This window comes from Lampris incognitus, chromosome 2 (genome assembly GCF_029633865.1).
Source record: "Lampris incognitus isolate fLamInc1 chromosome 2, fLamInc1.hap2, whole genome shotgun sequence".
NCBI lineage: Eukaryota > Metazoa > Chordata > Actinopteri > Lampriformes > Lampridae > Lampris > Lampris incognitus.
This window is the reverse complement of record NC_079212.1, coordinates 28,765,022-28,909,200: the sequence shown is the minus strand read 5'-3', so window position 1 is coordinate 28,909,200 and position 144,179 is coordinate 28,765,022. Positions and strand designations below refer to the sequence as shown.

At 44.8% G+C, this 144,179-nt stretch overlaps 1 protein-coding gene across 1 annotated transcript; it reads right to left on the bottom strand.

Annotated features, from left to right (window-relative positions):
- Positions 1-54,176: 54,176 nt before the first annotated feature.
- Positions 54,177-140,602, bottom strand: LOC130134313 (neural cell adhesion molecule L1-like protein). The gene is made up of 29 exons (XM_056302233.1): positions 140,469-140,602; positions 104,038-104,231; positions 102,544-102,652; positions 101,996-102,183; positions 101,783-101,905; positions 94,203-94,377; positions 93,471-93,605; positions 93,172-93,353; positions 92,864-92,998; positions 91,692-91,832; positions 90,672-90,783; positions 87,079-87,245; positions 85,895-86,060; positions 84,328-84,452; positions 83,965-84,066; positions 78,723-78,920; positions 78,203-78,273; positions 77,465-77,687; positions 76,648-76,763; positions 74,561-74,765; positions 73,614-73,736; positions 70,904-71,086; positions 69,264-69,314; positions 68,072-68,185; positions 66,984-67,156; positions 66,497-66,611; positions 64,893-64,965; positions 63,082-63,087; positions 54,177-55,238 (listed from the first exon to the last, which is right to left on the bottom strand). Exons 2-29 carry the CDS (start codon positions 104,117-104,119, stop codon positions 55,025-55,027), a joined length of 3,807 nt encoding a protein of 1,268 aa, XP_056158208.1. The 5' UTR covers positions 104,120-104,231; positions 140,469-140,602; the 3' UTR covers positions 54,177-55,024.
- Positions 140,603-144,179: the final 3,577 nt, after the last annotated feature.

Sequence of the window (144,179 nt, the reverse complement as noted above, 5' to 3'; positions counted from 1 at the left end):
CTTAACACTAGGTGTCTTGTGGTTCCAATTGTAACAAACAAAGCCCCTTTGTTTTCATACATGTTTAATTGATGAATTTGTTTGTTTTTTCTCCCCGATTTGCTTGCTGTTTTCGTTTGTTTTTTGTTTTTTTTAGGGGGGGATATCCAAGGGGGGTGGGGTTGTGTGTTTTAATTTTTGTGTGTATATTTTTAAGGGAAAAAAAGCTATAGTTTAAAAAAAGGGGTAGTGCACATAGTAGATATGTAGGTGAGACATCTTGACCTGAAGGGGCTGTTTAAACATTGTCATATTTACATAATAAATGTCCATTATTGCACAATGTTGTTAAGTGTTCATGAGAGAGATGGCCTGTGGAGAAAAAATTGTTCCCATGTCTGGTGGATTTGGTACACATTGCTCTGTAGCTCTTGCCAGAGGGTAGGATTCAAAAATATTGTGACCTGGGTGTGGGGGGGTCTGTGCTTATTCTGTCCACCCATTTCCGGGCTCTAGAGGTGTGCAAGTTGTGCAGGGTGGGCAGGGGAGCACCAATGATTTTTTTCCTGCTGTCCTTACCGTTCACTGCAGTCTGTTTATACCCTGTTTTGTTGCTGCTCCGAACCAAACCATGATGGATGTGCAGACAACAGATTCAATGACTGCGGTGAAGAACTGGCTCAACAGCTCGTGTGTCAGACCAAATTTCCTCAATTGCCACAGAAATAATATCCTCTGCTGGGCCTTTTTGAGAATGGAGTTGATGCTGGTCTCCCACTTAGTATTTGGAAATGGTAGTTCCCAGAAACTTAAAAGATCGCCATGGTTGACACAGGGCTGTTGGGTATTGTGAGGGGGAAACAGTGCTGAGGGGTGTCTCCTAACGTCCACTGTCATCTCCACAGTCTTGAGCATGTTTATCTCCAAGTTGTTCTGACTAGACGAGAGCACCAGCTACTCAACCTCCCACCACTATGTAGACTCGTTGCCATCCTGGATGAGTCTGATGACCATAGCGTCATCTGCAAACTTCAGTAGTATAAAAGCTGGGTCCTTGGAGGTACAGTCATTGGTGTAGAGGGAGAAGAGCAGTAGGGAGAGGACGCATCCCTGGGGGGCACCAGTGCTGACTTTCCGTATACCAGAAGTGACTTCCCCCAGCCTCACCTGCTGTTTCCAGCCTGTCAGGAAGCTGGTGATCCACTGAAAATGGTGGGGGATACAGTGAGCTGGGAGAGTTAGGAAGAGAGGATTTCTGGAATGATAGTGTTGAACGCTGAGCTTAAGTCCACGAACAGGATTCTTGCATATGTCGCTGGGCAGTCAAGGTGTTGCAGGATGTAGTGTAGTCCCATATTGACTGTATCATCCACTGACCTGTTAGCCTGGTAGGCAAATTGTAGGGGTCCAGAAGGTGCTCTGTGACACTTTTCAGGTGGGCCAACACCAGTTGTTCCAAGGTCTTCATGACCACAGACATCAGAGCGACAGGCCTGTAGTCAGTCATTCAGTCCTGTGACAGAGGGTTTCTTTAGGACCAGGATGATGGTGGGGCATTTGAAGTAGGAAGGGACTTCACACAGCTCCAGGGATCTGTTTGAAGATGTGTGTGAAGACTGGAGCCAATTGGTCAGCACAGGCTCTAAGACAGGATGGGGAGACAACCATCTGGACTCGGTGCTATCCTGGTCTTCTGTCTCTGGAAAAGCCAGCTTACATCCTCTATGTGTAGCTTGAGTGCAGCCTGAGTATGGGGGGGGGGTGACAGAGGTGTGAGTGGGGCTGTTGTCGTTGGGCTGGAGTGGGTGGGATATGTGAATTTGTCTCTCTCAAACCTGCAATAGAAGACATTCAGGTCATCAGCCAGGTCTTTCTTTGCCTGAGCATGCGGAATGAATGGTCTTCTATAGTTTGTGATGTCTTGCAGGCACCACCACACTGACACAGGGTTGTTGACTGAAAACCTGTTTTTCAGCTTTTTAGTGTAGCTTTTTTTAGCCACTCTGATCTCCTTTGTCAGTGAATTTCTGGCCTGCTTGTACAGGGCTCTATACCCACTGCTCTCAGCATCCAGCTTAGCCTGCCGAAGTGTTTTAGTTTGGCTGTGAACCATGACTTGTTATCGTTGTATGTGCAGAAGGTCTTGGTAGGCGCACACATTACTTCACAAAAGCTGATGTAAGATGTCACAGCATCAGTTAGTTCATCCAGGTTGCCAGTTGCAGCTTCAAATACACTCCAATCAGTGCAGTCAAAACAGTCCTGTGGTTCCTGCTTCGCTTTGCTGGTCCATTTCTTCACTGTTTTAACCACAGGTTTTGCAGATTTTAGTTTCTGCCTGTAGGTTGGAATAAGATGAATCATGAATCTTCCACTTCCGGTATGGAGAGATGGCGGCGCAAATTCACGTTTGCAGCGGCCTCGGCCAGTACCGGTGTGGGAAGATGGCGGTGCGAATTCCCGTTTGTGGCGGCCACACCCAGTACTGTCCATGCAGTGTCTTTGTCCACGTCTGCATTTAAGTTTGTCTTCGTTTAATGGCTGGGAGAGCTTGGTCTACTGCGTCCTGTGGGCCCAGAGACCACGGCCCTGCCTGGAGCTGTGCCCAAAGAGGTAACACCAAGGGCAGTCTGGCAGGACGCGGAAGCAGGGCAGGCTAAGCTAACTGCTAGCCCATGCAGACTGCTAGTTCCAATAACACCGAGGGCAGTCTGGCAGTGGCCTCACCTACCCTTGACTGTGTTTTTAGTGTCGTCGTGTGGAGTGCGGGGAGATGTGCCGAAGGTGTCTGACTGGGAACGCTAGCGTTAGATCGGCTGAGGGAGCTTGGTGTACTGTGGACGAAGAGGAAACACCAAGGGCCGTCTGATAGGACGGGGAAGTGGGGCAGGCTAAGCTAACTGCTAGCCCATGCAGACCGGCAGTTCCGATAGTCATCCTGGCTGGCGTTCATTCTCCTGGACAGTGATTTTTTTTTTGTGGTTGTTTAGTTTAGATATATATGTGTTAGTTTGGATATGTGTTCTTATAGTTCTGGGATATGTGTTTTTGTCTTCGTGTTGCACTGCTGTGGGCTGGGGGGTACGATGTTTCATGTCATTTCATGTGTGCAAATGCATGAAATGAAATGACAAATAAATAATGACAAATGAATTCTTCTGATTTCTGATTCCAAGCAGTAATCAGAGTGCCCCAAAGCTGCCCGGGGGTCAGTGCAGTGCAGCGCCGTGCATCTTTAATTGTGTAGCAGTTGTCCAGTGTTATTTTCCCTGGTGGGACAATTAATATTATGTCTGTATTTTGGTAGTTCATGGTTTAATTTTTCTCTGTTAAGGGCCCCAATGTTTATGACAAGTGAGTTTGTATGTTTTTGTTCCAAGCCGGTAATCTGGATAGCTAGGGTTTGCAGTGCGCCATTCACAATGGCCTGTGGTGGGATGTAAACACTGGCCAGGATGAAGGATGAAAACTCCCACGGAGAATAAAATGGCTTGCAGTTTATGAACAATGTCTCCAAGTACGGGCTGCAGTATTTACTTAGCACTATTGCATCTGTACACCAACCTTCGTGTATGTAGATGCAAATTCCTCCGCCCTTCGCTTTCCCCGATAGTGCCATAATGCAATCCACTCTGTGTCGGTAGAAACCCAGCAGATGTAATCCGATGTCAAGATGTGGATTCGCTGAGCCAGGTTTCAGTGAAACAAAGGGAAGCAGACCGTGCAAAGTCCATGTTTGTCTCGTTGAGGAGAAGCAGCTCATCCATTTTGTTGGGCATGGAGTGGAGATTTGCCAGGTGAATCGCTGGGAGAGCAGATCAAAATCTCCACTCCGCAAAAGCGCGCCAGCCTCCTTCCCCCGTCAACGTCGCCTCCATGTCCCACAGAGAGCTGCTCTCCAAAAAACATTCTGGGTTAGTGAAAACTATCTGGAGTTGACTGCCTAATGTTAAGTAGTTCTTCTCTAGTGAAAGTAATCAGGTTTTAAAAACTGAACACGCAGAGAATTAAAAAAAAAAGAAAAGTACTAGAAAGCGCAGTCATCCCTGGCACCACCTTGAATTAATGCAACTGCATGTTTTTGCTACATAACAAATTTGAATATTCCCAGGCTGCCTTTTTTTTTACATCCTGGGGCACAATCAGCTTGCCATCTGCTGATAAGTTTATAAGCCCAGATCTTTCAAACAAGCCCTTGACAGTCACTTTGAGTCAGATGACAAAATATATCTACTGCAAAATAAGACAACAGTTTTGCAAGAAGTTAATTAGGCTACATCAGAGGTGTAGATTTGCTGACACCTGTTTCTGTGACTTTGGGCCTGCCCCATTATCCACACTTGCAGTTTATATGTTTTTTTTTTATTCTCAAACTTGTTCGATACAAACCACACCCCACAGAAACAACAACTACAGTTACAATGATTACGCTTAGGGTTAAGGTTAGGTAGCGAGGCCGCCACAACAGCATCCATCACTTATCAACTTTGTTGTAGGCTATTGTCTGCACAGAATGGCCTTTACCACCACCACAGTTACAAACTGAACAAATTAAGTAGCTGTAGCAGTAATCTCATATTTATTTTGTTTCTGTGAAGCTCTATTTATGTCACTGGTTGGAATATGCATGCAGGTTTACGATATGGTGAACTGAAGACTTCACTGATCTGAACCAACCTCATATTTAACTATGGTAAAGATTCAAGACGATATAATATAGTTTTGTCAACTTGATTATGAGAAGTGTTATCAACCAAAATTAATTTAGTAGCATTTCGGGCCAAGACAGAGCAATGTCAGAGGCTGATGCCGAGGCACCGACAAAAAAAGCCGCGCCACCGTCTGGGCAAAATAAGGCCACTCACATACCCTAAATGGGAGATGTGCTAGTCTATGGGGCAAGCGCCTGATGTACTACAATGCTAGACATACCCCTGCTCGTCGTTTAACCAATTGCATGGTTTGACAGTAATCTCAATTCAACTCACCTCAGTCAGTGTAGATAATCAAAATATTAATTTTTTTCCCATTACATATGACATACAATAAAGACGCAAAATAGCAAAAATTGCAGTGTGTGGAGGCCATTAGTCTGCTAAGCATTCCATTATACATGCAGACTTGGGCATTCATTCCATACCCCCTTGAATAACGAGAAAAGGGTGGATTTGCGAAGGCCAAGAAGGAGGAATATGGAAACTAAAGCGCTGCCACTTCTGCTGGGTGTCAAGGTCATGGGCAAAGTTTCTTTGAGCTGTTTTTCTTCATCTATAATGTTGCTGAAGCAGCTTTCAATGAAACATGCAACAGAACCTTCAGTCCTGAGGCCCCCCCCCACCTTCACCCCCACCCACCTCCCTTAACCCCATTCTCCTGTAAAGTGCTCATAGCTTGTCCTTGACAGCATTAGTTCATGTCCCTATTCAAATGTAACCCTTTCTTAGGCACTACATCTAGTGTATTTAGTATTGTCTCCGTAGGAGCCTAGTGTGGCAGATGGTGTAGTGCACTATAGGGTTATTTTACATGAGTTTATACTGACTAAATGAAGCGGTGCCTCCAGAGCCGGATTAAATGGATAGCAGACTGTATTTTTCAGGGCCCCCTACACACACATTATGATATTTGGTAAACAAACAAAATTACTTTTAACTGCCACATGATTATTATGCTCATTCATTTAGTTAGGTACATATTTTAGCTTATCTATTTATATTTCGGTATTCATGGGTATTTTTGTTGTATAATGTATAGAACAGTATTTTGGCGAGCCGGTGTGGGAGAATGAGTCGAGAGGCAGAGAGCTCTTTTCAATCGCAACTCCCGTGCCCCATACACCGCATGACCCCGTGAGTGCTCATTTATTTACACACCGGCCAGAACTGACCACTCAGTGATTCCCCCCGAAGTCACAACCGGCGACATCAGTCTGAGTCACGGTCCTGCAGTCAGTCAGTCAGTCAGTCAGTCAGTAAACGGTCTTCTACTTAGTCTGAGTCGAACCCCTAAACAAATGACACAATAACCACAACATGAACACAACATCATTAAAACACCATTTTAACTGTAACACTAACAGTCCCATCTGCCATTGCTATCCCCCAGCACAGAACCGCCGACAGTCAGAGCGACCGCCTCCCCCGGTCGCTACAGTATTTATATTGATAGTGGAAAGTACAGCCCTATAATATACATTTCATTTATACACATTTTACATTTAATGGTAAGATGTGCCTTCAAACATCACCTGCCGAGTGTGGAGGGTCTTGCAGTCAGTAATCGAGGCTGGCTTGTGGGCTTTGAAACTGCAGGGCCCGAGAAACTTGAGTAAAGCCTCTTTTTTCCTCCCCAGTTATTTTTTATTTTATTTTTTTAACTCTTTACTGCACCCGAAAGCACACCGAAAAGCTGATAGCCTAAACAACCTGCCTCTGGGGCGTCCAGGTGGCGTGAAGGTCTACCAACCGTTGTCTACTAACATGGGGATCGGAGGTTCGAATCCACGCGTTACCTCCAGCTAGGTCGGGCGTCCCTACAGACACAATTTGCCGTGTCTGCTGGTGGGCAGCCGGATGTGGGTATGTGTCCTGGTCCCTGCACTTGTGGCTCTCTAACCGGTGGTGTCTCGCGTGCGTGGTGTTTGAAGAATTGGCCCAGACCAGGATAGCTTTGGAGGCAATCTCCGTTTATCCTGACAAAGTTAAAATAACAAGAATCAAAATCCTCCGGTCAATAGTAACAAGTGCTCTTCAGCCCCTCTCGCATGTATAACAAAAAAGCCCCTAATGTTGCAGTCAATATATTAAAATTTATAAAACCTACCTGACAAAGTTAAACTAACAAGAATCAAAATCATCCGGTCAATAGTAAGATGTGCTCTTCAGCCCCTACACAAATTAAATGACACAGGAATATGTTAGCATGCTACACAGTACATTTAAGCTACAAAGAACTTAAAGAAAAAAACTGTCGCTTACCTCTCGCATGTATAACGCAAAACGCCCTCGATTAAGGCGGGCGGCATGATTTATAGAGGGGGACCCACGGAAGTGACCGTGGGGGAACAGGAACTGAACAAACATTCCGCGCATTGACTCTGGAGGCATAGCATGTCAAGATATCAACACTCAGCAACACATACACATTAGTAATACGCAGATTTTGTGTAATTATAATACCTAAAAATAAATGACTGTTACACCTCCTCTGGTCGGTCGGGGCGCCTGTTCGGGGGTAGGGGGAACTGGGGGGGGGGGGTAGCGTGATCCTCCCACGCGCTACGTCCTACTGGCGAAACTTATCACTATCAGGTGAAAAGAAACGGCTAGCGACTCCACGTGTATCGGAGGAAGCATGTGGTAGTCTGCAGCCCTCCTCGGATCGACGAGGGGAGCAGAGATCGGGAGAGTTCGGAAGATGGGTTATTTGCTGGCTGCAATTGGGGAGAAAAAAGGGGCGGGGGTCTGCCTCTGTACTGGGAAATTAGTGTGTACGAAGTACTTATATAATAAATTAAAATGTCATGCAATAATGTATGGTTGTCACAAAATCCCATGGTACTCCTGGACTTGCCTCACGGCACACTAGTGTGCTGCGATACACCACTGGGGAACCACTGGCCTGTATGTCGCTGCTTTTGACATACACATTTTTACAGAACATTCGTACATAGCCTTTTTTTCTTTCTTTTTTTTTTTAGAAAACGTGCAGGCATTTTATAACGCCCACGCACGCTTTACTAAGTCGCAGGCGCACTTTAGTAAGTCACACGGTTGATTTACCATCAACGGAGGAGGCAAAGAAGAAACGACGGAATGTCGCCTGGGTTTAGCCTGCTGCACGACCACAGCGCTCTTCCGGTCAATGGTGGGACGACCGCACCCATCGAGATCACCGCAAGGATGTATTGTAGCGATACAGTATTATAGTAGAGGATGCCGGATCTAAAAATGGCGCCTGTTCATTCCTTTGACAAATGCTCGCCTGGCGCATATGCGAAATTAGATGACCTTTCGGCGTATGCGAAATTAGATGACCTTTACACCAGAAACGTGCAGTGAGGTCTATGGCTGGGTAGGCAGTGAACTATATTGATTTGTGCCAGAGAGAGGCACAAGCAGACTCTGCCTCAGCAGCCTGCATTCACGAATGCTAGCTTTGGGAGCAAGCCATCCTGAATAGGGCATGCCTTTTATTGATAAAACAACAAGTTTTACATGATTTAAAAACAATTATTTTTACAATAATCTTAACCAATTAAAGTTAAAAATAAATAAATATGTTTTAACTGTCATGATATTTCTTTTTTTTCTTATTATTAGCCTGGGTGAGGCACTGCCTACCCTGCATCCCCTGACTGCACATCACTGCTTTACACAGAGAAGGCAAAAGGTGCATTCATTTGTTCAAGAGCAAGATGGATTGAGGATGATGAAAAGAATTCATCGTATTTTTTTAATTTGGAAAAAATAGACAGGCTGTGGTGGACACGTATTGGGGATAGAATTCACCCCAGGAACTAAGGGTTAAGTCAGGGTTTCCCTGGCAGGTTAACGCAGGGTTAAGTTATGGTTGTTCAGCCAGTTTTCTGATTATTCTTGCCGCCTCCGCTCAGTCGAGCTGTGGTTTTGTTGTCTCTCTGATTTACCGTTGATTAAAGAAAGTTGCCTACACGGCTAAAGTGTGAACCTACGGTCTTCTCCGTTCCTTCGGCTCTACACTGGTGACCCCGACGTCGGTTTTCGGATAAGTTTTCTGAAACCACACACATTATGGCTACGAACGCCGTTGCAATTAAACTGCCGGAGTTTTGGGAGTCTTCCGCGGCTACATGGTTCGCGCAGGCTGAGGCACAGTTCGCGCTCAGACATAACAGCAGACGAGACCAGGTACTACTACGTAGTGGCAGCGCTGGGGGGCGCTACGGCTTCCAGGATAAGCGGTTTCATAACCAACCCACCGGCCGATGGTAAATACGCCGCACTTAAACATCTCCTCCTTGAAACTTTTGAACTGTCAACAACGGAGAGAGCACGTCGCCTCTTCGCAATTCAGGGCTTGGGAGATGGCAAACCATCGGAGCTAATGAGCAGGATGTTAAATCTACTGGGTCAAGAAAAGCCATGTTTCCTGTTTATGGAGCTGTTTCTGCGCAACATGCCGCCCCACGTCCAGACTGCGCTCGCTAACTCCACCATCACTGATCCCCGTGAGCTGGCAAAGGAGGCTGACCGATTCTTCGTCGCTACACAACGTTCTGTTGCAAGTGTAGGTGCATATAAATAACAGACAGAGTCGGGCCGTGTCGCTTAGTAACATGTATTCACCGGCTGTGCCCATAACGCAACTGAGGCATGTTACACAGGGCAAGTATATGTAACCCGCACTTTGCGTTCGGCCGTCGTCTCCCTCCACGCCCTGGGACTCTGCGTTGTGTTTGTTGTAGTATGATGTTTGCGTGGAAAAGGAAGGAGGCGGAGGCTTGGGATCGTGGCTGAGACCTGGACACTTTATTGGCACTCGCTTACACTTCACATCTCATCAATCAGCTGGCCGCTGGCCTCCTCATACTCACAGCTTCCGGCAGAAGAAACAAAAAAACATTTCTCTTTCTCAATAAAATTGAAATAAAAAGTGCAAATGTGCAAATAAACACATCTCATATCAAAATGCTACCTTACGGCAAAACCAAAGCAAATGCCATCCATTATAAATTAAATAAGGCGCTTATTACCCATAAAATTAAACATAAAAACCATGGATAATCTGCTCAAATAATACTGCATCCTGCGTTATATGCCATGCTAATGCTCAACAGGCTAGCCAACACTTTTTGTCACATTTCTCTTGCCAAATACAATGTTCGACATCAAACTTCAACTAGGTTATAAGCAAACTTGTCTATTAACACCACAGAATAAACAGTTAGACAATATGTGCGATATAAATCAATATTTTTATGATAATGCAGACCGCCAGTAACACTGCTCACCTTCCGGCAGAAGAAACAAAAAACCATTTGATTGTAGAGCCGAAGGAACGGAGAAGACCGTAGGTTCACACTTTAGCCGTGTAGGCAACTTTCTTTAATCCACGGTAAATCAGCGAGACAAACAAAACCCACAGCTCGACTGAGCGGAGGTGGCAAGAATAATCAGAAAACTGGCTGGACAACCATAACTTAACCCTGCGTTAACCTGCCAGGGCAACCATGACTTAACCCTTAGTTCCTGGGTTGAATTCTGTCCCCAATACGTGTCCACCACATGAGCCCCCCCAGAATTCGCCCTAGTAATCGAAGTCAGGCAGGCGCGGGGGGACGACAGGCCGTCCGCGGCGGCTCCGGATAACAGGGGCCGGAGTGTCTCTGGGAGGCATTGACGCGGGCCTGTGGAGGTCGGCCTGAGGAGCAGAAGAGGCAGCTCGGGCCTCCACGGGGGGAGGAGGCGGAGCCGGGGGACGACCGCGACGAGGAGGTTGGGCTAACTCCAACGGCTGCGTCAAGTCCAGGTGTGCGGGTTTAACTCGGTCCACTGAAACATGCTCGGCCGTGCCCCCAAAATCCACCACCAGGTGCTTAGTTCCCCGTTCCAGGACGCGGAAGGGGCCGTCATAAGGGGGTTGCAGAGGGGGGCGGTGTGCGTCGTGACGGATGAACACGTAGTCCGCTGACTGCAGACCTGGGGGCACCTGGGACACCGGCGCGCCGTGTTGGGCGGTAGGGACGGGTGTGAAAGCTCTGACCCCGTCCAGCAAGGAGGCTCGTTGGTCCACAGCTGACCAGGGACGCGTTGCGTTGGGCATGAAATCGCCTGGGACTCGCAGCGGCGTGCCGTACACCAGCTCCGCAAAGGAGGCTTGTAGGTCTTCCTTCGGGGCGGTCCGCAGGCCCAGCATGACCCATGGGAGCTTGTCGACCCAGTTGCAGTCCTTGAGAGTAGCCCGAAGCGCAGCCTTCATGGACCGGTGGAAGCGCTCACATAGGCCGTTCGCCTGAGGGTGGTAGGCGGTAGTGCGGTGAAGCTTGACGCCCAGAGCCTCACCCACAGCATTCCATAGCTCTGAGGTAAACTGTGGCCCGCGGTCAGATGAAAGGTCGGAAGGCGTACCGAAACGTGAGACCCACGACCCAATAAAAGCCCGGGCCACATCAGCAGACGTCGTGGATGCCAGGGGAACAGCTTCAGGCCAGCGCGTAGTCCTGTCCACCACAGTGAAGAGGTAGGTGAACCCATGGGAGGGGGGTAGGGGACCAACCAGGTCGACGTGGACATGATCAAATCGTCTCTCCGGCACTGCGAAGCGTTCCAGGGGCGCCTTAATGTGGCGGTGTATCTTAGCCCGCTGACAGGCAACACACGAGTCGGCCCACGCTTTCACGTCTCTCTTAAGTCCCTCCCACACAAACTTAGCAGAGGTCAGGCGCACGGATGGCTTACCGCCTGGATGAGAGAGGCCGTGCACAGCTTCAAATACGGGGCGTCTCCAGCTGTGCGGGACGATGGGCCTGGGCTGTCCTGTGGAGACGTCACACAGGAGGGTGGCACCTGTGTCGCTGAAAGGAACGTCCTGCAGGCGGAGCCCCGTGTCGGAGGCCCGGAGACGGAGGAGATGTTTAAGTGCGGCGTATTTACCATCGGCCGGTGGGTTGGTTATGAAACCGCTTATCCTGGAAGCCGTAGCGCACCCCAGCGCTGCCACTACGTAGTAGTACCTGGTCTCGTCTGCTGTTATGTCTCTGAGCGCGAACTGTGCCTCAGCCTGCGCGAACCATGTAGCGGCGGAAGACTCCCAAAACTCCGACAGTTTAATTGCAACGGCGTTCGTAGCCATAATGTGTGTGGTTTCAGAAAACTTATCCGAAAACCGACGTCGGGGTCACCAGTGTAGAGCCGAAGGAACGGAGAAGACCGTAGGTTCACACTTTAGCCGTGTAGGCAACTTTCTTTAATCCACGGTAAATCAGCGAGACAAACAAAACCCACAGCTCGACTGAGCGGAGGTGGCAAGAATAATCAGAAAACTGGCTGGACAACCATAACTTAACCCTGCGTTAACCTGCCAGGGCAACCATGACTTAACCCTTAGTTCCTGGGTTGAATTCTGTCCCCAATACGTGTCCACCACATGATCAACGTAGCCTTTTGCCCGGGACAAGTATTGAATGTTATTCCCAGGGTGAAAGCCACTCAAAAATCTTTAAATCATTGGCTCACACGAGATTGATCTATATTGGGTCGAATCCTTCTGTCCAAGACAGAAGGATTATCAAGGTTTATCTACCCATGCCACTCTTTGTACACTTCTTCAAAAGTAATTAAATCATCTAACTCCATAATATTTAAGTTCAAGAACAAAACCCATTATTTGCGCAAATCACAATTAGTGAGGAATTATGTTAATGGTGGTTTAAGAGCCATTGATCTGGAATCCGTTATTGCGGCTTTTAGAGTCACATAGTTAAAAGAATGCATTTCTCAACCTCATTCTATGTGGTACCATATTCCTAACAAATTATTTAACAAGGTTGGAGGGATTGACTTCTTGCTGAAATGTGATTTTGAGGTGTCTAAAATTTCTGTAAAGCTGTCCAACTTCCACAAACAAGCACTACTTTTTGGGAAAATATAATTTACCCACAATATTTCACCACACAATTCTCTTTTGTGCACAACAGGGTTATTACCATTAATAGAAAATCCATGTTTAAAGCTGATTGGTATGACAATGATGTAATATTCTCTAGACTATAATAGTCCGTTTGGCTATAAGGGTGTGATACAAGCACTCCTATTGGCTGTTAAGTTAGCTGCAAGCTCATTGGTCCATCTGACGCATGAGGACGCAGGGGAGCCACATAATCATCAGTCTATGTTAGCACTCAGATGAGTCACTACTGTGGAGTTAGCTACTGTATGATTGTAACCGTCACCATTGAAATAAAGACACTGAATTATAAAGTCGTCGTCGGATCCCTCCATAGAGACAGAAAGTCAGACATGGTGTCAAAGTAAAAGCGTGAAAAGGAGAAAAAAGAATAAACAGAAAAGTCAGAATGGACGTCGCTGGAGTTCCTGCACCCCGCATGGACTGGGAAGCTATCAGTCTGCCCGAAGCATGGCGCAAGTTTCAACTGCACGTCGAGTTGATGTTTTCTGGACCTTTAAAGAGGAAATCGGAGGAAGAAAAATGCAGCTACCTACTGATTTGGGTAGGAGAAAATGGACGGGACATTTACAATACATGGACGCTCTCAGAAGCGGAAGGAAAGTTGTTGGAAACATACTACGGTCGTTTTGAACGGTATGTAAAACCCAAAGCAAATGTGATCTTCGCGCGCTATAAGTTCCATGGAAGGGCACATGCAGCTAGCGAGCCTTTCGAACAGTTTGTGACTGATTTGAGACTGCTTGTGAAGGACTGTAATTATACAGAGAGTGAAGAGGAGATCAGAGACCGTATCGTTTTCGGAGTTCATTCACCGAGAGTGAGAGAGAAACTACTGAACATCGGTTCCGAGCTAACATTGGAAAAAGCAATAGACGTTGCTAGGTCTCACGAACTATCACAAGCACAGCTCAAAACCATTGCTAGCACCAGCACGGGCACGCGCGAACAGGCTGTGCATGCAATCGGTCGGAATGCAACAAAGAAGAAGCATTGGAAAAGGCGCGAGGACGACACAAAATGGCGCGCAGCATCAGACAATGCCTCATGGAGAACGAGAGACAACAACCGCAGTAAAGGATGCAAATACTGTGGGAACAAGACTCACAGTGGAAACGAAACCTGCCCAGCAAAAGGCAAGCAATGCAACAGCTACAGCAAATGGAACCATTTCGCTAAAGTGTGTCTCTCCAGACCAGGAAAAGGCGTACACACTGTGGAGGAAAATGAGTCTGACAGATGCTCAGACAATGAAGAACTGTTCATCGACGCATTGACACAAGGTAAAGACAGTAAAAATACGGATCAAGTTTTCGCTGATATGCAAGTAGGTCCAAACAAAAGCACAGTCAGTTTTAAAGTAGATACTGGGTCCTCAGCTAATGTCATTCCCACACAAGCTTTCAGAAGACTGGGAATACGGAGTGCATTGCAGCCCTCCACTCGCCCACTATATGGCTATGGTGGTGAGTGGCTCGTCATTCAAGGTAAATGTCACCTGAAATGCCAGTACAAAGGCACCCAGTCAATGTTGAAGTTCTACGTTGTTGACACACAGGCACCACCTGTGCTAGGATTAAAAGCATGCCTAGACTTTGGACTGATCAAGCTCAAACTGTCTGTATCCAACACACCCGAGGTATCACTCATTGAGGAGTACTCAGATGTTTTCAAAGGAATAGGACTGTTTCCTGGTGAATGCATAATCCACGTTGACCCAAATGTAACACCTGTGGTCCACCCACCGAGGCGCGTTCCAGTAGCCTTACGCGGCCGTCTCAAAGAGGAGCTACAGAACATGGAGAAGCAACAGATTATTGTGAAAGTCACCGAACCGACTGAATGGGTCAACTCAATGGTGGCAGCAGAAAAGCCACGCACAGGAAAGCTCAGAGTGTGCCTCGACCTGAAGGACCTGAACAAGTCTGTGAAACGACCTCATTATCCTCTACCTACCCTCGGCGACATCACCTCCAAACTGGCAGGGGCCTGCTATTTCAGTGTCATGGATGCTCGCTCAGGGTACTGGGCAATAAAACTCGCAGAAGAGTCGTACAAGTTGACAACATTCAACAGCAACCTCCGAGCCATGTTGCAGCGCTCCAGGGAGCGAGGAGTGAAACTCAACCCCGAAAAGAGCACGATCCACGCCACCGAGGTCAGCTATGTTGGGCATCGCATCACAAAGGATGGAGTCAAGCCTGACCCAGCCAAGATTGCAGCTGTGAGAGACATGGAGCCACCCAAGGACAAGGGTGAGTTGGAGACAATCCTCGGTATGGTTAACTATCTGTCCAAGTTTGCCCCGATGCTCTCAGACATCAACGCACCCATGCGTCACCTGCTGAAGGAGTCAAGTGAATTCAGATGGGATGCGCAGCATGACGAAGCTTTTAGGAAGATGAAAGAAGTGATCACACGCGAACCAGGACCAGTCTTAGCCTACTATGACCCTGGCAAAGAGCTCAGACTACAAGTCGAGGCATCGAAGTACGGACTAGGTGCAGTCCTGCTACAGGAAGAAAAGCCCATCGGATATGCATCCAAATCGCTAAATGACAGTGAAGTCAATTACGCACAACTAGAGAAAGAGCTATATGCTATTCTGTTCGGATGCAAGCGTTTTCAACAATACATCTATGGTCGTCATGTCATTGTGGAGAGTGACCACAAACCGCTTGAGTCCATTATGAGAAAACCACTAGCAGCAGCACCTCCGAGACTACAGCGGATGATCCTCCAGTTACAGCGGTATGACTTCACCATCGTGCACAGACCAGGCAAGGAGATCCCCGTGGCAGACACGCTGTCCCGCAAGTCGCTCACAGACCAAGATGACAGCTTCAGAGAAGGCATGGACATGCAGGTACATACAGTGTACAGCGGCCTGCCGGTCAGTGACACGAAACTGACAGAGATCAGAGCTGCGACTGCCGCAGACACACAACTCACAATGCTGAGAGAGACAATCAGAGAAGGATGGCCTGAGGAGAGGAGAAGATGCCCTCAGAGAGTTGCAGAATACTGGAACCACCGAGATGAACTGTCAGAGATGAATAACATTTTGTTTAAAGGCGAGAAAATCATCATACCTACCTCGCTCCGCGCAGAGATGTTATCCCGGATACACACAGGACACAGGGGCATGGAGAAATGCAAGCAGAGAGCCCGTGACATAGTGTTCTGGCCTGGTATGAACAAGCAGATCGAGGAGATGGTTGGACAGTGCCCCACCTGTCTCACCTACAGACCGTCAAATACTAAAGAGCCCATGATCAGCCACAAGATCCCGGACAGGCCATGGCAAGTAGTCGCTACTGACTTGTTCACCTGGAATCATGACAATTATATCGTCACAGTGGACTATTACAGCAGATACTTCGAACTCGACAAGCTACACAGCACAACATCCTCAGCTGTGATACGCAAGCTGAAGGCAACCTTCGCCAGACACGGCGTACCTGAGACTGTTATTTCGGATAATGGACCTCAGTACTCAAGTATGGAGTTTGAGACCTTCGCAAAGACTTGGGAGTTCACCCACACGACTACCAGTCCGCATTATCCCCAAAGCAACGGCCTCGCCGAAAAAACAGTACAGATTGCCAAGTTGCTGATGGAAAAGGCCAAGGCTGACCAGAGAGACCCCTACCTGAGTCTGCTTGAGTATCGGAACACACCTGTCGACAGCTTCAGATCACCAGCCCAGCTGCTCATGAGTCGTCGTCTACGCTCAATTCTACCCAACACACACCAGCAGCTTCAGCCCAAGGTCGTCAGTCACAGAGACACACACGCCAGGAGAGTCCAACGTCAGCTGCAGCAGAAAAGGTACTACGACAGGTCAGCGAAGCCGATGTCACAGCTGCACGAAGGACAACACATCAGACTCCAGGAGCACAGCTGTTGGAAACCAGCAGTTGTCATCCAGCCAGCGGATACCAAAAGATCCTACCACGTCCGCACAGCTGAAGGACAGGAGTACAGACGAAACAGACGTCACCTCCTGGACACAAAAGAAACACACACTGACACTCACACCAACACAGGCACTGACGAGAAATATGGTCAACTCACAATTCACAACACACCACACGTCAGTGTGGGGTGTCAGTCTATGTTAGCACTCAGACGAGTCACTACTGTGGAGCTAGCTACTGTATGATTGTAACCGTCACCATTGAAATAAAGACACTGAATTATAAAGTCGTCGTCGGATCCCTCCATAGAGACAGAAAGTCAGACAAATGGTTTATTATTTGTTTATGATTTATTGAATCTCAATTGTCACTTGTTATCTTTTGAAGAATTTACCAGAAAGTCTAAAATTACTATTACAAGTCAAGGTTATGAGAAAATCTGCAAAGCAATTCCCATTCCCTTACTTCGATTGCTACAAAGCAGTATGCGGTTTTATTTGATTTCACCTTCTTTTCCTTCTCTAAGAGTTGGTGATGTAAATTTGATGGATAAAAAAAATTAATAACAAAACAGTTAGTTTGGTTTTTAAAACAGAAACTTTTTGGGGACTTCAACTCATGCTCTGTACGTGATAATGTAGAGGCACCCCTTAGGAGGAAGTCCTTTTCTTTTTATCTGTCATGGCCTGTTGCTCCTAAAGTCAAAGAAACCCATTTTAAAATAGTATCAGCAATATACCCTGTTAATGATTTTCTACGTAAGAGATTTAAATTTGAAGTGGATCCATGCATCTTCGGTTCTTCTGAGGCTGAAACCATTGACCATTTATTTTTTTAATTGTTATTATACTAATTTGTTCTAGTCTGAGATCCATAATTGGTTGTCTTTAAAATCAGTAAACTTGCCTTCATTTACATACATTGATATAATCTACTTAATAGATAATCTAGATGCAAACATCTCAGATACTATTAATCTTGTGATTTTTTTGGGTAAATATAATTTACATAATTGTAAGTGGAAAGGCAGCCCTCCCTCTTTTACCATGTTTTTATTTACATTTGCAAATTATGTCAAATCATTGAAATATTTGAAAAAACGAATAGAAAAGCAAAAAAAAGTGTGCTTCTATATCTAGGCCCTTGCATTTTTAATTTCTCGTAACCTGCTCCTTTGTGTCCACCATCTGTTAACCTAATTGTTGTTGTTTTTGTTTTTTTAAAATTTGATGTGACATTGTTGCCACCATTCCACCATTGTCTGAACTTTGTTTCTTTTTGTACATTTATTTTCTATCTTGTTTTGTATATTTCCTCGTATTCAGTAAAAAACAAAAAAAAGTTTCTGGCTTCCGGGTTACTTCCGAGTACATGCGGCCCACTGAATATGCGCAGTATAGTCCATGGGCCAGACGATATTTCGGTACACTCAAGGTGGCAAAACTTACTTATAATTTTTGAAAGGATCCATGTCTGTAGATGATATTTTGGTATGATAACCATTCCTGAGTGGCAGCTGTATCACAGTTATCAGCTCATGAAGTTAACTACCCGCTAAACTAAATTGCATTTTAGACGCTGGTGCATATCCTGGTTTAGCCTCATGGTCAGGACATTTTTCAATGTTCTATAATATTGTCTTTGGTATCATTTTAAAGGGGACCTTCTTAGCTTTCATTCAAGCCCTGTTGTGGATATTTCTCACAAATATAGAGGTCACTTGAGCTCTTCAACCCGTCAATAACACACATCTTTCTGCAATTTTCGCCTAAACTATATACTTTCTTTTAGCCCTGTGGCATCTAGGAATATCAGGGACACAAAACACAAAAACTGGAATACTCACAGGACTGTAAAGATTCAGAAAATGTATAATATACCCATACTATTTCATTGTGTGAGGTGATTGTGAGCCTTAAATGAGAACTAGACCAAAGCCAGTTAGGTCACAAACTGGTCTCTATACATTTGTTTAAATACACAATCAAAATACATGATAAAAAGGAATACCATAGTGAGGTAATGAACTATTTTAATATTTTAAACAACATTGACATTTACATATACTTAGTCAATGATACATGTAATCCCATATCATTAGTGGGTATATGTAATGGTAATGGGTAGGGTAATGGGTATATGTGAATATGGTTACATTATTGTTATCAAGCTCTGGGTAACCAAGTCCAGAATCAACATCCTGTGCATCAATAGACTACTACCACAGTAATACCATCAGAATCATCAAACTGCTCGTTTCTCTCATCATCTGACTCCCCAAGTTCAAAGTCCAGTTCTGGACCATCCTGCTGTTTTTGGTTACTGCAGGTCTGTAACCTGCACATGTCTGTGCATGGAAGTCCATTTGACAGGCACATGCAGCTTGGCATTTTGCATGAATACACACACTTGCATGTTAGCATTTCCAAGACCACATCTGGTGCAGGTGGGGAGCGCATCCAGTAAATGGCCAGCTTGCCTTCATCGTCTGTCCATCCATACTCAGTAGGGCTTGGCACCACAGGGTTAGCCTGCAGACAGCACTTCCATATTGCTGCCTGATAGTTGGCTCGTTGAACATGCATAAAGAGACAGTCTCTACATGGTGGCAGCTGGCTGGACTCAACCTCTCCCCTTTTGGTGCAGAAGAGCTGGTAACGCAGTTTGTTCACCTCAGCAGTGCTGCTATTAGCAACATACATCCGACAGGTGAACTGCTCAATTTTCTGGAACAGCTCATCACTCACATTCCATGTCTGTCCCAGTTGACTAAAAGTCTCTTGGCAGGAAGTGTGCTTTCTCACTATCTTCAGGGCATTCAGCTTCCCTCGACCAGCGAATGCACTGACAGTGTCGCAGCCTGTGAAGGCATGTAAGCCAATTAGGCTGTCACAGATGCTGTCTCCAAGTGAACTTGCCAGTTTGGTGATGTCGACAAACCGTGTGCGGTTCTGAGTCCCACACTTCTGGTAGATGGGACAGGTGATGTCCTTCTGGAAGCCAAGACAAAGCACCATGACATCAGTGTCCTCAGCTGTGATGATAACTGACTTTGAGCCCGCATTTGCTGCATGCAATGCATGCAGGAGCAGACGGGTGTCAGCTTCTTCATGTGTGGAGTGCAGTTCTGCTGCTTCCTCACACCCATCTTCTGTCAACTTGTAGCAGGTTTCCTCACAGGTCATGTACAACACCTTGCCATGCAGCATAGCTCTGTATCGTGGGAGTTTCCACTCTTCCACCAGAAACTTGATGAGACTGGTCTTGTTGGAGGAACTGCACAGAAATTTTCTCCACTGCTGGACGTGGTGTCCCCCTGCAAGATTCTTGTACTGGAGAGTGATGTCTCCACCCCGGTTCAGTCGTTCAGCATCTTTGATCGAAGTCTGGTGATAGACATCAAAAACAACATCAATCCTCCCACTCTGTACTCCCTCATGGAGGACCTGGGTCAAGGCTGACTCTGCCACCTGTGCAAAGGTTTTGTTGTTGCCATTCATTTTTTGGACCAGGCTCATCCCATCAATGACGGAAGTAGATGGGATTGGGATGTCTTCTGCAGGAGATACATTCTTTTCAAGCTCTCTGGCAAGTGCAGCCTTGTTTGTTTTTCGTAAGGACCCATCAGCATTTGCCAGTGCCCATGGTAGTGGGCCCAGTGGGTAGGCAAGGACATCCTTCAGATTCACCTTCCTGCTTTCAGCCACCAGGATCATGTGACTGAAAAGGTTTCTATCTGCCTTCAGAACCACATCCTGTGCTTTCTTTCCATGAGCTTGTTTTGTGCTGACATTGGAGAATGTTTTCAGACTTTGCTTGGTCATCTTGTCGTGGAATTTCACAGGTGGTGGGTCTGCATCTAACCTTGTTTGCTGGAATGCTTGGTAGGCCTCTTCTCCTTTCTCAAGAGCTCTCAAGAGATCTATGGTCACATCAGGTGGAGCCATGTTGCCAGTGGAGAGGCTAACCAAATCAATCTCATCAGGGGACATAGGATTGAGCCAGTTATTCTCCATAAGGTCCATGAGAGACTGGACATCTGCTTCATCTCTCTTGATCCTTGGACTCTGTAGATCTGGATGAGACCATTTGCACCTGCCTTGACCTGTCAGGTCTCTCAGCTGTCTGAGGTACATGCTTCTATACTCAGCTGTGAGATAATATTTGGTCACAGCTCCTGGCTTCAAGCTGAATCCCCTTGTCCCTCCAGCTGTTTGGGTGTCTTTGTTCACCATTTCTTCTATAGCTTGGTCAACAGGGATTCGGCCAAAGGGATTGGTGGAGCCCAGTTGGACTGAGAAGCCTCCTTCCATGAATTCTGTGTACACATGTGGGTGTGTGATGGGCAGCTCAGACATCTGGGCGTAGTAGTAGGGGAGGTAGCGTGCATAATTCATCCTGTCATAAGCAAAGCACCATGGGATCATTGCTCGAATGCTAGCCAAGTGTAGCATCCAGTCTCCCTCTCTGGATGCTCGGATGAGCCCCAACAAGATTTCAACCATGTCCAAATAGGACATCCAGAAGTTCAAGAGGCTGCCGTTTCCACCTCTAAGGAACTCACGGTAGACTTCAAATAGATCCATGATGCGTGTACAAGAGCTGTTCTCGAGGACCTCCTTCAAAGCATGTTGTGAGACTTCTTTCCCAAGGCTGTCAATGGTCTTCAGTGTCTCATTCAGGTGAACCATGTCATTCCTGTGAGTTTCTTCCAACCAGGACAGGAAACCATTCAAGGTCAGTCGCATGAGAGCCTCATACAGGAGCTTGTGTGGTCGCACTGCCCTGTTGTACTTGCGGCCATCCATAACACCAGCAATTGAGCCTTCTGCAATCATGCCAGACTCAATGCAGAGGTCTTTGAGTCCAGCATCTTGGAAACGCTTTCCTATTATTGCCAGCAGTGTGCAGATGGTGTGGAATACCCCAAGCCTAACGATGATATCATGGAACTTGTCATGGTGTTTCCATGTGATCTCGACAGCCTTCGCATACAGGGCTTGGTCAACGACACAGACAATCTTCCTCAGGCCTAAGCACTGCATGATGCTCAGTGACTGGTTAAGCACCTCGTTGACAGTAGACATTTGTGTCGCTGGAGCATTGATGGTAGGCAGATAGCCTATATTGTCGGGGATGACCGTCATCTCTCCTCGAGTCAGGATGTTGAAGCCTGTCCAGCTGCTGACTGACTGTTCTTGTTGTGACATGCGTGCTAGGACCCAAAGAAGGTTTTTCTCTCTGGCAAGCTTAGTATTGGCTGCAGTATCAGCATCTGACTTTTTGCTTTGTGGTGGCCCTACTCGTTGTCCAGCATTGTAAGTTGGTAACATTGGTGGGGGTCCATCAATGCTTCTCTTCTTTGTTTTGGGAACAGTGGGCATGGGTTGAACAGGAAGTGGGCACTGGCTTTGCTTGCACAGCAATCCCATTGACTCTGTGAGATGTTCCCTCACCACTGACAGTTTCTTCAAGACGGTCGATATTGTCCCAGGCTAAAGTTGTGAATATGCCAGGATGGATGTTAGCTGGAAGGGCAATGCCACTCCCTGATGATGAGAGTTTCTGGAGACACAGGGCAGTGTTGATCTCTTCCATCTGTGAATAGGACACACTGTGACCAAGTCGGTTGAGGATGTTTATCAACTCTACATTTCCTGTCAACGATTTGACACTGAATGGCAGAACAATGTGCTTGGAAGGCTTGGTATTTCCACATGTCACTGCATATACTATATCATGGCCAAATGACTGCAGAAGGCACTGCACTCTCTGGGATGCATGATTAGGATCATTTGAGCCTGTGAGTAGAGAGTACAGGAAGATAATGAGCGACTCTGGAATGGTAGGACATTCTGCTTCTGGTTTGACTTCAGGCGGCCAGGTTTGAGGAACATCTTGACTTTTAATGTCTGCTCTCAATTTGATGGCTGCTTTGGCTATAACATCTTGTGCACTGACACTTTTCAGGGTCTGCAGCTCCCTTTTGAGAGACTGATTTTCTTTGGCAAGTTCCCTCATGGACAAGTTATCGGGATAGAGGAGGAATTTTCCTTTCTCATCAGGGAATATCTGCAAGGCTCCAGCAAACTCACTCTCCAGGTTTCGCCTTATGTGCTTCTTGGTTGATTCCTTGACTTGGGCAATGCCTTGGGAGTTCATTGAAGCTACCAGTCTAGAAGAGAGATCAGTCATTGTCATCACTTGAGGATTGCCAAAAAGCTCCATCCTGATGAAGAGGAACAGCTCATTGTATGCCTTATTCACAGCAGCTTCATACTGGGCTGCAGCATCATCATCTTCATTGCTGGCAACCTCTCCTTTGGAAACCTCTTCTTTGGTGTAAAGTCTATAGCATGACCTGTGGTAGTGCCCTTCAGCTGCTACAAGGTCTCTACTCACAATGGCAAGGATTCTGCTGTCCCTTTTCTTTGTGGCTGCACTCCTGATCTTTGCATCAGCTCGCAGTTCTCGACACTGCACCAGTACTTCTCTCGTATTCTGTCTCTTGGAATATTTGCTGTTTTTCTGACAAAATATGCACTCTGCATCATAAGTCCTAGATGTACTTGGAGCATGTCGAGCTACTCTCTTAGATTGTTTCTCTTCAGCAGAGACACAACTTTTCTTTTCTTTTGCAAGGAGGCCATCAAGAATTTGCTTCATAGTGAAGATACTGCGACACTATCTGTGGTAGTAGATTGCTGGAATCTGTCCCTCAGGAATGTCTTTTGCCAGTTTCAAAACTGGTGCATGATTTCGTATCTGAGCTGCCCTGAGCAGAGTTCTCCATGAGTCGACACTTTGTAGTGAAACCAGCTTATCTGTATCATCAGAACAGTGGATAATGCACTCCACCCGTGGGCGCTTTGGTATTGGGTAAAAACTTGCTTGTTCACCAGTGGCCATATTCAGTCAGTTTTCACCTGCCACATACAAACAAATACATGTAACTTAGGTGTATGAACACTACTAAAACAAAGTTTACTTTGCTTCACCAGCGTCATATTACCATTATTTATCTTACATAGCCACAAATAGATACATTACCTAGTTGCTATGCAACAGCTGTATTTTGTCCACATGAGGCCGCTAAAATCAACACAAGATGAAAGTTCCTCGTAGCCCCTTTAACTAATCATATTAACATATACATTAAAAGAACATGCTAACATTATGGGAAATTAGCTTACAATCTTCTCCAGAGTGAGACAAGAAGATAGATACCAGTTTCCTCTATATGTGTTTAGTAGAAAGCTATCTGGCTGCACGTTAGCCTAGCTTAGCACAATGAATGGAAGTACACAGTACTGGTTATCCTTGGTTGTTGGCCAACTAAGAACTGTCCCAGAGTTTAAGCTAGGCTAATCAGTACCAGGGGTGTTGAAATGCTATATTTGTAAAAATCTGGGCAAATACACAATCGTGAGAGGCACAGAAACAGGTTTCCTGAAAGAAAAATGAAATAGCTGCTCATTTGGAAAGGTTATCATGTATTATTTTACTTCTGTTAGTGTACCAAATAAAATGGCACCAGTGAAGTTGTGTCACCTTGGGTGATATCGATATCTGGTCTGACCCATGGACTAACTGGCTTTGGTCTAGTTAGTTTCTTAGTAATAATGCCCTTCTAATTTAAGGTTCACAATCACCTCACACAATGAAATGGTATGGGTATATTATACATTTCCTGAATCTTTACAGTCCTGTGAGTATTCCAGTTTTTGTGTTTTGTGTCCCTGATATTCCTAGATGCCACAGGGCTAAAAGAAAGTATATAGTTTAGGCGAACATTGCAGAAAGATGTGTGTTATTGACGGGTTGAAGAGCTCAAGTGACCTCTATATTTGTGAGAAATATCCACAACAGGGCTTGAATGAAAGCTAAGAAGGTCCCCTTTAAAATGATACCAAAGACAATATTATAGAACATTGAAAAATGTCCTGACCATGAGGCTAAACCAGGATATGCACCAGCGTCTAAAATGCAATTTACTTAAGGGGGTGGTTAACTTCATGAGTTGATAACTGTGATACAGCTGCCACTCAGGAATGGTTATCATACCAAAATATCATCTACAGACATGGATCCTTTCAAAAATTATAAGTAAGTTTTACCACCTTGAGTGTACCGAAATAGGAAATTTTGGGCTCTGGCCCATGGACTAGTAGTGTTACTCCCATCATGCCTCTAAGCTGTGAGAACGAGCGAACCGCGTCCAGGATCCGGTGCTGCGCGTTCATGAATGCTATGCTAGCGGACTTCATGGCTGCATAATAAGACTATTACGGGACTTACTTGGGACTTTAAACCATGGATGTATTTATACAAACAGCAACACCAACCAACAATGAAGATAATGTTCCAAAAAGATCCTCGTTCCCGAGACACAACATGACCATGCATATAGTGCGCATACAGAGCCGTGACGTCATGCAGGAAAAAAAATTATGGGCTTTGGATTTTTAAAAAAAGAGGTTAAAACCCCATGGCTTAAAAATGTAATATACAAAGACTAATAATTGACCATTAATATAGCTGCAAGTCAGGCACGTAGCCAGGTAGGTGGTTTTCGTGTCTGAACCCCCCCCCCCCCCGAAACCCCACGGCCCTTCTGAAATTGCACCAATTATTATTTAGTTATCGTTTTGATTATTTGTCACCACCCCTCCAACCTACTCATACACTGCATCTATCCAAACATGATGTATGTTATTGGTCTGTTTCGTAAAACAAATAAAATCACACGCTTTTGATTGGCTCAGGGGTCTGACGAGTCAGCTAAGCAACCTGCCACTGGTTATGCTAGCTAAATGGTCGATCTATAGTTTGCTTTTCAAAAGCAATGGAGCCGCCGAAAGCTACCTGTAAATCAGGCAAGAGCACTAAAGTTAATATTCGTAAAATCCGTGATTTTTTTTCTTTCAACGTGTCCCGACTCAAAAAAGAAAAACAAGAACATTACAGATGATCTGGTCACTAACGTTACCGATTTTCCGGAGCAAGTGTTAGCAGACCCACTGCCCTCCTCCTCGGAAACGGAGCCAGAGTTAGCAGACCCGGCCCGCCGTCCTCTACCTCGGAAACGTTTTCACACGACTTTGTGGATTATATTGGTGGGAAAATATCAGACGAACAGAGAAGAGAAATATACTCACTGGACTGGACGGCCAATATCGGACAAACATTCCCTACAAAACTAGGAGGTAAACTACGTTTCCAACGTCATTGGATTGACCAGTTTAGCTGGCTAGTATACTCAACAAGGTCCGACGGTTGTTTTTGTAAGCACTGTGTTGCGTTTGCAGTCGAGCATGTGGGCAAGGGAGGGCACAGAAAAGCTGGCAAGCTAATTGATGTCCACTTCTCAGACTGGAAACATGCTTTAGAGATGTTCAAAGACCATGCACAAAAGGCATATCACAAGGATGCAAGTTTGAAAGCGGACAATTTCCAAATGGTTCTCAACAATAAAATGGATGCAATTTCACTGAGGCTAGATTCAGAGAGAGAAAAGCGAGTCCAAGAAAACAGAGAAAAACTCAAAAGCATCATTGCAACGTTGATTTTTTGCGGTCGCCAAGAACTCGCCCTGAGAGGTGATATTGATTCAGGACCAGTGACATTGAATGAGCCAACTGTAACGGGGGCAGTCCTATGCTGTTCTCTGCTGGTCAGCCTGCTGCACGCCCGTCACTCTCATCATTAGCTCTGCGTTGTGTTCTATTTTCGGTGGGGTCCCAGGTGTTGTGGGGGGCCCTCAGTCTCTCATCATCATCATCATCATCATGATCAAGGAAGGAGGGGGGACACACAGGACTCTATTTGGCTCACCTTGCCATTTATTTTGGTTTCAAACCCTTCGACAAACGTCCAGTCCTCCAGCGGGAGCGGTGTTTCTTACGGATGTGGGGGTTGTAATGTGCGTAGACGCCTTGTCTTACTGACATAAGAATAATTCAAGAACGAGCCGACTTCGTAGGTTCTTAACTGTGTAGCTTTGACTAGCGTTCATCCGACATACAACCTTCATAACATGCGCTTTCAACTTCCTGTATACGTCACACGCACTGCACGTACACCCGTGAGTAGGTCAAGTTAAACACGTGACCTTTCATTCATTACATCTCCCCCTCTAAGATGATTTTCTAACCTGTATATCACCCCCCTTTTCACAAAAAATAAAAAATCCCCCACAATACACAAGTCCATACGCCTCACAAATCCAGCCGGATTGCAGGCTTGCTCACCCTGCCAGAGCGAGTAACATATGGTGTGGAAGTTGGCATTTCTGCTGCTCGGGACTCATCCGTGTTTCCACTCTCCCCTGGAGTGACATGGTCAGGATCCCTGCTGACGAAGGTGAGTGTTTTAGGTGTGGCCAACAGGTGGCGCCTGTTCCTTCTGTAATGTTCACCTTGAGCTGTCTCCACTATGTAGGATCTGGGAGTGGAGCTCTGACTGTGAACAACTGCTGGCATTGTCCATGTTTTCTGTCCATCAGGTTTGGTGAGTACTGCGTCACCCGAGTTCAGTGGGCGCAGTGTCCGCACGCCGTTCCTGCGGTTGTAGTAGAAAGCCTGCCTCGATTTGGCTGCGGCGTCAGCGGTTTTGATCAGTTCCTCTTTAGGCCAGGCCGGTTTCAGGTTATGCTGCAATGTGGGTAAGGTGGTTCTGAGTCTCCTACCCATGAGCAATTCCGCTGGACTGGCTCCAGTGGAAGAAGAGGGTGTAGCTCTGTATGTCAACAGGGCGAGGAGAGGGTCTTCCTGCCTTAATATGCTTTTGGCTATCTGAACAGCCCTCTCTTCCTGTCCATTACTCTGGGGGTAGTGTGGGCTTGAAGTCACATGGATGAAATCATAATCCTCACTGAACCTCCTCATCTCTTCTGAAACTAGCTGTGGCCCATTATCGCTAACTACAATTTCAGGGATACCAAAACGTGCAAATATAGCCTTCAGCCTAGCTACAACCTGACTGCTAGTAGTTGTTGGTAGATTTAGGATCTCCAAAAACCTGGAATAATAGTCAGACACTATCAAGTAGTTTTGCTTTTTGTACTCACACAGGTCTATGCCAACTTTCTGCCATGGTCTGGATGGGAGCTCACTTGACATTAAAGGCTCTTTTCTCTGTGTGTTCTTGTGTTCTCTGCAGAATTGACATTGCTGTATCTTTGTTGTAATGTGCTCTGTCATTTTGGGCCACCACACTGACTGGCTAGCTCTCTCTCTGCACTTAACTATCCCCTGGTGCCCGTCGTGTATTCTGTCTAAGATCACCTCCCTCATCTCTGTGGGAATGACGATACGACTGCCTCTGATGACTAAACCATCTACCGCAGATAACTCCCCTCTCACCTGATAAAAGTCTCTGACTGTCTCCGGCACTTTATCGACATACTCAGGCCAGCCGTGTCTGATGAAGCCCAACACTGTCTGGAGCTGCAGATCCCCATCCGTGCTCTGTTTTATCTCCTGCATCCTTTGAGGTGTGGCAGGCACCTGGCACACGATGGCATCAATGTGCGCTGCAACATCATCATGAGAAGCACCATCTCCGTAGCGCTGCTCTGGGCCTCTGGAGACTGCATCAGCCACAGCTAAAGTTTTGCCTGGTGCGTATTCAGCCACTGCATTGAAACGCATCAGCCTCATTAACAGTCTCTGGCACCTAATGGGCACATTATCCAAGTCTTTGCTGTTCATGAGAGGCACTAGTGGTTTATGATCGGTGACAAGTCTGAAATTGTCAAGCCCAAACAAGTACTTCTTGAACCTTTCACATGCCCAGACGCTGGCTAAGCACTCTTTCTCGATCTGTGCGTACCTTGTCTCTGCGTCACTCAGCCGTCGGGAGCAGTAGGCCACGGGCTTCCAGTGTTCCCCGTGCTGCTGGAGCAGAACGCCTCCCAGCCCATAGCTGCTGGCATCTGCTGACACCACCGTAGCCTTAGTGACGTCATAAAAGGTGAGTACCGGGGCGGTGGCGAGTGCTGCTTTAAGGTCTTGGAATGCTGTGTTCTGTGCAGGTCCCCACAGCCACTCTGTCGTTGCTTTAAGCAGTCCATAAAGCGGCTGACCTACAGTGGACAGCTCTGGGACGTATTTTGCCAAATAGTTCACCATCCCGAGGAACCTCTTGAGTTCCATCACGTTCTGGGGCTGAGGAAAGTTCTCTATTCCGGCCACTTTGTCGGGGTCAGGTCTGATGCCTGCCTCGTTGATGATATGACCAAGGAAGCGGACTTGTTTCTGTTTGAACTTGCATTTCGCTTGGTTCAGTTGGAGACCTGCTGTTTCAATGACCCCCAGCGCCTCTGCTAGGCGCCGGTCATGGATTTCCTCAGTCTCTCCATGTATAAGGATGTCATCCATGTACACCTCTGTGCCCTCTAGCCCGGTCAGAGTTTCCGCCATCTTTCTCTGGAAAATCTCTGGAGCACTCGTTATACCAAATGGAAGGCGGCAGAAAGCATACCTCCCAAATGGGGTGATGAAAGTGGTGAGCCCCCTGCTGTCTTCATGCAAGGGGATCTGGTAAAACCCACTTGCTGCATCCAACGTTGTGAAGAACTTTGACCCTGCGAGCCTTGGCATTATTTCCTCCATAGTGGGCAGCACGTATTTCTCACGTTTCACCGCTCGATTCAGCCTCCTGAGGTCAGCGCAGCAGCGAACCTCTTTCTTGTTCGGTTTCAGCACCGGCACCATAGCGGCGCACCATTCTGTGGGCTGAGTCACTTTTTCAATAATGCCCTCATTTTCCATGCGCTGCAGTTCTTCCTTAACCAGTGGTACAAGTGGCAGCGGTATCCGTCTGGCTGTATGCACCGCGTATGGCTGGGCACCCTCCACCAGAGCTATTTTCACTGGGTCTGTTTTCAGCAGTCCACTTGAACCGAAAACTCCACTGACCTCATTCGTCCGCTTCACTAGACCCATCTCCACTGCCTCTGGACGACTCAGCAGACAGCTGCCTCTCCCCTTGATCACATACACTGGAAAGGAGTATTGTTTCTCCTTGTAGTTGGTTGTGGCTTGAAACTGTCCTATGCAGCTGATGTTTCCACCTGGGCTTATGAAGCATGTGTCAGGAGGTCCCAGTTTTATGTTTGGCTTCAGCTTTTTAAATGTCCCTTGGTTGATAACAGTAGCGTCAGCCCCCGTGTCAATTTTAAAGGTTATTGGTACATCACTTATTGTTAAACTAACAGTCCAATCTTCCTGACTGCTCTCTTTGCCAACTTCTCCCAGAAAGTACAGCTGTTTAACCTCTTCAGTGACTTCTCTCACCGCTTTAGAGTGACATACACGCTCCCAATGTCCCTTTTTATGACACTTGTTGCACTTACTGTTCGTTGCAGGACACTTCCGCTCATCGGTGTGCTGCGTCTTGCCGCGCCTCCCGCATTCATCTACTTTGTTGGTTGCAGGTCTGCTGCCACCATGACGCTGTCCGCCCTTTTTGTTTTGGCGTCCGTCCCGCCGTCGGACAACATTGACGTTAGCCAGCTGGGCCTCTGGTTGGTTAGCTTGGAGGCTGAGCTGCTTTGTTATTGCCTCCGCCTGGCGCACTTGTTCAATGACTTTCACCAGAGTAAGGTCCGCTGTGAGCTGGAACTGACGGGAGAGCACCTTATCTTTTATGCCCACTACCAGACGATCTCTGATATGTTCATCCCTCTTGTCCCCAAACTCACAGTGTTCAGACAGCTCATACAATGTCCGCATGTACATCTCCGCTGTCTCTCCTGGCTGCTGGCTACGTTGATAGAAGCACGCCCTCTCATGTATGATGTTACGGCGGGGAATAAAGTAGTCGTCGAACCTTTTCAGTACGATATCATAGTCCACTTTATCACCCTCCGCCGCGAAGTCAAACGAGCTGAATATCTTTTCAGCCTCGCTGCCCATTGCATAAATCAGCGAACTCACTTGAATCTCCCCGTCGTCTTTATCCAGCTTTGTCGCGAGCCTGAAGCGCGAAAACCGTTGTTTCCACTCCGGCCATTCAACGGGGCAGTCAAACTTGAATTCACTCGGCGGATTAAACTTCGGCATGACCGCTCGTGTTCCGATACACAGACTATTCTGACACCATGTAATGTGCGTAGACGCCTTGTCTTACTGACATAAGAATAATTCAAGAACGAGCCGACTTCGTAGGTTCTTAACTGTGTAGCTTTGACTAGCGTTCATCCGACATACAACCTTCATAACATGCGCTTTCAACTTCCTGTATACGTCACACGCACTGCACGTACACCCGTGAGTAGGTCAAGTTAAACACGTGACCTTTCATTCATTACAGGGGTCGAAGTTCAACCACTGCCCGGACTTCACTCGTGTGCGTTAGAAGGAGAAACCGTCCACGGGACTCCGATGTAAGAAAGGATAAACAAGTATTTTATCCCACAGCTTGCAGTATCTTCTTACAGGGATACTCAAGGTTACGTTCTCCTCAACCAGCAAAACTGTCCTACGGTAAGAAACACGCGTGGCTCGGCTCGATCGCTGCTTGAGACTCCTCCCACAAAACAAAAATGGCCTCTCCCGCGTTCCCTCTTCCGTGTACCCACAAGACCTCTCTCTTAAAGCGACAGTACACGTATATGACGGTCGTTGTAAAACATACATAAAAGTAAATAATGACATAAAATAAAATGTAGTAAACACAAATAACAGCACACAGACAGGATTTGGTGATATTTCATACTCAAACAAAATAAAATAAAAACATTAATTTTAACCTGGTTACATTCACCCCTCCTGAAATTCACCAACATCCTGACAGCAGGATAAAAAGAGAAAGAGGAAAGGAAAAGCCCATCACTGACTACTGGCACAAGTGAAAAGAAGGACCTAGTCCTCCAGTCAACTTAGGAGCTACCTCGGTTACGAGGTCCAGAAAATAATGAGGTTGATCAAGTCTCAGAATTCCCTTAGATCAATGTGACGCCTGATACGCCACACCATGCACTTGGCCCAAAACAACCCTGTCTGATAGACACCTAATAACACATTAAACTAGTTTGAATGACTCCAACCTCCATCAAAGTTCAAACCCTCACACTCCGTAGAAATGGCATCTGAGCCATAGATTCTATTAACCTGTTCACTGACCTCACCACCCTCGCTGTGCGTGTCCTAACCCGACCATCGCTCTCTACTTGTGTGCGTGAGACAGTGCGAGCTGCAACATCTGTATCGAGTGAGGGTGGTGCCCCTGTGTGCGAATCAGTGTGAGATATAACACCTACATCGAGTGAGTGTGATGCCTCTATGTGTGGTGCATGTGTGTTGTGTGGTGCGTGTGTGTTGGGTGGAGACTGAGCAGTGGCCCCCACAGGACTGACTACCAGACTAGACGGAATGAACTCTTCCGCTTCTGCCCACTCAGATCTAGGTGAGTCTCCAAGTGATGAGACTGCTAGCCCCACTGCATCCCCTGAGACCGTCAGGCCATCTGCACTGTACTCCTCATCAGACTCTGCGCAGTCAAACAACTGACTGGTTGTACTGGACTCCTCACCCTGATCTAACTCAGGGAGGGGCAAGAAGTTGACCTCCAACAAACGATTCCTGTGCACCACCCTGGTGTGCCCCTCTGCATCCTGAATCTTGTAGACGTGGATATTGGGGTTGACACCGGCAACCGTGTACACTCCGTTCTCCCATTTGTCAGCCAACTTTCTCTTCCCTCGCTCACTCTGGTTCGCAACTAAAACACGATCCCCGACAGACAGGACAGTGCCCTTGGCATGTCTGTTGTACTGTCGCGCCTGATGCTGCTGCTCAGCCGTGGAGTGCTTCTGAGCGATCTCCATTGCACTCCTTAGACAGGAAAGCAGAGACTGAGCATAAGAGTCATAATCAACAACGTGAGGGTCATGCAAAACCTGCCTGAACATAACATCCACCGGCAGTCTTGGGACACGCCCATACATCAGGAAGAAAGGCGCGTAACCCGTGGTCTCGTGAACAGTGGCATTGTACGCGAGCGTGAGAGAATGGATCTGCTGAGGCCACTGTTGCTTCTGCTGAAGCGGAAGGGAACGGAGCATATTCCCCATCGTGCGATTAAACCGCTCTGTCCCGCCATTACCCATAGGATGGTAGGCCGTCGTGTGGGACTTCGCTACACCCGCCAACCTGAGAAGCTCTGCAATCAGGTTGCTCTCAAAGTTTGTGCCCTGGTCAGAATGTATTCTCTCCGGAAACCCGTAAACACAGAATACATGATCCCAGAGTTTCTTGGCGACCTGCTTCGCTGTCTGATTGGCGCAGGGGAACGCGTGAGCAAGCTTAGTGAAGTGGTCAGTAACCACTAGGACATCGACCGACCGCTGCTTACTGTCCTCAGCGGACCAGAAATCCATACACACAAGCTGCATCGGTGCGGAGGTTTTAATGCTCTCCAGGGGCGCGCAAGCAGCTGGCTCTGGGGTCTTCCCAAACACACATCTCCGACAGCATCTGACATATGCTCTGATATCCCTCTCCATGTCAGGCCAATAAAAACGCTGCCTTGCAAGAGAGAGAGTACGGTCCTGGCCCTGATGACCAGCGTGATCGTGGATGCCAGACAGTGCCTTGTCTTTCAGACTCAGAGGTAAAACATACTGAGACCTCCTCTGCTTGGACACTGGGTCCTTTGTCACCCTGTACAAGACACCATCATTGACTTCCAACTTCTCCCACTGTTTCAGCAGCCTGAGGACCTTCTGGTCAGCACCATGCCTCTCACGTCTCGATGGCCGCTTCCGAACAGCGACAAAGGGCAACACCTTGGAGATGCAGGGGTCCTGCTCCTGACTCAACCTGAGCTCCTCGGTGGATAACATTGGCAGTGTATCCTGACCACCCGACAGATGCTGAACGTGCTGGACCAAACTGAGTGCTGTGAATACTGATGCATCAGGCCAGTCACATTTGGCTTGACAAAAAGCCCTGACCTCAGCTGCATCACAAGCAAACCCAGATCGCGCACTACTCACTGTTTGGGACTGGCAACTGAGTCTGAAAACATCCTGCACAGAGACCCCCTCAACCCCGTCGGCTTCCTGAACAAGGGCCGGGTAGGGCTCCCTAAGTAGCCTCTGACTGACGGGCTTGGAAAAAGGGTCGCGACTCAAGGCATCCGCCACCACGTTTTTCTTCCCTGGCAGGTGTTTGAGATCGAAAGTGTAAGACGCCAACTTAGACACCCAGCGGATCTCACACGCGTCAAGCTTCGGCTTCGTTAGGAGATAAGTCAGCGGATTATTATCTGTCCAAACGGTGAAGCTTTGACCCTTCAGCCAGTGGCTGAACTTTTCACAAACACTCCACTTCAGCGCCATGAACTCCAGTCTATGAGCTGGATACTTCCGCTGTGAGGCACTGAGGGACTTGCTTGCAAAACCAACAGGTCTGGCCTTGGACTCTCCTCGGGGCACTTGAGACAGCACCGTGCCGAGTCCGTCCAAAGACGCATCGACCGACAAAATGAAAGGCACCTCAAAGTCTGGATGGGCAAGCACCACACACTCCAGTAACATCGTCTTCAGCAGATCAAATGCTTCCCCACATTCCACCGTCCAGTCTGTGGAGGTAAGCTTACGGAAGCTGCCATGGGGCTTCTTATCCTTAGCTGACCTCCCCCTCCTCTTTTGTCCAGCTGTAAGGGCGAACAGGGGCTTAGCCACGGAGGAGCAGTTCGGGAGGAAATGCTGGTAGTAAAATACCATACCAAGGAAAGATTTGACCCTACGAACAGAAGGCGTGCACCCATCACCTTCCATGAGATCCTGCACTGTCATGTTGGAGATGACCTCTACTTTGGAGGGATCGACAGACACACCTCCGCCATCAACCACGTGGCCCAAAAACCGCACCCGCTTCTGCAGCAGATGACACTTTTTCGGAGCCAGTTTCAAGTTGTTCTCCCTCAACCTCTGAAACACAGTGCGGAGCCTCGACAGAGCCTCAACCTCTGACGGCGCGAAGACAAGAAGATCATCAAGATAGCACAAAAGCTTCGTGAAGTTCAGATCCCCAAAGATCCCAATCATCATTCTCATGAAGGCTGCAGGGCTATTGCAAAGGCCCTGTGGCATGCGATTGTATTCATGCAACCCAAGGGGAGTCGTGAAAGCAGTGTACTTCTTGTCATCTTCATGCATTGGGATGTTGAAGAAGCCAGAGGTGAGGTCCATCGTACTAAAGAGGCAGTTACCACCCAGCGCGGCAAGACAGTCCGACTGGTGTGGCAAGGGATGAGCGTCTTTCAAGGTCCGAGCATTCAGCCATCTGAAACCAGTGCAGATCCGAAGCCCGCCATCCTTCTTCCACACCATAACCAGCGGTGAAGCGTATGCGCTCGAGGACTTCCGGATAATCCCTTTCTCCTCCATATCAGTGAGAACCTGTCTCAACTTCTGATAGGGGGCTGGGGGAACCCTCCTGTAGGGCAAGCGAAAGGGGCGCTCATCCACCAGATGGATGCGATGTGTGTATCCTGTGACCTCGCCACAGTCCAGAGAGTCCCTGGAGAAGATGTCATGGTACTCGGTGAGCAGCTGAGTGAGCTGGGACTTGCATGCCTCACTAACCTGACAGGAGCTGAGGTAAATATCACTGAGTCTGAGCTCTGACAAACTCCTAGCCGGCTGGACAGGCGGACAGGCACTATCTGTGGCGTTGGACTCATGCCTCCCTGCAACTGATTGCAGTCCCTGGAAAACATTAAAGTCCTCAATCGCCAAGCATGGAAACACATCAGCCAACTTGCAGTTCCTTTTCAGCGTGATGGCTTTGTCAGATGGATTGACAGCAGTCATGGGTACCCACCTATCACCCCAGAGCGGTGTGACAAGTCGACCTACGAGTACACTGCGTGGCATGGCCTTGGAGTCTGTCAGCTCCACAACAACAGTGCTTCCAGCTGACATAGGCACCTTAGCAGGAAGTCTGCCCCAGACTAAGTGCTCGTGCCTCGGTAAGAGTGTCACGGCCTGGGTGAGCTTAACAGTACCTATCTTCTCAGGAACTGCACCACCCCTCCAGCGCTCTACATTCGTGAACATGGACAAGAACTGTTCAACGTCAGGACAAGACGGATGTTCCTGTCTGGACGCGATGTCCCAGTACTCAGTACCACTCTTGAGTACATGGGCCACATGTTTAATGACGTTTGTGCCGACTATCAGATCATCATGCTGACCGGGCACGACCAGAGTGGGTATGACAAAGGAAACACCATAAAGCTGCATGTTGAGGTCATAAAAACCATCAGGCCTAGTCTCCAGACCACCGCAGCCAATCAAGACAATGTTCTCTTCAGGCTGCTGCTTCTCAGGTAAAACACCCCCAGAGCGGAGCTTCTCTACTGCATTTTCACTGATACTGCATGACATAGAGCCAGTATCCAACATGCCATTAAGCTGCACACTCTGGTTGACAAGAACAGGAGCATAGAACAAGTCACTGAAAGCCTGAATCCTCTGTGTCACCTGAATGACCATACGCGAACCCTGAGGTGCTTTGGCACACTTGTCTTCATACAAGTGAGCCAGGTCGGAGACATCAGTGAGGGATACATCTACTTTACCCACACCATCCCTCTCTAGGTGTGGGTTTAGTAGTTTAACGGACGAGACTGACGACCAGCTCTTCCACCAGGCTGCGAACGGAGCTGGTTGGGCGGCTGAGGGTGAGGACAGTCCCTCTTCCAATGACCAGGAGACAAACAGTTTATACATCGGTTCTCCCGGCTGCAGTGGGAAAATGTGGAGTGATCCGGAGACTTACAAATCCTGCACAACCTCTGTGGTGCGTCTGGCACCCGCCCTACGGTGTTAGCTGGCGGTTGAGTCAGTGTCGGTGTCCGGACTGCAGCGGTAACTGGAACCTGAGTCTGCATTGTGACCAAACGGTCTAGCAAGCTCACCAAACTCCTCATATAGTCATCACCGCCAGAGACAGGTGCGGGAGACGGTGCGGGAGACGGTGTAGGAGACCTTGCAAAAAATGGTATAGGAGATGACGCATGAACCGGGACGGGAGATGGCACCACCGGCACGGTCGTGTTCAAGTCGGGAGCCATGTCGACTACAGGGACATGAACCTGTGAATGGAACCTATGCTCTACCGCGCCTGCTTCACGTTGTCCACCTGCAGCAACACGGAACTTCCTCTCCAGCATGTGCTCATCAAGCCTCTCCTGGATCTCGCTAGCAGACCATTTCCCTGCGGACTTGAACTTAAAAACATTGGCAAGAGACTGATCTGGACAGTGTTTGATAAACATCATGCTTACCTCGTGGCTTGGCTCTTCAATACTACGGCCCTGCCACTTCAAGCATTCGTCAGCCACCTCCACTGTCTTATTAAGCCTAATCCAATACTCCATAGCGTCCTCACCTGGCTTGGGCAGTGTACTGTAAAAGTCCGCCAGGGGCATGCTCGAGTATGTGAAGTCACTAAAGTGTTGCTTCAGTACATCAAAAATAATGTGAGGGTTCGCTATGTGGTCGACAGATGTGTTGCGCAGCTTTATCCTCACCACGTCCCTTGCTTTCCCCATAAGCTTAGCTAGAATCTCATGTGACTGCTCACTAACTGCTCACTAAATACAAAGTCATAAGGCTCTCCCACTCGTGAACTGTAAACTTATCAGAGCTATCGCCCCTGAAAATAGGAGGCTCCCTAGCATCTGTCTGCATTACTACTCTAACACTAGGCACTGTCTCCGAACACTGTTCAGCAGACCTAGCACTGTCTGTGTGTGTGTTTCTAAGCATTTGTGTTTCCTGCAGTTTAGCAGTGATTGACTCTCCTATCTTCTCTGCTAACTGAGTAATGAGCATTGCTAACTCACCCACTGGCTGCTCGCTGTTACCTAGCACAGCCCCTTCGCTGATACCTGGCCTGGCCCGTTCTACGTAGCGTGTGGAGGTGAACTGAGGAGTGCCAAATGTGGTCGGGTCTCTAGGTCCTGGTGCTCTGGTGTCTGGTTCCCCGCCCTCTAAGAGCTGCCCGAAACTCCTACCTACACCTAGCTGTAAAGCCCCACCCACATCTAACTGGTACCCCCTCTCCATAGCACAGCTCAACTCCAGTCCACTGTAACATGAGCGTACAGTCTATAGAAATACCTGAGGACGTCTGGGGCTTGATGACGACAGCAGCCTCCCGCGGCGAGCAACTGATGTCACTCTCAGGATCCAGGAGGGTCACGGCACCAATGTAACGGGGGCAGTCCTATGCTGTTCTCTGCTGGTCAGCCTGCTGCACGCCCGTCACTCTCATCATTAGCTCTGCGTTGTGTTCTATTTTCGGTGGGGTCCCAGGTGTTGTGGGGGGCCCTCAGTCTCTCATCATCATCATCATGATCAAGGAAGGAGGGGGGACACACAGGACTCTATTTGGCTCACCTTGCCATTTATTTTGGTTTCAAACCCTTCGACAAACGTCCAGTCCTCCAGCGGGAGCGGTGTTTCTTACGGACGTGGGGGTCGAAGTTCAACCACTGCCCGGACTTCACTCGTGTGCGTTAGAAGGAGAAACCGTCCACGGGACTCCGATGTAAGAAAGGATAAACAAGTATTTTATCCCACAGCTTGCAGTATCTTCTTACAGGGATACTCAAGGTTACGTTCTCCTCAACCAGCAAAACTGTCCTACGGTAAGAAACACGCGTGGCTCGGCTCGATCGCTGCTTGAGACTCCTCCCACAAAACAAAAATGGCCTCTCCCGCGTTCCCTCTTCCGTGTACCCACAAGACCTCTCTCTTAAAGCGACAGTACACGTATATGACGGTCGTTGTAAAACATACATAAAAGTAAACAATGACATAAAATAAAATGTAGTAAACACAAATAACAGCACACAGACAGGATTTGGTGATATTTCATACTCAAACAAAATAAAATAAAAACATTAATTTTAACCTGGTTACACAACTCACAATGACGGAAATTTCAGGGCTTTACTCAGGTTTAGGGCTACATCTGGCGACACAGTACTGTTACAACACTTGAGTAAATGTGCAGCAAACACTAGCTACTGCAGTCCTGATGTACAAAATGAAATAATCAGCATAATTGGAGATGTGATAACAAACAAACTGGTGCAGAAAGTAAACTCCGCGCAGTGTTTCGCTGTGTTGGCAGATGAAATGAAAGATGTTTCAGGGCGGGAGCAGCTTTCTGTCTGTGTCAGATACGTGAACCAGCATGACAGCCAATATAGCATCAGAGAGGATTTTTTTTGTCCTTTGTTGATATCGAGAAGTTAAACGGGGAGGCAATCGCCAATTCAAGCGAAAGTCAGTTGACGAATGCAGGCGTTGATTTACAGTTTTTACGTGGCCAGGGATACGACGGCGCATCTGCCATGAGTGTCCGTTTAAATGGTGCCCAAGCTAAAATCAAAGAGAAGCACAAGCAAGCAGTTTATGTGCACTGTGTCAGCCACAGTTTGAATTTGGTCCTAAACAAGTGCTGCACTGTACAAATGGTGCGAAATTGCTTTGGAATTGTCTCGGAAATCTGCACTTTTTTCCATGATTCGGCTTTGCGGTCTGCATGCAGTCTGCAACACGAGACGGAGCGTCTTTTACCCGACTGCAAGAAAACGCGACTGACGAAGTTGTGTGAAACGAGATGGGTCGAATGCCACGACGCAATATTTACATTCAACGAGCTTTTAGACCCTGTGCGATCCAGCCTGCAGAAAATCAGTGAAACCTTCACAGGAGACACATCTGTCAAAGCCACTCAGCTCTTTAATTCAATTGACAATGCAGAATTCATGCTGTCCATGAATGTGAGTGAGAAGATGCTTGCAAAAGCCTACCACCTGTCCACCTTCCTTCAGAAGGAAAATTGTGACTTGGTGAGTTGCGTTTCAGCTGCTGATGCTGTTATTAAGCAGGTAGATGAGATGAGGGCTAACTCTGAGATGGAGTTCAGGCAGATTTTCCAAAAGACCTCTTCCCAAGCAGCCAAGTATGGGGTTGAATTTCGACCACGAAGGGGCGCGGACTGCAATGAGGATCCATTGAAGGCCTGTGAAAATCACTACCGGCAAAAGCTTTTCATAGTCATGCTTGACTTTTATTCATCACAGATGAAGGAACGCTTCAGCAAACACAGAAATGTGATCTCCAACCTCTGCTCCTTACTGCCATCTAAGGTCAGCATACTGAACGACAGCTCAGCTCAAGCGCTCTCCAACCTGTATCCTGATAAAGTGTCACCGCATCCGAAAGTTGCAAAGTCAGAAATTGACACCTGGCGGGATAAATGGAAAGATGCAACTTATGTTCCACAAAATGCCATTGAGGCATTAAATGCCTGTAACAGTGAGTTGTTTCCAAGCTTCTTCAAGCTTCTCCGCGTTTTGACCACGCTTCCTGTCACCAGTGCCCATGTCGAGAGAAGTTTTTCCCGTCTGGGGAGGATCAAGGACAAAATGCGCAGTACAATGACGGAAAGACGGCTTCATGGACTGACATTGCTCTCGGAGCACAGAGACATTGTGGTGACGCCGGAAGAGGTACTGGACATCTTTTGCAGACAAAAAAGACGATTGGACCTGCTTTTATAAGGTAAGACCCACTTTTATTTATTAATGCATTGATGATTATCTATGGGCCATTAATACGTTGACATTTACCATACGGTTGGGTATTAGGCTATAGTATACAGTGTGGGAATTTTATTTACCGGTAGTGTAATGTCCGTAGACGCCTTGTCTTACTGACATAAGAATAATTCAAGAACGAGCCGACTTCGTAGGTTCTTAACTGTGTAGCTTTTACTAGCGTTCATCCGACATACAACCTTCATAACATGCGCGTCTCACTTCCTGTATACGTCACACGCACTGCACGTACACCCGTGAGTAGGTCAAGTTAAACACGTGACCTTTCATTCATTACATCTCCCCCTCTAAGATGATTTTCTAACCTGTATATCACCCCCCTTTTCACAAAAAATAAAAAATCCCCCACAATACACAAGTCCATACGCCTCACAAATCCAGCCGGATTGCAGGCTTGCTCACCCTGCCAGAGCGAGTAACATATGGTGTGGAAGTTGGCATTTCTGCTGCTCGGGACTCCCCCGTGTTTCCACTCTCCCCTGGAGTGACATGGTCAGGATCCCTGCTGACAAAGGTGAGTGTTTTGGGTGTGGCCAACAGGTGGCGCCTGTTCCTTCTGTAATGTTCACCTTGAGCTGTCTCCACTATGTAGGATCTGGGAGTGGAGCTCTGACTGTGAACTACTGCTGGCATTGTCCATGTTTTCTGTCCATCAGGTTTGGTGAGTACTGCGTCACCTGAGTTCAGTGGGCGCAGTGTCCGCACGCCGTTCCTGCGGTTGTAGTAGAAAGCCTGCCTCGATTTGGCTGCGGCGTCAGCGGTTTTGATCAGTTCCTCTTTAGGCCAGGCCGGTTTCAGGTTATGCTGCAATGTGGGTAAGGTGGTTCTGAGTCTCCTACCCATGAGCAATTCCGCTGGACAGGCTCCAGTGGAAGAAGAGGGTGTAGCTCTGTATGTCAACAGGGCGAGGAGAGGGTCTTCCTGCCTTAATATGCTTTTGGCTATCTGAACAGCCCTCTCTGCCTGTCCATTACTCTGGGGGTAGTGTGGGCTTGAAGTCACATGGATGAAATCATAATCCTCACTGAACCTCCTCATCTCTTCTGAAACTAGCTGTGGCCCATTATCACTAACTACAATTTCAGGGATACCAAAACGTGCAAATGTAGCCTTCAGCCTAGCTACAACCTGACTGCTAGTAGTTGTTGGTAGATTTAGAATCTCCAAAAACCTGGAATAATAGTCAGACACTATCAAGTAGTTTTGCTTTTTGTACTCACACAGGTCTATGCCAACTTTCTGCCATGGTCTGGGTGGGAGCTCACTTGACATTAAAGGCTCTTTTCTCTGTGTGTTCTTGTGTTCTCTGCAGAATTCACATTGCTGTATCTTTGTTGTAATGTGCTCTGTCATTTTGGGCCACCACACTGACTGGCTAGCTCTCTCTCTGCACTTAACTATCCCCTGGTGCCCGTCGTGTATTCTGTCTAAGATCACCTCCCTCATCTCTGTGGGAGTGACGATACGACTGCCTCTGATGACTAAACCATCTACCTCAGATAACTCCCCTCTCACCTGATAAAAGTCTCTGACTGTCTCCGGCACTTTATCGACATACTCAGGCCAGCCGTGTCTGATGAAGCTCAACACTGTCTGGAGCTGCAGATCCCCATCCGTGCTCTGTTTTATCTCCTGCATCCTTTGAGGTGTGGCAGGCACCTGGCACACGATGGCATCAATGTGCGCTGCAACATCATCATGAGAAGCACCATCTCCGTAGCGCTGCTCTGGGCCTCTGGAGAGTGCATCAGCCACAGCTAAAATTTTGCCTGGTGCGTATTCAGCCACTGCATTGAAACGCATCAGCCTCATTAACAGTCTCTGGCACCTAATGGGCACATTATCCAAGTCTTTGCTGTTCATGAGAGGCACTAGTGGTTTATGATCGGTGACAAGTCTGAAATTGTCAAGCCCAAACAAGTACTTCTCGAACCTTTCACATGCCCAGACGCTGGCTAAGCACTCTTTCTCGATCTGTGCGTACCTTGTCTCTGCGTCACTCAGCCGTCGGGAGCAGTAGGCCACGGGCTTCCAGTGTTCCCCGTGCTGCTGGAGCAGAACGCCTCCCAGCCCGTAGCTGCTGGCATCTGCTGACACCACCGTAGCCTTAGTGACGTCGTAAAAGGTGAGTACCGGGGCGGTGGCGAGTGCTGCTTTAAGGTCTTGGAATGCTGTGTTCTGTGCAGGTCCCCACAGCCACTCTGTCGTTGCTTTAAGCAGTCCATAAAGCGGCTGACCTACAGTGGACAGCTCTGGGACATATTTTGCCAAATAGTTCACCATCCCGAGGAACCTCTTGAGTTCCGTCACGTTCTGGGGCTGAGGAAAGTTCTCTATTCCGGCCACTTTGTCCGGGTCAGGTCTGATGCCTGCCTCGTTGATGATATGACCAAGGAAGCGGACTTGTTTCTGTTTGAACTTGCATTTCGCTTGGTTCAGTTTGAGACCTGCTGTTTCAATGACCCCCAGCGCCTCTGCTAGGCGCCGGTCATGGATTTCCTCAGTCTCTCCATGTATAAGGATGTCATCCATGTACACCTCTGTGCCCTCTAGCCCGGTCAGAGTTTCCGCCATCTTTCTCTGGAAAATCTCTGGAGCACTCGTTATACCAAATGGAAGGCGGCAGAAAGCATACCTCCCAAATGGGGTGATGAAAGTGGTGAGCCCCCTGCTGTCTTCATGCAAGGGGGTCTGGTAAAACCCACTTGCTGCATCCAACGTTGTGAAGAACTTTGACCCTGCGAGCCTTGGCATTATTTCCTCCATAGTGGGCAGCACGTATTTCTCACGTTTCACCGCTCGATTCAGCCTCCTGAGGTCAGCGCAGCAGCGAACCTCTTTCTTGTTCGGTTTCAGCACCGGCACCATAGCGGCGCACCATTCTGTGGGCTGAGTCACTTTTTCAATAATGCCCTCATTTTCCATGCGCTGCAGTTCTTTCTTAACCAGTGGTACAAGTGGCAGTGGTATCCGTCTGGCTGTATGCACCGCGTATGGCTGGGCACCCTCCACCAGAGCTATTTTCACTGGGTCTGTTTTCAGCAGTCCACTTGAACCGAAAACTCCACTGACCTCATTCATCCGCTTCACTAGACCCATCTCCACTGCCTCTGGACGACTCAGCAGACAGCTGCCTCTCCCCTTGATCACATACACTGGAAAGGAGTATTGTTTCTCCTTGTATTTGGTTGTGGCTTGAAACTGTCCTATGCAGCTGATGTTTCCACCTGGGCTTATGAAGCATGTGTCAGGAGGTCCCAGTTTTATGTTTGGCTTCAGCTTTTTAAATGTCCCTTGGTTGATAACAGTAGCGTCAGCCCCCGTGTCAATTTTAAAGGTTATTGGTACATCACTTATTGTTAAACTAACAGTCCAATCTTCCTGACTGCTCTCTTTGCCAACTTCTCCCAGAAAGTACAGCTGTTTAACCTCTTCAGTGACTTCTCTCACCGCTTTAGAGTGACATACACGCTCCCAATGTCCCTTTTTATGACACTTGTTGCACTTACTGTTCGTTGCAGGACACTTCCGCTCATCGGTGTGCTGCGTCTTGCCGCACCTCCCGCATTCATCTACTTTGTTGGTTGCCGGACTGCCGCCACCATGACGCTGTCCGCCCTTTTTGTTTTGGCGTTCGTCCCGCCATCGGACAACATTGACGTTAGCCAGCAGGGCCTCTGGTTGGTTAGCTTGGAGGCTGAGCTGCTTTGTTATTGCCTCCGCCTGGCGCACTTGTTCAATGACTTTCACCAGAGTAAGGTCCGCTGTGAGCTGGAACTGACGGGAGAGCACCTTATCTTTTATGCCCACTACCAGACGATCTCTGATATGTTCATCCCTCTTGTCCCCAAACTCACAGTGTTCAGACAGCTCATACAATGTCCGGATGTACATCTCCGCTGTCTCTCCTGGCTGCTGGCTACGTTGATAGAAGCACGCCCTCTCATGTATGATGTTACGGCGGGGAATAAAGTAGTCATCGAACTTTTTCAGTACGATATCATAGTCCACTTTATCACCCTCCGCCGCGAAGTCAAACGAGCTGAATATCTTTTCAGCCTCGCCGCCCATTGCATAAATCAGCGAACTCACTTGAATCTCCCCGTCGTCTTTATCCAGCTTTGTCGCGAGCCTGAAGCGCGAAAACCGTTGTCTCCACTCCGGCCATTCAACGGGGCAGTCAAACTTGAATTCACTCGGCGGATTAAACTTCGGCATGACCGCTCGTGTTCAGATACACAGACTATTCTGACACCATGTAATGTCCGTAGACGCCTTGTCTTACTGACATAAGAATAATTCAAGAACGAGCCGACTTCGTAGGTTCTTAACTGTGTAGCTTTTACTAGCGTTCATCCGACATACAACCTTCATAACATGCGCGTCTCACTTCCTGTATACGTCACACGCACTGCACGTACACCCGTGAGTAGGTCAAGTTAAACACGTGACCTTTCATTCATTACAGGTAGCTTTCGGCAGTGTTGCCCGACCCCCCCCCCCCCCAAAAAAAATATGTTTCTGGCTACGGGCCTGCTGCAAGTGTCCTATCAACTGTTTTACAGGCATCTCTTTTACAATGGTGGTCTATGGGGAAAATGCTTTTTGGGCCGCAAGGGATTTTTCGCTGCAATACCGCGAGTGACCACTGGAAAAAAATTGGCTGCTAGTGCTGAGAGGCGCCGTCGTATTCAGTTCCACTATAATACATCCATGGATCACCGCCCGCAGCAGAAACATCCCGCGGAAGCCGCCGCGGCTTCGCCTCATGCCACTGCTCCTCCTCTGCTTCCACAGCCTCTTCTTCCGGCTTTCTCTGTTGCACAGCGGGAGTCTCGGAGGAGCTCAAAATCCAGCCGCGTGGACTGCTCCTGTTTGAACCCTCCCCAAAAGCCTCCGCGGAAAAAGAGGGGGGGATGTGTGTTGTAGCGTTAATGCGTTTGATGCTAAACTAAATGTTTCGACCAGAACAAAATCTTCTTCCTTGGAAGAGCATAATTCCTGCGAACAACAGTCTGCCCCTGAATTTTCTGAATCAGCAGTAGCTGTTAAACACACTTCCACCATACTGTGTGAGCTGGCGGCTCTTAACCTTTTGGTTAATATGCAGCTCGGACTCACGACATCAGAGCAGCACATCTGCCCACACATGGTTTTTCTATCAAAATGTGTGATGAGCCCACAAGTGCCAGCATCTCACCTCATGTGGACAGCACACACACGCCCTTATCTGCACTCAGTGCCTCCTCCCATCCCTCACTTGACGCGAGTGTGAATGTTCTGAAATGCCACGTTTATGGGTCCTCCTCTCCTAAACGGTGGCTTCATGACGCTGCAGCCTCCTCTCAGTATGCATCTCTTCCCCAGCCGCGGCCGGCAGCTCATGCGTGGCGCAGTCTTCGGAGACTCCCACTCAGCACCTTTGGCCCGAGTCTCCCACGGGTTGCACGGGATAGCGCTCCGGCTCACCATGGTGGCGAGGGCTCTGGCTTGTCTTGCCACCGTAGCAACCGAAGTGCATCAAATACATGTACACCCTTTCTCAGCTTTTCCGTGTGGCACCGCATATGTGTAATGAACTGCTGGATGAGCAGGCTGATCAGTAGAGGCTACTCACTGCAGCCCCCCCCCTCCCGGAGGCAACGGGATACTGGAGACAATCCTGTCATCCAAGGAGCACTGCCCAACTCTCCAATCAGGAACTCCTGATGAAAACCGCCATTTCCAGGGTTCCTCAGGGGGAGGAAAATCTGGGTTTTTACTCCCGCTATTTCCTGGTTCCAAAAAAGACGAGAGGAAAGAGACCCATTCTCGATCTGTCTCTGTTCAGCAATCGATAATGAAAAGACCTTTTCACATGCAGACAATCAAGTAGGTGCTGAAATGTGTTCACCAGGGCAACTGGTTTATTTGTTTATTTATTTATTTATTTACACATGTGAATTTAAAAAAAAAGAAGATACAATATATATAATTGGAAACAGAATGTGAAGGAGAATTGCTTAAAAACTATCAAGAGGCTTGGAAAGTGGCATTCTCCAGGCAGCATACCACAGGAAACAATTACAGCAGTGCGGGATGCACAATTTGTATGTACCTATCAATAATTCCAGATATAGCAAACGACGGAGACACAGTTCAGCGCAGCATCCGACAACAACGCATCCCATAAAATTACAGCAGTACAATGAATCAGTCACTTCCATAGACCTGAAAGACGCATATTTCCACATCTCCATCATCCCGAAACAGGAATTTCCTGCAGTTCTCATTCCAGGGAGGACAGTATCGGTACAACCGTTTTCCGTTCAGTTACTCTGGCTCCGCACACTTTTTCCAAATGTGTGGAGACGACTCTAGAGCTGTTACGCAGGAAGGGGATGAGAGTGTAGTTTCATCTGGACGACCTGCTCTTGCTGGCTTGCTCCAGGGTGGAAGCGCCTTGCAGACGATAGAACCGGTGTCACATCTGTCAAGGCTGGGCTTTGCAATAAACTGGAGAAAGAGCTCCCCTCTCTCCTCCCAGCTTGTCATCTATGTGGGAGTGGAATTAAATTCAGCCAGCATGAGAGCGCAGCTCTTACAACAGAGAGTAGAGGCACTGATGGCCCTTCTCCGCCATGTCATGCTTCGCAATGTTGTGACAGCTCTCTGTCATGCAAATGCTGGGCATGATGGCGGCGGGTCACACGTAGTGATCACCCTAGGCCTCCTGCACTTGAGGTGTCTGCAGCAGTGGTTCATTTGCTTGCGTATTGACCCCATGCATCAGCGGAGATGCATGGTTTCCATTCCTTCCTCTGTAGGCTTCGACCTAGCCTGCTGGAAAATTCCTCACGTCCTGCCTCTGGGCAGAGCTGCATCACAAATCTCAGTATTCACAGACATCTCTCTCTCAGGGTGGGGAGGAACGTGTGGGTCACAGGTGGTTGGGGGACAGTGGCCAGGTCACGTCTCGCCACATAAATGCGCTGGAGCTACTCACTGTGTAAAAAGCAGTCCAGCATTCACCTCGCTGCTGCAAAATCAAAATGTGTTGATATGCACAGACAACAGAGTGATGGCAACTTACATAAATCGCCAGGGAGGAGTGCGTTCAGGGCAGCTTCTCAACATAGCCACACGGCTGTTGTGCTGGGCACACACACACACACACACACACACACACACACACACACACACACACACACGCTTACTCTCCATCAGAGCAGTGCATATATTCTGGGTGAAATGAACAGAGGGGAGGACATCGTGTCGAGATGGGGCCCTAGTCAGAGGGATTGGTGCCTCCATCCCGAACTGGTCTCCCATATTTGTAGCAGGTTCACCAGAGCAGTGGTGGATCTGTTTGCCACATGGGGGAACACGCATTGTGCTCTCTGATTCTCTCTGAGCACGCAGGACAATATTCTCCTGGGAGTGGACACATTCATGCATCTGCCATGGCCCAAGATGCTCATACATGCCTTCACACCAGCCCTGCTGATCCCTCGGTTCTTAGACCGAGTGCAGGAAGAGTGTCTTTCAGTGAGCCTGATAACCCTGGGGCGCACGGGCATGGCATGGTTTCCTTACCTACAGCAGCTGATATCAGGCCGCCCGTGGAAACTTCTGTGGTGCAGGGACACTCTCTTCCAGGTAGAGGGAGCGATCAGGAATTACCCTATGGTGGGCCAGCATTTGTTTGCTTGGATGCTGAACGGGAATGCTGAGACAGATTGGGCCTCTCACAGGACGTTGCATGTACTATTCATAGCGCGAGGGCCACGTCTACCAAAGCGATTTACACAGCCAAGTGTAGAGAGGAGCCTGGAGCCCACTGCATGTTCCCTGCCTCACATGTTTTCGTTCTTGCAACTGCTGGTGGACAGGAATTTGGCTTTCAGCGCGGTTAAAACGTATGCTGCTGCTATTTCAGCCTGTCACGAAGGTTTCAAGGTGACTTCGATGTTTAGCCACCTGCTGGTGAAACGCTTCTTGAGAGGTGTACGGAGACACCAGCCAGAGTCACACTCACTGGACCCTCAGTGGGTTGTACGCACGAAGCTCCTTTTGAGCCCTTGGATCAGGCGCTGCCATCTGCAAATTAGTGATTTGTCTGCTCTTCCGGTGGCTCTGTCATGTCTCAGGATCTAGGAAGATGGCAGCGTGGCCATTTCCAGCCTTCACGCCAAAAGGTATCGATAGCTCTTTCCGATCGAGAGTGATAACCTTTGAGGGCTTTTTTAATCAGAGAAGGAAGCCATGGCTCATCTCCTATGCCTGGTGCGTGTGCAGTCTTGCTACAATAAGTGCACAGCTTTCCTAAGCCGTTCTCAGCATTTGTGCACTACAGAGACCAGTCTCAGGGGCTCCCTCTGTCTGCATAGCGCCTGTGTCACTGGCTATGCGAGGTGGTGTCACAGGCATATTTTTCCTGCGGGATGGATCCCCCGGGGGACATCAGAGCACAATCCACCACAGGAATTGCATCTTCCACATTTGCACTGCAGCTTCTTGGTCTTCCCCATGTTCTTTCATTAATTTTTATCTGCGGGATGTCTCCCCTTTTCTCTATGACTCATTCTGTACTGAGCGTGCTGACAGAGTGAGGTATCTGGGATTCGACTGTACTTTCCCTCTTGTTTTTCGGCGTGTGGAGAGTGGTCTTTTCCCCACTACACTGTTACTTGCTGCACTGTTACAGTGCGTAACCGTCGTCTCTCCTTTATCACAGCAGTAGTATTGTTTCCAGCTTTCAGCCCCACACGGAGAACGTTAGAGATTCTGCTATGTTGGGCCGTTCAGGTGCATATGGGGCTCTGTGAGGCGCCATTACGTATGGCTCAATGGCTGGGCATGGAGAGCTTTGTTTCGTTGCGAAGTAGGTGTGTGTTGTGCTTGTGGTACCAGACGGACCCAGTGTGGCATGGACCATATCCTGCTTCGCCCTGAACCCACTAATGATAGCGTTAGATTGCGAAGACTATAAAAAACAGAACAATCGTTACATACTGTAACTCCAGATTCTATGAGGTGCAGGTGCAGCCTTCTAAATTTCGGGCCCCACTGGCTCCATAAATAGCTGAAGAGAAAGCTGTTATTGGGAGCCGATTGTATGGCCTCAATTCAATTTATACACGAGCGCAAGGGATAAACCCACTAGCGATAGCCCTGTGCCGATCTATGCTCGTAGAATCTGGAGTTACAGTATGTAACTATCGTTTGTTTTGCTACACAATGAAAAAGTACTTATCCAAAAAGTCATGCATGACTGAAAAAAATAATTAGGAAGATGATACAAAAAAAAAGGATTCCCAAACACCACACTGTAGCTTTCTCCTTGCTTGCTAGTTTAATTCCAGCAGCATGAATAGTGTCCAACGTCCTGAGGTGAAATCCACTCGCAACCTTAGCAAACTAGAGGTTTTACTCAAAAACACACATGGCTAGCAGTTACATCAGATAAAATGACTTCCAAAACTTAACTCCAGTAGTAAGGTCGAAACAACCACTTTATCCACAGCAAGATTTATGGATAATCCCACTACATGGATTTTTCTCTCTCTACTCTCTGGCTGTCTCGCTGCAGGCCCCGTCCCCAAAAGAACAGTGGGAAATGTAGTCTTGTGGTGGACACGTATTGGGGATAGAATTGACCCCAGGAACTAAGGGTTAAGTCATGGTTGCCCTGGCAGGTTAACGCAGGGTTAAGTTATGGTTGTTCAACCAGTTTTCTGATTATTCTTGCCGCCTCCGCTCAGTCGAGCTGTGGTTTTGTTGTCTCTCTGATTTACCGTGGATTAAAGAAAGTTGCCTACACGGCTAAAGTGTGAACCTACGGTCTTCTCCGTTCCTTCGGCTCTACACTGGTGACCCCGACGTCGGTTTTCGGATAAGTTTTCTGAAACCACACACATTATGGCTACGAACGCCGTTGCAATTAAACTGCCGGAGTTTTGGGAGTCTTCCGCGGCTACATGGTTCGCGCAGGCTGAGGCACAGTTCGCGCTCAGAGACATAACAGCAGACGAGACCAGGTACTACTACGTAGTGGCAGCGCTGGGGGGCGCTACGGCTTCCAGGATAAGCGGTTTCATAACCAACCCACCGGCCGATGGTAAATACCCCGCACTTAAAAATCTCCTCCTTGAAACTTTTGAACTGTCAGCAACGGAGAGAGCACGTCGCCTCTTCGCAATTCAGGGCTTGGGAGATGGCAAACCATCGGAGCTAATGAGCAGGATGTTAAACCTACTGGGTCAAGAAAAGCCATGTTTCCTGTTCATGGAGCTGTTTCTGCGCAACATGCCGCCCCCCTCTGCAACCCCCTTATGACGGCCCCTTCCGCGTCCTGGAACGGGAACTAAGCACCTGGTGGTGGATTTTGGGGGCACGGCCGAGCATGTTTCAGTGGACCGAGTTAAACCCGCACACCTGGACTTGACGCAGCCGTTGGAGTTAGCCCAACCTCCTCGTCGCGGTCGTCCCCCGGCTCCGCCTCCTCCCCCCGTGGAGGCCCGCGCTGCCTCTTCTGTTCCTCAGGCCGACCTCCACAGGCCCGCGTCAATGCCTCCCAGAGACACTCCGGCCCCTGTTAGCCGGAGCCGCCGCGGACTGCCTGTCGTCCCCCGCGCCTGCCTGACTTCGATTACTAGCGCGAATTCTGAGGGGGTTCATGTGGTGGACACGTATTGGGGATAGAATTGACCCCAGGAACTAAGGGTTAAGTCAGGGTTGCCCTGGCAGGTTAACGCAGGGTTAAGTCATGGTTGTTCAGCCAGTTTTCTGGTTATTCTTGCCGCCTCCGCTCAGTCGAGCTGTGGTTTTGTTGTCTCTCTGATATACCGTTGATTAAAGAAAGTTGCCTACACGGCTAAAGTGTGAACCTACGGTCTTCTCCGTTCCTTCGGCTCTACAGTCTTATCATTATTCATATAGTACTATATATGCCAGATAGCGCTTTCTGCGTGTGTGTGTGTTTGTGTGTGTGCGCGCGCGCGGTGTCTTTGTGTGTGTACACTTCATCCCACATGAAGTATTATTTTATTATTAATAGGGCTGTACTACACAAACAGCATAAACTATGCCTGTGTATCCCTTTTAAAAAGTGAATGTTGTTGGTTTCACACCTGATGTTGAATCTTCTGCCAATATCGCAGATGGCTTGCATCAAGAGCTGTTGAGGAGAAGAAGGCCTTCCTTAAGTACATTGAAAGAAACACCTGTCATATTGCCCTCTGTGTGAACCCTAGAAAGAGTGTTCATTATTGATAAGAACTTAACAGTCAGTATGCCATCTTCTCTTATAGTGGCAAGCTTACAGCGGCGAGCTTACAGTGGCGACCTAAATGAGCACTGAGCATTGTGGGGAGAGAAAAAAAACCCATCTTCAAACCTGCTAATAAGATACAGATTTACGGATTCCTCTGTTCTTGCTGTACCATAGACTAGTTTACAGATGATGCAATGTTGAGTGGTTATAGACTGTGGGTAGTAGGCCTGTTGGCCAAGCTTCACAGCATGTGTGAGTGTGATATTGATTTCCACCCACCAGGCAATTTCCAGAGTACTTAGCCAAAATATCAGCTCTTATCAAATCGACCAAGAGTGACTGAACCCCTTTAATCTTAGACCTGAGTGTATGTATGAGTGTGTGTGCATATGTGTGTGTAAAGCTCACCAGACCATCTGTTAACAATAATAAGTGCAAAACTTTGAGTAAACAATATCAACCTTCTGTCTTGATATTGTATCCAGATCATACCTGGATGTGCATTTGGGTGCCCATGTTCCACTTCCGGCCTGCACCTGTCATATAAAGCTGGGCTATTATGGCTTTTGAAAAGGTCACCTGCACATGTCTCCAAAATAGATTTAGTGGAGCAAAGAGAAAGCTGCTTGTGTGACACTCTTGCCCTGGCTTGTCGTAAGGGCTTTGAGTAGAATAATCTTTTGTTGTTGTTTAGTGGGTTTTAGCGTTCCAGCGAGAAAGCAATTTTAAAACGGATGACGGCATAATCCCCAACAATGTGGGGATTATCTCTTTAAATGACCTTTATCTTGCCATGAGGCATAGAGAGTGCTTTTCAACTGCACTATCCCAAGTCTGGTTTGCTTACGGCCACAATGCCTACTTAAAATCACCAGGCCATGGGCTTGCCTAACAACTGGAAGGATGCTGTGCATTCAAAATGGAAGATAAGGGGTTGTGTGGCATTGGAGAGAACAAGGCAAAGGTTCAAGAGCTTGTTTTGAAAGCTTCTGATCTGAAATTTCAGTAAAAAGAAAACTGCTGTTTTTTAGCAGTCCAGTCTTTTTTGAAATGTTTGTTTACACCATTTTATTTTGGGAATTTTTTCCCACTTCGAGTTAAATCTGAATTTGACGTACAAGACTTTGCAGAAGAGATTGTTAGGTGTATATTTAATCAAGTGCTTGTCTTCTCTTTACAGAATATAAAAAGAAATGTAGCTGCTGGGTTTAATGAAGACAGAATCTGCCAAACATATGACTGAAAATGAAGTTTTCACCTCAGCCCCCCCCCCCCAATTTTAAGTGGGAGTGTTGAAGTTAAGGCAATATGTCGTAGTCCTATTTATAAAATGTCTGACTTTTTTTTACCAAACTTGCCATTTGCCAAGCTCTCCGCTGAGTATCTCGGAGTGAATCACTCCACATCTCCATCAGCGTGTCAGGGATACTGAGTCATTTGTTGTCTTGAAATTGTTAACGTTGGTCACTTCCTCCTCAGTTTTCTCAGCTTGGTCTCTTTCTCAATCCTTTCTGCAAATCAGAAAGTGCTGTCACAGCTACCATACAGTAAGCTTACTATAAGTCGAACCAAATTGAAATTTCCCTCCCTTGTCTCTATGCAGGTTCAAATACCTCATAAGCAAAAATACTTAACCTGGTTTTTGACTATTTCTAAGTTCCAAAGCAATTTCGTTGAGAATTAAGCAAATATCCGTATTCAAATATTACACACATATGGCTGAATGAAGCCCAATATTCAAAGGTCAAACATTGCAAATCCTTCAACTATTTTGTCATTATCTCTGCAATACATGTAGCGAATCCCTACATGCATAATGCATAGCGTTAAATTATTCATCAAGGATGAGCGTGAAATAGTTGAGATTTGACCTATTCAACAATTCTACTTAAACACAGGTAATAAAACAGGATATAGCAGTGGTGCTAGTGAAAAACTACTGAATTTTTCATCGGCAGCGGGTATATTTTCAAAATGATTTCAAAATTGATAGTGAAGATGCCAACTCAATTTTGAGACCAAAAACCTTGAAAACTAAGGAGCTACCATTTATGGAGCGAGTTTAGGAAATAAGCGAGTGTGTGGTATATTTACACTTGCAGACTGGGGAAGAAAATTGACCAAACTGCATGTTTGAGTGGCTTTGACGATACTAAAGACAACATTTTGCCACAGAGTAAACAAGATGAAAAGTTATCGCTGACTTAAAAAAAAAAAAGATGACTTTCCATTTCAAAACCAAAATGAACAAAAGTGGCCATATGGCAGAAAGTTTAGCAATGGAATATTGTCAACAATGTTGTCTGACTCTTCCCCATTACTGAATCAAGTCCCATGGCTCCAATTATTCAAACCATAGCGGTGCTCTCTTCCCCCTTCCTTTCATGAATGTGGAAAAAAATAGCACCTTTGATGAGGCAGAAATGCCATGCAGCTAATGAAGATCGGAGATGACTGACTCAGACTTTGTTTAGTGAGGAACTTCACATCCTAATAAAACATCCCCTTCTACCCCAATCACTCAGTCAATTATTTGCAGCTTTTGTAAGACGGCTCAGACGTTCGGGGGGTGGGGGGTGAGTCTTCCCTCATGTTCATCAAGTTATTCCAGTACCAAAAATCTGTAACAGGAATGAAACCGTGGTGAGTTAAGGTATAAGTGGAAACAAATAACTGCAATATAGCCATTCAAATATACACATTTTTTGTTTAATGTGTTGGATATCAGGATATAAAATCAAAAGACATTATCAGCATTATCATTATAAAAACAAGTGATGAAATCCACACAAGTGCATTTGAAGAAACTGCAAAAATGGCTCTTTTCTACAGTATTTACAAAAAGTATACACAAGGAGTGGGCACAAAAGCAAAATGTGTTTATGCCTCAGTATTGTCGGTTCCTTTTTATGAAATTGATATAACTTTAATATAGATCAGTTAATGAGTCATATGCAGATTTATAAACTTACAGATTATTAAGAGTGCAAACATAGTTTAATGCACGCGCATCTCTACCTATTGTCTCATCCAGTATCTACAAAACATCTGTGTACTGAAATGATGGCAGGTCACAGGGGCTGCTGTGTGACAAGTAGATTTTTGTGATTCCATCAGTGTCATGAAAAAAAAAATCAATATGCATTGTAGAGTCATGTGAGTGATAGGTACAAAACACTACTTATTACAGCCATGGATCACCTAAATTATACCATTCATTCTCTTACACACACACACACACACACACACACACACACACACACACACACACACACACACACACACACACACACACACACACACACACACACAGCTTTACATTGCTTTTTCAGTGAGGTCAGTGGTGGATGTATTAGTTCCTGGGGTGAAATTCTATTTTCTAATCAAACTGTTTAATTATCTGCTTTGCATGCCTGCTTGACATGGTGGCTCTGTGGACTTCTGCACAGTTGAAACAATTTAGTTCTGTCCAAATGTAAAGCGAGGAAGGCTGGATCAATTACGCATTTTTCAAAGGATTTGGGAAAACTGTTTTAACCAGAGTCTGGCTTTATGCAGTGACTGGGCCGGGTCCATTGGGCTCAGCTATAGAGCCTCTGTGCCTGCGTGTGGAATATTCGCCGATAAATGAACCATCCTCATTGAACTCTCCTCCCCCGTCGGCGTAGTTCACCAGGCTGTCTCTGCTGACGCTGTCCCCTTCCATGTCAGCCCCATTCAAGGAGGACAAGCTTCCCCCCTTCAGCGGCTTCTCATCACTGTCACTGGCATAAATGACAACAAAGAAGGATGGGGAGGTCATTCGTGCAGTGCAAACACAAACATACTGCATAGCCCAGCAGGTAGATATCAATACCCACACGGCAACGCACATACAAATGTGCATGCAACGCGCACACAAACACACACACACAAACAGAGCAGGGTAGGACCAGGGAACACAGACACATACTCACACACATGCACACACTTACCTTTATCACATCTATGTACACCGATAAGTATTCGCACACTATTAAACGGTTGGCTGGACCCACAGATCACATTCGCTCACACTCACAAAGTAAACTGGTGCGGCGTCACTACGGGTGGTAGGCAGGAACGGATGCAGTGGCTGCACAGCAGGGAGGGGAGCACAAGGGAGGCAGCAGGGGCTTGCTACAATCACTTCACTAATTGCTAATTGCCAAGGCTTCAGGACTGAAGGCAATTTCAAATCTCTTTAGAGCCAGCAATGGAAATTGCCCGAGTGCAGCTCATTCCGAATAGTGAGGGAGGGAGGGGGTTGGGGGTTTCAGAGAGAGATTGAGAAAGGGAGAAGGGAGAGAGGGGGGAATGGGGAGGGGGCTGTATGCAATCCTGGACAAACAGCCTGTCATTCCTGGTATTCCCAAGGCACCCTCACACAGGCCAAGGAGATTAGATGCCAATTTAAGACTGGGCACCTGGCCAATTCGCAGGTGTCTTGTTGCAAGACGTAGGGTCACCTCAAAACACGAAGGATTTTCACCCCCCCTCTCTGTTCTAATACCCAACCCCTCCTTCTTTGGTAACACGATCCTCTCCTTAAGTTTAGTATTCATAACACATAGTATCTGCGTTAAGAAAGGTTGGTCAGGTGGCTGTTATGTGATAGGGCTGTTTGCAGCCTCGTTGACGCCTGTGTCAAATATAAGCGCAGCGTTTTGAGGTAGCATTTTAGCTATGAGATATGTTTCAGACTCAGATTACATATTGTGTCCGCTACGCCTGGATTTTTAATAACCAATCTTATCTATCCTATTTTGTGAACCCCTTTTTACCATGCAAGCCACATCAGGTCCCCATTTCGAGAGTTATCAAGCCCTTTCTCCCGCAACCCTTGAGCACTGAAGATAAGTGGCCCTTATCTAAGTGCAATGGGATGCCACAGTCACTGCAGCCCCCCCACTGTGACTTTGAATGCCGGTGACAAAATAGGGGCTGAATGCTTTGATTCCCAGCTAATTCAAGGCCCTGATCAGGATCCAGTGCACCTCAGCTGCAGCTGCTCTTCCCAACTGATGCTTAGTCGGAATGGGCCAAGCGTTACCTCGGACGCACGGATGACGCATCACTGAGCAGAGGGTAATTACATTTGTCTTGCCTTTGACCCATGCTGACACCATCTTGGGACAGCACAAGAAAAAAAATAGCCCATTGAAAAAGACTAATGTTTCATTTTTCCCATCCTTTGCACCTGAATTTATATGTTTCAAAGTTTTCCAAAAGAAAACTTGCCTTGCTCCTACCACTCCCTCGCCATCTCTCTAAGTTCGTGTGAAAGAAAGGAATGGGGAGTAAAAGTAAGGAGGGCAGCCACAAAAGGAAAAACTAATTGACAACAAAGTTGCATTGCAAAATTGGCCACTAGCCCAGCTACGCCACTTGCTGTTCTCCTCAGAGTGGACAGAGGAGTAAGGCAGCAGAAGGCAATCAGCAGACAGAAACAGTCACCAGGATAATTAGCACTCGTCAGCTCCCTGGACACGTGGAGTGCCAAGAAGTGGCTCATTGCCAACAGAGATTCGAGGGTCACTGTGGGGCCTTAAATTCTGCTCTAAAGTCGAGAAAAACAACATCAGAGTAAAGCGTAGGGAGCTCTGGAGGGTGGTGGGGGGCAAAAAGTCTGTACAACCTCATGTAACAAACCATGAGGTGTATTTCAAGCAGATAGCGGCAGCCAAACTTCAGTACAGGCCGGCAAATTCATGACAATGCAGTCGCTGCTGCGTGACGACATTCTGGTGCCTGTAACGTGTCTACTGCGTCGTTCATTAGGCACATAAAATGCCTGCCCGCACGCACGCACGCACACACACGCACACGCACACACACACACACACACTTTTCCTGTTACTTGTGAGGACCCTGGCTAACCTGGACCTTTATGTTGGCTTAAAAAAAAACGCCATTCCGGTCACTATTGCGGATGTCAACTGCAGCGACAGGCAGTGACGGTATACGGAAAAACATTGCACTGGTGATTTGGCATGATATGCCATTTACAATATCTTAATTTCAAAATGTTAAAAGAAAAAAAAAGAAAACTCTTGTACTTAGACCTTGTCCACACCAATACGTTTATTTTTATACACGGAGTTTTTACTATTAAATATGCCCGTCCACACGAGTATAGTTTCTATAGCCACACACGAATACGCAGATAAGCGTATACTCTGTCGTGGATTGTGTCATAACCCCGCTCACCAATCAGACGGCAGGAAAATAGCTACCGTGTTCTTCCGGGTTACCACCGTTCACCCGGAAGCATAATACTCCCCGTCGGGCAGTTCCGTTTCGAAGGCGCGTCTTTCAGTTCGTTTGTAGCTAGCTAGCAGTTAGCCAACGCTGGCAAACGTTAGTCAAAATGCCGCCTCGGGGAAAAGGAGAGTCAACAAATTAGCGGCGCTGACAGGAAATAGCAAACAGCTGCGGCGCGCGACGTGACAAATACGTAAATATCCGTATATCTTGTCCACACATCAAAATAAATACGGTGTTTTTAAAAATCTCTGTGGCCGGAGTTTTTCAATTTCTCCGTTTGAAGCAGTATTCAATACTGTAGCAACTTCGTTGCTTCTACGTTCGCCACAATACGTTTGCGTGTGGACGGACCCCCCAAACAGGATAAAAAAGCTACGTTTATCAAAAAAACGTTGTCGTGTGGACAACGCCTTAAATAAAATAAGTTTCCCCAGCGATGTTCACAATTAATCAGACTGACTGATGGATTTAGTTTATATACTATCAATGTTACTTAATCTAATATCATTCATATAAAGGAAAAATCACTTGCCTGGAACTTTAATTTTAGTGCTTATCAGTAGTGGCCACGCCTTGTTCCGTTAAATCAAAAAAATGCGTCGATGTTTTTCATAAAGAACCTGGTGCAGTTTGCTTCATTATCAATTTTTGTGACAAACAACAACATCCGGTTTGTTCGCCCGCCATGGCATGACGGCAAACGTTGAGTCGGGAGTTGCGGCGTACGGCTTTCAATGTCTATGAAATAAACCGACCATCTGGTTCTCTGTTTACCCGTCGACACGTGAACGCAGCATTAGAGGGAAAGGAGAGTTGCGCTCAACAAGCTGGAGATGAGACGTTGCTTTAAAAATAATCCATTCTACAATGTGTAGAGCAGCACTCGCTTCGTATAAACATAAGGATTTCTATTTTGGCTGTTAAAATGACGTTTCAGCTCTCATGGCCTTCATTGTATTAAAAATAAGGCAAGACGAGGGGGCGTCTGGGTAGTGTAACGATCTATTCCGTTGCCTACCAATATGGGGATCCCGGTTCGAATCCCCGTGTTACCTCCGGTTTGGTTGGGCGTCCCCACAGGCCGTGTCTGCGGGTGGGAAGCCGAATGTGGGTATGTCTCCTGGTCACTGCACTGGCGCCTCCTCTGGTCAGTTGGGGCCCTGTTCAGGGGGGAGCGGGAACTGGGGGGAATAGCGTGAGCCTCCCACGCGCTATGTCCCCCTGGTGAAACTCCTCACTGTCAGGTGAAAATTAGCGGCTGGCGACTCCACATGTATCAGAGGAGGCATGTGGTAGCCTGCAACCCTCCCCAGATCGGCGGGGTGTGTGTGGAGTGTGGAGCAGACACCGGGACAGCTCAGAAGAGTGGGGTAATTGGCCGGATACAATTGGGGAGAAAACGGGGGGGGGGGGGATCCAAACTAAATAAATAAATAAGGCAAGACAAAAATACTAAAATAGACATTTGTAGCACAGGTGATTGGCATCCAAAGTGTTTGCAAATGGTAATACCAATAAAAGTAAAGCTGGGTGCACAGTAGACGACATCTCAAATCCTAACTGATATTAAAAACAGGGGAAACTGCACACATAGGAACAGATTTCACAGTCTTTTAGTCACCAGAATGCAAACACAAGTCGATTCAGCAAAGACAGCCCATCACAAACCTATTACAGTAATGATCAATCACTCAGAACAGTTTTATTTTACACTAGCAGGTGGCAGTAATGGAACACTTGGGATGCCATTGCCATTAAAAATCAAAGAAGAAAACAATGACTCAGAAACTCTTGTGATCCAACATTACTTTAGAGCAAAATAAACAGACAACCTGGTGAGCATCTGTGTGTATTGTTTTGCAGGGGAAAAACAACCAATTAAAAAGATTGAACTGTTAAAAATGTTTGATATTAATTGGGATGGCCCCGATCGGCTTACAAGAACATCAGTAGGCTAAACATTTAATCTTAAAGTATCAATCTAGAAGATTCCAGTTGCGTTCTTTTTTTTTGTGGCATATACTTCCCAGGAGTCATTTCAAAACTGCTAACTAGTTTGTCCACCACCCGAACACAGAGCATCTCAACTATCCTCTCTGGTGTATTAAGCACTGCTGGCTGAGTATTACTAGCCTAGCAGCACCAGGGATTTTTGGCGGGAAATGTCACCACAGACACATGTTCGTATTTCTCTGCTTCACTGCAAATGCATGCCTTTCGTCATTTGCTGAATCGTCATTGTCACCTTGTTCAATGAAAGATAGTAATTTAATGGACATTTATCTGTTACTTTACTTTAAATACGTCACACAACAGGATTATCTGGAAATATAATTTCCTCTGTGCAGCCTCAAACAGACCTCCCTGATTCTCAAGAGGGGCTAATTGGGCCTAAAATCATGCCAATTTTCTGTATTCTGCGCTTTGCTAAAGCTACATTAAAGCAACATTATGTAACATTTACCTTAAAATAACAGCTTCAAAATCATTTTGATGATACACTGACTCGTAATGGGAGAATGGTGCCTCTTTCATTCCCACTCCGTGCACCGAACGCCTGTTCTTGCACTATGTAATTTTGGTTGAGTGGGAACGATCCACTGCGAGCGATATTTTTTGTCCTAGGATGGCAACGTCAGGACCCGCCCTACTCTGCCTGTGATTGGCTAGTACTTGTTGCCGTCATTGGTTGGGTAAGAATATCAGGGTAAGCCAATCAGAGGCAGAGTACAGCAGGTCATGACTTTGCCATCCGAGGACAAAAAATATAGCTCGCGGGAGATCGTACCCGCTGAACGTACATAATGTTGCTTCAAGCAATGTTTGTGATATTAACAATGAATCATGTGACTCCCTGTAATGTGGAAGGATTGCTTGTACTGCTGAGCACAGTGAGAATCAACACCATGCAATCAACAGTGTTCCTTAACCAGAAACAGAAATTGCCTTCGCTTTCAGCTCATTGTTGACAATATTTGGCCCAGAGGCGGCACCACTCTCCCCACTACAAAACTGTGGATGAATCGCTCACACATCTCACAAGCTGAGATTGCTTCCTCTTCTTTCTGCGAACTTCACCTTAGACTGTGTTCTCAACTTGTGAAGAGAAAAACAAGAAGAGAAAGAAAGGGTGGCGGGTGGCTCACAGGTTACTCTAAACCCATCAGAAGTATGAAATGAAAGCCACTTTATTTTGTCATTGTAAGGTTACAACGAAATTTGTTCTCTGCATTTAACCCATCCTATTGTATAGGAACAGTGGGCAGCTGCAGTGCCTGGGGACCAACTCCAGTTCTTCTTTCCATTGCCTTGCTCAGAGGCACAGACAGGAGTATTAACCCTAACATGCATGTCTTTTTGATGGTGGAAGGAAACCGGAGCACCTGGAAGAAACCCACACAGACATGGGGAGAATATGCAAACTCCACACAGAAAGGACCTGGGATGGCCTGGGGTTCGAACCCAGGACCTTCTTGCTGTGAGGCAACAGTGCTAACCAGTGGTTCACCGTGTATACAACCATGCCTTGTATCAATCAAAACTATGTATCAACAATTGTTGATACAAGCCAATGCATGTATTGTTGATATGTATGGTTCTATACTGATGGGTTTATTTGGGTTATCCTCAACCCTATATTTGATGGGTTCAGGATAACCTGTGAGCTGCTCCCACCCTTCCCTTTCCCTTCCTACAACTTCATTTTTCTTTTTACCCTCATGTTCAGTGGTGAGCTTCAACTTGATGTGTTACCAATGATTGGTGTTATAATGATTCATGCATTATTACTCTGTTCAATGTTGATTTTTTTTCAATTATTTCCACTTGTATAGTTATAGTTCTAATGTTTTGAGGCGGCACGGTGACAGTGGTTAGCGCAGTCGCCTCATAGCAAGAAGGTCCTGGGTTCGAGCCCCAGGGTAGTCCCACCTTGGGGGTTGTCCTGGGTCATCCTCTGTGGTCATTCTCTGTGTGGAGTTTGCATGTTCTCCCTGTGTCTGCGTGGGTTTCCTCCAGGTGCTCCGGTTTCCTCCCACAGCCCACAGTCCAAAGACATGTAGGTCAGGTGAACTGTGTCCGGGTAGCGTAACGGTCTATTCCGTTGCCTACCAACACGGAGATCGGTAGTTCAAATCCCCGTGTTACCTCTGGCTTGGTCGGGCGTCCCTACAGACACAATTGGCCATGTCTGTGGGTGGGAAGCCGGATGTAGGTATGTGTCCTGGTTGCTGCACTAGCGCCTCCTCTGTTCGGTCAGGGCACCTGTTCGGGGGGGACGGCGTGATCTTCCCGAGCACTACGTCCCCCTGGTGAAACTCCTCACTGTCAGGTGAAAAGAAGCGGCTGGCGACTCCACATGTATTGGAGGAGGCATGTGGTAGTCTGCAGCCCTCCCTGGATCAGCAGAGGGGGTGGAGCTGAGACCAGGATGGCTCAGAAGAGTGGGGTAATTGGTCAAGTACAATTGAGGAGAAAAAGGGGGGAAAATCCACAAAAAAAAGAAAAAAGGGTGAATCGGCCATACTAAATTGTCCGTAGGTGTGAATGTGTGTGTGTGTTGGCCCTGTGATGGCCTGGGGCCTGTCCAGGGTGTCTCCCGCCTGCTGCCCAATGACTGCTGAGATAGGCTCCAGCATCCCCCGCGACCCTGCGTAGGATAAGCAGTTTGGATAATGGATGGATGGATGTTTTGAGGTAAGATTGTTAGTCCTTCCCCCTATTTTCTTCTTTTTTTACCCCCTTGTGCTCACTGGTGAGCCTTACTCTGATTGGTGTTACCATATGTACACGTCTTGTATGCCAATCACCCATGCAACTAATGTCTATTTAAAGCGACATTGTGTAATTTTTCTAGTTAATTTAGCAATCAAGATAGGATCATTTCTTCGCACACAGGAAATGAAGCTCGCTATGAGGCATGCTAAGAATGAACACGGGATTTTAGATGTTTTTTTCTTCAGCAATGGACCACACATATTTGCTGCAAACTCTACCCCCGAACAAGCCATTGCTGAAGAAAAAAAAAATCTAAAATCCCGCATTCATTTTTATCATGCCTCATAGTGAGCGTCATTTCCTGTGTGCGAAGAAAGGATCATGTCTCATTCACTGGTATTATGACAACTCTGATGAGGGCCATGTGAGCCAAACCTTTATTTCAACAGCCAGAATAAAAAATGTGTATATTTTTTCTACAAAGCGAGCGTTGCACCTCTTTGGTCATTCTCACCTTGACTTTTACCCTGTGCCAGTGCATGTTTTCACTGATTTTTTCAGTACAAACCTTTTCTGCCACAACCTAGTCCGAATTCTAACCTTGACCCTGAACTAAAGTCCGAACCCTAAAATAACCTATAGAAGAAGTGGGGACAGGCCAAAATGCCCTCACTTTGCAAAAGTGTCCTCTCTAGTAATGAAAAACTCAAATTGACCTTCACGAACTGAACAAGGACACACACACATGCCGAGCACACTCACACACGCACATAATGCCAAGTAAACACACTCACAAACACAATAATGAACACATGGTAAGCTGGCTGTAAAGCAGCTAAGTCCAGTGAAGTCTCTCTGCCTAAAACAGCTCTTTAATACTATAAGTACAATCCATTTTTCCTGTTCAACAGAATTGTCACTGTGACAGTCTTAGAAATATGATTTATATTATGCTCTGAACGTGATGGACAGGAGCAAAGAAGACTGCACGGGCTATTTTAAGTAATCTCAGCGTGTCTGAACAAACAAATGGTCTATTGTCACCCAGGTGTTGCGGAGCTGTCAAGAAAAATAGGATTCTGTCAATTTCACTAAATCGTCACTGCAGCCGCAATGAAAACAATGCAAACAATGGAACTTTACTGATATTAAAATGCACAACAGCTGTCTGATTTAAGCTTAATGGCCCAATCCGAGTCGGGCCTCCCATGTGGTGGCCTATTTTTGCTGCACCATTGCCTGCTAAGTGTACCTTTTTTCATTGTACAGCAGACAATTTATGTATACATGCAGAGCACATATGTTCATACATGTGATGGAGTTTTCTCTGTTATAATTCATAAAGCTGTCCACAATTTAAGATATTCTCAAAGTAGGGCATGATGGCATATTCTATGTCTATCAAATACATGGAAACTGCATGGTAGATATCAACATTACTGCTATTTCTATTTGCCAGTATCCCCCAGTATCACCAAAAGCGTCCATCCACGTTGGAAGTTAAGCTGAAAACAAACTAAACAGTGATGAGACATCCTGTTTTCATTTTTAAATAGTTGCAATAGGCAGGAGAATTTCCCTATTAATCCAACAACCTTTGAATACTTGATAGCAGAAGGCCGATATGAAGGGAATTATTGTTTTTTGGTATTGCTAACAAGGATATGTTGGTAAAATACCAAAAAGAACATTTTAAACATATACAATTTTGTTTGTCATCTTATTCATTTTGTTTCTGTCACCTGATTCATGTCCCCATGTTAACCAATAATGGAGAAATGTGGACTGAACCGTGGATTAGGTCCACGAAGGTGTCTTTGGCCTACATATGTCTGTTGCAATCACATTGCACATGAGATGAAGCACAAAACAAAAGCCAATGCTTTTCACATACATGTACAAAAGCCAGATATTGTATGCATAGTATACATGCAATATAACATACACAAGTAGCATGTGCACGTGTGTATGTACACTGATGCACATGTGCGCGCGCACACACACACACACACACACGAACATGAGTGCTCGTGTGTGGAATTTATACACAAAGTAGACAGGAAGGGCCTCAGACACAATCACAATAGGGAAAAAGCTTTGTTGAGAGTTGCTAACTAACTACACAACTATGATTACCTAGCCCATTAACTGTTGAGAACATGTGCTTCTGGGCTGATCCTGGCAAAGCTCATGCATGCAAGGTTTGCTTTCAGAATGGAGAGATAACAGGGGGGGGGGGACATTATCATGACAAATGGCTTTGTCACACGTGTTATATTTAACATATGGTTGATGTTACATAAATATCGCTAAACGCTCACTGCATTGTCAAGCAAACAAGCAACAATGTCATTTCCCCAATTTTCAGCATGCATTGGCGCAGCAGCTTGCCCCTGCAGAGCAAGCGTATGGCTCACCTGTACTCACAGAAGGTGTCATCATTCATACCCTGAGACTCCACATCAGGGTGGAGGTCCTCCTTCTCTTTCACTGCAGGGAGAGAAAGGAGCAGCTATTTCAGTGCCACCACTCAGCAGCAGTGCTTTAATGCACTCTATTTTGTTTGCCCATAGGGACATGTTGCATTACACAGGGCAGGACAGGAGAAAATGCTCCGTCTAAGGAGTTTTTCCCTCCCACAGTGTTACAGCATAATATAACCAAATCTAAATGTAGTTTCAACAATTTTAAGCGCAATTAAACTACTTAATGACACCCTCAGCATTGTTATTATTTGTACCATACATCAATTTATCAGCGTTCATACAGATTAATATGCCTTTAAGCAGAATCAGAATTGCTGCTACAGTGAGAAATATTACAGCATCTTCCACTGCGAGCTTAAATCCAAATGTTTTGATCAAACTCCTCATTGATGTCGTGACAAGTATTTCTGAAGGAAATGAGAGCAAAAGTAATACTTAGACTGAGTGGGTGTGCAACAGCAGACATTTGATCATACATTTCACAACACCTGTGTGTACAGCAGCTAAAATTCAAACCAAAACCAAAAAGCTATTAAGAACTACTTAAATGACTGGGCAAGCATTTTATTTAGACTACACTGTAGGCCTCCCTTCTGTGTATCTGTACACAAAAGTGTTACCCAAGAGTTTCTCATGTAAATATGCTTTTAGAAATAATAACAGTTGCCTTCGAGAATGACAAAAGAGGGGTTTCATGAAAGGCACAGGATGGGAGGGGAGGTGGAGGTGAAGGGGGGGGTGTTAATCCAAAGGGGCTGATGAAATATGCAGTGCTTCATGTCAAAAACTACCACAGGCAGAGGGAGTGGAGCGGCAGGGAGAAGAAGGGAAAGAAGATGGGTGAGGGGAAGGAAGCCATGTGAGGAGAAGCTAGGGAGGTAGGCACCTTTGTGCATCTGAGGCAGGCTCTGATACAAGGCAGCTTAAAAGGGGAAGAGCCAGAGGCCTGTGCAGGTGAGCAGCAGAGAGTTATGGAACAAAGCCAGCTGATTCCCACTCGCCTTGAAAAAGAACATGTAATCAGAGCTGCCGAGAGAAGCACACAAGGGCCATAGGAAGAACTGAGATTCACTGGTGAGAGAAAAACTGGGGCAAAACACACAAGTCCCCCTTCTTTTTCAAGCATCTCACTGACAATTCATTGGTGCTGGGTGCAATTGATGGGCATGCATAGGCGCTCTACATGCAAGCACAATCCACTTCCAAACAGGGGCATGTTGGGAGGGTCAGGGTTGAGATCCATTCTGCTTGTTTCACTAACTCAGGAAGTAAACCAAAATTACATCCATATTCATGAATCGCTCCTATTAATGATTATCAAAGATGTCTGTATCATCCAGAAATGGATAAACATTTATGAATTTTCTCAGTTCATTCAGTATTGTGTTGGTATGATCTAAATCTAAAACACAAGAACTGAGCTGTGGTTTACTTGCTGAAGTGAAAGGGCATTGGGTCTCTGCCCTGGTCAAAGACTGACTGACCTTGTTCAATGGTGGACATGTCTTGTCGCTGGGGTGGCGGCAGTGGCGTACCTGCATACTTGCCACCTTTGTTCCTTTGCACGAAGCAGGCAATGAGCACGGCGAGGGTGAGGAACAACACGGCACACATGGTCCCAATAAGCCAGCCCTGGGTGGAAATGCTGCTCTGCAAACTGGCCAGATCTAGAAATGCATGCAGCCAAAGAGACAGACAGAGCTACAGCCACATCCTCAAAACCTGAAACCCACTCACAAATAGACAGTTTGAGTATGACAATGCCCTCAAGCACCCCTCATATACAACTTCAGATTGACTGGAAACGGATAAACAGGATGAACTTGTCTCAGTGCCCTTCGAGTTTCTGAAAGAATGTCAAAAGTTAGATAGAAAAAAATAGCCTACAGAAGACATGAGCAAAACAGATGAAAGTGCACTTTTCACTGCACTCATTTTTCAATTCATAAAAGATACACTGTTGCTGTTGTGGAACCTGGAGGCTTTATGGATCACCTAGCAGTACCGCCCGCAATAGCTTACTCTCCTCTCACCTTTGACTCGGGTCTGGATAACATCTTCGAAAATGCTAGCATTATCGAGCAACCTCTTGGCCATGAGGCGCACTGTGTACATCGTCCCAGGTTTGAGCCCGTCAATCACGTGGAAACTTTGAGAAGTGTTTATGGCTTCTGAAATCCGCCAGTTACCCTCACCTACACAGCACAGCACAAAAGGTGCACAACCAGGAAGTGTTAGTATTAATACTATCTAAAATGCACAAAGCATGGCCTTTTGCCAAGTTAGCAAGTCTCAATGTTTGCTAAATTGGGGTTTTGTTTTATGGTATATTATTTCAAATTCTGATGATTTAAAGGTAGAACAAGTAGGATTTGTCAGTTGCGGTTTGTAAACACAACATTCAAAGTTGGCCCCACCCCCCCAGCTCAACGTGACCAGAAGGACACGCCCCCTGACCACAGTAGCCAGAACATGTCCCAGTGTACGAGCTAACGCCGCGCCGCTCTTCATCCCCATCCTCTCCTTCAGTGCTCGCCAGCGGGTGAAAGACAACCCCAGATTAACTCTTGTTTTGGAACGAGCTTTGTTCACTTGGTGTTTCGCCTCACTATATTTGCGTCTTTTCGGCACTGTGTCTGCCATTGTCGTAGCTTCCTCTTGGATGCGTGCTTACGATCCCGATCTGGCACCTGGTTGCTACGTTATAGAGTCCTGCTGCCCAAAGGTTAATGCCCAGAAATGTCCCATACACAGCAAAATAAGAAAATACAGGCAGAGGACAGGGTCTCTGCAGATACAGACACCGACACACACGTCTAGTGGGTCATAAGTGACGATTGAGAGGAATTATTTTTGTATAAGTCTTTACATTGATTTTTAGGATAATCCTACACATTCTACCTTTAAATTTAGATATATACTTGAGGGATGGGCATGGTAATGAGTGAAACAGCCATGCACAAGTTAGCTTATGCCCTAAATATGATGGCTTATCGTGCATTTTTACATTATCATAAAACCTTCCCACTTATACTTGAGCAAGATGCTACTTTTTTTTTTTTTAATTCTGATAAATGCTAAGCAAAACGGGTGTGGGGGAGGTAGCTTACGGTTATTCATATAAGCCACATAAAGCTGAGAGTCCTGTTGCTCTTCTCTGGCAGTCCAGCTGATTTTGGCAAAGGTGTCACTCACGTATGAGCTTATGTTCAACAGAACTGGAACTGATAAAGAGAGAAGAAAGGGGAGGAGGAAAGAAGGAAGGACAGGCATGGGAGAGAGACATGAGAAAAGGAGAGATGGCAGGAAAAGAGGATTAGCTGAGGCAAACAGGATCCCCCCGCAGCCCGAGAACAGTGCTGCTGGCAGAAACCCTTCAGTTGAGAAGGCAACACCGAGCCCCAGACTTAATTGAGTGAAGTTAGATTTGGTTTATAGGGAGGAGGTTAGATATGGAGATACAGCATGGTGGGCGGGAGTCACATCTAGTCTTCACTTGCTCTAAAGTAAAGCTGGCATTTTCTTTACGCCCCCACTAGACGAGAAAATCAGAATAGATTGAACGACTGCACGTCTGGAATGCCATTGTTCTCAGAGGCGTCAGATATGTGAAATGAGATGACAAGGATATTGGCTTCTTGCATGTGTGAGCGTGTGCTATACCTAAAGGAAGCTGAGAAGCATTGCCAGGGATAGAGCTGGGAAAGTAGAGAGAGCAGTTGTAGCCTGTAATGGAAAAAGAATCCTTAGATGTTACATTTCTGCAACTATATATAGTTTTTTTTTTACTAGTCTGCTATTCCTAGTCTCCTAGTGCACTCATGTCTTTTCATTCATGATTGTTTAAGCTAAAGGCAGTACTGTTCAAACTATCATAAGAGGAACATATTAGACTGTATTATAGAAGACTGTATTAATGTGTAAGTATGCATAAATATCCAGTAGTCACCAAAAGCCTTCCTGTTAAAGGGTTAGGGTCTCTATAATTGAAATTTAGGATTCAAATTACAACTCATTTACTGTTAATGACCATTTCTTTCTGCTTCTTCTTCTTCTTTTTTTTTTTGTAAAAAAAAAAACATTGTCTAAGCAGAACACTCACAATCCGAGTCTTCGCAAAAAGGCAGCATCAGCATCCTGAACATACAGAAATTAAAATGCATCCACCCAAGCCCTGCCCTTGGTATCTACTACAAATAACCCACAGCGCTATAATGAACGGCTACATGCTACAGCCTCTCACTACAGCCTCAGCTATCTCTGCCACTACCACTATGCAAGCAAGCTGCATAGGCAACACACGGCAATACATACTGCTCTCAGCGGAGGCCACAGCTGGAGTCGGGGGCGAATCTTCAGAGGGAAAAAAGGATTTGAAATACAGTAGAAAGAAGCAGCCTCAAGGCTTATAGACCACACACACACACACACACACACACACACTGAGTGGTGCATCCCAACAAATATTACTGAATTACATTATTTCTGAATCCTCAACTGATTCCAGGGTTGGGGGTAGAGCCCTTGTATATTATGTTGTTAACTAAACTTTGTCATTTCTCACACACAACATTCAGGCCATAACCCCCTGCCCCCCCCCCAAAAAAACTTAGGGGTAACGACTTTGGTGTTCAAAATGTTGTACAAGAGTGTCAATAATTTAATCTCTGGAGGCACTGGTTATTTTTCTGTGCGCCTTTTTGGTGGAATAGGTTCCTTTCTGCTTTTTGTCTAGTTTGCAACCTGCTTTATCTCTGCTGCTTTGTTATCTCATGAGACCTGCTGGAGAAAATAGATGGTTTTTCTGTGCCTTGCACATTGTTCTGCAATGGCTGTTCGTCTTTTCTCTCCGTCTCTTCACTCTCTCACACCTGCCCATCAGGACACACATGCAAGCACGCACGCACGCACACAGACACAGACACAGACACAGACACACACACACACACACACACACACACACACACACAAGTTGTTCTGTCTGCTGACAAGTCTATGACAGGTACTTGTCCCCTCCTTTCAATCTGTTTAATTTGTCTAGACCCACACTGTAAGCTCGAAAATTGTTTAGCCTAGCTAAACGACGATAAGCATTAAAAACTCATCTAGTCACAAAGGTGAAGGCTAAAAAAAACAGAAAGAGGCCCAAGTTATAAATGCCATAAATTATAATGTTCAATTAAAGCATCAGAGAGGCACCACTTTTACATCTCTGTGTTGATCTTGCTGCTGGCCTGAACTCACCATGTTGCATGCATTCATTTTTATTTTTTCAATGTCACTCCATCACTCCCCATTAATGTCTCCAATTTCTTAGCAACCCTCCTCCGTGCTATTGGCGTCCATAAATCCACTGGGCTGCATCGTGACTCACAGGCCCTGAGGGCAGAGCTTCATAATAGGGCCATTTTATCTCCAAACCAAGCCTTCTACTCAACCATGTTCACTAACAATACATCTAATGGCTCTCAGGCCGGACAAGAACCGCCTACAAGATGTAGCGCTCCCTAAAGGCAGTTTAAAAGACTGAGGGGAACGGACAGATTTTATTAAGACATTCAGAGATGGTGTTTATATGTCTGATCAACTTGGGGATTCCCGTTAAGTGGCTATTAGATATTTTTTAGTGACTGTGTAAATATTTCAGGAGGGCTTTCTTTTATGTATTTGTTCAGTGGGGGGGGGGGGTCCTGAGAGATATGATAATAGCGGCACTCTACCTTTTCAACAAACATATAGCATCGCTCACTTCAACTGTTTGATGCCGTAAATTATTAACATAAAGGTTTCTACTTTATCTAGAGACCAGATCTACGGCAGGTCTTCATGAAACCCAGCAGAATCTTTAAAACCCAAACCAACACTGCCCGTACTGTAGCGCCCCCTCCCTCTCTACATTTCCCCTTAGCAGAACAGCAGGTACTCTGACTTTTTTCACTTACGTGCTCGGGCCAACGTGCTGCCCTCGTGGACCTGTGGAGGTCCACAGCCCGCCCGGCTGCAGGCGCTGAGGTGGAAGCGATAGAGGCTGCCTTTCCCCAGACCCTGGAGCAGCCATTGAGTGGTATCGGCCCCGCTGATGTTCACCTCCAGGGGATCATCCACCTCCAATGTGGTCTCATTAACTATGGAGGAGAACGGAGAGGGATGTCATGTCGGTTCGTGAGGCGTGAGTGAGCTTCCGGTGCATGAGACTCAGGTCAGCGGTGGAGACACGAATGAGGCAGAGGAGGTGGGGAACATTGTCATGGCTCGGTTTTGCTCGTGTGGGGATGTTAACGCCAGGCAAATGGAGTCAAGGTAAATGGGGGAAGAAGGGAGGGGGGAGATGAAGAGATCTCATGCCGGCTGAAGCAGAAAGAGAAGACACATTTCATGACAGGTGAGTGGAGGAGCAGTGCATTGTGAGGAGGAGGGGGCTCGGGAAATTGTAAAGAACAGATGAAAGAGAAAGCAAAAATACAAAAGGTGTAGATCTTACACAGTAACAAATGACAAATTGTGAAGACGGAACAAGGACAGAGTGTCAAAGATGCGAAGCACATTTTTTCGTGCAACTTTGTTGTGAACAGAACAATATAGGGTCACTGTTTTAGGTTGTAATTGGAAGTGTAGTATTGACTGCACATTTTCAACTGAGCGGCTAAGGTTACATATCTTTAAAATAGTATCTTGACTCGACATTGACATTGTATGATAGATTCTTTTACACCGGTTTAACAGAACTAAAGTTTGCTCATCTAAATCACATTTTTAGGTAACCGATAACCAAGAAAAGCAAGCAGACACATCGGAAACACTTAAAAAAGGTGTTTTCAAATGACTGATTTGTTTTAGCATGTCAATCTCTGTCAAGGAAATTATGTGTGAAATCGTACCTTGAATGAATGTGCAACACCAAGTGACGCAAAAAGGCGCAAGACGCAAAAAGGACAATAAGGGGAACAGCGAGGAAGAGAAAAAGCAGCAATGACTGTAATAGGGAGAAGGAGGAGGAGGTAGAATGATGAAGGGGAGATGAAGGGCAGCAGGGTAGACTTATCATATAAAATCCTAGGATGTGTGCAGTAGCAATCAACTTCTAGTGAGGCCACACCTTGCAGTGTACCTGCTGTGCCACTGGTTAGGAGATGCTGACAGTGGAATAGGTCTCTTGCCTGTTACACCGCTTTGCCAGACTGTTGTGTGCAGACTGTTGTGTTCAGACTGTTGTGTTCAGACTGTTGTTTGCACTGTTGTGTGCAGTTTGTTGTGTGCAGACTGTTATGTGCAGACTGTTGTGTGCAGTTTTGTGTGCACTGTTGTGTGCAGACTGTTATGTGCATACTGTTGAATGAAGACTGTTGTCAGCAGACTGTTGTGTGCTGGCAACGTGGCACATCACGTCTCTTACAGGTGAGCATTTAAGGTGCCACCACTTTCAATGGACTGCAAAACTTGAATTAGCATGCTACGCATAAATTACACATAAGGTCCGACATGGAGCGTTTCATATTTCAAGTCAGTTCAAAGATAACTTTATATTTATAGTAAAACCAGTAAAGGTCCCGTGAGTCCATTGTAAGCATCTTAATCAGATTGAAGTGTTTGCATTGGATGGTGAAGCGATACCATTGTAGAATCGCCAACTCCCACGGACTGCATTGTGTGTGGCAGTATCGGAGAACAGCCAGACATCTGATGTGTGGTAGAAATAAAAAAAAAAAAAAAAAAAAACGGAGAGAAAGAGTACTGAGGAGCTGGGTGGACTCTGTGGGTGCTGGCGGAGACAGCAGGGAGTGTCTCTCCCCCCACATTTCACACAAAAGACCTCAGAAATGTCAGCCATAAAGAACAGGTGCTATGAAAATTGAGTGACTGTAATGAAAGCCCCCTCCCTCTCTCACCCTAACCGCTCGCTGCATGAGTGGTTTCGTCGTAAGAATGGAAATGCTCGTGAGTGGTAAACACCAAAGCAAGTGTGAAAGGAGGACAAACAGAGTGCCTTGTGTGATGCTTTTGTTTAGAAGAGAAACCTGCAATCCAAGAGGATATGAGATAAGAGTTGCTGAAGAAGGCACCAGTTGAAGGATCCATCCCACACTCAGCAGCACACAAATTGGGCTGTGGTGCACCATGGCGGACTTTTTAGTATTGAACAGTGCCACCTAGTGTGTGTCTGAATAACATCTGCTGGGACGTCAAATTCCCTCTTCACCATGTGTATTTCTACATCACCGTAGGTATGGCATCTGATGTAGGTATTATGGATGTGGATGGAGAACCCTAGCTCGGAGGACCACAGGGTGAGTGGGGGTAGGTAGTGAGAGCGAATGCAGTATGTCGCTGGGTTTATGAAGTGGAAACCTCTGATGGCACATGTTGGGCTGAATTAGACCCTCAACATCTCTGGTGAGCTCAACAGTAAATTACTGGCATTACAGTATCACCCTCCTCCAAACTCAGTGCTTAAGTGATCTAGAATCACCTACACCACATTTGCAATATACTTGCGCCAAGACTTCTGCTTGAACTTAATTTTCCAACATCTCAACTCTAATGCTTTGTGTACCATGATATGGCAATGAGACAAAAATGCATGAATGTATAGTTTAAAGTTTAAGCTGAGCAAGTTGGCGAGTAACTGCTTTTCCTCAGGTTGTTTATACATACCGATTTGGTATTGCAGCAAATAGCCAGTGAGGATCCCATGCGACTCAAGGGGAGGGCCCCATACCAATGAGATGGTGTCTTCCTGGGCATTCGATGTAGTCAAGATGGGCACTCGTTCAGGAACTGTTGAAGCAACAGCAACTCACATGCATTTATATGACCGTTATTGTCTTTCAGCATGTATTTCACCAACTGGGGAAATTTGAGGCTTAATGCAACATTAAGACTACTGTGTCTTTTCTATGATAAAAAAAACCCAAAACTATTTCGACTTGATTGAATAAATTAAAAAAATAAAAAGTCAGTCCTTCACTCTGTCAGATACTAATCACCAACATCAGCTCTGTCTGCTCCAAACAGTCTAAGTAGTACAGTATGGTGGTAGTAGTAGTAGTAATAGTAGTAGTTGTGGTATTAATAGTCATGAGTGAGAGTACTGGCCATGTCCATGTAAGAAGACTCATTGACTCGATAGCAATTGATCATTTTAAACCCCCCCCCTTCATATATTTCCTCTTTTGTTGTGAGCAGTCAGCAAAACATTCTAAAGCTTTATCTACTGGCCTGTCCTTTGGCTGTTTCTATCTATCTATCTATCTATCTATCTATCTATCTATCTATGGTAAATGGACTGCATTCATATAATGCTTTTCTAGTTTATTGACCACTTAAAGCGCTTTACAATGCCTCACATTCACCCATTCACACACACATTCATACACTGATAGTGGAGGCTGCCATGAAAGGTGCCAACCTGCTCATCGGGAGCAGTTAGGGCTTCAGTGTCTTGCTCAAGGACACGTCGACACGCTCTCTGGAGGAGCCGGGGATCGAACCAGCGACCTTCCAATTACTAGATGACCCGCTTACCGCCTGAGCCATGCTGTTCTATTATCTATCTATCTTGCATGCTATATGTCTGTGTAACCTGCTCCCCCACATCTCACCTCCCTCCGGTGTATAGAAGGTGACAGGGTCACTTTTGGGCCCATTGCCCTTCTTATTGAAGACGTTGACGATGAGTGTGTACTCAGAGAAGGGCTTGAGGCCCGGCACCATGGCATGACTCCGGTTCCCAGGGAAGGAAAGGGAACGGCGCTCATCTGGTATCTTGTTGGGATTCAGTAGACTCCGCTTCCTTGACCAGTTCACCTGTCATCAGGAGATGGTTGAGAAGAGTGAGACAGTGACAGTTGATTGTGTGTGAATCTTAGTGTGTGTATGTGTGTTTTCATGTGTGCAAAAGTGATTAGGGTTAATCAGTGCCTGAGCTCAGGGATTTCCACACTGGTACCAAATAGGGCTGCCGTGAATTCATGACAGGATTTTTCTTTTTTCACTTGACATCTCACTTAATTCTGTGACATGACAGCTGCTTCACACAGCAGGTTTGCAACAGCAACATCTCTCACAGTCTATCTCAGTTGCATAGAATTATATTAACACCACAGACATCAGACCTACTATACTTTACTCTGGAACTCACTAACATGGTGTGCAATGTATGAATCATATTAATCATATATACAATACATCATGTTAGTGTACATACTGCATATAGTACACAGTATGTGCAAGGTTATTAGGTGCTTTACAAATAAGTGCCCACATCACAGTGGTGGCAAATGGTAATAAACAATGTCTATGCTCAAATCAAATTTCCTTGTGTAACTTTCTCTATCTTGTGGTGACAAGCTGTGAAAGTAACTGTCTTTTTAGGTTATCAGATTTTTTTTCCACATTCTACTGATGTATCGTGTGATTTGTGAATGCCGCCACTCCCCTGCAGCCACTTTGTGCACATGCAGGCATGGCTTTGTTTACAAACACAGCGAGACATCTTCAGTATACTTTGGAAAGAAGGTAGAAACACCTCCCAGACAGATACTATCCATCGCGGGGCTAATACACACACACACACACACACACACACACACACACACACACACACACACACACATACACTCTCTCGCTCTCTTTCTCTCTTGCTCTCTCTCTCTCTCCTGTGCACACCTATGGGCATTTTAGAGTCTCCAATTCACAAACCAATTTCAGGTGCCTCTTGCTGAGAAGTAAAAACGCTAACTGTTTAGCTACCATCCCAAACCCATATAACGCTCATACATCTGACTGTGACAAAGGTTAATATGGCTGTAGCGCTTAAGTATATGAAGCCAAATACATGATATATGTGCATCTTACGCTACAGTTCAATTAGAAATGACTAATTAACTAATCAAATAAAGAAATTAACTGATCAAATAAATCAGCCTTGACAAATGAGTGAAACTTCAGATGAAGGCCAACCCCCCCCCCAAAAAACCAAACCCCACATTAAATCCAAAGCTCAATTTTAAAGGTTAATTTAAGAAGTAATTTCAGTAGCGGCTTTCCAGGATCTCTCATTTCTTCTTCGAAGATAACCTTTAGTAGCCTGTGCTTTGTATGATGAAACAGTGAGGACCAAGTCAGTGATCAGATTCAACATTTCATGCCCAAAAGCCCATAATAAAACATTCAGCAACATTTTTTTATTTGGATATTGGATATAATTTGGACTAACATTGTGTTTTTTATGTCTTTATCCATAACTGTACTGAGTTGTCTTGAGCACTGTGAGGAAACGGTCTAGTCCTCATTAATATTCATGAGCGGAACTTTGAGTGACAAGTAAAGGAAGGGTTGGCAGGTAAGGGTGGGCGGGGTTTGATATATTGATGTTTGATCTGATAGGCTGTATGTAAATGAGTATCCGATGACACCGTGAGGCTCAGTAAAAAGATCAGCGAAAGGAAACAGAAAATACGGGGAGCTTTTCTTAAAGAGACAAAAAATAGAAAAACTGAATTCGGCCTTTCACGCTTATATTTTTTCAGTAGAAAGAGACGGTACAAAATGCATGACGAGTAAATCAATAAGTGATGTTAGAAAACATTTTTGTTTCAATTTCGGTCCAACTTTAAAATAGACAATTCCCTTGTTGAAACGCCACCCACACACAACCAACCCTGCCAAAAGGTTCGAGCGGACTTACATTGTAGCCCCCGAGGTGACCTCGCACTGTGTCGGGTGGGACGGGGGTCCAACTCACCCTCAGGAGGGTGGTGTTGATCACCTCCACCGCTACATCCTGTGGTGCTGCGGTGGGGACTGGAGAACATGGGAAGCGGGGGGGTTGTTGTCAGTAATAGAGGCACACAATATTCAACATGCAGTACCAACTCACACCCAACATGATCCACAAGCACACTTCAGTTTGCAGGTAAAAAAAAAAACAGACTTCACGGCAGCAAACATGAAATAGTGTGTCTATATGTTCTGTTCTACAGATGACTAGGTATTGGTAGTGGGAAAGAGGGAAGTGGGGGAGTACAATCACAGCACTCACTATAGAGAGTATGAGCCTACAGCACAGAGTATGCTATGATCTGTCAAATCCTCCACAGCCTCTGAGATAGACATTGAAATTTGACATCCCTCTGCTCTACAAAGGTTATCTGCGTCCTGACGGTTTAAGCTGGGGTGTTTATTTCAGAGGGGATTAGGACGTCACACTACTGCACACCTACACAGGGTTCGGGCCATGGGGCGAAAGGTAAAAGGAAGGAACTTAACCTGACACATTTTCCCGCAGACAATGCCAAAAGACAACTGAAGATGAGCCGCGATGTAGCAACATGAAAAATTCACAGTAAGTCACAAGGAAAACAAAAAGCTGTGTGTCGGTTCACCTTAAGGGCACGTCTAAAAGAAATGCCAGAACAAAACTGAGGTGAATACAAAAATATCACATCAACTGGTATTGTGTATGAATACGTGACCAGATTTAGAGACTAGTTTGCTGCCCTCACCGTCTTCCCCGGAGTAGCCTGTGACAGTTTTTGGCTCTGGCCCCCAGCCGTGGCTGTTTTTGCTTTGAATCTTGATCTCGTAGGGGACAAAAGTGGGCGTATTCTTCACCAAGAACAAATGTCGTTTCATCAGGTGTTCCTTCCAGACATCCTCCACGCCCAGTCTCCTGTAGCTCACCTTGTACTCCAAGCCTGGGCCATTTTGTTCAATAGGCAATAGAGGCTACAACAGGAGAGAGTAGCAATGACTTATGGATAACTAAGTTGCATGAACTAAGTTGCGTGATGAAGTCTGATTGCTTATGACCCTTTTCCACTGCATGGTATCGGCTCGACTCAACTCAACTCTACTCACTTTTTTGGTTTTCCATTGGGCAAAAGTTAGAGATAGTACCTGATACCCGTTACTTTTTTTGGTACCACCTCTGTCGAGGTTCCAAGTGAGCTGAGCCAATAGTAAAAGGTGACATGAAAATACCACTATAAATAAATAGATAAAATGTATATTTATTTAAATATAAATAAAATCTTTAAAAAAAAAACTAGTAAACACACCCACAAATAACCAGCGGGGCTTCGCCATGAGGGGATACTATCTGCAGTGGAAAACGAAATTCCAAAAAGTAAAGCGAGTAAATTCGAATACAGTAGATTCGAGTTGAGCCAGTACCATGCAGTGGAAAAGGGGCATTAGATGGGGCTGCTGAAAATAGATAAGAAAAAAAGTAATTCTCTTACCTCCCAGCTAATGTCCATTTGATGAGGAAGATGACCCTTGATTTTAATGTTCTCTGGGTTCCTATCAGGAGCTTTGGGGAGATTTGTTTAATGATATCAACATCTTAGTGTAATTAAAAACATAATCTAGTAATAAGAATTCTTATATCTGATAGCGTCTAGCACAGAGGTACTATTTCTTCCATCGTTCTTCCATCATGGCTAAAATGCAAGAATATTGCTCTTTTTTTTCATTTGGTAATTACAATACAAGTACCCATATTTCATCACACAAGTATTCAGCTATGAGCCATTCAAGGCACAAAAGGAGCCAGAAAAAGGAAGATCGGGGCTTGCAACATTCCCTTGGCACCACGGGAAATCAAATCAACCCCCTTCCAAATACAAGTACAAAGTCCTAAGGCAAGCAGTGATTTCTCCATATGACATGTGTCTGCACATTTGGAGAGGACAGTGAAAACTCAACATGCTTTCATGACAGACAGATCACCTCTGCAGAAAGTATTAATAAGAGCCCAACCTGCAGGGGGGGTTGTGTATCTTTCCGTGGGTTCACTGGGGGGTCCGGGTCCAACAGCGTTGACAGCATACACTCTGAATTGGTAGTTAAGGTGTCCGTGGAGCATTAGCTCCACTGTTGCCTGGTTACCAGGGACTTTCTGCAGCTCCCTCCACCTGCCCGGCTCCCAGCGGCTCTCCTCATACTCCAAAATGAATTCTGTGCTCGTGGAGAATGGCCAACATAATTTATTCTGCCACATAGCTGCATCCCTACCAAACCTCCTTGTACAATGAGCCGGATGATCACATGATTTGTCACTTTCCACTGGATCAAAACTGGAGGTTTTCAAAGAGGCAATAAAGTTAAGGGGACTATCATGTAAATAAGCATGGCTTAATCCCAAAGAGATCAAAAAAGGGAAATCTGCACTCGTGAATAATAAAGTTTGATTCATTTGCTTTCCCTTCATTATGACCTGACAAAGCCTACAAGTGAAATGTTGTCATTGCTTGTTAGTTTGTCAAACTGTATATTCTCTGTGACATTTTAAACGACTAAATCAAGATAATAGGAGCAGCCGAAAGTAGCAGTAGTCGTAGATTCATTTAAGAGTGAGAGTTCCTTTTTTGCTTTTTAAATTGCCTTACTTGAAACCAAACCAAAAGAGAAGCCTATTTTTATGCACAACTCTTCACCGAGCACATGGCCCTCCTTCATTTTTGCTGATCCTATGGAGAATCTTAATGGCATTTAATGTACACTGCTCAAAAAAATAAAGGGAACACATAAGCAATGCAATGTAGCTCCAAGTCAATCACACTTTTGAGATATCAACCTGTCCAGTTAGGAAGCAACACTGATTTGTGAATCAATTTCACCTGTTGGTAAATTGTCTAATTTCCACCAGGTGGAAATTAGACAATTTGCAAGACAACCCCTATAAAAGGAATGGATTTGCAGGTGGTGGCCACAGACCATTTGCCTGTCCTCATCTTTTCTGGCCCGATCTTTGGTTAGTTTTTCCATTTTGCTAGTGCTCTCACCACTAGAGGTGGCATGAGGCGGTATCTGCAACCTACAGAAGTTGCTCAGGTAGTGCAGCTCATCCAGGATGGCACATCAATGCGTGCTGTGGCAAGAAGATTTGATGTGTCTCCCAGCACAGTGTCCAGAGCATGGAGGAGGTACCAGGAGACAGGCCAGTACACCAGGAGACGTGGAGGGGGCCACAGGAGGACAACAACCCCGCAGCAGGACCGCTATCTGGTCCTTTGTGCAAGGAGGAACAGGAGGAGCACTGCCGGAGCCCTACAAAACGACCTTCAACAGGCCACTAATGTGCAGGTTTCTGCTCAAACAGTGAGAAACAGAATGCATGAGGATGGTATGAGGACCTGACGTCCACAATTGGGGCCTGTGCTCACAGCCCAACACCGTGCAGCCCGATTGACCTTTACCAGAGAACATCTTGGTTGGCAGATTCGCCATTGGCACCCTGTGCTCTTCACAGATGAGAGCAGGTTCACACTGAACACATGTGACAGACGTGAGAGAGTCTGGAGACGCTGTGGAGAACGTTCTGCTGCCTGCAACATCCTCCAGCATGACCGGTTTGGCGGTGGGTCAGTGATGGTCTGGGGAGGCATATCCTTGGAGGGCCGCACAGACCTCTACGTGCTAGCCAGAGGTACCATGACAACCATTAGGTACCAGGATGAGATCCTCAGACCCATTGTCAGACCATATGCTGGTGCAGTGGGCCCTGGGTTACTGCTCATGCATGACAATGCTCGTCCTCATGTGGCCAGAGTGTGTCAGCAGTTCCTGTATGTCGAGGGCATTGATGCTATGGACTGGCCTGCACGTTCCCCAGACCTGAATCCAATCGAGCACCTCTGGGACATCATGTCTCGTACCATCCGCCAACGCGATGTCGCACCACAGACTGTCCAGGAGTTGACCGATGCCCTGATCCAGGTCTGGGAGGAGATCCCTCAGGAGACCATCCGTCGTCTCATCAGGCGCATGCCCAGACGTTGTAGGGAGTGCATACAGGCACGTGGAGGCCACACACACTACTGAGCCTCATTTTGAATCGTCTTGAAGAATTTCCACAGAAGTTGGATCAGCCTATGTTCTCATTTTCCACTTTGATTTTGAGTATGATTCTGAATCCAGACCTTAATGGGCTAATGATTTTGATTTCCATTGATCATTCTTAGGTTATTTTGCTCTAAACACATTCCTCTGTCTAATAAATAAAGACTTTCAGCTGAAATATTTCATTCATCGAGGTCTATATTGTGTTTTTAGGTGTTCCCTTTATTTTTTTGAGCAGTGTAGTATCTATGCCACATTTTATCAGGCCAATAAGCAAGCTCTAAATTACACAAACTAAAGAGCTAAAAGACCACATCAGCTTTGATATTTCAAGTCTAAATTACATTAATAGCTTTCAATCAAAGATAGCACATTACCCCTAATGGGCATCATAACATGGACCAAACATAACATATCAACTTTCCAGTACTTGTAACACAAAAATCCAAACTTAAATTAAATTTTATACTCTATTCTTTCAAAAAGGAGGGGTGTGCCTTGGTAACTCACTGAGTCCTGTGACCAAAAAGGGCTGAAAAGCATCAAATTTTAGAGATGAGCTCAGTAAGCTCTGCAAACGCTCTGTACAATATTTGCCCTTCCAATGAATTCCAAGCATGCGAAGGAAAACAAACACTCAAGACGGTTTTCCTTTGGTAAGAGGAATCTTCAGTGACTCATTAGCAAGTTTGGAACTGTCCCTTGTTAAAGACGCAACTTGCAACAACCATCCATCCATTATCCAAAACCGCTTGTCCTGCTCTCTAGGTCGCGCGGATGCCGGAGCCTATCCCAGCAGTCAATGGGCGGCAGATGGGGAGACACCCTGGACAGGCCTCCAGGCCATCACAGCACATACACATACACACACACACACACACACACACACACACACACAAACACACACGTCTTTGGACTTGCAACAACTTGCACCTCCTCTTCACTCTGTATACAAGCTTTAAAACATCTAACCCTGGACGGAAGATTTTAGCCAATCACGGGTCATTTCAGAGAGAGGGCGTTCCTATTGGCTGTTCTACAAACACAATGCTACGTGTGCATGATCAATTCGCGTCCGCCCTGCCCCGCCAGTTGCTTGTGGTTGTAGTAGAACCGGATACGACGCCGCCGCTCAGCCTTGCAGCCAATTTTTTTCCAGTGGTCACTCGCGGTATTGCAGCGAAAAATCCCCTGCGGCCCAAAAAGCATTTCCCCATAGACCACCATTGTAAAAGAGACGCTGGTCACAGGACACCTGCAGCTATAATCATGGCCAATTATTACTCTTTGTGTTGTATATTTTGAAGCTATGGGGTTTTGATCTTTTAAAAAAAATTCAGAAAAATCTTCTTTTTTCCCTGCATGACGTCACGGCTGTGTACGAGCACTCTACGCGCGGTCATGTTGTCTCCTTGTGTTACTATGCCTGAAACTGCTCTGCATCTGTTTTGGTATTGTACATGTAGCCGGGTGGTAAATCTGTTAAATATGTTAAATGATTTTCCACTTAAATTTAGTATAGTTTAACTGTTAATATATGTAACTGTTACACTGTCAAGCCATGTAAAATGTCATTTGATGTAGTTAAATTGTGAAGCAGATTGTGAGTGTATTTTTATAGTTTTGGTTGTCATTGCATGTTTTGACCAGTAAGTGGCAGTGTTGCGGACTTTTATTGTAACTCCGTGCAAGTTATCCAAGTGCATCTTGGGTATTCTTTCTTTTTTTCTTGTGTGGAGCACCTGAAGATTGCGGTGTGACGGTGCTCTGACTCCGCAGTAAGTAAGGGTAAATATCTTGTGAAATATACCTGTAACATTATTCCAAACAATATTGTATGTCGGTAATTTGACAAGATGGTTTGATTTAGACGCTACTGGAGTTGATGTTCGGTGATTTTGGGCGCGAGCCGTCGACCACTGTTCGCCATTGCAGGCATGACAAGGTAATGTTGGCGTGAATAAAGCCACACCATGCCATTGTATTTGGGATGTAAAGATTTTATATGCATTTTAATTCTGTTTAAAGGTAACTGACAGAGTGAGAAGTTGCGCGATCTTCAGGAAGTTCCACATGTCTTTGTTAAACCCTGTTTAACATATATAGTCCGCTGCCGTATTTTGCACCGTATGTTGTATTTTGTATTTATTATTTTCCTTTTAAAATCTTTTCTGTTAAACTTGCCACATCTGTGAACATTTATGAGCTGTTTGCTCGAAAGACACAGGAATTTATGCACTCAGTAAAACGATCTGCATTCAAAGGTTCAAACAATAAAATTAAAGCTACAAGAACCCCGGAAGTAATTGTGTCCTGTGTGGTATCTAATTCCACGGGCTACATACAGTTACTAAAAAGTTTTGGTCTGACGTCCTTTATTTTATTCAAATACACATTATTGCCGATCTTTCCTTTACCTTTGAAAATGTACTTCTTGGCTTCTTTGATTTTAAAAAGGAGAAAGCTGACAGTTTTTTTATTGCAAAGCTTGTATTTTTACTTGCCAAATTTCATATTCATAAATGAAACATTTAGAAATTCTAAACCTACTTTCACCGCATTCAAAAACGAACTTGAACATTATTTGGATACTATTAGGTCATCTACCAGTGTGAAAGGAGTGAAACTACATCTGTACTCATCTGTGGTCTCATACTAATGAGTTGGTACTTGTGGCATCTTTATAATATGCATTCCCTCCCCCTGGCAAGTGTTTTAATTGTATCTGTTTATGTATGTATCTTTGGGTATAAATGTATCTTGTAATGTTTTGTAATTGCAAAAAAAAAACGTTAGAAATATATATATATATTCAACTTGCTCGAATACGCGAATGGCGTTAAATTCTTGTATTCGCGCCGGTTGACGCGAGTTGCACGGCGCGACCCCCCCCCCCCCCCCCCCCGCGCATCTTTGCATTAACTTTATATGTAATCTCGTCGCGCGAAAAAGTTGCTTTGCGTTTGGTGGGAACACAACATAAGGGTTTGAAGAGCGATGCGGGAGTCATTTGGTGGGAGGGACCTAGCGGAGTGATACGAGGTAGCAGAGAGAGAGGGAGAGGGCGCGGCAGAAGGATTTGCATTGGACTGTTCATGTCACCTACTGCAGCTTTGAGTAATTACATTTGGAGACCTGTAACTGAAAGTCTTCTTCGTACCTGTGATAGAGCTGTTGTGATCTGTACCAGGTACCCAGGAGAGACGAACGCTCCTATTCTTTTGTTCAGACATTTCTAAATTATTTGGCGCATCAGGAACATCTGAGACACATAACACACACAGCATCATTAAAAATCTCGTAAGTGGCTGTTGATCAATTACTGTAACAATTGGAGGGGGGGGGGTTAATACGGTAATGAACACAAAAACAATATAAGTTGCATGATTCATGTCACATTTAAACTACAAGGCAGCAGAGGCCATGAAATGATCTAAATCATCCCCTACATAGTACTCTATTATAGATGTGTGTTATCCACGTACCATGAATGTACTTTATATTAGGGACGTATGTCTCTTACCCAGCACTGTCAGTAGTGCAGTGGCAGTGTCCTCATCTAGGTTAGTCCTGGCAATACATGTGTATTTTCCCTGATCACTCTGGTTCACACTCATAATCTGCAACGTGTTTTCATCCACAAGGTATCTGAAAATGGAGGCACATGGAAGCATAGTAAGATAGATCTTAAGAAGGAAATCATTTCTAAGACTCTAATTTGGCTAATAGTATTATTTACATGATCAGTTTAGCCTCCTCCCCCCTTTTTTTTCTCCCCTATTTTACTTGGCCAATTACCCCACTCTTTTGAGCCGCTGCTCCACCCCCTCTGCCGATCCAGGGAGGGCTGCAGACTACCACATGCCTCCTCCGATACATGTGGCGTTTCCAGTCGCTTCTTTTCACCTGGCAGTGAGGAGTTTCGCCAGGGAGACGTAGCGCGTGGGAGGATCACGCTATTCCCCCCCGACCAGAAGAGGCGCTAGTGCAGCAACCAGGACATTCAGCTTCCCACCTGCAGATACAGCCAATTGAGTCTGTAGGGACGGACGGCCGATCAAGTCGGAGGAAACACGGGGATTCGACCGGAGATCCCCATGCTGGTAGGCAGCGGAATAGACTGCCACGCCATCCGGACGCCTCAGTTTAGCCTCTTTGTAATAGATATCTTTATGGCTAAATTGAGGGGGGAAAGTGCTCGGACGATGGCTATCCAACAACGTGTGCATTTATCTGTCTAATGTTTCCTTCAAATCCTGCTTTTGAATCCTCAAATATAGTGTCTCTCTTCAAAGCCCAGGGTATTTTTTTTCCTTACTGACTCCTCAGAAGCCCCCCTAGCAAAGATTTGGCTTTTGGGGCTTTCTATGGCTTCACTTGTTAGTTTTTATTTTATTCTAACCTTTATTTATATAAGGTAGGTTGACTCAGTATACAAGATGGTTGTGAGACCGGTTTTGTTATATGATTTGGAGACAGTGGCACCGACGAAAAGACAGGAGACGGGGCTGGAGTTGGCAGAGTTGAAGATGCTAAGATTTTCATTGGGAGTGACGAAGAAGGGCCATATATATATTAGAGGGACAGCTCAGGTTGGACGGTTTGGAGACAAAGCAAGAGAGGCAAGATTGAGATGGCTTGGACATGAGTGGGGGAGAGACGGTGGATATATTGAGAGAAGGGTGCTGAATATGGAGCTGCCAGGGAAGAGGAAAAGAGGAAGGCGAAAGAAGAGGTTTATGGATGTGATAAGAGAGGACGTGCAGGTGGCTGATGTAACAGAGGAGGATGCAGAGGACAGGAAGAGATGGAAACGGATGATCCACTGTGGTGACCCCTAACGAGAGCAGCCGAAAGTAGTAGTAGTAGTTGTAGGTTGACTCAGCATGCATGCACTTTAACAGAAATGACCTGTTTCACATTCATAGTTACACCACACACGCCATAGCAGACAAGCTTATATGAAATGGACAGTGCAATGTCAACTGAAAACTAAAACAGTATTAGCTTGCCAGGGATCATGACAAGCTGAACTTTTGTCTAAACAAACATGAACGGCTACTTACGCAATTCGAACCAGAGCAGCCTACCTAGAGTGTCCTGTGAAGACCGGGGGGAACTCCTCCCCGTCCCTCCTCCATACTAACTCAAAACTGGTCCCTAAGGTCTTGTCGTACTCTGCCTGGCACATCAGCTGGGCTGTGGTCCCACTGATTACTCGCAGGTTCTGGGGTGGATCTACTATTCTGGTGGCATCTGAGAAGCAACAAAGGGACAAGATTGTTGAGTGTAAGCTGATTAGAACTGATGAAGCACATTTCCTGTATGGTTTGAGTTAGATGTGCATGATTGAATTTGAGTGAAATATCTGCTAATTAAAGCTGCTATAAGGAGTTTTTCCACTGATTCTTGATTTAATTTTGATGCCTCTGTGTGATTGATGTAAGCAAATGAGACCACCAGAGAGAAGATTAGATCTACTACTACAAGAGAGAGAGATGAGATATTCCTACAAAATGATTTCAAATTCTTGTCTCTGGGCCAGATTCCCCACAAAATCAGACAAAACCATTTAAGGCACACAGACAGGTCACATAGCCGCAATTAGAGATACATAACCTCATCGGTGTATATCTTGCAAACACCAGTTTCCTCGTCTCTCAATTTTCTTCAACATCTCTGTTTTCTCTTCGAAACAAATGAACGTGCTACCAGAGGGCAAATGTGAACAAGAGGCGATGCTTAAGCAAAATGAAGTCGACCCTGCGTGAAACACTACTGCACTTGTCCACAGCATTGCACAAAGTCAATAAAATTCCCACACTCCTTGCAGCATCTTTAAGGGATTATGCCCTGAGAAGAAGTTTTTCCATGATGAGTGAAATGAGTCATAAAAAAGGATATTTTCCAATGCTGCTTAATTACCAAGTTAATTTGCATGAATGATATACGATTGTGAAATGTGGTTGTATCAATTGTTCTTTATTAAGTTTGCGTTTCTCAAATCATATATTAATAGGGGAAAAATTAGTTTTGGCTAGAGCACTTCTCAAAGCAGAGTTTTGCAACAAACCTTGTGAAATTGCCCGATGTCATAAATATAAGACATGAATTATGAGTTTTCTGCTTGCACAAGTGTTCTGCAAAACCACCCAAGGCTTTGGCCATAAAAATGTAATCACACTTTTATTAAGCCTGATACTGATTAATGACATAATTTTTAATCACCGACGCTAACCGCACAGAAGGAATGCACTTGTCTTTTTGTACCTACCTTTCACATCCAGGAAAGCGGTGATGGCTGACTTTCCCTCTGTGTTCATGGCAGTACACACATACTTCCCGCTGTCCTTTTCCTCTGCACTGATGATTTGCAACGATCCGTTCTGGTGATTCAAGAAGCGTCGCCCCTCAAGGGGTTCTGGGGTGTCATCCTTGGTCCTGAGAAGAAGAGTTTTTTTAATGCACCTTTGTAGAGCACGTGTATGCTTTACAGGCTGCAGAGGCATTTGAAGGTTGTGCAAACATGTAAATAATGTAAGCTTGCTTGGGTCAACCCAAAACCAGTAAATTCCAATTTTTGCAGTAGATTACCCAAAGGTTGGCCAGCTTTGAATTTTGCAATGTTCACAGTATTTGGGCGAAAGGGCAGGTTGAATTTGTGTGAGGAAAGAATACCTTTATTCTGGTTAAATTAAGACTGTCTCAGTCTCGTTTCAATTTATTCGTCATTCAACATATTCAAGTCAAGTCTAGTCAAATGTATTTATATGGCCCTAAATCCCAGTTATGTCCAAAATGGCATTACAATCCCACTACATTCTCATTCTTACAACAGGTAAATAGGACAGATGGTAGTGTACTGCACCAACTATACTTAAAACTCAGTTCGGTTGGGGAAAAACTCCACAGAAAAACACACCTATTTCAGTAGGTGCTGAGTGGGCAGACTTATTGAATATCTTGCTATGATAAAATAAAAAGGTTCATTCACCCAGTTTATGAGCAAATAATCCATCATGAGTGATATCAGTAAGTACCAGGGCTGCAACGGTAATGTGCTCCAGCAGCACAACATCTAGTAGATTCAGCACCACCATCAAACTCCTCTGAGGAGCTTTAATAGCTGAAATTGTCTGGTATCCTTGTGGTCTTTTGTGGAAAACTGAAACTAAACTGCAGTGATAGTATATGGGATTAAACAAGCCAAATTTTAAGGAAAAAAGAAAGAATATCATGTCTTCATAAAAGCGGTTTGGGGTTCACGGCTTGACTAGCTGGGGCAGTTCGTTTGTATGTACTGTAATGCATTCTGTGTATTACTGCACGGACATTTATTTTTTAGTGCAGCATACAACAGGATCAACTCAAACTGCATAGAACCTAAATGATGGGTAGACACATATGTATGTAGGTGTGGTGAAAGATTAAAATGTGGGTATTCATCATATGCAGGAGAGGTGAAAGGAAGCCAGACAATGCGAGGGTGTGGAGTCATGCCGTCCTTGTGCCAGTGTCCTGCTCTCTTATGTCAGTATTTATACATCTATCAATGTGTGCAATCTGTGCAAAGATGTCACAGACTTCAGAGTCCTGGCCTGATGCATTAGCTCTTCTGTGTTGTCTCATTCTCTTGGCCAGCGTCTGTTTGGTTTCCCCAATGTACAAGTCACGGCAATCCTCCTGGCACTTAACAGTGTACACTACATTGCTTGTGCCGGGGGACCTGATCCTTGGGTCTACACCCACCTACAGGCCAGTGGCCACTCTTTCAAGGATGAGGACACGCACATCCTTGATAGGGAGGAAAGCTGGTTTGAACGGGGAGTCAAAGAGGCCATCTATTTTGTGAAGAGTGAACGACCATCCCTTAACAAAGGTGTGTGTGTGGGGGGGGGGCTAAGAGTACATCTGTCAGCATCTTACAGTGCTGTGATTGCAAATATTCCCAAATCCTCTGTGAATAGTACACATGGCCATTGAAACTCTAGTTAATGGCCTCGGCAATTTGCATATGAAACTGATTGCCATTTTCGGTTATGCCACTGTATTTTTTATAAGGGTGGGGATACCTGCAGTTTAGATTGAAGATGTCACTTCGATGAACGATGAAACGTTTCTGTCAGTAAATGTTGTATCCAGATGAACAGATTTAACTTTCTGTATTTGTATTCATTTACATTTGTATTAAGTAATGTACTCAGACCAATTACCTAGTGACTAACTAATCTACTGCCCATACAGAGGGTTTTCTTTTTCAAGGCTTTTTGCCAAGGACTGAATTGTATCTATTATTAAGCAGCTCTATCTGAACAATGAGAACACCTGTACACAATGAACCACTGCCTATTTATGAGTGCATTTCAGCAGGCAGCGTGTTCAGATCCTTTGGGATGGCTGACGCTTAAAATCTGTTGTGAAAGACTGCAGACTGCCCCTGAAAAGGGAAATTTGGTGGCTGGGCTCTGAGAACTGTATTTTGATGCGAAGCACCTCATGAACCTGTCTTTTAACTCGCTCACTCACAGAGTGACATGAGTCTCACTTTTAGCTGCACCATGGTGTAGCTTCAGGATGGGGGTGGGTGGGAGGGGGACACCAAAAACATGTGCTGTTACAAGACATTAAAGATTTTGCGTTTTTGGATTATTATTATAATCCTCATTGGTAAGAAAAGGTGTTTATTGCCCGTGCAATTCTATTTGAGGTAGTATTTCATCGTATTCAGGGTTGCCGAGGCTTCCAGGCTCTGTCTCACACTCTCATGACACCAAGACGAATCTCACACCTAAACACTGTGACAGCAACAGAGATGAACAGGCGAACGTAAAAGTCTTTCTGGCAGAGTAACGGTTAAACCAAGCGAGCGACTTCGACTCCAGAAGACAGCTGGGTATTCCAAAACTGGGTCTTTAATGTGGGCGTTTCCATGGAGATGCATCTTCGATTACCGTCTGATTGGTGCACGATGCTTATCTCCGGGTTGAATAAATGCTCTGTTAACAGCCAGCTAGCTTACGTTAGCTGTCTAACGTTAAGTGCACGGCAGAGAGAAGAATGAAAGCAACGAATGAAAAGGCACCCGTGTGTGTGTGTGTGCGTGTGTGTGTTTGCACGTGTGCAAATTCTCACTCCAGCCAAAGTTGGCAACTCTGAGTATTTCACAGAAACACCATCAAGAGAGATACAAGTCACTTTTAATGTGCTTATACAAATCAAGCTTAAGTATTTCTGATGTGTCAGATCGCTTTTGCGGGTTGTTGGTTTGCTAAAAACATGATTCAGATGATCAAAGAAGGTTGAATCAGTTCATCTGTATACGTTTATTGACCGATACGCTTCATCACTCAATTAAGTCATCTAAACGTATCTCTCAAGAAACGTTGTATCCAGATGAACTGATTCAACCTTCTTTGATTTTCTTACCTGGGTTATTGAGCATGCATCAAGACATGAGTCAGATGAGCGGACTTGTTGAACTATTGCAATTGCATCGATTTTACAACAGCAATGTTTAGCATCCAATCAGGATACTGTGTAAATAGTATGTTAGCTACTCAATTGTAAAGGCCAATTACAAAGCAATACTCCAACTGCAAACTTAAGACAATGAACTCTTTTAATTTGTGTGTACAAATATGAGACAATAGGCAGCGAGTGCGGAGAAAAGCTCTCAAAATCCAAAACTAAAAAATCGCACGCAATTATGCTATGTATGAGTTGTTTCTTCACATCTATGACACTGTGTCTGTGTTTGTAATGACCATTATAATTTGGAGTGTGTCTTTCAACTAAGAGCCTACATCTTGTTCCAGGATTATTAAAGTATAACCTTCTTCTTAAATCTTTTTGTTTCTCAATCCTTACCAAGAGATGGTAGGTGGTGGAGAGCTGAACGCGATGCAGTTCATGATGATGTCCCTTCCCTGCACCACGACGTACTCCTGGTAATCTCTGGTCAGCATTTGAGGAGCGATTCCTACGGCCACAGAGGAGAGAGGAATCAGTGAGATGTCACGTCACTTCACATATCTAAACAAAAAACTAGGTGCAGGATCTTATTCAAGCGCATCAAAAAAATCAAGTAAGTAAAGCGACAACATCACAGCTGACTTCTGAACTCATAACTGGAGTAAGGTACCCTTTATTTAAAGAATACTTATCAAAGCAGAGTTGCAAGGTGCTTTGCAAGGTAAAAGTAAGGTATTAATGAAAATATGAACAATAAAATGGGAGAAAATGCAAAAAAAACAACAAAAGATGCATCATAAAAATTAACAGGAATGGTTATCAGTTGCTTTAAAAAAGGGTCAAGTTTTGAAAACTAAATTAATTATCATACATTATACAGTAAACAGTGTTTGCTGGAAGTTGGTCCAAGAACATCTGCTGAACATAAAATGCAAACGAGCTGTAAATGACGTGGACGATAATGAATGTAAAAGGAATGGCTTGAGGCTCTTCAGTGAAACTGTGAAACCTTCTTGTACATGAAAGGGCCCCCTAGTCTCTTTTGCCTCTTGCATATGCACAAAGTTCATGCATGTGTGTGTGTTATGTGTGTGTTTGTGTGTGTGCTTATGTGTTTCTGTGTACATATGTACACTCTCTCTACAGGGAACATATGTGCATATGTTCCCTGTAGAGAGCTGTTTAAATATAATTTAATACATGTAGGCAAGAACCTAAGATACATATATAGACAGATCTGTTTGTATGCAAACACACAGACACCCACAGTATTGCACGCATTTTCACACACATACACACCACTGCCTAAATTGCCTCTGTATGCCTACTTTTAAAGTTCAAAGACCACAATATAGTCCAGAGACTATCTCCTGGTGGGTTAGATAGGGCTCATGTTTACACTGCTGAGGCACTCACTCATGACCATGATGTTAGCGTTGGCCAGAAGTATGCCATGTTTGTTGGAGGCTTCACACTGGTAGACAGCACTGTCCTCCGCCCTGGCACTGTGCAACACTAAAGTGTCATCCAACACACGCCTGTGGCTCAGAGGGTCATCTGAAAGAAACACCAAAAATCAGGTGTTATCATCACCATCATGTCACCCTATGTCACATGAGAAACCATATATTTGGATAACCAGTTGCTTTCTTTCCTGGAAAAATCTTTAAAATGCAAAAATAATCACAATTAGCCATTAATTTTACCCAGCCATTTTTGCAATAAAGGGTAATCAAAACTTTTTTTTTGTTTTTGCATTTTGTATGTTATTGCAATCTTATTTGTATAAAAGGGTGTTAGCGTCATGTCTGAGTATAAACTAATAGTGTTTTAAACCTATCATAGATTTATAGTAATGCCTTACTTTTTAAGAGTCAAGCCTGTCTCAGTGAGCTTTGAACGCAATCAAAAAAAGGTAAAAATGACTAACCGTCTCGACAAGAGTCCTTTTTTATATATAAAATGTATGTTTTATTTGATAAGCACAAGCATTAAAGGTACACAGAAAAGAAGACATAAAGAGAAGGGGAAGACATCTTATAAAGACCACCTGTGCACAGTCATTAATCTGGTTAATTGCACCTGGGCTGTAGGTCTTCACTATATGCACAGACCCTTTTGACTCAAACAGAGCAGACTTTGGGGGAGCAGAGATGTAATAAAGTGACTCATACACTTAATTATATCCGTGCAATATGTGTATACATTGCGTACACACGTTTTTGGGCAAAAACACGAATTAGTTGTTTTCATTTGCAAACTCGTATATGTGTTGCAGACACTGTGGGTGATTATTTGAAGTGTTCTCAAAGCTGCTGAACTAACCTGAAACTGTGCTGCCGGGGCCTCGCAAAGACATCGCATAAATCTAACCAATCAGTAATCACAAAATTATATCTCAAACTCAACTCAAACTTTTTTTAAATTTTTATTATTAACCTGAAAGGTCATTGCCAAACTGAGGCCCTGGTTTAAGCACTGGAAAGCCTGTGCATCAAAACACAGTGGCTGAGCCATGTGGGAGCTTTGCCCCATCAGATAATATTAGTTACAACCAGTGATATGGGAAGGTTAATGGTTTTACTCACCTTCTAAAACTTGACCATTTTTCATCCATATGATATCTGGCTGTGGTTTTCCATCAACTGAGCACTTGATGTAGACATCAGATCCAATCACAGCCAGCTGGCTTTGAGGAGGGCCCATCAGCCAGTTTGGAGGCTCTGAGACACAGATACAAGAAATTTGTTGGTGTGATTGATGTGTGAAGGGATTTTTTTCTTCTTTTTTTGATACGGAAATCATAAAGACGTTTGTATACAGCAAAAGAGAGAAGACCAATTGCATGTACAGCTACAAGTATCATTCACAAAATCATAGAGTTGGCGTGCCGTACCTTCCACTATTACATCAAAGTAGTGAACAGCCTCTCCGGCAGGGTTCTTGGCTTTGCACATGTATTTCCCCTCATCCTTCTCTTTTACATCAGATATAGTCAACAGCTTCCCGTAGTTCATGATATTTGTTCGCCCAGGTAACTTCTCTCCCAGTTTAATCCATTCTACCTTGGGAGTGGGACTGTGTAAGATAAAAATCAAGAGCCATAATTCATGACATAGTCATCTGACACTCATTAGATGTTGATATTTAATAAAGATAAAATGACAGCCGTCATTACACTCGAGAAGTACATACAATCCCTCTGCTATACACTCCAGCTCCAACTCTTGACCCTTCAAAAGCAGTACTTCTGTCTGAACACCAGAGGGTAGCAGCAGGCTGGGTTTTCTCAGGGCGGGGCCGGTTGCTGTGATGGGCAAAATGTTCAGGCTTAATCAAACCAATACTATATCTGGTCAATGCACTTATTTCATTTGCCTACTGTGGCAGTTTTTTAACTTGCACTGGTGTCTATTAATTATATATAATATGGTACTGGGCTCAGATTTGCCTTGAGGGCTCTGACTAAGTAGGAACATCACTTACTGGTAGTGCTGTTGTCATCCAGTTCACTATCAGGTTTCACTGAAAAGCAAACAAAATAACGTGAGAACGATACTGATCACAGGAGAGGTTGTGTAGGCATTAAGGCCCCCATTCACTGTCATAACAGATTGTACTTGAACATGAAACAAGACTGAGCAAGTCCTGTGTCGTGGTATGCAGTAGCTTGGAAGAAATTTTTAAACTTGCCATTGACAGGCGACTGTACAGTCATTTTCTCTCACACACTTTTTTTACACTTGGAGGGGAGGTTAAAAATTACTAGTCGAAAGGCAAGTTTGATAACATGTCACACTGATTACACTTTCAAATAGCCGTCATTTCGTACTTGGTCTGCTTATGATAATGTTTATGCAAACTGTTCTTCATGAGATGATTACAACCTAATATTTTGATGAAAGCCACCCTGAGTGTGCTGTGAACCTACGGGTCTTGACCACTACAGGCATGGCAGTTTTCTGGACAATGGTGCGTATTTCAGGGAAGGAGGCCAAGCAGCAGTAGTCATCACGACTGTCCTTCACCATAGCGTTGGAGAAGTAAAGGTTGCCATCTTTGCCAACAGAAACCCTCTCATCCTGCTCGATGCGCTTGAGAGCTAGGGGGGAACGCAAATAGTACTGTTCAGTACATATCAAAACAGTTTCTTTCTGCAGGCTGTCATTCAAATGAACGCTTAACATTGTCAAATAAATCCAACCATTTTGTATGTACTGTACTCAACATTGTACGTATACTGGTACGCCCTGTCATGTCCATCTAACTCAGGCATGTATGTAAGTAACCTGCTAACATCTATTTCAGCATCTCTGATATATTCTCTGCACCATTGCACTTTATCACCTCTTATTTCACCTGCATAAGTCAATCCTTGTGTATATAGCTGAAGATTGTTGTGTTATGTTATTGTTCTATGTTAAGTACACTGAAAGAGCCATGAAACTGGAGTCCAATTCCATGTAGTGCAAACTTACATGGCCAATAAACAGTATTCTGATTCTGATATCGTTTCGGCATCAACATTGCAAAGTATGCACATGCAGTAGTTATATTGTATGTGCATATTGTAGTGTAAGGTAAATATTGAGTCCATCAGTCACGTTACACGAAATTTTTTTACTGCTTGATATGACATGAAAACCAGCAAGGCCATTTAAAACAGGTCTTCAGTTCTAATTATTTTATTTATTTGAGAAAATACTCTGGAAACTGGCATATAGCTGCTGTTCATCTCTTTTTCCAATTTTGGTCATTTAAGAGAAGTCTGTAATTTGAGAGGTTTGTATTTTTGCAATAAAATGCTCAATCTGTTTTGTCTTGTTAATTTGCTTGAGTGATATTGCAGCTTTAAATGTAACGTGAGGACGGAGATGTTGAGTCTCCAGTAATCTCCCGAATCCCCCCTCGACACCACCCTTCTTTCACCCATTCCCGGACAAGCCCCCTTCTGTATGGGTAAGCAAAGTGAATGATGGATATTGTGGTGATCGTGGACTAGCCTGGATTTACGGGTGACTATTAGCTGACTACAATGGTGCCATACGGAGTCAGCTGGGGTATTGAACAAATGTCTCATTTCCCTCTGTAAAATCTCTTCCCATTCTTTCCATATTGAGCTACGTAAATTAAAAACTGCGTATATCTGGCAAAATCATGTAACTCCTGTTTTCCTTTAATATCCCAAAACATATCGTAAAAAAAATTACAATGTCAATTTCTTTCCACTGTTGTTCAGCCCTAGCATCAATGACATTAACTGGCTTTTCCAAAAAACATTGGGAACACCACCCTCCTGGTACTCTCATTTAACAAAATCAAACACCCAAAGGCACCATATATAAGCATTGTAATAACTGTTTCATCCCACCCTCATTGATTGAACCCCAGGTCACATGTTGAACCGGTGCATTTCAGAAATGCCTCCTTTAAGACAGATGTTAATGGGAATGCCCTGCAGAGTTTCCCTTCAGAGACCTCTCACCACAGGAGTACTATGGAAACATATTCGGTTGGATAGAGCCATTTTGAGTTGTGTAGACATTAATGTAAGTCTCGGGTCACTGAAGCACTGTGTCATCCCTTGGTCAACCCCTTCGTAGGATGCTATATCCGTATGACATCCTATTTTTAGTCGAGTTCTGTGGCTTGCTGGTTGTATTCAGTGTGTTCAAGGCAAAACCTCCAGCTGTGTTGGAGGTGGGCATTGACGTATTTGGTAATGACGTGGTGAAACATACACTACCGTTCAAAAGTTTGGGATCACCCAAACAATTTCGTGTTTTCCATGAAAAGTCACACTTATTCACCACCATATGTTGTGAAATGAATAGAAAATAGAGTCAAGACATTGACAAGGTTAGAAATAATGATTTGTATTTGAAATAAGATTTTTTTTACATCAAACTTTGCTTTCGTCAAAGAATCCTCCATTTGCAGCAATTACAGCATTGCAGACCTTTGGCATTCTAGCTGTTAATTTGTTGAGGTAATCTGGAGAAATTGCACCCCACGCTTCCAGAAGCAGCTCCCACAAGTTGGATTGGTTGGATGGGCACTTCTTTGAGCAGATTGAGTTTCTGGAGCATCACATTTGTGGGGTCAATTAAACGCTCAAAATGGCCAGAAAAAGAGAACTTTCATCTGAAACTCGACAGTCTATTCTTGTTCTTAGAAATGAAGGCTATTCCATGCGAGAAATTGCTAAGAAATTGAAGATTTCCTACACCGGTGTGTACTACTCCCTTCAGAGCACAGCACAAACAGGCTCTAACAGGTACTATTTAATGAAGATGCCAGTTGGGGACCTGTGAGGCGTCTGTTTCTCAAACTAGACTCTAATGTACTTATCTTCTTGCTCAGTTGTGCAACGCGGCCTCCCACTTCTTTTTCTACTCTGGTTAGAGCCTGTTTGTGCTGTCCTCTGAAGGGAGTAGTACACACCGGTGTAGGAAATCTTCAATTTCTTAGCAATTTCTCGCATGGAATAGCCTTCATTTCTAAGAACAAGAATAGACTGTCGAGTTTCAGATGAAAGTTCTCTTTTTCTGGCCATTTTGAGCGTTTAATTGACCCCACAAATGTGATGCTCCAGAAACTCAATCTGCTCAAAGAAGTGCCCATCCAACCAATCCAACTTGTGGGAGCTGCTTCTGGAAGCGTGGGGTGCAATTTCTCCAGATTACCTCAACAAATTAACAGCTAGAATGCCAAAGGTCTGCTATGCTGTAATTGCTGCAAATGGAGGATTCTTTGACGAAAGCAAAGTTTGATGTAAAAAAAATCTTATTTCAAATACAAATCATTATTTCTAACCTTGTCAATGTCTTGACTCTATTTTCTATTCATTTCACAACATATGGTGGTGAATAAGTGTGACTTTTCATGGAAAACACAAAATTGTTTGGTTGATCCCAAACTTTTGAACGGTAGTGTATCTATCCCAACAAATAATGGAGGTTTGAGTCAATTTAATTTTTTTATCAATAAAAGAAATTTTACCCATCTCATGTTATCTAATTTTCTTGAATCAAATGTTATTTTTTGGTACTAGCACATGGATCTGCAGTTTTAATCTGATTGTTGACATTTGTTTCTTGAAAGTTCCAGGAAAAAAGTGAAACTATTTTGAAATTTTTTTTTAAACTTTTTATGAAAATATTTAAAGCTGAAGACTGAAGATGGAAACACAGTCAGTGATATTCAACGTAAAATATTTCTTCAGCTTGCACAAAGTGGCGTGCAGATAGATGGCTATGTCTGAGTTAAGAGCATGCAACTTTTCACACAAGCTAATTGCCTGTTATGCAAATGAGGAGGGTGGTATAACATTTACTGGCTCTAAATAGGATGCTGACGACATAGAAGCAAATATAACCATGAAAATAGAAACAGCAAAAGTTTTATAGAGAAATTAATTCGCCCAGCTTTTAATCGGGGGGAAAATTGGAGGTAATGTGACTTGAGCTGCAGAAAATCTGCTTGGCATATTTTTAATGATGTTGTGTATCTTAATGATGTTATACGCCATTATTTTCAGGATGACTGATGATGAACACAGCATACTCTTTTAATTTTTCCTCTGCATGACAAGCACACAGTTTGTCCCCAGAAATCTGCAATACATACCTAAAAATGCCCCAGACGCCATGAAGAAAAACATGGGCCCATTTGAAAGCTTAGACATGTACATTTTATCCCTGTTCCTGCTCTCCAGACACTTCTCCACCAGCGCGGGTATCTAGAAACACTTTGCCTCCGATTGGTCTTGAAACTCAGGGCTACAGCACCCCTGGGGCCAGACAGAAGGCTCCCCATTGAGACAGCACTTCAGACAGACTAAAGATGATCATTTGTCCAGTAAAACCACATCCCTTGGTAGTGGAGGAGAAATATAGATTTCGAAATGTGAGATAAACCTGAAGCAACCCCAGCGACCAGTGATGTGCGGTCAGGGAAGGCAGTGCCCCACCAAAGCTAAAAAGAAATGTTGAGATTATATGATAGTTGTATTTATTGATCATTTCTCCGTAGTCATAATTCATAATTTTATGAATTGTATTTATTTATTGTACACTGCTCTTAAAATAAAGGGAACACCTAAAAACACAATATAGACCTCGATGAATGAAATATTTCAGCTGAAAATCTTTATTTATTAGACAGAGGAATGTGTTTAGAGCAAAATAACCTAAGAATGATCAATGGAAATCAAAATCATTAGCCCATTAAGGTCTGGATTCAGAATCATACTCAAAATCAAAGTGGAAAATGAGAACATAGGCTGATCCAACTTCTGTGGAAATTCTTCAAGACGATTCAAAATGAGGCTCAGTAGTGTGTGTGGCCTCCACGTGCCTGTATGCACTCCTTACAACGTCTGGGCATGCTCCTGATGAGACGACGGATGGTCTCCTGAGGGATCTCCTCCCAGACCTGGATCAGGGCATCGGTCAACTCCTGGACAGTCTGTGGTGCGACATCGCATTGGCGGATGGTACGAGACATGATGTCCCAGAGGTGCTCGATTGGATTCAGGTCTGGGGAACATGCAGGCCAGTCCATAGCATCAATGCCCTCGACATACAGGAACTGCTGACACACTCTGGCCACATGAGGACGAGCATTGTCATGCATGAGCAGGAACCCAGGGCCCACTGCACCAGCATATGGTCTGACAATGGGTCTGAGGATCTCATCCCGGTACCTAATGGCAGTCATGGTACCTCTGGCTAGCACGTAGAGGTCTGTGCGGCCCTCCAAGGATATGCCTCCCCAGACCATCACTGACCCACCGCCAAACCGGTCATGCTGGAGGATGTTGCAGGTAGCAGAAAGTTCTCCACAGCGTCTCCAGACTCTCTCATGTCTGTCACATGTGTTCAGTGTGAACCTGCTCTCATCTGTGAAGAGCACAGGGTGCCAATGGCGAATCTGCCAACCAAGATGTTCTCTGGCAAAGGTCAATCGGGCTGCACGGTGTTGGGCTGTGAGCACAGGCCCCAATTGTGGACGTCGGGCCCTCATACCATCCTCATGCATTCTGTTTCTCACTGTTTGAGCAGAAACCTGCACATTAGTGGCCTGTTGAAGGTCGTTTTGTAGGGCTCCGGCAGTGCTCCTCCTGTTCCTCCTTGCACAAAGGACCAGATAGCGGTCCTGCTGCGGGGTTGTTGTCCTCCTGCGGCCCCCTCCACGTCTCCTGGTGTACTGGCCTGTCTCCTGGTACCTCCTCCATGCTCTGGACACTGTGCTGGGAGACACATCAAATCTTCTTGCCACAGCACGCATTGATGTGCCATCCTGGATGAGCTGCACTACCTGAGCAACTTCTGTAGGTTGCAGATACCGCCTCATGCCACCTCTAGTGGTGAGGGCACTAGCAAATTGAAAAACTAACCAAAGATCGGCCAGAAAAGATGAGGACAGGCAAATGGTCTGTGGCCACCACCTGCAAATCCATTCCTTTTATAGGGGTTGTTTTGCAAATTGTCTAATTTCCACCTGGTGGAAATTAGACAATTTACCAACAGGTGAAATTGATTCACAAATCAGTGTTGCTTCCTAACTGGACAGGTTGATATCTCAAAAGTGTGATTGACTTGGAGCTACATTGCATTGCTTATGTGTTCCCTTTATTTTTTTGAGCAGTGTATTTTAAATGTTGATTATTCATAATTTGTCTCAGGATTACACATACCCCAGTAAAAGAAGGAAGAAATCCACTTTATTTTGTCATTGTATTGTTACATCGAGTTGTATTGTTACAATGAATTTGTTCTCTGCATTTAAGCCATTCTATTGTATAGGGGCAGTGGGCAGCTGCAGCACCCGGGGACCAACTCCAGTTCTTCTTTCCATTGCCTTGCTCAGGTGCACAAACCCTAACATGCATATCTTTTTGATGGTGGGAGGAAACCCACAGGGAGAACATGCAAACTCCACACAGAAAGAACCTGGGACGGCCTGGGGTTCGAACCCAGGACCTTCTTGCTATGAGGCAACAGTGCTAACCACTGGGCCACCGTGCCGCCAAGATATTAAACTAGTCAAAATAGTTGTTTTAAAAGTATAGTATGCCCCTTTTGCCACAGCTTGCTCCTAAAACTACTGTTGCTGAATGCAGGAAGTTTAAGGCGATGGGCTGAGGCGGAGGCTATTTGTGCCTCTGTCTGCAGGTTTGGTGCAAAGGCCAACGTTTTCATAGATTTGTGCACACATAGTTGCTTCTCTCACTGTGTTAAATGATCAATGCTGAGGTAAAGACCGACCCTTCCTCAGTTCTTCCATATCGCGTGACATCCACTCTTTCCTTGTTCGGTTTGGCGCCTCATTCCTCTAGTACCTAGCGCAGATAGCTTAACGGCAGCAGTCAGCATGGATATTTCTTAGTTAAAAAAATTTTCAACATTGTCTTATGAAGAAAAAGGAGCTGTGGTCACTAATGGGAAACGAACACCTGACCTGTAGGATCTTACCCAGACGATGGGTAAGAGCCTACTTTTTTTAAAACCCTTTTATTGACTTTGTGTATATTGTCTGATGTTAGGCTACTGTGCACTGACATCAAGATTTATCTCTGTTTTCTTTATCCTGGTGCGCTGTCACCAGACCCTGATTATGTGTGGTTATCAGTGCGCTTTTTCACACTTTGTAGGAGTGAATAAGCTTTTTCTATTTATCGGTGCGCTGACACCAAGCTCTTTCCATCTCTCTCTCTCTCCATCTCTCGCTCCATCTTTCTCTCTCCATCTCTTTCTCTCTCTCTCCATCTCTCTCTCCATCGCTCACTCTCTCTCTTTCTCTCTCTCCATCTCTCTATCCCCATCTCTCTCTCTCACACACCATGTTCCGACACAAAGTTGTTTCTACAATGTGGGAACACGTTGTACGCTGGATGTGTTCATTGATTAGGTTTGATTGTGAATAACTCCCTATCTGACTGACTTTGCAGTAGCGTATTTGTTAATTCATAGCCTAACTAATGTAGACTATATTTTATCAATCCATGTGTAACACGAGCTTGGGCTACTGTGCTAACTGAAGGTAGACATATGCCACATTGGTAGGTCACTGCCTACCCCGGCAATGATTTCACCGCACATTACTACCGGCAACTCTTTGCCAAACTCCATTCATTTTATATGAGAGTGAGCGATGTAGCAGACTGGGAAGGAGTTGGCATTATGGGTGGGGTGATCTGTAAAACGTTGAGCGATGCTGATCTTTTGGGCAATTTGGCCAACATTTTCCTTGGAAACAGCAAATCAGATTCAAGCACTTTTACTTCTTACCTACTGCACTTATGAAACATCAAACATCAGGTCACTTATTATTGATGAATTACTTAGCTGCCAAAATGTTGTGGGCAGATCAGCGCTACTTGGCGGAAGCAGAAACATGGGTGGGGGGGGGGGGGGCAGCACACCCACAAGCTGTCAACAGCAGCAACGCCAGTGATAAGTTGCCTCATTTCTGAACACAGCTTTAAATGTTTTTTGACCCACCAGTAGTCATCCAGTAGATCTTGCGTGGGGGCACACCATCTGGGGGGTTACACCTCAAAACGACCGGCTCGCTTTCATTGACAACGGTCAGCTCAATCTTCTCCTTGGGAAATTTGGGGATATCTAGACAGACATACAGACACGTAAGAAAAACATGGGCGAATGGGTGTAAGGAAAATGTGTCTACAAGCTTCTTATGGAACTGTTACTTACTGGGGACAATCAGCTCAATCTCTTTTGTAATGGCTGTTCCCAGCTTGTTAGAGGCAAAGCATCGGTATTTCCCCTGAAGCTTAACAAGATGGTCTTTATGTATTACAAAATTGCCGCTGTTGTGTTCACTCTTGCTTGTGGAGATGCCGGGAGGGGTGAAGAATTTGCCATCTTTTGTCCATCTGTATCTGTTGAATCAATCAAACAACACAATTTCTTTTGAGTTTACAAGTCACTCTTGTAAGAGAACTGCCAGATTTAAGACTCCATCTAACATGATTGAGGAAAAGAAATCTTTTTATTATTACTATTATTAGTAGTTCATTTTATGTATCCATTTTTAATTAATACCTCCCGGTTCCCATGTGTCTATGATTATCAGATATAGCAACATGTTTGTTGATGTTTATGGGGCTGATGAAAGTAACTGTTAGTAAGATCTTTATCACATCTTGGCATGTGCATTTCTAAGTCAGTGATGATGGCCTGGTTTTATTTGCAGAACAGGGTTGAGAGGGGATGGCAAGTAACATGTTGGTCCTACTTACTCTGCAGGCGGGTTGCTTCTGGCTTCACATCTCATGGTAAAGCTGTCGTCAAAGGGGAGGGCAATAGCAGGACCAGACGTGTGATAAGTAATGGTTGGGGGCTGCTCCACTACAAAATTTAAAAAAAAGAAAAGTGGCTTGGTTTTTCTTGGCAGACAAAGTAAATCGATTCTCCCACTACCTAACCTTAACCCTTACCTTAAGCACTACCTAACCTGCATGAACTCAAAAATGAGAGCGGAAGTTTCACATTGAAGTCTATGGGAAACCCGCCAACCCTCCACAGACACCGAAGGTTACCCTGTGTGACACTTAAACGACACTTTGTCAGTTGAGTCAATGGGATGCAGACGGTGTGAGGATGTGGTGGGTACCCTGTTGTATTCACAGAGGCTGTTGAGAAACACATACCTTTCATTTTTCATCTGTGTAACAAGCAAAATTCCCTTGAGGACACATGTGCACACACAAACATTAGAAAAATGTTGACTTACTAAGCACTGTGGCCCCATGAGCAAACCACAAATACGTCTGCAAAAGCCTGCACAACACTACAGTCAATGTGGTCATGGCTTCCCAGTATCGTGCCTCATGCACTTTAAACAGCCTTACAATGCAACTCTGTTGATTCAGTTAATGAAATTACAACTGTAGACAAAAAACAATAGAGAATAACTTCCTTTAATGATTATTTTTCCTCTAATGCCTTGTGCAAAGTCAACACTGAGAAGTCCAAAACATGAAAATGCATGCCAGCAACACTGCATGTCTTGGCAAATAAGACACCGTATGTTGACAGTAAACAAGTCAAACAAACCAGGCTCAATACCTCAATACCACACTGATCGACAGTTCATCTTTAAGTTATTATTTGTATGTCAGCTGTAAGAATAAAGCAGGTAGGACCTCAGGCTAAATTTTGATGTTTTCTGGAGTGTCAAGATTGTAGTTGGGTGGTAGACACATAACAAGGTGCATGCATGTATGACACCTTTTCAACACATGCTATATGATACCAAGGAGAGACAGTCATATCCAAGATGTATCAGACTGGAGGATGAGCTACCGCTTCACTATACAAAGGCAATAATACCTGCTTTGAACTTGCAAGAAATGTGTTCCTCATGAAAAGTTTGCCATCAAGAATTTTACTATTATTATTATTATTATTATTATCCATCCATTCGTTATCCAAGCCGCTTATCCGAATTCGGGTCGCGGGATGCTGGAGCCGGGTCCAAACTATGGACCTGAGGCACTATAGGGCAGATGTCACTTGATTGGCAGTACTCGTCGTAATATGTGGGCTGCTCTGAGTAGGCCGATCTTCTGGACTGCATGGATGTTGATGTTATTATTATTATTATTTTCATTATGGCAGGTTTTCCCTTGAAGCTCAACCAGACTTTGTATCTACACTATTCATTGGATTTACTATACAGCATTTATATTTTTTCTTTGTTATTTTCACAACTATCGTTGTCATCATCCTACCTTCCAGGGGGATATCGAGGCTCATGGCCCTGGAAGTCAAGACCAAGAGGAGAGGAAGGCCCAGGCTCCACGGCGACCTCATTGCCCCTCCACTGGTCAATGGACCGAGCACAGCGGAGGAGAGTATCCTGTTAGCTTATCAACTTCACTGCTGATCAGCTGGTGCTTGGTACAATGATAATGGCACTGAGAACCTGGATGGGTCAAAATACAGAGGAAAAAAAATAAAAATAAAGATGACCACTGTTCTGTTACTCGAAGAAACACAATTTATATTCCTTTACCCATTCAGTTACTATGAGTGGTGTGAAAATACCTACTGTTGTCATTACAGAAATGCAGCATAAATGGGAGTTGAAGTGGGGGGGATGGGGGGTACAAAACAAAAAACAACAAAAAACCCATAAATGAATTTCAGAAAAATCCCCATGAGAGAAGTACTGCATAATTATTTCATGTTTCAAACAATGAAACTGACGACGAAATGTATTGAACCTGGACTTCTTTGATGTTCAAAAGCTCTTCATTCATGGCTACCTCCAGCCTGGAGGTGGTTGTCCCTCATTGTTGTACACAGCCGAGCACTTGTCAGGAGATTACCCTCTGAACTGTAAAGCTTGGCTGGTGGCATCGAACAGCGGGCTTTACAACAAACCCCCATTGGCACAACGACTGAGCTGCTGCCTGCTATGATTGCTAACTCAAGGATGGCAGACGCTGGAGTTGGTTTGCAGTGGTAAGCCCATTGGTATTCCGGGGCTTAGCTCTCCCAGCACCCAAACTGTGGCGAAAGCACTGGCGGTGCCAAATAGACTCCAGCTAATCCCGCTATCGGGAGAATAGGGAGGCAGTCTTGGCCAATCACATGTAGCCTCACGATTACTTGGGGTTCCCCCGAGGACACAAAAAGGCTGCGTGTTGTTCCTCCTTAATGCCAAGGGTTAATATGGCAACTGTAGTAGACAAGATTCAGGATTAAGCTGCTTGAATTTAGAATCAATTAGACAAATTGAGAGATGGCAGAGTTTCATTCTCCATAAGGATTTCTGTGATTATCCTGTGGAAGACAGAATCTTAAACAAAGCTGGTTAAAAAACATTGACAGCGTTAACCTGAGTAGACCTATATATATAGATATACACACATTATCCATACCGCTTATCCTACTCTCAGAGTCGCGGGGATGCTGGAGCCAATCCCAGCAGTCATTGGGCGGCAGGTGGGTAGACACCCTGGACAGGCCGCCAGGCCATCACAGGGCCGACACACACACACATGCATTCACACCTAGGCACAATTTAGTATGGCCGATTCACCTGACCTACATGTGTTTGGACTGTGGGAGGAAACCCCCGCAGACATGGAGAGAACATGCAAACTCAGCACAGAGGACGACCCCCAAGGTTGGACTACCCCGGGGCTCGAACCCAGACAACCGCGCTAACTACTGCTCCACCATGCTGCCCAATATATATATATATATATATATATATATATATACAGAGAGAGAGAGAGAGAGCGTTTTTTTCTGAAACCGTCAATGGTGTGAGTGCTCAACTAATGAGCGGAATATCAACATGGATACAGGAAAAAAGATTTTAATACGTTGCAGTACAGGCCTGTTTCGTGTGTCTCACACTCATCAGCTGCTGATATATATATATATATATATATATATATATATATATATACACACATATATATGTATTTTTTTCCTGTATCTATTGATTCCGCTCCTCATTCCTCATTAGTTGAGCACTTATAACAACACCATTGATGGTTTCAGAAAAAAATGCTATATATACATATATATGTATGTGTGTGTGTGTGTATATGTATGTGTGTATGTATGTATGTATGTATGTTTGTATGTATGTATAAGTGTATAAAAATAAGTATATATAGGGCAGGATAAGCGGTTTGGATAATGTATGTATATATATATATGTATGTATGTATATGTATGTGTGTGTATGTATATATATATGTGTGTGTGTGTGTGTGTGTGTGTGTGTATATATATATAAAATAAAGAATTTACTTGACTCACTGGATTATTTTGCTCATTTGTTGAACACTTTCCCTACCATTGAGCATTTCTTTTAACAAAGTTATATATATATATATATATATATACATGACATGTTTTGAGTTCAACTTAAGGTGATGCTTTACCTTTACTTAGCTTCCACGGTGTGTATATTTTGAAAAAGTACAATTCAGTGCAGAACCGAGACGACCGTCTGCGGTGCCATCTTGATGACGTACTATAATCTCTCTATCTCTATCTCACACAAACGCACACACACAAAGAATATGCACACAGACAAAAGACCAAAGGCGCACACGCGCACACACACACACACACACACACACAGCTTAGCAGGAAGGATAACTTACCATTGCAAAGCCATATTTAACTCGAAATGACAGCAAATTAAAGTAAATCAGCATTCCTCAGATGAAGAATACAAACCAATTTAAACCAGTTAAATCAACAATGTTCCTTCTACACAGGTGGCCCTGTCTGCTGGTGACAGGAGTGGGACCTTTTTATCCTGATTTGAGCTCATCCCAACAGCAGGGAGTCAACAAAAACGTCTGACCTCTGCCAAACAGGCAACTTTCATTCAACCATAGCAAAGCTTCTGTTTGGCGTCGTGGATTAGGCAAATTACCAAGATTTGCACGTTCATGGAGACCCTGTAAAACCTGTCACTTTCACGATAATTCAGAACAATTCAGCCTCTGACAGAATTGGAGTAATTCATGTTTATAAAGGTGAATCCCAAAAAGCATAAAACAGTGTGCATCTGTTATGTAAACAGATAACGCCGTATTTGTTTTGGGAGCCAAGGGATCTATTACCTGAACACATGGTAGGTTGTAGCCACAAATCCTCAGGGATTGTCTTTACTAAACCAATAGTTGGCCAGAGCAGGCTGAGTGTGTCTACTACACTGCTAATCCTTGCCAACACACACTGTATACAATCAGCTCCTGCAACCCCCATGCACCAAATCACCCAGCCTCACCCCACCACCACCCGAGGCCCCGCCCCAACCCTTAGTCTAAGCATGTGCGACTGCACAAGTATACCGCAGATAAATGAAGAAAGTGTAAAACCTATTCACATTTTTTGTATACAACAGCATGCTGCCCCTCTAACATGTGGCCCCTCAAACACACGTAAATTGTTAGGTTACAGCGTCAGTGAGTCAAGACCTCAGCTATATATTACTCCACAAATACACACACTGACCCACATACACACATGCACATAAGCACATACACACAAACACATACACCACAACAACATATTTTTCATGAAATATGTAATACTTACTGGCTTTAGTGTCATTCTAAATCTTAGGCCTGCCTGTAGCACAGCAGCTGACACAGCTGGACTGCAAGTCCACAGAAAAAGCACAGGAGCCCCATAAGGGCCCTCAAACAACTCTCTCGGACCATCTCTGACTTGGATCTGCTCTTAGTAGGGGGGAAAAAAATAAAGTCCAGCTCCCGGTGCCCCTCTCCTGGCAGGGAGAAACGCCTCTCTGCCCGCCCCTCCACTTGAGCAGCTAAAAGAACGATGGGGGATTCACCAAAGTGACATATGTCACCCAAAGCCTCTCACTTGGCAGAGAGGCTCTCTAAGCCTGTGACAATGACGGGACAAAGCCTGTACCACAGGGCATTCAAGGGAGCATTAAAGAATGGGAGGAGAGGAAGTATAGGCATGCTTCTCTCTCTCTCTCGCTCTCTCCCTCTCTTTCTTTCCCCTCTTTCCCTCTATCCCTCCATCCCCTAAATATGTACGCCCATTTACACCAAGCTCCAGCTGAGTGATTTTAATGCAATGTGTCTTAACTCCATTGAAAAAGGGAAGGGAGTCATCATGCTCTCACAGGACCAGGGCCTTTGTGGTAGCGCTCTGCTATTACTGTTCAGCGCTCCAGGATAATAACTGTGGAGGCATGGAGATGCACATGTCTAAAATAGACATGATGTAGATAAGAGGCCACGGGGGCATTTAGCCTCATGGTTTTGTTTCTCCTATCTTGTTTTCCTACTACTGACATGTCCAGCTTTGGACTTGTCAGTGTTTGAAAAAATGCCCTTTGGGATGATGTGCAATGTCAACATAGAAAATGGCTAAACCTAATGTATGTAAAGCTATCTATCAGCTTTCTTAAATGGACTTTGTCCATAAGTCTAAGAAAATGTAGCGTTTGCATACAAATGGGAAAAAAAGCCAAGAGTTGAAGCCTAATGAGGACTTAAATAAAGTATTCTGATTCTGATTCTGATACATCTGTGCAAAGCTTGACATGCAGTGTAAACTTTAGGAACCTGTACATACAAACCAGATATTGCCTGTGGTACGGTCAAACAAATATTGTGCAGTCCAAGAATACAAGTTATAGAAATGCCTGCATTGTGAAAATTGGATGAGGTAAAGCTGATGCAGGAATATACATTTCTAGTGTGTGTGTGTGTGTGTGTGTGATAACTGACTATTCTAGTAGGCTTTGTAGATGAAAATGTATGATTACGTTTAGGCATCTGAGTAACGCTTCTATCCAGAGCAAAAGTAAGAGGCAACAAGTCATTTGTGAAATTATTGAGCCTTATCTTGTTTGTCTTAAAACTGGCACAGGCATTATAATTTCACCTGTTTTCAATCCAAACGACTGTGTTTAATTTGTATATTGCCACTAGCTAGTAAATTACTGAAGCAAATTAAATTGCATTGGACAGGTGAAATCAGTTCATCCCCCTGGCGAACTATTTTCTCCTTCATAGATAAGCAATATTTAAAGTACCCCCCAGCGTCCGCGTAGCGGTCTATTCCGTTGCCTACCAACACGGGGATCACCAGTTCGAATCCCCGTATTGCCTCCAGCTTGGTCGGGCGTCGGGTGGGAAGCCGGATGCGGGCATGTGTCCTGGTCGTTTGCACTAGCGCCTGCTCTGGTCGGTCGGGGCGCCTGTTCAAGGGGGGAGGGGGAACTGGGGGGAATAGCGTGATCCTCCCACGCGCTACGTCCCCCAGGCGAAACTCTTCACTGTCAGGTGAAAAGAAGCGGCTGGCGACTTCACGTGTATCGGAGGAACATGTGGTAGTCTGCAACCGGGAAGAGTGGGGTAATTGGCCAAGTGCAATTGGGGAAAAACAGCATAAACAAACAAACAAATAAAATAAAACAAAAGTACCCTTCCACTCTCTCCACTCTGTGTTTTTATTATATCTGTGTCCCCTAAAATTTCTGGCCTTGACTATACTGACTTGTATCTGTGCAAAGTTCGTCGCTATAGAGCGGTGTTTTCACAGTATACTGGATGAGGAGCTGTAACCCAGCCACTGAGGATGCACAAGCCAGTGCATCCTTAGTGCCGGTCCCAAGCCCGGACAAATGGGGAGGGATGCGTCAGGAAGGGCATCCGGCGTAAAATCTTTGCCAAATCAAATACGCGGATCATAAATAAGACTTACATACCGGATCGGTCGAGGCCCGGGTTACCAACGACCGCCACCGGTACTGTTAACCAGCAGGGTGTCGGTGGAAACTATGCTACTGTTGGGCGAAGGAGAAGGAGAGGGGGAAAGCATGTCCAGAGGCAGCTAGAGAGGAGGAAGGGTAGGCATGTGGAGGTGAGAGTTGGAACTTTGAATGTTGGCACTATGACTGGTAAAGGGAGAGAGCTTGCTGACATGATGGAAAGAAGAAAGGTAGGCATACTGTGTGTGCAAGAGACCAGGTGGAAGGGGAGTAAGGCCAGGAGTATCGGAGGTGGGTTCAAACTCTTCTACCATGGTGTGAATGGGAGGAGAAATGGGGTAGGGGTAATTCTGAAGGAAGAGTATGTCAAGAACGTGCTGGAGGTGAAGAGAGTGTCAGACAGAGTGATGAGTATGAAGCTGGAAATTGAAGGTTTATTGCTGAATGTTATCAGCGCATACGCCCCGCAAGTTGGGTGTGAGATGGATGAAAAAGAAAAATTCTGGAGTGAGTTGGACGACATGGTGGAGAGGGTACCCAAGGAGGAGAGAGTGGTGATTGGAGCGGACTTCAATGGACATGTTGGTGAAGGGAATAGAGGTGATGAGGAGGTGATGGGAAGGTATGGAGTCAAGAAGAGAAATGTGGAAGGACAGATGGTGGTCGATTTTGCGAAAAGGATGGAAATGGCTGTGGTGAATACATATTTCAAGAAGAGAGAGGAACACAGGGTGACGTACAAGAGTGGAGGAAAGTGCACACAGGTGGACTACATCTTATGTAGAAGGCGCCATCTAAAAGGGATTGGAGACTGCAAGGTGGTGACAGGGGAGAATGTAGCTAGGCAGCATCAGATGGTGGTCTGTAGGATGACTTTGGAGACCAAGAAGAGGAAGCGAGTGAAGACACAGCCGAAGATCAAATGGTGGAAGTTGAAGAAGGAAGACTGTTGTGTGGAGTTCAGGCAGGAGTTAAGACAGGCACTGGGTGGTAGTGAAGAGTTGCCAGATGGCTGGACAACCACTGCAGAAATAGTGAGGGAGACAGCTAGGAAGGTACTTGGTGTGTCATCAGGACAGAGGAAGGAAGACAAGGAGACTTGGTGGTGGAATGAGGAAGTACAGCAAATTATACAGAGGAAAAGGTTGGCAAAGAAGAAGTGGGATAGTAAGAGAGATGAAGAAAGTACACAGGAGTACAAGGAGATGCAGCGTAAAGCAGAGAGAGGTGGCAAAGGCAAAGGAAAAGGCGTATGGTGAGTTGTATGACAGGTTAGACACTAAGGAAGGAGAAAAGGACTTGTACCGATTGGCTAGACAGAGGGACCAAGCTGCAAAGGATGTGCAGCAAGTTAGGGTGATCAAGGATAGAGATGGAAATGTGCTGAAAAGCGAGGAGAGTGTGCTAAGAAGGTGGAAGGAATACTTTGAGGGGCTGATGAATGAAGAAAATGAGAGAGAGAGAAGGTTGGATGATTTGGGGATAGTGAATCAGGAAGTTCAGTGGATTAACAAGGAGGAAGTGAGGGCAGCTATGAAGAGGATGAAGAGTGGAAAGGCAGTTGGTCCTGATGACATACCTGTGGAGGCATGGAGATGTTTAGGAGAGATGGCAGTGGAGTTTTTAACTAGATTGTTTAACACAATCCTGGAAAGTGAGAGGATGCCTGAGGAGTGGAGAAGAAGCATACTGGTACCGATTTTCAAGAACAAGGGCGATGTGCAGAACTGTAACAACTACAGAGGTATAAAGTTGATCAGCCACAGCATGAAGATTTGGGAAAGAGTAATAGAAGCTAGGTTAAGACGAGAGGTGATGATCAGCGAGCAGCAGTATGGTTTCATGCCACGAAAGAGCCCCACAGATGCGATGTTTGTGTAACCTGCACGACAGGGGAATGGGCCTATGCTTGCGCAGGGACAGTTTACAGTCTAATGTCTAAGTTCAGTGGAGATTGGTGTAGGTTTTTTTCTAGACCGGATTCTAGTACTCACCCCAAAGACAACACACACACTCGTGGGTATAGTTTACAATAAAAAAAACAATTTATTTCAACAGTTCAAAGTAAAGTTATTTCAATATCAATACTAAATTAGATGTGTTATATATATATATATATTTTACTCTATTATACTTTTTAAAAGTTCTTCCTAATATTCTATTTATTGTCTATATCTATCTATATTCTATTTTATACCCTTCTAATATATTACTTATGCAGCCATATTCTACACTAACAAATTAAAGAAAATAATCCAAAATAAAGTATGAGTGCACTCAAAGAAAATAATAAAGAAAAGAAAAGGGGGAATGATTCAGTCTTCCAATCTGTGCAAGGTGCAATGTCCAGATCCTACCACAATCACAGGGGCAAGTTAATGTAGAGGCGATGATGATGAATCCAAATCCAGGGCGATGATGGGGCAATCCAAAGGGGGTATCCAAGGGTTCCAAAAGGGTGTAGCAAGGGGGGTTGTTCGGGGTACTAAAAAACCAGTCTGCACAAAATTGTACAGATTCCTTATTAATTGCAATCTCTATCAAACAATTACAAACAAAATAAAAATACCCAAATCTAGAGTCAATTCTCAGAATTAAATCATTTCCTACATATAACTAATATGCGGCTGAATGACAACTGCCTATTGCTGTAAGAACAGTTAAAAACAATGTCATCGCAGCCAGGCTGCGGCACTATCAACGTGAATTCACGTCTAGCTGGCTGCTATGGGTTCCATGCATGCCATGTAGCCCGAGTTGGCTCGGTGGCTAGTGGCGACTGGAGCTTACAGTTTTTTTTAACAACAAGCATATTATTATATTAAAATGTCTAATATTCCTACATCAAATAAACCGTATGGACCGGGTGTCCTGACTGGTTTTAAAGCTCTGAATCATATGGGAACTGCTAAGGATCATAGATATACGTTTTAGCTGGGTTAGCTTCGCTTAGCAACCAATGGAAAATTGTCAGTCTTTAGATTTCAAGATTTTAAACTCTTATCTCACCAGGATTCCAGCAGCGTACAAAACACAAGAGAAAAGAGTCTTCCTTCTTCCTTCAACGGGAGATCATCTGTCTTTGGATAAAATCAAGATATCCTACGTAAATGGCTATGATTACATGGAACACAGAAAGCTGTTTACTTTTTAGCTTTGGCTAGCGGCTCACCAAGGAAGCTTCGTGGGAGGGATCTTTTTTGTCGTAGTTCAAGTGTCCTGTAGCTCAAATATCCGTAGTTCAAATATCAATAATTCAGGTATCCATAGTCAAAGTTGTCCGTATTTCTAAATATCCGTATTTCTCTTCTCTATTGTCGACGGTTGTTTGCATGGTTTAAACTCTGTAGCTCGTGTGCCTCCTAGAGGCTACTCGTGGAACTTACATACGTCACAGGGTACATGTAATCATGTGGGTTACATTCTCCCCCTCCCCGCATCAGTCTCTGCATGCGTCTAAACACTGTATGGTCTTGCAGAGGGCACTCTAGAAGAATCAGGGACATTTCTGCCCAAACTTTCGAAAAATGAGGCCATGGCTAGGACTAAAGGTCTTCCTAGTTCACCATAACAGAGTCTCTCAGGGGGATGTCTTTCTCTGATAGATCTTCTGATCGGTTCGCTCTCAGACGGGTTTCCGTCAGACAGGTCAGCCTGGCCTGTCACACCAGTGGGCGGTGCACTCTCGGGTTCAAGTGGGTTGTTTTCAGGTGAACGTCCTTCAATAGGTCCAAATTGAGGTACAACAGTAGTGGATGATGCGGGGTCTCCCTCAGGTAAGTGTCTTCGAACAGGTTGAGAGAATTCATCTGTGACTACTTCTGTCTCACGCCCAATTGGTTTCTTTTCAAGTAACTGATTGTGAACAGACTCAGGGGTATGGGGTACTTCACTAAGGAGTGGACTATCAGATTGGGAGAACTCCGACGGACTTGGATTCAACCCGACTGGGTTCAACAGTTCCGTGGCACGTGCTAGAGGGGTGGCCTGTGTGGTTGTCCTAATGCTTTGGGGAAACCTTGTGGAGATCTGTGGATAGCAATCCTCATCCTCGTCACTGCTGGGCATATCTGAGTCAACAATATTGTCGTGCCTGGTCTGCTGCGAGACTGTTTCCCTGCGTCTCAGCCTCCTTGTTGGTAAGTTTGTGTCAGGTTCTGAGACTTTATCTGTAACAGGTAGAAAGCCGCAGGGCAGAAGAAGGTCTCTGTGAAGGGTACGGTGTGGACCTTCACCCTGTTCTTGCTTGACGACATACACTGGGCCATCTCCCATCCTCTTCACCACAGTATGGACTTCCTTTTCCCATCTGTCCGCAAGTTTATGTTTTCCTCTTAAATTGACATTCTTCACCAGGACTCTATCTCCGGTAACAAGTTCTGCGGCTCTGATCTTTTTATCAAACCTGGCTTTATTCTTCTCTCCCATCTTCTTAGAGCTTTCAGAAGCAAGTGCATAGCTGTCTTGGAGGCGCTGTCGAAGATGTTTAACATACTCTGAATGCGACTTGAATCCAATTTGGTCTGGTGTAAGGCCTAGAACCAGATCAATGGGTAGTCTTGGCTGTCTACCAAACAACAATTCATATGGAGAGTAGCCTGTGGTGTCATTTTTCGTGCAATTGTATGCATGGACTAGCGGTTTGACAAAGTCCCTCCAATGATATTTATCCTTGTCTTCTAGTGTCCCGAGCATGCTGAGAAGGGTCCTGTTAAATCTCTCGACAGGGTTTCCACGTGGATGGTATGGCGTGGTTCTGATCTTTTCGGTTCCAATCAGACAACACAACTCCTTGATGGTGTGGGATTCAAAATCTCTCCCCTGGTCACTGAGAAGGCGACTTGGAAAACCATACTGTACAATGAAGTTTTCCCACAGTGTTTTGGCAACCGTATTCGCCTTTTGGTCTTTCGTGGGGATGGCAACGGCAAACTTGGTGAAGTGATCCGTGATGACGAGGATGTTTCTAGTGTCCTTACTATCAGGCTCAATACAGAGGTAATCCATACACACCAGTTCAAGGGGATAACTGGTCTGTATATTCTCCATATGAGCAGCATGCTGGGAATTGGCTTTCCGCCTCACGCATCTTTCACAAGTCCTACACTTCTGTTCAACAGACTGAAACATCTTTGGCCAGAAAAATCTGGAACGAACAAGATGAAGGACACGCTGAGCGCCAAGATGACCGACTTCATCATGAAGGCCTTGCAATGCTCTTTCTCTGTGGCTACTAGGCAGCACCAGCTGATAGATCTGATTCCCACGATCAAGACATTTCCTGAACAGTACTCCATCTATAAGCTCTAGTCTATTCCATTCTCTAAGGAGCAGCTTGACTTCTGACAGTTCAGAGGACATCTCTTGAAAAGTGGGTTTTCGGTTTCCTTGAATGAAACTGATCACACGTCTGATAGATGGATCCTGTCTTTGAGACTGATACCAGTCATTGTGAGTCATTCCAGGGAGGGTGCCTTGTCCAGAGAACACAAAGTCATCAGGGATGGCAGAAGCATCTAAAGCTAAGGATTCAGCAAGAATGGGGAGTTCTGGCTGCAAATAGTCAGCCAAAGTGGTCACAGAGTGGCGTTGACATAAAGCAGACAGCATGTCACCAGAAACAGTTTTGCTTTCTCCATCCAAAACCCTTTGCTTCAGCTCTTCTATCCTCGCTTTCTCCTGCTTGAACTCCTCATCTTCTTCTGACGGACTCTGGGGTCTTCTGGACAACCCATCGGCATCTTGATTGCTGATCCCAGCCCTATACTTTATAGTGAATCTGTAGGTTGACAGAGCGGCTAACCAGCGATGTCCTGCTGCATCAAGCTTTGCTGTGGTCAACACATAAGTTAGGGGGTTATTGTCTGTTAAAACCTGAAATTCTGTTCCATAGAGGTAATCATGGAATTTCTCACAGATGGCCCATTTCAAGGCGAGGTACTCTTGCTTGTGGGCAGGATAGTTTTGTTCACTTCTGGATAGTCCTCTGCTGGCATAAGCTACAACCCTCAGCTTCCCATCGTGTTCCTGATAGAGCGCAGCACCGAGACCATCGCGGCTGGCATCAGTATGCAGGACGTAAGGAAGATTGGGATTGGCGAAGGCAAGAACAGGGGCCGAAGTCAGTTTATCTATGAGAGTTCTAAAAGCAACGTCACACTCTTCAGTCCACTCATTTCCAAAAGGTAAGGTGGGATTGATGGAAGTCTTGACCTGTCCTTCTTGTAAATCTTCCCTCTTTTCCTTGGAGCAACATAGCCAGCAGTTAGAGCATTCAATGGCTTTGCTATTTTAGAGTACCCTTCCACAAAACGTCGGTAATATCCAGCAAATCCTAGGAAGCATTTGAGCTCTTTTCTGTTGGTGGGTTGAGGCCATTCTCTCAAAGCAGAGACTTTGCTTGGATCTGTGTGGACTCCATTGGCATCTACAACATGGCCAAGGTATTTAACAGAAGTCTGGAAAAAATGGCATTTTTCAGGGGACAACTTTAGGCCATAGTCTTTGAGCCGGTTCAACACTTTCATCAATCTGGCCTCGTGCTCTTCTAGTGTGTCAGAGAAGACAATCAGGTCATCCAGAAATACTAGTACTTCATTGAGATGCAGGTCTCCAACACATTTCTCCATCAGTCTCTGAAAGGTGCTTGGTGCATTTGTCACACCTTGGGGCATACGATTAAACTCATAGAAGCCTAGAGGGCAGACAAAAGCGGTCTTGTGCTTATCTTCCTCTGCAACTTCTACTTGATAGTAGCCTGACTTCAGATCCATGACAGAAAACCATTTGGCTCCACTAAGAGCAGAGAAGGTGTCTTCGATGTTGGGGAGAGCATAGGCATCTTTGATCGTTCTCATGTTCAGCTTCCTGAAATCTATGCAGAGTCTTATTGCACCATTCTTCTTCTTGACAACTACAATGGGGGAAGCAAATGGAGACTCTGACTCGCGAATAATTCCAGCGTCTAGCAGCTCTCTTAGGTGTTGTTTGACAGCTTCTCTGTCAGAGGGATGAATGGGTCTGGGTCGCTCTCTAAAAGGGGCCTCATCCTGGAGTCGGATGCGATGTTTTACTGCAGTCGTATGACCATGAGACAAGTCATCAACAGCAAACACCTCTGGCATGCTGTTCAGCTGGTGTGTGATCCGTTTTTTCCACTCTTCTGGAATGGGGGAATCTTCCAAATCAAAGTTGGTGGTGTTACTCTGAGACTGAGGGATGTCAGGCACAGTCATATTTTGGGATTCAGACGGCATCACATACTGTGCTACCATCATTTCAGCTATCACCTGCCTTGGATGCAGTGTGACACTACGATCAGTCACATTTCTGAGAATGACAGGAATCTTGTTTAAAGATCGAAGTGGAGTTTCTATCAAGGAATTTTCAACGAACACTCCACCAGGTAAGGAAACGGTTTCAGGGGATTCGACCACGAAAAGGGAACGTGGGAAATGTTTCTTCACTCTGACATCTCCAAAGACAGACACTTTTCTTCCTGGTGGAATGGTGACAGGATGGCGTCCATGCAACTTAACATGATTGGCTGAAATCTCTTCCTGATGACTTAGGGCAACATGCTGGAACAGCAAGATACAGTCACTATTGATATTGGGCCTTTGTAAGAATTCTCTTCCATGCTTTTCTATGCCACCTTCATATAATCTGTCAAGGACATTGGTTCCAATCAATAGGGGAATCTGAGTGTTAAAATGGCAATTTGGCACAATGAGAACTAATGAAGAGACCTGTTCAGCTACGCCAGTGATGCTGCTGGGGAAGGAGATGAGGGCTTGGATATAACCCTGGTAAGGAACATGTTGGCCACCTGCACCTTCTATCTGGAAAAGAGTCTGAATGGGCTGGATGGGGAGGAACGATAAGTGGTTCAAGTAGAATGTCTCTGTAATGGTTGTTACTTGGGAACCGGTGTCAAGGATTGATTCACATTCTATTCCATCAATGGAGACAGATGCAGTGCAGCATGGCCCTACAAGTTCACAGGGAAGGGATAGGCTATTTTGGTATCTTTGTCTGTATCTATTTTTTCTTGTCTGGGTTCTATTCATAATATCATTAATGGGTTTGGGACTGTTATGCTGGTACTTAGCTCCTGAACGTCCCGAAACAGAAGCTGCTACTAGTTTAAAGGCATGGAGGTGAGGGTATGCGTATTCCTGTGAGCTTCACGTTTTTGTCTCAGCTTGGTGTTCTTTTGATGGACAAGAGCGGGGTTGGGGGCACTCACACAGTGGGCAGCAATGTGACCATCTCCACCACATTTAAAGCAGAACCATGGCTTGGGAAAACGAGGCGTGTAAATTCGAGGTGTGGAGGCATTCATGACCATGCAGCTGGTTTCAATCTGAGTTCTGTTTGGCTGTGGTTCTTCCTTGATGGACAGGGTTGCAATTTGTTTCTTTAACTCAGCTACCTCATCGCGGAGTTTCTGTGTGTCTTCATTTTTGTTTTCGGCTGGGGCTTCGATTCCATAAACAGTGTGGGCATGCACTGAAGCTTTTGAGCTCCCTAGATGTTTCTTCATCCTATCTAGTTTAGCTGAACGACGGCCTTCTTCTGTCCTAAGCTGATGAAGCAATTCAGGAAATGAGGGTGGGCTATTTTTTTTCTGTTCAAGCTGAAGACCTAAAATCAACGAGTGGTCCCAGCATCCTCTGCAGAACTGTCTTATTAAGTGTTTTTCTGAATCTACAAGTGAAGCTCCCCCTCTAGAGATGACTTTAATGAGGAGGGTCTGAAGTCTGAATAAATAATCAGATGGCTTCTCTCCAGAATTCTGGTTTGCACTCAAGAATGCAGCAAAAAGCTCTTCTCCATCTTCTACGACTCCAAAGGCTGATTCGATGTGGTTTACGTACGCAACAGGGTTTGCATTGACACCAAGTGGTTTCACCATGTCAGAAGCTGGACCAACCAAACTCTCTAGAACCTTTCTGATTTTTTGTGAATCGGTGACATAGGTGTCACTTAGAAGCAGCTCAACTTGAGTTCTCCAAGCTTCATAATCTACTTCCCCATTTGGCTTTGGAAGCCTACCTGAGAAGGTTCGAATTTTACTTGGGCTACTGTATGGTTGTGTTGACTCATTCTTAATAACATGTTCTACTACTACGTTCTGGATGCTCGGGGGATTAATGATGTCTTCTTCAAGGCTCATTGAATTACGCATGGATGAGTGTGTGGTTGGAGCACGGTGAATGTCAGATATAGATGGCCGTCTGTTACATTCTTGGGTCATGCTAGGCGTGTGCTCAACATCAATGCTAGGCTTAGTGTCTTGCATAGGGCTGTGTTCCGGTAAAGACGTGTTGTCAGTTTTCTGTGATGCTGTAGACCGAATGCGCCTCAGTTCATTTTCTAAGATGGAGGCATAGCCTGACATGGCACTACCACCAATAGCGCTGAGTTCTTCGAGATATTGCTGGGCTAAGTCTTTGCCTATTTCCTCTTGACGTATTTGTCTAATTGTTCTGACATTCCATAGAGTAGTTGAATCAACAGGGCTAGGTATAAGGCCAAGGGTATCTGGGGTTATCCTGGTGATTGACTTTTCACACTCAAATTCTATTATTACCCTACCATTAGGTTGGTTGGGCTCATCCACAACTCTGATGCAGGATGAGATCTTCCCATGTTGTTCGAAGAAGCTTATTATCGTTTCGGCAGAGCTCATTTCATTGACACCTTCAACTAATAAGCAGTTTTGTCCATGGACTTTATACTGATTGCAAAGATCCATATTGACTGTGTTATTTTCAAAATAAAAATATATATAATCAAGTATTTTATAGAGAGGTGTGGTCAGTGGGGTAGTATATGGCCTGAAACGCTAATTAACCAATCTCCTGGCTGGCTCGCCAACTTTCTGTAACCTGCACGACAGGGGAATGGGCCTATGCTTGCGCAGGGACAGTTTACAGTCTAATGTCTAAGTTCAGTGGAGATTGGTGTAGGTTTTTTTCTAGACCGGATTCTAGTACTCACCCCAAAGACAACACACACACTCATGGGTATAGTTTACAATAAAAAAACCAATTTATTTCAACAGTTCAAAGTAAAGTTATTTCAATATCAATACTAAATTAGATGTGTTATATATATATATATTTTACTCTATTATACTTTTTAAAAGTTCTTCCTAATATTCTATTTATTGTCTATATCTATCTATATTCTATTTTATACCCTTCTAATATATTACTTATGCAGCCATATTCTACACTAACAAATTAAAGAAAATAATCCAAAATAAAGTATGAGTGCACTCAAAGAAAATAATAAAGAAAAGAAAAGGGGGAATGATTCAGTCTTCCAATCTGTGCAAGGTGCAATGTCCAGATCCTACCACAATCACAGGGGCAAGTTAATGTAGAGGCGATGATGATGAATCCAAATCCAGGGCGATGATGGGGCAATCCAAAGGGGGTATCCAAGGGTTCCAAAAGGGTGTAGCAAGGGGGGTTGTTCGGGGTACTAAAAAACCAGTCTGCACAAAATTGTACAGATTCCTTATTAATTGCAATCTCTATCAAACAATTACAAACAAAATAAAAATACCCAAATCTAGAGTCAATTCTCAGAATTAAATCATTTCCTACATATAACTAATATGCGGCTGAATGACAACTGCCTATTGCTGTAAGAACAGTTAAAAACAATGTCATCGCAGCCAGGCTGCGGCACTATCAACGTGAATTCACGTCTAGCTGGCTGCTATGGGTTCCATGCATGCCATGTAGCCCGAGTTGGCTCGGTGGCTAGTGGCGACTGGAGCTTACAGTTTTTTTTAACAACAAGCATATTATTATATTAAAATGTCTAATATTCCTACATCAAATAAACCCTATGGACCGGGTGTCCTGACTGGTTTTAAAGCTCTGAATCATATGGGAACTGCTAAGGATCATAGATATACGTTTTAGCTGGGTTAGCTTCGCTTAGCAACCAATGGAAAATTGTCAGTCTTTAGATTTCAAGATTTTAAACTCTTATCTCACCAGGATTCCAGCAGCGTACAAAACACAAGAGAAAAGAGTCTTCCTTCTTCCTTCAACGGGAGATCATCTGTCTTTGGATAAAATCAAGATATCCTACGTAAATGGCTATGATTACATGGAACACAGAAAGCTGTTTACTTTTTAGCTTTGGCTAGCGGCTCACCAAGGAAGCTTCGTGGGAGGGATCTTTTTTGTCGTAGTTCAAGTGTCCTGTAGCTCAAATATCCGTAGTTCAAATATCAATAATTCAGGTATCCATAGTCAAAGTTGTCCGTATTTCTAAATATCCGTATTTCTCTTCTCTATTGTCGACGGTTGTTTGCATGGTTTAAACTCTGTAGCTCGTGTGCCTCCTAGAGGCTACTCGTGGAACTTACATACGTCACAGGGTACATGTAATCATGTGGGTTACATTTGCTTTGAGAATGTTGATTGAGAAGTATAGAGAAGGCCAGAAAGAGTTGCATTGTGTATTTGTAGATTTAGAGAAAGCTTATGACAGAGTGCCGAGAGAGGAGGTGTGGTATTGTATGAGGAAGTCAGGAGTTGCAGAGAAGTATGTAGGAGTGGTGCAGGATACGTATGAGGGAAGTGTGACAATGGTGAGGTGTGCGGTTGGAATGACAGATGGGTTCAAGGTGGAGGTTGGATTACATCAAGGATCGGCTCTGAGCCCTTTCTTGTTTGCAATGGTGATGGACAGGTTGACGGACAAGATCAGGCAGGAGTCTCCATGGACGATGATGTTCGCGGATGACATTGTGATCTGTAGCGAGAGTAGGGTGCAGGTTGAGGAGAGCCTGGAGAGGTGGAGGTATACACTGGAGAGAAGAGGAATGAAAGTCAGTAGGAGCAAGACGGAATACCTATGCGTGAATGAGAGGGAGGACAGTGGAATGGTCAGGATGCAAGGAGCGGAGGTGATAAAGGCATTTGAGTTTAAATACTTGGGGTCAACTGTCCAAAGTAACGGGGAGTGCAGTAGAGAGGTGAAAAAGAGAGTGCAGGCAGGGTGGAGTGGGTGGAGAAGTGTGTCAGGAGTGATTTGTGACAGAAGGGTACCAGCAAGAGTTAAAGGGAAAGTTTACAAGATGGTTGTGAGACCAGCTATGTTATATGGTTTGGAGACAGTGGCACTGACGAAAAGACAGGAGGCGGAGCTGGAGGTGGCAGAGTTGAAGATGCTAAGATTTTCACTGGGGGTAACAAAGAAGGACAGGATTAGGAACGATTATATTAGAGGGACCGCTCAGGTTGGACGGTTTGGAGACAAAGCAAGAGAGGCAAGATTAAGATGGCTTGGACATGTGTGGAGGAGAGATGCTGGGTATATTGGGAGAAGGATGCTGAATATGGAGCTGCCAGGGAAGAGGAGAAGAGGAAGGCCAAAGAGGAGGTTTATGGATGTGGTGAGGGAGGACATGCAGGTGGCTGGTGTGACAGAGGAAGACGCAGAAGACAGGAAGAAATGGAAACGGATGATCCACTGTGGCGACCCCTAACGGGAGCAGCCGAAAGTAGTAGTAGTAGTAGTAGACTGGATGAGGAGCTGTCTGTGCACTTCCCTAAAATCTTGAGATTCAAACGTACCCTGGGTAAACTAGATTTGGTGTGTCACAAATCCGAAAGCCAATCGCTGTCTAGCAAATACAGGGTGGGCAAAGAACCCTGAAACCTGCTGCGGAGAGCGGGCTTGTCAGTACAGAGAGCGAGTTTACATTAGCAAAGTGAAAGTTTTGACAGCAAACATGGTGGAGTGTGCAATTTTTTGGATGTTAACCGGACCCTGAAGCTTCCTTCCACTATTTACCTAAAATAGATAAATAAATAAAAAAAATCCCACTATACTGCTTAAATGGTTGGAATTTATTTACAGACATCGGGCTCACATGCTGGAGGGACTGGAGTGTTTCCATAACCTAATGCAAAAGTCACTGGGTTTTCACAAGGTATTAAGTTTTGCATTCTAGTGCTGTGCCGAATATTTATTCTGGGCGTGTGACAGTGAGCGGAAGTCCGTATGTAAGTTATGTATTTCTTTTACTCAACCAACAGTCAAATGAAAGCTTTCTGCACATTTGCTTTGTGATTTATAGCTAGCATTAACTATGTTAGCTTTTTGCTAGCTGTTGCTAGTTGTTTGATAATAGTAAAACTGTAAACTGTGGTGATATACAATTGAGGGTAGATTCACCAGGGGCTGGTGCTCCTCTAAGGCAGACATTTTAGAGTGCTGACGTAGGCACTGCTTAGAGTTTCCGGGGTGGAGTCATGTTTGCAGCAGCCTATCGGTTAGCTGGTTGTCACGAGAGATTGTGCTGTATCGGTGTTGTTTTGTGTGGCGAGTAAACGGAATTGACTCGACTGGATGTCTCCGTCTCCTCATTCCTGCACTCCCACAAAACGATCTATTTAGCGAACATTTCAAAGACCAGTCACATGAAGCGATGACGGTGGCCCGGGTGGGTTGTTTTGCACCCGAAAAATGGCGCGGTGTGCAATGTAAACCTCTTTTCCAGTCTGGACTTCGATCCCGACCGGGCACACACGGGTCCCCCCCCCCCCACTCCGGTGCGGGTCACCTCACCCTGACGTCCCGGCGATTTTTCATTTTAGACTCCTGCCAATGAGCCAGTTCCCAGGCAAACTTGGTTGGCTATCAAGATAAAGAGATATTACACGTCATATAAAAATCTCAGCCAGACGGAATATATCGTTCTCCATTGATTCGACCCATCCATCCATTATCCAAACCACGTGTCGTGCTCTCAGGGTCGTGGGGATGCTGGAGCCTATCCCAGCAGTCAGTGACTAGACCTCTGGTGTATAATTACATGATAATGTGAACACACTGTAACATCGTAGCAGATCTGATTGTATGTTTCACAACCACTACTGTGTGAGCAACTGCCTGTTTCAAGCGAACAAACGACATAAACAAATAAAAGATGCTAACTACACTTACCATTTTGATACGTCTGCTAGTCGACGATTTTGTTGCTCAACAGAGTCAATTTTACTGCAGCGCACGCAGATCGGACAGGTGTAGGGCCGAATTTTTTTTTTTAAGATTTCTATAAGTGTCTGCGTGGGTGTCCTCCTGTTTCCTCCCACAGTCCAATTTGAACTGTGCAAAGACATGTAGGTCAGGTGAATCGGCCATACTAAATTGTCCCTATAGATTTTTCACACTGGCCAAAAAACCCGCGGGTTTTTTTTGGGGGGGGGCAGTGTGAAACAGTGGCGCCCCCAAGGGGTGGCCAAGGGTAGCCACAGCTACCCTGATACTAGCCCTCCCCCCCCCGCTGCCCCCCCCCAGCCACGAGTGGCACATGCAGAATATACTTCTGATTATGCATAATACGCTTCTATCTGATATTTCAATTTTTCATTTTTTGACATATACAATATAACAATGAATCGTCTGACACGTTACAATAAATACAGATACATAGCACATTAAAGCAGAATTGTTGTGGAACTCAAAATGTTAACTGTACGTCTCTAAGTCTATGCACATCAGATATTTAGTAACATTAACTAAAAAAAAGAAAGAAAACAAATTATTTCAGTATGCGATTCCTTAACTCTCACATTGACAGTTTTCAACTAGCCTATACAGTATACTACAACAGCATAATAGAATTCCGGAAATTCAGTCATGGCTTTTGGTTTTGGTGTGCCACCCCAAGATTTTCAGTGGCCCCATTTGGCCACCCCTATGAAAAATTTCTGGGAGCGCCACTGGTGTGAAAGGGGTATACGTGTGAATGTGTCGGCCTTGTGATGGACTGGCGGCCTGTCCAGGGTGTCTCCTCATCTGTCGCCCAATGACTGCTGGGATATGCTCCAGCATCCCGCGACCCTAAATTGGATAGGCGGTTTGGATAATGGATGGATTTAACAGAGTCCGAGTCGGGGTCTGACTGAGGCTCAAACATGTATGGCTGAATCTCTCCGATGTTTGCTCTAACGCCAGCATCTTGATGTGACGGTCCAACGGTCAACCTAGCAAGCAGTGGTGGTGAGCAGGGCACAAGGCCTGACCTATTTGCATATTCATAGATCCTGATTTTCAGTAAGAAAGAGTAGCTGTGCTTCCAGCCCATTTTCAGAGGGTTTTTTTTCTTCTTTTTTTTGTAGGAAAACCATTTTAGACAATGTATTAATCATCTCAGAGCATTTTTAAACTTTAAAAAGAGTCTGGAGGGATACTTTCAGTCTGCGCATGAGGCATAAATAATGTATTCAGACAGACATGCTTTAAAGTGTACCCCACGTGTAAATGTACTGAGAAGCCCATCAATGCCAGCAAACATACTGGGCTGGGGGGCTTCAACTGAGTAAACTGATATAAATTAGGGAAGACAAAACAGAAGGATGGTATGCTGGCCCCCATTATGGTATTTCACACAAGGAAACAGCTGAGGATAAACAACCATTTCCCCTGTTTTGCTAGGATGATGACTGTGAATTTGAAACAACAGATTTCAAAAGGGAGGCAGATTCTCCAGATTCTCACATAGTGAAATAAAAGATGTCCAACTGAGAGAATCCTCCCAGGTTCTTCCAGTTTTCTGGGTCAAGACCCTGCACTCATTGTGCTCGTTAATGTGCTGTGACCATAAATAAATAAACAAATAAATCACATCTTCCGCATCTTCATCAGTAGAATTCCTGTGTAATGTCTCACAAATGTCTCCATCCCCTGTAGTAAGTTTGTCCGACGCTGCCTCCGTTGTTATGATGCATCCTACAGCGCTCGCCTTTGATGCTTTCTGATAATTGCTAAGCGCTTTCTCCTGGCTCTGTGCAAAGGTCACCGACAAACAAATGTTGCAAAACGCCAAAACAAAGCTGTGAACAAGCGATGCACATGAGACGGGTGGACTGCAAACGAATCCAGTGGATATAGTATGTGTGTCCATAAAGCATATAATCAAAGACAGAGTGGCAGCTTACAAGGAAGTAATATATAATCACTTTATCTTGTCTGACAGAATCAGTTATTATCGTGAATTTATTCTAGAATATGATCAAACTGTGTATCTGTTAAACTTCAACAGATGAGAGTCTACACTTGGGCGAGGTAATAATCCACTCAACGCTACGGTATATGAGTCACACACGTACACACACCCTAATGGCACACTGGCTAAAAAGAAAGCTGAAAACACACAACATGACTGCAGCAATAGGAGGCGGTTTCACACCTCCACAAACATCTGCCAGCTATGACGGCGCTGAAGTCTGGCATCAAAAGCATTCCTCTCATGAACAAACAACTCTACGCCTTTGGAAACCAAAAACTTTCTACTTTGCCTGTACGCAGAAAGCACAAGCCATGTCAAATTGAATGAGTTTGACTACTTGGGTTTTACAGTCTTAAAATTCAGAATGTTTCCGTGGAAATGTGATAAAACAGAATACACAATTAAGCAAATACTCTGGGCGCTCCAGAAAGGCTCTCAAGCATGGGTGCCATCCTACTGATTAAAAGCAGTGTGCGCTATAACAACTGGTGCTTAATCCCGGCCTCGTGAATTTCAAAGGGTTTTAGTGTGGTTGACCAAGTCAGGTAAAAAGAGGGGCTCATCAAAAAACCAGTTCTGGGTGAACAGTGCCTTTGAGTATGTTTCTCAATGTGTCCTTCTGTCTCTTGAACGGTTTGTGTGCGTGTGTGTGCGAGTTGGTGAATTTGTGTTTTCTTTAGTGTTTGTGGGAGTGCACTTTTTGACAATGTATTTCCTCCTTTCCATCTGTAAATAAAAACAAATCATTGTTTTTTGGGGGGTGGGGGGAGATATCAGAATATCTAACCATCAACTATGACCAAACCATATTGTGTATGCAGATAAGTTGATTGCCTTTTGTGCAGCAAATTCCATCCACACTATACTACCTTGTGTTATCTTGCCCACTTTTGGTGTGGCAGGAAATATGAGTGAATGTGCCGGTTATCTGCATATCACTGTGCGGTGAGAACATGAATAACCCCGCTATACTTCAGTGTGTTTGACAGATAAACAAAACAGAAGCACATTCTGTCTCTAACAGTATTCATATCAATCAAATACATTGTTGAGAATGAAGGACTGAGAGTCCTTTTCTTGTGCCTTATCGGTTATTGGAAGGTGAAAATGTGCTTACTTTCACAATGTCCTGATGCCCTTCTCAGACCGCATCTCTGTATGGTGCCACAGTTCTTAAAATGTAGACCGAGTAGGATTTGTAGGTGGCGGTTTGTAAACACAACGTTCAAAATTGGCCCCTCCCCCCAGCTTAACGTCAGCAGAAGGACACGCCCCCTCACCGCAGTAGCCAGAACACATCCCAGTGTACAGGCCAACTCCCCATCACTCTTTATTTCCATCCTCTCCTTCAGGGCTCGCCAGCGGGTGAAAGACAGCCCCAGATTCACTCTCGTTTTGGAACGAGCTTTGCCCGCTCGGCGTTTCGCCTCACTATATTTGTGTCCTTTTGGCGCGGTGTCTGCCGTAGTCGTAGCTTCCTCTTGGGTGCGTGCTTATGATCTCGACCTGGCACCTGGTCGCTACGTTTTTATAGAGTCCCGCTGCCCAAAGGTTAACGCCCAGAAACGTCCCGTACACAGCAAGATAAGAAAACACAGGCAGAGGACAGGGTCTCTGCAGACACAGACACCGCCACACTCCTCTATTGAATCATAAGTAATGATTGAGAGGGATTAATTTGTATGCATCCATACATTGATTTTTAGGAAAATCCTACTCATTGTACCTTTAAGACTTGCACCACAAAGTAACCAAGTTCAACTAGTTATCAGGAAGTACAGGAACAAAAACCCCCCCAAAAAAACACTTGACACTCAGCAAGTTCCATAGCTTAAAAGGCCACAAATTTACAAAGACAAGTCAACCTGGCAAAGGTAATTAAATTATGTATGATCTTACACACCTTACCAGGACTCATGTCAGTGCTATAACATGTCCCTTGTCTTCTCTCTGCGAGCACCTGAGCCCTATGCTAAACTAGTAATCATCCACAACTGGAATCCACACAAACAACCAGCCCCTGACAACTCTCTGACACACATCAAACAGACCTGTCAAACAAACCTGCACTTCCAGTATTATGCAAAAGAGCAAAGAAGCCAACAAGTTAAAGTTGCACACAAGCGTAGGAGGTGTCTGGGGAAAAAGCTTGCGTGAGCATGCCATATTTCAAAAGTCTTTGAAAGAGTTCAACCAAAACATTGCAAAGCATGCATGCATGGAAATCTGATGGCAATAAAGGGAAAAACAGTAAGCGCTGCAGTGGCAGCCTGTTAGTGCTCTACTTTCTTCACTTGGTTGGCACTATTCTAGAGGTTGACTTGACCCGCAGCTGATATAGGTATTGATTTTTTGGAGGTGGTGCCTGTGGTCGTACATTACAGCTGATTTGTTCTGGAAATTTGATTAGAAGTGCAGTAGCGTAAAGGGCTCGGAGGTCATCACAACACATAGTTACTGAGCATCATTCGCCAAACACCCACCACTATCCTGCACTCCTACACCAAAAAGAGCCATTCATTTCTTCACTTGCCCTTTAATATAAATGTTATGTTTGCAGAGCATGTGTATACGTGCAGAGTTCTGTGTTGGAGTATAATTCATCTGAGTATAGACGAGTTCCCTCAGTCAAGGGTTAAGTGGTTAATACTGTGTGAGGACATGTGAAGAGCTGCTTCCAAATGAGACCTCGTCTGGCATGCAAACACTCAGCAAGCCATTGCATTTTACTACCTTAAATCCGGATACTCAAACATGGTCCCCGATGTTGGTTATTTCCTGGGCAAAAGGAATTTACCCCGGCAACTAAACATTAACCTCATGGCAAACCTGGAGGTAATTAAGGGTGATAATTGGAAACATGTCCCAACTTTGAAAACCAGAGCCTGTTGTCTACAACAACTTGACGTGAAATGACGCATGGCAACAAGAACAATGTCCTACTGAGTCTCAGTGTGGCAGTACAGACGATGTCCCTTGGCTGTGCTTAAAATTGACAATGAGCAGCATTCAGAAGCTTAATCAGAGTGCCACCGTGAGAAAGAGCCACAGGAGGGACATCATGGAGATCGCCTGTCACACTCAGCTTCATCCCTTCGAGTGCGGATGCCACAAGGAAACCCCTTCACACCTTTGTTCACCCTGACACATTTTCCATCTCCATCTTCTACTGGTCTACTGGTGTTGCAAAGGGACAGAGAGGAATCAGGCAGTGAGTGAGCGGAGCGGTCTGTCTCGGTCTGCCAGTCAAAACTCGTCATTGATTAATTGGATCATCTTGAGGTGCTACAGTGATATGTCCTGGGAATGTTTTTTAACATTCAGTTGATGTTTTGTCACATCAAATGGCAAATAATGTTTTGCAATTTCTATAGTTTTTAGTTTGAACTTGATTCAGTTGAAATAGCAATTTCAGGCAGGCTTCAAGTTAATTAAGCTAATTAATCGAGCTGATTAAGCAAAATTAAGTTATTTTCAAAGATAACCCAGCCTGAAATGTGTAAATGATTACACAATAAAAGGATGATGACGCATCCATAGGCTCAACTTTGTGAATCGTATTATTACATCATCTAACAATGCATATAGTCAGACAGACAGACACAGGCAGATAGATAGATAGATAGATAGATAGATAGATAGATAGATAGATAGATAGATAGATAGATAGATAGATAGATAGATAGATAGATAGATAGATAGATAGATAGATAGATAGATAGATAGATAGATAGATAGATAGATAGATAGATAGATAGATAGATAGATAGATAGATAGTTTATTGATCCCGAGGGAAATTGAAGCGTCATTATGGCTCACATAAACCAAAAGCACACAATATCAAAATAAATTAATAAATAAAATACTATAGAGAATATACAAATATAAAGACCTAAAGTAAAATGAAGTACTCGGTGCCTATAAGATAAAATAGAATAAAGAGATGTATATTTATATATAGAAGCAGGGTGGATCAAGAGCATTGGTAGAAAAATAGAAAATAAAAAATAAAGCAGATTTACACTAAGAAAAAGATACAGCAGCATGTTCAGTTACTGCACAGGGTACAGCTATTGCACAGCATGTAATGCACACCATATTGCACATATGTGATGATCTTTCTGCAATATGTTAATCAAGAATTAAATACAACTGACAACAACAAAAAGTGCATCTGTGGTTTATGAAAAGCCCCCCCCCAAAAAAAACACACCAGTATAAATTCTGTCTATACGTGAAGGTTATTTTGTTACTCTGTCAAAATGACAAAGGGACAACAAGGATGTCCACTCACAGTGACTACACCTGTTGATACCCTGACACTGACATCTGACCTCAGCTCCTGTCATCTCAGCCTATTCTTCTCATTGGTGGGGGGAAAAGAAAGAGATGAGAAGAAGAAAGCTGCCCCATAAGCTCCAAAGGAGACTGGATATTTAGAGACAAGTTGAAATAAATACCATTTTACCATGTTTAGAAATAACAGCTGTTGGACGCCCCTCTCAATCCCTGGGATTAGCATTCATCACTAAAGGGCTCAGACAATGAAAGTAGTCAAATCGGCCTCTATAGAACGGGGCCTGCCTACTCTTGCAGTGCCCTGTCCCACTTAAACACACACACACACACACACACACACGTGCACACATCGTGTTCCACTCCCACCTTTAGCATATGTTCCACCCCCACACCACCCTCCAGTTTACACACCAAAAACATACAGAGATGACATTCCTCAAACCTAAGGCGGGCTGAAAGAGAACGAGGAAAGAATGGACCTGTCTTGCTGTCACTTTGAAAAGAAAAACATTATTGGTCCTTCTTTCAAAGGCCTCACATCTGCAACTTTGCTGTCTACATAGACAGGGCAGTAAATGATACTTGAAGATTAATCTTACTGCCTTGACAATTGATTGGCTGTATGAAGGGAGCCTTAGCCAATACTGGAATCCCAAATGTGATGTTAAGCAGTATCATGCATAATCTGTGCAGATAGAAAGATCCAACACCTTCACAATCACTTAAAATGCCTGACGTGTGGGACAGCAATGATAAATGTTAAGCATTACACAAAAATACATTATAGTCATCACCAAATAATAGTATAAATATGTCATTTTCATTTGGGAAATTTAAGGTTGAATTTATAGAGATGGCATACTTGTGTATGCTGAAGGTTTTTCAACACAAATTGGCAAAGACATCGGGTGTTAACCCTTAGCTTATTTAGAGAGGTAAGTGAGGGGAAACAATTCACCGGAAATCCAAAATCGATTTTCCGCAACTCCTCTTGCTTATGAAAAATTCATCTGAAATAGAGGATGAAACCACATACAAATGACAGGCTGGGAAAAAATGAGCTCTTAAACATCTGCTGCAACATGTTGAGAGAATAAGACTCATAATGAGTCATCCACACCTAAAAGTGTAGCCCCAAATACTTTCCTCAAATATCATTATATGTACAGCAAGCTATGACAGGAGCTCACAAAAACAAAACACAAAATAAATCAGATCAGGCTATCCACTGTGCTCTCTCGCCTTTTAAACTACAATATGCTGCAAAAAAAGAAACTGCTGATACAAGAGTTGTGTGGAAAAGTGTCACATAGCCACTCATGTGAGTCACCTTTTCCCAAGAAACTAAAAAGGTCTGCAGTTGCCATTTGTTTCTAAGATACCATCTTCATAAAGATGGAGTTCTCGAGATGTATGATGATAAGATAAACCTCTGCTTCTGTGGAAGAGCATAAACCAGTTTGGTATTTCATGTGTGGCTCCAGAAACTGTGACTGTCATGTTTTTCTTATCTTTTACCGGGCTACTTATTCCAGATATGGCCTTCCGCCATATTTGTTCACAAAAACACAACAGTCACTCATATCAAAAGTTTAAAAAGCATCTTCTAATCAGCCAAGCAGAACTGAATTATAGTGAGCCTGTAATAGCGCCCATCGGCACCGAACCTTGTGTGTGTCCTGTGCGATTGACGACCTCGCCACTGTTTTACACGGGGCCCGTGACAGCGGTGCCCCTTTTAAAAAGTGTCAGGCCCATGCCGCATTAGCATTTTGGATCACCATGAATGAAAGTGTTTGTTCTGGTGTTTGTGCCCAATTGAAAGAGTGCATTAAGGAGTATTTTTAGGGGTTCCCCTTAGCTGGGTTGGAAGTTTGGGAGTTGCTGTGCAGAAGGAAGTGCAGTCACACAGAAAACAAGTTTCCAAAGAACAAGATGGCTTGAATCAATCCGTACGCAGATGATACTACGCTCAACATTTTTTTTTTGTCTGTGAGCAACCAATTAGAGTGACAACATAAAACAGGTTGAATAAGCAAATCTTTCGACAGACATTAAACACTGTGGCAGGTTATGCTTAAACAGAGGCTTGTTGGCTTTCCAAGTATCAGCTGCATGCCTATTTACCCATGATGAGTTTGTAATTTACCCTATGGCAACTTTGCTAACTGCCAGCCACCACTCAGTCAAACAATTAATTTACTCTTACACAAAATAAGGATGTCAACTCTGATGAACATCAAGGCCTTCTTTTTTGTCACGCCACTACATCCCATTTTTTACAATAAATAATTGATAAAGGACATAATGGTGAGAACAAGGATACTTATGGCCATAATCTTTACGGAACCCATTGGCCACCACACTTTACATGATCTGCACCCTTATAAAAGAAACGCTGACCCCATATATTGTTCTTACAAACATTATGCGCACATCCACAAGCAAAAAGTCGATTAAATTATTTATTATGTAATTTCAATTGAAATAAATTGACAATCATTTAATAACCTGTGAGGAACACTTAGTCTGAGGCATCTTTAAGCAAAAATTACATAACCTATTCCATGGAACGAGGAACTCCGGACAACGTTCAATTTAGATGGACATGAACACATACAGGTAGGACAGGAGATTGCCTCAAACAAACATAGTCACACTGGTCACGGCAAATCTTCAGGTGCTTCTGATTCAATGTCAATCTGGTGTGCGTGCGCGCATGTGTGTGTGTGTGTGTGTGTGTGTGTGAGTGAGAGAGAGAGAGAGAGAGAGAGAGAGAGAGAGAGAGAGAGAGAGAGAGAGAGAGAGAGAGAGAGAGAGAGACAGAGAGAGAGAGAAACAGAGAGAGACAGAGAGAGACAGAGAGAAAGTGCAAGAGGGTTGGGAAAGGCGAGGGAGTCATGAGTGGGGTATCTGTGGCATAGGAGAGAGTATTCCATGGGAATAAAGCTCATTAGCATATGAATCAAATTCCAGCAGCAAGAAAAGACAGACTCAGTGCAGTCTGTTGTTGGGAATACCAGTGGTAGATGAGTAAAATAAGTGAGCTGTGTGCCGGGGTCAAATTTAATCCTACCATGGTATGCTCCAAGGGTGGAGCCAGAGACTTCAGAGACCCCTGGAAAATATGATTATCAAACATGAAAAATTACCATAAAATATGAATCCAAATGATCTTAAAGCTTGGCATCAGGGCAGGCAAATCATTAAATACAAGATTATTGTCATTCAGCGGCATTGCATCACTATGAAATTCCGACATTGTCATGTCGTGATACATAAATTTGTTGTCTAAATAAATGACAACCAAAATCTGCTATCCAACATTTCTCACAGAATGAGTGAGGACTGAAACATTCGAGGGAGTATTATTTGAAAAGTAGTTTTGATTTGATATAATTTACATTACCAAACAGCTCAATCTGATGAACCTCAGCTGGGTTCTTGCACATGATCATTTTGAATATGCAAGCATATATCATGATGTAATTGGTATCGTTTGAAATTCCCTATAATTATCATTATTTTATTTTCCATACCGCCCAGCACTGATTGCAATGGGGATCATGGTCTATATTCACTATTATGAACTCTGTGACTTCTATCAATGGCAAGGAAAACGCTAAAGAGTTATCTAAGTTAATGAAAGTCTCTTCAGTACCTGTGTAAATACCCCCCATGTCTACCCCACCTATACCCCCCCACCCCCAACACATACATTCATACACACAAATATAAACACTGCTTTGTCAGCAGATGTGGTTTTAAACTACCACACAGACATGCAAGACTCCATCCACAACCCCAGTAAACAGGTTCACTTTAAAGACTAACACATCAACCATCCTCCCTCAAGAACCGAAATCCACAAACATGAACAACTCGAGGGCTGCGTGCCACAATTAATGATATTCCTGCCCAGTGGTGTGGCTCTGTAACGGCTCACCCAAATTTGTTCAACCTTGAAGCAGAAAACGCATGTACTGACATGTCTGCCAAGCGTCACTGCAAAATTCTTGTCTCGTGTCAACCTTCAGGAAGCTTTACACTATTGTGTTGCCCCTATTGTGAATTTCTAATGAGCAGCTCATTCTAGTTTTGATTATGTGTCATGCTGTGATTTTGAACGAGTCTGTCTTGGCTGCCCCCCCCCCCCACACACACACACACACACAGCCCCCTCCTCCAGGCAGGGAACTGGTACCAAAATACAGGGAAACTCGAACTCAGCGGGAAGGGACCACAAGCGGAGAAGATGTTTACTTCATAGTCTGGCAACTAGGACACACTGTCACTGTCAACAAGGCTATGTATGTGTCACAGAGTATTTCTGTACTTCGGTTTCAAAATGAGGGTTGTCCCATAAGAGGGGTCCTAACAGTGAGGGCACTGTTTAAGAGTTCCAGTCTCGGTGAATGGAGTGAAGAGCATCTCAAGTGCCAGCAAACCATGTTCCTCACTCACCAGGAGGAATGCGGCCTATTGTCTATTGAACTTGTACAAATGCTCCTGAAAATGCAGTTCGGGGTGAGGTGGGGGTCTTTTAGGGGGAGGGGAGGGAGGTTGAGGGTAGTTTATGTGGGTGTTCCAAAAGCCGGAAATCTACAGGTCCATTTCTCACAATAGGTGGTCGCGGGAGAGAACATGGTTACTCCTTCTCAGAAGGGTGCAAAGTTATTTCTGCCCCCTGTGTGAGGCGGTGAGTCCACCAAACAGTTGTCTGTCAAAGCAGTCATGACCTTTGCCCTTGGTTTTTTTTAAAAGGCTAGCAGGGCTGGGAGGCAGAAAGCCAGACACCACAGTTACAGGAATGCTAGTGTCTACCAAAGAAATTTACTAGGAACAAAGACAATTACAGAGAAATCTCTACGATAGTCAAGCCTTACAGGATTCAAGCATTGTCAAATGAAATAATAGATGACAAGATTTTTTCTGCTAAACTACTCGATTGTAACGTGCACGGATAAGTAGACACGCTGGCCATTGGCTAACGGATCAGATATTTCAGTCGAGTGGTTCGCGATGTCTCCCGCGGTGCGGGAGATACGGGTTCGCGTCCCGGCTGCGGCAGTTCCTGTGGTTGCCCCCCGAATTCGTTACACTATGTTGAAATGTTGAAACCCGGATTGTATGTTCTTGTATGTTCATGAAAAAGAAAACAAGACTGACAGGCTCAATATGAAAATTAATATAAAGGATGAAAACTACCCCCCCCTTTTTTTTCTCCCCACTAGTATCCGGCCAATTACCCTACTCGTCCGAGCAGTCCGGGTCGTTGCTCCACCCCCTCTGCCGATCCGAGGAGCACTGAAGACTACCACATGCCTCCTCCGGCTTCCCCCGATACATGTGGAGTCGCCAGCCGCTTCTTTTCAACTCACAGTGAGGAGTTTCACCAGGGGGACGTAGCGCGTGGGAGGATCACGCTATTACGCCCAGTTCCCCCTCCCCCCTGAACAGGGGCCCCGACCAGAGGAGGCGTTAGTGCAGCGAACAGGAAACACACCCACGTCCGGTTTCCCACCCGCAGATACGGCCAATTGTGTTACCTCCGACCAAGCCAGAGGTAACACGGGGATTCGAACTGGCGATCCCCGTGATGGTAGGCAACGAAATAGACCACTACGCTACCCGGGCGCCATGAAAACGCTATTTAAAAAACAAATGACTGAAAATTGTCAAAGGTCAGTAATACCTGTGAAATACCTACAGGGGCGCGTCAAGTGAGTATTTCACAAGTACCCAGACGAAGACTGGCTGCCCTCAGAGAAACGCAATAAATTCGCCTATCAAACGAGCATCTGGTTCATCTGTTCAGCTTCTCCGTTGCCACCGTCGTCTTCCAAACAAAGCCTACAAAGCGTCATTAGACAGCCAGAGTTGGGGATGGGACTCCATCATATCTTGGAGAAACAGGGAGTGACTACATTAACCTTTACAACGCAACAAGAGCGCACACGAAGACTGCACAGCGGAGCCTTCAACCACTATTCAAGTTTTCTATCAGAAAAACTGCACGGCCCAAATACCCTTGATGGCTTGTCTGTTGTCAACCTGTGCCGTTTCAGGATTGACATCGCAATATACACATGTTCACAGGTCACATCGCAGAGGGTGCAACGTGAGGCAAATTGGGGTCATCAGTCATGTTAGGTGAAAACTGTTATTGCTGGATAGAAAATGAAGTCTAGCAAGGTCTGCTTCTTTCTTGGCTATTCGAGGTAAAATACTGCAGCACGCCTGACAAATAATTCTGTTTGGACTGATCCAATGACTTCTTCTTATTCCCCTCTGTAAAACCCCCCTAGCCAGTGCTAGACTGATAAAACCTTTGCTTTGAGAGTTAAAAGCTGCGTATAGCCTGTGAAATCACGTGACTCCGTTTTATTCTTTAATCCTGCAATACAAATTGCACGAAACAGAAATACCGCAAGATTGATACCTGTCGATATCGCTCAGCGCTGGTTTGCGATGTAACACATGCGGAAAACATCAAACATCGATATCGACAACACTTGTCTGACCAGTCTCACTTCATTCCTTACCCTCTTTTACTGCTTTTCAACCGCAAAACCGCATCATTAGTACGTACTCACTCACCATGGAGATCGCTTTAACTCTGCATGCATGCATTATCTGTAGATTATCTACTTAAACAGTAGCTTCCAATAGTGGAGCTACTCGAGCGCGTTTTCTAAGACCATTGATATGTAAAACCTATGAATGTTGTACTGCTCTGGGAAAGCAAACAGCATTTTTGAGTCAGACGTTTTTAAACAGAAATTCTATTCTGCAGAAGCTCTGATTGAAAGTGCATGCACCTCCATAATCCACATTAATAAATTAGAGGTACTGTTAAGGTCAACCGTTTAGTGAGTTTTGAGGGGGAAAAAGATGTTAGGTTATTTGGTATTGCATTGGTAGAGTAAGTACTCTATGTACCGTGTACATATCAGACTTTCCTTGATGGCTACTGCCCTTAACTAAGCTACAGCCGCTCCCCCACATTTATTGTTTTGGGGGGAACGACCTCATTCCATTCAATTATGTCCACAAGTAATGTGGGCTTTTGGCAGAAAGAATGGGACAGTGCGTTGTCATTTTGAAAAGAAAAATAAAATCCGATTACAGATCCAGTATCTCAAACTTATTCAAAGAAAGTGAAACATTAGACACACCATACAATGCCTGCAAGGAGATAGGATCCATATTTCTTTCTTCCTTTGCCCTGCAATAGCTCTCCCCAGCAAAATTGATATTTCAAGGTGATTAATCCCCAAGAAGAGGTTAGAGACGACCGGGAATTATTTTTTTGAACGGTCGTGTATTCATTCACATATGCAAGTTCAGGGAGGATACCCACAAGACCAAAGCAAAGAAATAGATCAGACGCACGTGGCAGTTAACTTTTGAAGACCCCCCATTTCAGAGCTCCCTGAAGAAACTTTGGGAAGACTGGTAAGGTGGCTAAACTTTCTAATGTCGCCGTACTATGAGTCATCTTTTTTTTAATGAGGAAAAACACAGATTAACGGGGTAGTCTGCTGCTGCTATCCGCTACACGAAACTACACAATCTTCACAGCTCTTCTTAGCATCAACCGGAAACTGCTTCTTATCCACGGGGTCGCATTCCGGAACTGCCGCGGCCGAGAAAGCGAACCCGTATCGCCCGCACCGCAGGAGGCATCGCTAACCGCTCGACTAAAGGGGCGGACCTACGAGCCAGCGGCCAGCGTGTCTTCTTATCCATGCACGTTACACTAGGGTCTTTTTGGTATTTATACTATATCCTTTCGCCCAAAGCCATGGCAGAGGCAGTGCCTGCAGGCGGACTGGCACAGGATTTTGTCCTTTCCTGTGCGACGTTGATTAAGTAGTTGAAGTCTACCCCCCCCCCTCCTGCCTGGTAAGGCTCTTACAGGGTCCTAACTGTTCCAAATGGATAACAATGGGACTGCACAGGTGCTGACAGCAGCTAAATATATTCTGCTCGGTGTCAGCGCACATTTGGCAGCATTTCAAACTCACTCAGTGTATCGCACGACGGCAGCGCACCGTTTAAGCACATTCAGAGAGTGCCTACAATGAACCGGATTTCATCCTCTCTTTAAAACCCGAGTTTAAACCGGTTTAGAACTACGTGATAAACAGTAAGAAACCTGTCCAAAGGCATCTAATTAGACAATTATAGAGGTGGTTTGAGAGCAATTTACTCTCCTCGCTCTCCGGGAGGCAAATACGTGTGAGGAGATGTTGTACTCAGCACGTGGCGACGCAAGCGAGTTACACCTCCCCCCCGTTAGTGGAGGTGTGTTTGGAGGCTTGACAATTTGGCAGGGCTTGTCAGGTTTTTGTCTATGTAGCGTTAGGTTGATGGCCTCTCACTCTCACCACTGGGGAGTCCCTTGACTTGGAAACTGTTGGTTTCCATCACGCAGTGATAGAGTGCTATGATATTTCCAGAGTGAATCCACTGAGAGGTGGCGTTCAGGAGTTCCTATCGTAAGAAGCTGCGCTCAGACAGACCACTCATCATCTGGTATTTAAGCTTTATCGTTCCAGTCAAGTCTGTTATGGACTAGAAAATGCCAGTGAGCCACGTGGGTGATAGTTCAATTCATATTTGAGGAGCACACTTTAGTCTGAACAAGCATCCCAACATCTGTGTGTGTGTGTGTGTGTGTATTTGTGTGTGTGTGTGTGTGTGTGTGTGTGTGTGTGTGTGTGTGTGTGTGTGTGTGTGTGTGTGTGTGTGTGTGTATGTGTGTGCTGTTGTGGTGTTTGTGGGTTTATATGTGGAAGCACGGGCACACCTTCGACTAACTCATCTTGAGTTTTAACATGCATTTATGCGCATGTGCGTAAATATGTGCGCACACGCATTCACACTCCTACATTTTATAACTGCATGTTGAAAGGGAGAGGTGTTGAGGGACCTCAGCATGCCATAAATACACACAAAGCTTAACGTTTTTGTTGTTTTGTTTTGTTTTTATTTCCGATGAAAGGCTGACCCTTTTCCCATATAGCAACTTGTGTTGTTGTGAATTAATTCATGTAGAGCTTGGCTCACACATCACTGCGGTGAGTGAGTATCCCAGAGTACCCCAGGATTCCCCAATTACCACATCCCAGTCAAGTTGGGTTACACAATAAAAGAGACTCGACCCATTTCCCTGTTACAAAGCTGCAGAGGTTTGAAAAGGCTGGTTTCACGGGACCAATGCTCTGGGCTACTCAGCCACTGCCGGCCTCATTCCCTTCCTGACCAGCCCAGACCAGACCAGCCAGGGAGAGAGAGAGAGAGAGAGAGAGAGAGAGAGAGAGAGAGAGAGAGAGAGAGAGAGAGAGAGAGAGAGAGAGAGAGAGAGAGAGAGAGAGAGAGAGAGAGAGAGAGAGAGAGAGAGATTGTAGCACGTTTTACACATGTAACATTTGATGTAACTTTTGATATTCAGAAAACCACAAAATTGAGTTTAACTGCTAAAATACATGATTTGTTTTGATGCAACATCACGTAGTAGGTGGGTGTGAACTGCGTCAGCAGACAATTACAAGTCAAACGCCTCAATTATAATGACTCCTGCATGACTTCATGAACTCAGTCCCATTTTATGAAAAAATACAGTGGCTTTTTTTGCTCTTATCACATTTAAAGCCTTTTTTAACGAGTGATGATGCGTGAAAATGTTCATATGCAGTGAACTGCCAAAGGTTACAAAACTGGTTTGACAGAATAAGCACAGTTGGTAAGTAAGTAACGAGTTGTACAGTTCTGGAATACAGAATTCTCGTTACAGAAAATGTAACGAGATGTTAATGTAACAGAAAAAATACAATGCGCACATTCAAATATACATTAAAAATGAGTTGAGACTTGCAGCCTACATATCAAGTGAATGAAGGGAATGACTGAAGGCGTTGCATGGTTGCAGACAGAAATAACACTGACATTACAATACGTTTTGATAAGTGGAGTGCCTGAGAGCGGAAAACCATATCACTGGGGCAGCGTGACCCAGGGGAATAAGGAATAAGGGCACCAGTATTAACCAGCAGCATGAACTCTTTAGCGACATACTAAGACTGTATCATATAGATAACTTCCCAAACTCTGGTGGAAACTATAGTGTAGCCATAGCATTTGAATGGAAAGTTTGACTGACGTAAATTTGAAAAGTTCCTACAAATTCTGTTTGATTCCAACTTGTCACAAGTGACGCAGAAATCACAGAGCGCGCGCTCGTCTGAAAATGACACAAACCGTCTAAGGACGGACAAGACCTGCTTCAGATATACACATGCAGGTATACGTGTGCATGCAGATAAATGAAGGTGTACAAATACACTCGTGAGCCAGCTAACCATCACGAATATAAAAAAAACTGTATCGACCATAGGCCAGTTAAAAAAAAAAAGAAAAGAAAAAAACCTGTCTTCTCCGACGGGAAATCTGCCATATGGAAAAGGAAAAACAGTGTGAGTTGTAATCCATCACGGCAGCTTGGAGAAGGGCACAACCTGGTCGCTGAATGGCGCAACAGTTGGAAGAAGGTTAATAAAGTTTGACTTACTTATGAAGTCAAGATGTCCAGTGAAGCCAAACTTGTGTGAGACGCCGACAGACGTGCAGATTATGTTAACAACTGTGACTCGCGTCCTCGGAAGGTCGCTCCTCTATTTTAGACGTTGACATGACACACCGATCGTTAGCGAAGGTCAGAGCATGTGCGCTCACACTGACAAAAAAAAAAAGAAGAAGCCCTTAAAATGTGTCTGTCAAACGGGCGCGGGCGCGTGAGCGGCTGTGCGAGAGTGAGCGTGTCGCCTGTCAATCAGGGAACTGGGGCGTTATTTTTCATTCATAAAATCTCCCGGCACAGCGTCGGCTCGTTCAGCAGAATAAAGCGGAGCCTCATTATGGACCTGCGAATACATTTGCCGTCGGAGATTATAAGGGACAATCACTGCGCTTTCATGCACGTAATTGCCCTTTCCGAATATCTAAGGAGGATGAATTGGGCGGCTGGACGTTCCTTCCCACATCTTTTCTCAACAAATACTTAACGTTTACCAACTCGAACTCAAGAGATAGCAAAGGATAAACTTTACCTGATGCAAAACACAGATACAGGTGTTGGGTAAGATGGCAAGGACATTTCGCAACTGCAATGGGCTACCTGGAAATAGGTGCTTGTAAAGCAGCGTTTTGAGGACTTCCCACAGCTTTATGTTTTACACCCTTAAATATTTGTCACTTGTGCCCATAAAATGACTTTGATATCACATAACGGCATCTATTGTTACATGTATGAAGTGACTTAGTATTAGAAGACATGTGTTTTGCACTTAAATGTATTCATGTATGTAGGAGTTGATTGTATGTATTTATGTGTAATTTTTCCTCAGGGTAGATTTAAAAAAAACGTTTAAAAAAGCAATTATTGTATTTGTTAGAGTTATGTTGTGTTAGCTATGAAAAAAAGATTTGTGTCTCAGTGATGATATTTTAATACTTTTTCAGTATGTTGAAAATTCAAATGTGCCAGAATTTCATTGTTTTTGGGCTTGTCCCCAACCCAGACTTTTTAACTTTCCTTCTATAATAAAGAAATAAAAAATGGTTAAATTCATTAAAGCTTTACTTTGCATTTTCTCATAACAATTTAAAAAGAAATATTTCAAATTCATATGGTTTATATATGTGCAATTTGCACATTTTTTATAGTTAAATACCGCTGTCCCTCATACATCTGTCATTACCGTCACACCGAACATTTTAGAGTGCAATAATGTTTTTTTTCAAGCAACAACAATGTGGTTGCTATAGAAATGAGAAGTGCCAGAGGCACATGACCAGCCATGGCAGAAGCATGACTTTTTCATGTCCACAAATGTAAGTAATTTGAAGATTTATATGCCCTGATCTGAGGGTATGTTTATCAGGCGTCATTACCAAACAAGTTACTGATTGAGTATTTTAGTTCAGAAATAAGACATTTCACTTTATTCACGTATATTCATTGTACATTGTATGCTAGCTAACAAGTTAGGTTAGCAAGTCTAAGACTTAGCCAAGTTTTTCTCCATCCATTATTCAAGCTTCTTATCCTAATCAGGGTCGCGGGATGCTGGAGCCTTCTATCCCAGCAGTCATTGGGCGGCAGGCAATTGTCATTACCATCACGTGTTATTACCATCACATTTTGCAGTTACAACTTCGAAAAAAACATCATAATATCAAACTTATTTTGTAGGACGATCAAAGCTATGCTAAGATATTTGTTCTAGACAACTTAATTGAGCTTTTGGAAAAGAAAAGGTAGATTTGCGACACGGTGGCACAATGGTTAGCGCGGTCACCTCACAGCAAAAAGGTCCTTGGTTCGAGCCCCGGGTTAGTCCAACCTTGGGGGTCGTCCCCGGTCGTCGTCTGTGTGGAGTTTGCATGTTCTCCCCGTGTCTGCGTGGGTTTCCTCCGGGTGCCTCCCACAATCCAAAGACATGTAGGTCAGGTGGATCGGCCATACTAAATTGCCCCTATATAAATGTGTGTGTGTGTGTGTGTGTGTGTGTGTGTGTGTGTGTGTGTGTGTGTGTGTGTGTGTGTGTGTGTGTGTGTGAGAGAGAGAGAGATGGCCTGGCGGCCTGTCCAGGGTCTCTCCCCGCCTGCCACCCAATGACTGCTGGGATAGGCTCCAGCGGCCCTGAGAGCAGGATAAACGGTTCGGATAATGGATGGAAAAACAGATTTTAAAATTTTTTATTTTTGTATTTTTTTCAAAATGTCAAAAGCGCCCCAAATTGAAGAATCACCCTTATATGAAAACTAATTCATATAGTTGCACCACATCTCTTGCCCTGTGTTCAAAATCACATTTATTTGCCATGCAACAAAAATTGCGCCCAATTTTGTGACAGTGGTACAAACGTTGAGCACTGTTAAAGCTGGGGACGGTATTTTTATGGCGTCATTGGGCAAAAATTCCATAATCTTTCAGCATATTGTAAATCAAATAGTCTGAGAGAAAACTAGACTTCTGCACCTCCTCTTGACTCTATATTCATTCATTCATTATCCAAACCGTCCTATGATGGCCTGGCGGGCCTGTCCAGGGTGTCTCCCCGCCTGCCACCCTGACTCTGACTCTGTATTCTGGCTTTAAAATATCTAGCCCGGGGACTTCCTGTTTGGGGAACATGTGAGAGGAAGCATAACCTCAGACTCCCCCACCAATGGGGCAGCGTATATGAGCTATTTTTAGCCCTTCCCGAGCGGAAGCGGAAGCTTCGTAGTAAACGGAAGTCAGACATCGGCTGCATTAGAAGTAAGCAGTTTGTTGTAATTTTCTTCGTTTTTTGCGTAATTTCATATTATCGAATATATGGTAGCATATACGCGAGTTGGGGTTGTAAACACAGCCATGCTGTACTGTCTAACGTGCTCCGCATGTCTAACTTCCTGTGACGCGTCCATAGCGACAGCGATGCTGTGACATCACTCGAACGCTGCTCCATTTCTTTCAATTCTTACTTTTTTTCACCATCCTAGATAGTTTTGAAGTAGAGTCGTGAACGGCTAACTGTCTTTTAACACTCCAGCACGATGACAAAACACAAGTTATCAAAACAAGACGAACCAGACGACATGCCTGCAAGTAGCGGGTCCTCCGAGACGAGCATCGTTAGCATGCTAGCAGACATCAGGGCAGAGATTTAAGACGAGTTTCGCGGTCTTGGAGGCAAAATTGTATAAAATACGGTCTGCGGTGAACATGGTCAACGCATCTTCGGAATCAAACGCCAATCTCCAGGACCAGCGCATCAGTAAACTAGAGGAACGATGTGAGGCTCTAGCCACAAGCAATGCTAGAGCTTAGCAAGCAATGCTAGGCTAATAGCTAAAACAGTGGATTTGGACGGACGGAGCCGCAGAAACAACATCAGAATCATCGGCCTACTTGAGTCCATTGAGGGACCAAGACCCACTGAATTCTTTGCACAACTCCTGGTCGAACTACCGGGCGAGCAGATTCTCTCGTCACCACCAGAACTGGACCGAGCACACAGGGCACGCAAAACGGTGCGAGGCCGCGCGGCCTGGGAGGCTCGCAAACGTGGGGGTAAACTACTCAACTGTACATATTTTCAAGGATTACACCCCAGAGGTGCTGCAGCAACGAGCGAAGTACCGACAAGTCATGTCGAAGCTGTACGGTTTAGGCCTCAAGCCACGCCTGCTTTATCCAGCTTGCTTACAAATCACACTTCAAAACGGGGCTAGA

Excerpts from the sequence above, each read along its gene's own strand:
- LOC130134313 (XM_056302233.1), bottom strand. The coding sequence starts at position 104,119 with ATGAGGTCGCCGTGGAGCCTGGGCCTTCCTCTCCTCTTGGTCTTGACT. Across the intron at positions 102,184-102,543 it reads AGAAGCAACCCGCCTGCAGA|ATACAGATGGACAAAAGATG; the intron begins GTAAGTAGGACC and ends TTGATTCAACAG. Across the intron at positions 71,087-73,613 it reads TTTGCTGCAATACCAAATCG|TTAATGAGACCACATTGGAG; the intron begins GTATGTATAAAC and ends TCTCCTCCATAG.